Source organism: Sprattus sprattus (genome assembly GCF_963457725.1).
Source record: "Sprattus sprattus genome assembly, chromosome: 5".
NCBI lineage: Eukaryota > Metazoa > Chordata > Actinopteri > Clupeiformes > Clupeidae > Sprattus > Sprattus sprattus.
In genome coordinates this window covers 11100825-11245003 of record NC_137924.1, presented here as the reverse complement: position 1 = coordinate 11245003, position 144179 = coordinate 11100825, and the positions used below count along the sequence as shown (strand labels likewise).

The window sequence follows — 144179 nt, the reverse complement described above, 5'->3', positions numbered from 1 at the left end:
AGGTTCATTTTATTGAATGTATGTAGCCTACTGTACTGTAGGCTACTGTATGACTTCGATGATGCTAGCTTTGACAGCCCATTCTCAGACAGATCGTAATCTAATTATGTCCTTACAATGGGAACACAGTTTAAATACTCTGACTGGAGATGGCGTTACTATCCCCCACCCGAATTCAGTGCAGGACTGGGAGGATAACATGACGACGTGGGCCCAACATAACTTACAGCGAGATTTGCGCCTATTTCGTGGACTCCATAGCAACAGATGGGAAAGCAATGGACAATCTGAAAGCCTCCGAGGCTTATCAATAAGCTACCATTTGTAGCGGTGTATACTCAAACGATAACCCATAGTGCCTAACGCAAACGATGAAATAAAAATATCTCACGAACTATGAATTCAGAGAGAGAGTTGTATAGAGTAAAATTCATGCGTTTTGCCTATGCCATGAATAAGTGCTGTAATCACAGTTACATTTCAACCATGCTTATGAAATGAGTTTGCCAAGTTGTAAGTCGAATAAGTGCAGAAAAGAAGCTTAAAAATAAACGAATAGATAAAATCAATCACTGTCTTAAGAGTACCTGAGCAAAAGTCTGTATCTGTTCACCAAGAAGAATTTGAATGCAGACCTCCTTACCGTATCCAACGCTCATCTGAACTTTGAGTGAAGGCAGGATAGTTTACGTCTGTATCTGTTCACCAAGAAGAATTTGAATGCGGACCTCCTTATCGTATCCAACGCTATTCTGAACTTTGAGTGAAGGCAGGATAGTTTAATAACGCTACGCGTATATGTTTGATTGTGACGTCATTTCGGTGCACCATCGGTCAGTGGGACTTGCTAGGGAACCAGTGGGTGAAGGACTTACTCACTGAGTACGCTCAGAGCTTCCCACAGGTGGCATGTCACCTCGAGGCCAATGTCGACCAGTGCATTTATGGGCAGAGGGGCTTTGTGAACAGCACCTTTTTGGAGATGTGGGAGTTGTATAGCCAGTACCTCGCGATGAAGAACAGGCCAGAGCTTTATAATTCTGAGCAGAGGGAAGCTATTACAAGGGCCCACAGTTCCGTAAAGAGGTGGCTGCACACGCCAGTGATCACAAGTGTGCAAATGAAGCGCGTCAAGAAGTACATCACTGACAAGGAGCAAGTAAGTGTATATATACTGTATATATATATATATATCTCTCTCTACAGGAGGATGCCTGCAGCCAGAAGCCTCTGCCAGGGTTTCAGAAGCTGGAGAACTTCTGCTCCGTGCTGCTGGAGATCGGCCTGACGGAGGGCAAGCTGTCTCTCACCACAGAGCCGCACCAAGAGGAACGACCTCGCCGAGGCGGCTGTCGTGCAGCGGCTCAAGATGTCCAAGCGCTACGCGCCGGCGCAACAGGACATCAGCGCTCAGCACAACAGGCTGATGTACACGCTGGTGAAACTGCTGTGGTTGCGCTCGCCTCAAGGGTCCCGCTCCGGAGAAGGCCAACATTTTAAAGGGGTACGAGAGGATCCAGCACCGGGTTCTGGTGGAGGATCCGATCCTCTCGAAAGCAGGGATTCCCCTGCCCAAAATCAACGCTAAGACGGTGCGGGACTTTATCCGTCGTCAGGAGAGGCTCCTAAACATGAACGCCACGAGGCAGCCGGCGACCATCACAAAGACCTCTCCATCTCTTCGGCGGAGCTTCCTCCAGCACCGCACCAGCAAGCGACTCTCCCTCCACCAGACTACCCCCTGATGGACTACACACCCACACCCAGCATGGCAGGGACAAAGGTCGTAAAAGGGAGGGTCGGTGTAGCGATGGAGCTAAGCCAGCCTCGACCGTTACCACCGAGAGCCCCTCAACCGCTACTGCGGGTAAGAGGAACCCCCACCGCCACCTCTACCGTCACCAGACCCTTCCCGTCTTCCGCTCCCCCTGCGACGGCCGGCCCCTCCACACGGTCCACGATGCCTGCCTGAGTGCAGCCCGTGCAGGCCATAATGCCTGCCGCCGCAACCACGTCGCAGTGCCCCACCAGACCCACGAGATGGCGCTGTTGAGCAGAAGGCTCAATCCATTCCTATTTCGTGGCAAACTATATATATATTTTTATATGCAAAGTAGCGTACATATTTGTGTGAATAAACTTGACTCACAAGCATTATAGTCTTGTTTTGGAGTAATTTGATTTGTGTGTTCTACTGCCTGTGTGCTTGCCATAGACATGAATGAACGATATGTCTATATTTCCGTTTCCTGTTTCCGGGAGGGCAAAGACCCACGCTGCCCCTCCGTTACCATAGAAACACCAATGAGCGCGAACCACACAGGCCAAAGTTAACATTGAGACTAGGGGCAATTTCAAATTTGCCCCTAGACGTAAACTGCGTTATCTACGTAATATAGACTGGGATAATGCGAAACCCGCGAGAACTCTACCCCGAGACCAAGCAAAAAAAACATACAGTGAGAGTGAGATCAGGAGTTACAGGAGAGTTCGCTATCGGTAGATTTTACACAATTTTGAAAGAGTTTTTAAATGAATGAATAACAATGAATAACGTAGATTATTTGCTGAGGGTGCAATTCAGCACATTGCCGCAGGAAGAAAAATTGGAAATAAAACGTTTGGGACCACACAGTCCATGCTTTCTATTGAAAACACCTTCATTAATGGACTGCTGGATTTTAACGACAAAGAAATCGAGAGGTTTGCTCAAGCAAGGAACCGTCGAGCCAACTTCCTTTTTAAGTGATTTGCATTGATGAGTCAAAACCTTTTTTTTTTTTTTTTGGAGCTGAAGGAGATCGTCTTTTTGTTTTTACAAAGTTTTGTTTAATAAATTATGCAAGTTATTGAAGCTATGTGTCTGTCTAATTTTTTCACTGTAATGCTATATTATAGTGCGTACCATGTTGGCGCTCTGAGATTCTTTGGAACGAAGAGTGCGTTTAAAATATAATGCAATATTATTATTATTATTATAGGCAACATCTTTGTGTCGTGCTGAGCGGTAAAGCATGTGAAATGTATTTGAAATAGGATGTCTGCTCCCTGCTGGCCCTCAAAATGCAGCCCATAGTATACCTGACTGGTCTATATACGTAGGCCTACTGTTATAATAATCAGCAACGTCTATTTTTGTGACGTAATATAAATTTGCACCACCAGAAATTTCAGGCTAAAATCGCCACTGGTCCTGCCCTGCTCTTTTCATGTTCTCCACTGAATAAAGAAACCCATAAAGACCGAAAAATGTCTGTCTGAGCAAATCGGTTTCTAATGCTACTAAGGGCTGTATCAACAAGAGGTAAAAAGAACTCCCTGTTGAAGCGCTCTTCAGGGGTGAACTTTGTCTCCTCTCTTCCTTCATACAGGCATCTTAGAGTAGTGGCTGCTGTCTCTGTTCAGGGAGTGTCATCTCAATTTTTAATTCCACTGCCATCTCCCTGGCATCTGTCTGCTCTGAGGCTAGCTTTACACGACAACGATCTGAACACAAACCGCAAAAGTGGCGTTGCGTTCCCACTTTTAATTTCGCGTTTAGACGCGAGTCTTTGGGTGGAAATCTGCATGCAGACGGTGACGCAAAAGTGTGTGAAATTGAACTTAACCGGTGTAGACGTGGAGGTACTGCAGGATGTATATGTGTCCATTCTATTCCACTATGGCTATTTTAACGCGATTGGGAGCTTATTTATGTATTCATTCACTTACATTTGCAGTGTTCGTGTACATTTACATTTAGTCATTTAAATTAGCAGACGCCTTTGGCCAAAGCGACGTAGGCTACAAGGGATAGAACAGTCTAGCTACGAGACTTAGTGTAATTAATGCGCCTTCTCTGTTCTGTTTTATCTGTGATTACTCGGCTTATTTGCTGAAATGACTCCTGGATAGATATCAAGGCAGCTTGAATCTCCGAGTAATGGAAATAATCCGACATGTTTGTTGTTGTTTGGCTGTACTGCACATGGATATGATGTCAACGCGTATGCGAGGATAGCCAGCGTGAGCAGCTCAGAGCACACTTTTGCGTTTTCAACCCTTTAGACGGGAACGCAACGGTGGAGCGTTTTTAAGATTTCCACTCTGGAGGGTGGGTTCATTTTTTTGCGTTTTTAAGTCCCCAAAACGCTGTCGCCATCTAAACGAAAGGCACATCTGATAAAATATTTTGTCGTTTTCACCCGGGAGCGTTGTCGTGTAAAGCCACCCTGATTTAAGGCCTTTTTCCCTGTAGTCTTGCAGACTTTCTCAAAGTCCATCTGTCTCTCTTTTCATTGTCTCAATTGAGATTTTTGGGCTCTGAAAGAGTTTGCTGATGTGATTGATTAGAAATAGAATGTTGTACCAAACAATCACACTTACAAGGAAACTCCAGGTCTGTAGGTCTTTCAAAAGTGCTTCACATTTGGACACAGTCTCCGAATCTGTTGGTTGTTTGGCAATGGCATGGTCCATGACTGCCTCCAAGGCTTCCTAAAACTGAGGCAATTGATACCGGAGAGCTTTGACACTGTCCACTCTGCACTCCCATCTGGTCGAGGACAGACTTTTGACAGTCATAATCTGTAGATGTTCCTTCATAATCTCCCACCGTTGCACAGAGGAGCTGAACAGGTTGTACAGTCTCTGGAGGACCCCAAAGAAGGTCACAGATTGTTTTGATGACTGTGCCGCATCACAAATGACCAAATTCAAACTGTGACTCCCACATGGCATATACAGGGCCGTTTTGTTGGTGTCTAGCACTCTCCTCTGTACACCTTGGTGCTTACCCTTCATGTTGCTCCCATTGTCATACGCCTGCCCACGACAGTCAGAGATGTTCAGATCCAGTTTGGTCAGTTGGTCCATGAAAGTTTCGAACAGTCCTTTCCCAGTTGTGTCATGGACGTCAACAAACCCAAGGAAATGCTCCTCAATAGAAATGCCCACATTTTCTTCACAGTTAACTATTCGCATCACAATGGAAAGCTGTTCAGTGTGGCTGTTGTCTGGTGTACAGTCCATTATGACAGCATAGTACATTGCTCTCCTTATCAAAGATACAACAGCATCTGTGGTCTTTTGAGCTATAACAGATATGATCTCATTTTGAATGTGTTTGCTTAGGTAATGGTCTTGGGATTCCTGGCTTTGGATTCTCCTTAGGTGTTCATTCATTACTGGATCGAATTGGGCCATTAATTCAACCTGACCCAGGAAGTTCCCATTTCTTGGTTCGTACAGGTGTTCAGTGTGACCTTGAAATGCTACATTTCTTTCAGCCAAATGGCATACAATGGCAAAGAGTCTCCTCAGCACCATTTTCCAGTGGACAATGTCCTTATTAATCATTTCCTGGTTCATAGAGTCAATTGTGCCGTTTATTTTCAATCTTGCGACAAGTTGGCGCCAATTCTCCATACTATCGACGTGCTCCCAGCTTCGCTCATGAGATATTCTCCGATATGTTTCCATGCACGAAATCTACTGGTGCTGAGTGCCTTTTTGTTTTTACCGAAGATGCGACATGCAAAACAATAAACTGCATCGGCACTGGTCGAGTACACAAGCCACTTCCTTGTAATTTGTTCCCCGTTTTTCATTTTCATTTCAAAGTTGTCAATCGTGACTCTCCTTGGTGGGTTATCGGTGTTTTGGGGGTAATTAAAGTTTCGAATTTGTACTGGTCCTGTTCTAATAATTTAAATTATCTCACTATCTGTTATAATGTCACGCCAAAGTGCTGGATCTTCACTTATGATCACTGTATCATTGGGGTTACTCACAGTTACATTGCTGAAATCACTACTCTCCTTTTCATCCAGCAGTGCTTGTGGTTGAGCAGGGATCATGGCCATGTCAGGATCGGGTGCCTCCACTGTGCAGGTGTCAATGTCAGGGATATGGTCAACTGTGGTACATGATGAGGATGGCTCGTCGTTAAGGCCGGTAGGGCTAGTTGTTTCTGAAGGGGATGTCTGTCTGCAGCTACTAGCAATAGCTGAACTTGGCCCAGCAACACTTGAAACATTATCAGAAATGTCTTCATCTTCCACTGACGCATTCTTTGATTGGAAAAACTGCGTTAGCTTAGGTAATTTCTGCCTCAACTTCTCCTCCTCCCTTTTCTTATTTCTTTTGTCACTGCCACTTTGAAATCTTTTCATGTTTACGCGATCATACACACTCCACCACACAATAACAAATTATATGGACAGAAACGTCACATGACGTGGAATCATACATTCCATCATGGATTTAAGATCGGATTTAGCAATTAAGAATGTAATTTAAGAATAACGTGTTCGTACTTCATTTGAATTGGCATTCGTTTGCAATGACAAGTGATTTATTTTAATTAGAAAAAAAAAAAAATAGGAATTTCGACGAGGCCCCCCTGGTGGCAGAGGCCCTGGGCAACTGCCCGGTTTGCCCGTCCTTCCGCGCCGCCCCTGCCAACACAATACATACGATCATATAAAATACATGTAATATGTCTAAGTTATCCACATTTGTTGCATTTACTAATTTGAAAGTTTATAAAGTGAACCTACCGCAGAGAGGCAAACTTCTTCTGTCTGGTCAGCGTTTCTCAAAGTGTGGGATGGGTGAGCCCCTCTGGTGGCGCGCAGAGGGGATGGACTCGATGAACGGGAGATTTTTGTACATTTATTTTTTGTGACTTTTTTTAACCCCTGGTCTGAAGCAATGCTTACCCTCTGGGGCAGCGTTACAAACTTGAGACTGTTGCTATGGAAACAATAAACGAGCGTTATCAAGACATCCCAAAATGTACTTTGAGTTGAGGGGCAGTTCTAAGTGTGCCCCTTGAATTCTGCCTAGCATTACCAAGAAAAAAATAAACCCTGCAGATCTTAGTCAGACAGATCTGCTGTGCTACTATTAAAACGAGGATCATACAGACACACCAATGAGAATAAAATGAATCCCTTAAAAAAATAAGTTTGTGTTGGGGCAATCGATTTACATTGGGCAAAAAAACGAACCAAAAAAAGATTTTTGCGCCAGAGTGAGGTAAAGTAAAATATCCAACCACAGACAAATCATATAGAAACATCCAATCACAGACAGTTGCAGCTGCCTGTCCCAGTCACATCCACCTGTATATATAGAGCACACGTCCCAAGTACGTCTTCTCCCTGATGTGAGAAGTAATGGAGCTCAGCGCAAAGGAATCCTGTTCTTCTGGAACGACTGCAAGTTCCCGTCCAAAGAGGAAACAAAAATGAAAGGTGCCAGATGAACGAGATGGTAAGTTTTCATTGTTATTTTACTATCTAGCCAGTTTATTAAGCTACTCGGTAGCTACCTACCTACCTAACATTACCAGCCCGCCAAATCATGGTAGTTCATCAATTATTAGGTTGCTAACCAGGGTTGGAAATTAACACCAGCCAAATGCTGGTCAAATATGCAAGTGGCTCGTATAACAGATTATTCAGTACAAAGTGTACCCTTCTAACTCTGAGTTTAATGATGTTGCTGAGGCCCTTGTGTCAGTACATCCTTGTTTAAGAGAGCCAGCTTCAGTCACTGGATACAGTGGATGGAAGGCAAGCTTTAAATACAGCCGCGGAAAAAATTAAGAGACCACTTCAAAATTATCAGTTTCTCTGGTTTTACTATTTATTGGTATAAAAAAGTTAAAGTGTTAAAGTAAAATGTACATTTTTGTTTTATTCTATAACCTACTGGCAACATTCCTACCAAATTTCAAATAAAAATATTGTCATTTAGATCATTTATTTGCAGAAAAATGACAATTGGTCAAAATAGCAAAAAAGATGCAGTGTCTTCAGATCTCGAATAATGCAAAGAAAACAAGCTCATATTCATTTTTAAACTACACAATACTAATGCTTTAACTTAGGAAGAGTTCAGAAATCAGTATTTGGTGGAATAACCTTGATTTAAAATCACAACTTTCATGTGTCTTGGCATGCTCTCCACCAGTCTTTCACATTGCCGTTGGGTGACTTTATGCTACTCCTGGCGCAAGAATTCAAGCAGCTCGGCTTCTTTTCATGGCTTGTGACCATCCATCTTCCTCTTGATCACATTTCAGAGGTTTTTTATGGGATTCAGGTCTCGAAATTGGGCTGGCCATGACAGGGTCCTGATCTGGTGGTACTGCATCCACACCTTTACTGGCCTGGCTGTGTGGCATGGAGCATTGCCCTGCTGGAAAAAACACTTCTCAGAGTTGGGGAACATTGTCAGAGCAAAAGGAAGCAAGTTTTTCTTCCGGGACAACGTTGTACTTTGCCTGGCTGAGGTTTGTAAAAGACCATAAGGATTGAACCAAAGCGGACTGGAGGGTCTTCTAGTTCGTCTTCTCTGATGAGTCCAATTTTCAGCTTTGCCCAACACATGGTCGTCTGATGGTTAGATGGAGACCTGGAGAGGCCTACAAGCCACAGAGTCTTGCACCTACTGTGAAATTGGACTCATCAGAGAAGACGAACTAGAAGACCCTCCAGTCCGCTTTGGTTCAATCTTTATGGTCTTTTACAAACCTCAGCCAGGCAAAGTACAACGTTGTCCTGGAAGAAAAACTTGCTTCCTTTTGCTCTGACAATGTTCCCCAACTCTGAGAAGTGTTTTTTCCAGCAGGGCAATGCTCCATGCCACACAGCCAGGCCAGTAAAGGTGTGGATGGAGTACCACCAGATCAGGACCTGTCATGGCCAGCCCAATTTCGAGACCTGAATCCCATAAAAAAACCTCTGAAATGTGATCAAGAGGAAGATGGATGGTCACAAGCCATGAAAAGAAGCCGAGCTGCTTGAATTCTTGCGCCAGGAGTAGCATAAAGTCACCCAACGGCAATGTGAAAGACTGGTGGAGAGCATGCCAAGACACATGAAAGTTGTGATTTTAAATCAAGGTTACCAAATACTGATTTCTGAACTCTTCCTAAGTTAAAGCATTAGTATTGTGTAGTTTAAAAATGAATATGAGCTTGTTTTCTTTGCATTATTCGAGATCTGAAGACACTGCATCTTTTTTGCTATTTTGACCAATTGTCATTTTTCTGCAAATAAATGATCTAAATGACAATATTTTTATTTGAAATTTGGTAGGAATGTTGCCAGTAGGTTATAGAATAAAACAAAAATGTACATTTTACTTTAACACATACCAATAAATAGTAAAACCAGAGAAACTGATAATTTTGAAGTGGTCTCTTAATTTTTTCCGCGGCTGTATAAGCTTGGTAACTACCGAACAAAGCTAAGGCAGCTTGGATGCCCTGAAGTGACAGTGAATGCCCTGAAACAAAAACCTGAAGGCAAATGCAGTCCTGCCTGTGGTGTAAAGAAACCTAGGAAAGCGGAAGTCAACTACTGCCACAACTATCCCTCAGGTGAAACAGTGGAAACATTAGAGAACCTGAGATTGGCCCTGCTGTCCGATGTAAAGATCGGAAACAATGAGGACAAGGTGAAAACAATGATGGACAAGACTTTTGCTCAAAAACGGAAAGAGGTCGTTCAAGATACACCCATGGTTGCATAATTCCAAATGAGGTGGCCAGCTCTCTTTCAAGTCAATGAGGTAAGTTTATGTGTCCTGTAGCTTTTTGCAAAGTCTCTCTGCAGTGTTTTTCAGTGTGTATTTCTCTCTGATTTGTGTACTTTTGTCTTTCTTTGATTTATATTCATGAAGGTGAATGCAGTGTTCAGGCGGATAACAACAGTTCAATTGCAGTCGAGGTTCTTCACAAGGCTGGATTTGCTCTCAGAAGACCTCATGAGGCCGTACGCTAAGAAAGGTGGAGTTCTGGGAAGAAAGATCAGGAGCATCATGGCACACATGACCCAGGTATGACAATAGGAAAGTGCTCAAACTAATCAACCTTTAACTTTTCAGAATGTTCAACCTCACTTTGCTTTCACTTTACCATACATTCATCACTGCAGAAATAAGATGATGGTTTTTAAGAAATTCAATAGTTATGTAATGTTTTACCACAGGACATCAGTGGAGAAGACAGCCAGAGGAAGATGGCCGAGACAGTCATTGGTGTCTTTGTAATAAAACATGAAGGTGCAGAACCCACAGATGACCCAAAGGACGTTGGAATCATCCTGGAAGGGGTGGAAGTAATCAACAAGTTGGGTACTGTGGCATTTGCAATGGCAATGTTGCTTGGTGTAATATATGCCGTCAACATGAGCTAGCCACCAGAGCTAAGGTACACATTTGAAGCTCTTCAGAAGATAATTATGGAAATCAACTTTCAGTGAAAGGACATGCATTCAAAACCAAGCTTTTTAGCGAGCCATTGATTTTGTCTGTTGGATGATGTTAACAGCCTGGCTTTTTTTTTTGCAATTTCACTCACACTGAAGCTCAGAATAACTTTGCGACTTCTGACATGGTAACCATTTAGCTTTGTTAGAAAATCATTCCTATGATGAACTAATGACCTGAAGCTTATTTTTTTTTTTAATGTTTATGATTAACTAATAACCTGAAGCTTTTTTTTTTTTTTAATGTGTATGATGAACTAATGACCAAGATTTTTTTTTAAATGTGTGTGTGTGTGTATATTTATATATTTTTTATACAGTCCTTTTTCAGAAGGATAAACAAGAAATTCTTCACCTGAAGGAAAAAATAGTTACAAATGTTTGTAGCTCATTAGTAGATGGTGATGTGTTTCACACTCAATAAGGCTCTGTTTTGCCAGCTATAAAGGTTAGTAACTGATCACTAGAAGATGATGTGTTTCACACTTTACAATAAGGCTCCGTTTCGCCAGTTATAATATATTATAATATATAATATATAGTTATAATATAAAAAAATCATCTGATTTCTGCCTCAGAAATACTAAATATGGGTTTTTGGATAGCCAATGCAGCTGATAAATGTTAAACATTGTAGAACAGATGTATACATTTGTGTGAATTGTTCGACACCAACCAAGTCCATAGTGTTGAAGTACAATTGTCTGGTATGGTATTCTTTGCAGCGGTATGTTTTTGAGATGTGTGCAATTTTTTTTAAATTTCCTCCCCAGTTCAAACACCAGGCGAAATTGTACAGAGGTACAAATCGATCCTCAAAACATTGCGAAAAACCAACCAAGACCATGACCAGGGTGTTTAGGAAACACAGAATTGACCGCAACACAGTGGTATCAACATCGGCCATTGGTGAGCTGGATTTAGCAGCTCCTGAATTCTATCAGGAGCTGGTCTCAAGCAGGCCAGGTGGAGACACGGTGTTGGCCTTTGCCAAGAGATGTGATGCTGCCATACAGCAGGATGAAGCTTTAATGGAAAAAATAGAAAGGATGAAAGCTGGGGGGACGCCGCTCCCCATCAGGAGAGGCAAGCCCGTTTCAGGGTCTTCACTCAAAATGTAATTGTTTAATTTGCATGTTTAAATTAGTTTAATTTGTTTATTTTCTAATGGAGAGTTCAAACACACACACACACACACACACACACACACATACTCCCTTCAACTCCGAGAAATGTATATATATATATTTTTTAAGAGCCCAACGATTTTTTTTTTTTTTAAAGTGAATTGCCAGACGGTTTAAATTTATGTGCAAATAAATATGTTTTCCTTATTTCTGTTGTCAAACTGTTCATTTTGTGCATGGGTTGTTAGGGAAGTTTAAAGCTTACTTACTCATTAGTAGATGGTAATTTGTTTCACACTTAAGTCACTACAATAAGGCTCGGTTTTGCCAGTTATAATATATTTTTCTTTTGTTCTATATCAGCTCTGGAAACCCAGATAAGACCATAGTGTGCAGCCCATGATATTCAAATTCAAATAAATGTCAACCCCCCCCCCCAATGGGCTATTGCCTGGCCTATTAAGGGCTCAGACAAAGCCAACTACCCTCAAAATTACGTTTATCGCAGAACTATAGGAGGGAATGCCTATGAAAACTGGGCCTTAATCAGGTTCTTGCCTCTCTTTGTTGGTTTGCGGGTACCTGAGGGTGATTCTGCCTGGCAGTTTCTCATGACTTTAAGAGACATAGTTAAATTGGTGTTTGCCCGTTCATAGAGTTGGAAACTAAACTGACACCCAAAAAAACATTTTTTAAACACTACCCCGCCATGATTGAAGGTTATGGGCCTCTGGTTGGTGTATGGACTTTGAGATTTGAGGCGAAACACAGCTTTTTTTTAAGCAGGTTGTTACAGTCTACCTAACCTGCAAAGGCATTTTAAAATAAATGTATATTTCAATGAAAAAAAAACCCAATGTGGAACCATGAACCTGCGGAAATTTCAAGCTTTAGCCTCATCGACAACCGAATGTAGCCGCATGCTAATCTATTCCACAGACAACACGCATGATAATTAATTGAACGGGCAACACATTAGAGGATATGTTAGAGGTAGTGCCTGTTTGGGTGGTGAACCTACCAGGTACGGAATCCGGAATCCAACCCCGACTGATTGTGGAAGCAAAATGTTGTAGCTTTTGGGATTGCAGCCTTTGCTGCTCTTGCTGTTAGCTATATATTAATATTAATATATTCAACGGACTATATTAATGAACGGACAACACATGAGAGGATATGTCAGAGGCAGTGCCTGTTTGGGTTGTGAACCTACCAGGTACGGAATCCGGAATCCAACCCCGAAATGCTGTAGCTTTTGGGATTGCAGCCTTTGCTGCTTTGTTGCTCTTGCTGTTAGCTATATATTAATATTAATATATCTACTTACAGTCTACCTAACCTGCAAAGGCATTTTAAAATAAATGTATATTTCAATGGAAAAAAAAAAAACCCAACGTGGAACCATGAACCTGCGGAAATTTCAAGCTTTAGCCTCATCGACAACCGAATGTAACCGCTAGTGATGGGAAGTTCGGATCATTTTACCGACTCGAATCTTTGAATCTCGTTCAGTAAAATGAACAAATCTTTTTTCGAGTCGTCCAGTCTACCTAACCTGCAAAGGCATTTTTAAAATAAATGTACATTTCAATGAAAAAAAAAACCCAACGTGAAGTTTAAAACACAGTTTGACTCGACAACAACTCAGTAACATTTTTTGTGAAGTTACTTGCTGCCTGGTATAAAGAGCATCTTAGATCTTTTCAGCCGGAGGACACTGGGAAATTGTGTATTGTGGAGCAGTAGAAACTTGGTGATGTGTACCCTTTGGCAGCCTATAGTGGAAAACGCTTGGTTACGCTCAAGCGTCACATCTTTTGTTAATTTAAGGTTATTGAAATGTATTTATATTAATACATTACAATAAATGTATACATCTACGTTATTTAGACAGAATACAGGTATCATTTTTACCATATTTTCTTTAAATGTATTAATTATTATTTATTCTTGTCACATACAGGCTCTTTAATCACAAATCACTGTACGTATACTCTAACATGTTAACTTTTGTCAGGCTGGCAAAGATTGAGGCAAAGCTCCGAGTAGTAATTGAGGACCAGATTGAGAAGTTGCTCCTTCCATCAGCGATCGCATCCACTGTGGAGGAACTGCAACCTGTTGTAAGGGAGAACTTTGGAATACCTGTTCAGTATTTGGATTTTGAGTTTGAAGATTTCTTTACTCTCCATAAAAGTGACCAAATCAAACACAAGGACACCATAAAGGTTGTTAAGGCTGCCCCGATTCTTCTTGAGCCGTTTCCAGTTGAAGATCATTTGGGCAGTTCCTTTGGTCAACAATCAACTGACTGTGAGTCTAGATCTGATGCAGAGTCAGTTGCATTAAGTACAGTCATCCTTTGGATCGGAGGGTTTTTCCTGGGTCAAAATGGCTCTTCGGTGCCCCCCCCCCCCCCCCCCCCAAAAAAAAAATTGCGCGCACAGTCTGTGTTAGCTATCAGCAGAAATCAATGTTTTTTTTTTATTTATTTTTTTTACATTTCATAAATAATGGAGGCTATGCTTGAGGTTATCATATTGCTTCCACTTTTTTTTTTTTTTTTTTTTTTTTTTTTTTTAAATAGATAGGCTAATATATTGAAAATAGTCCAAGCCCCATGGTGCTATCAGGTATGGTTCAAAGATTATCAAGGTTTACCTCATATGCAAACTACTGAAATCTGTATCAATAGAATCTAGAACTAACCAGTGGTCAGAAATGGAACACACGAATTATTAAAGTCAAGTTTATCTATTATTACTATTCATGTTTAAAATACCAACCTACATACCATTATTTTCACCAATGGAGGCTGCGTTGGAAATCAATAATCAAACTTTTGACAGCATTTTGAGTGGAAATGCATTTGTACAGGTGTATTCGTGCACGTCGGACTGGCCCTTGCAGTGGAACGACAGTTTTTACCCGCACCGGTTTATCAATAATAATATTATTATATTCGTGATGCAACACAAACGAGTTGAGCTTTCATTGATAAACCAATGCTGTTGTCTGCCTTCCCGAGGACCCGCGTTCTGCTGGTACTCGTTCAAACGCGTAGACAAATCAAGTGATAGCCTACACCTGTGTAAGTTCTCAACATAGCAGATATTTTAATAAATTAAAAGCCATGAATATTGAAACCGCCGACTGATGAAGTCAGGATGCATCCAACGGGATCGTCCACCATCCTCAGGTCCTCTGGCTGCCTCTCGACCGAGTCTTTTTTTTGTTTTCTCTGAGGTGGAGGCTGCCATGACCCGTGGAGCCCTCTCGTTAAGACAGTAAGGCACCGTCTTCTGGAGTTTCCACAGGCGGAAGGCAGTGACCTCCATGAGGAGCTCAGGCGATTGGCAGCAGATTTTCTGCATCCCCATCTGGCTGACGGGGAGCTCCTGAATCAACTCCTTCATTCGATCGTATTCAATGAAGGAGTTATTCATTTTTAAGCCCACGCAGCTCAAAAAAGTGAGCTGCGTGAGCCTCTCTGCTGGGGTCAGTGTGCATATGAGTGCCTGACTATCGCCTCTAGCCACGGGAACCCTTCCAGCATATACTTTGTCAAGTGCTTCGTGAAGCTAATGTTGCGGCGCTCGATCTCCGTACAGATGTCTCTGGTCAGAGTCATCATGAGTGCCGCAACAGGCGCCTCGGTGTCAGCCCTGTGAAGGGCCACAAAGAGATGGCCTGGCATTCTTCGCACCGAATAGTTTCTGCTTTGGTCCTGCAGTGTCACTCTCGGGAAAAATTTAATGTTCAGCTCCTCTAGGCCCAGCCTGTAACAGGTAACTGGGTCCAGACCGGCCTCCCTGACCAGGAGCACGGCCCTGGCGGACACATGGGGGAAGGTGAACCTGTAGGCGTTCACCATGTCATCCGCCAGCTTTTCTAAGGTCATGCTCCCCGTCAAGGAGCACGCTGCCGGCAGAGTGTCGGCCTGGATGCAGTACTGGGTGTTCTTTAAACAGCCGGTCGAGGCCCGTAGCGCTCCACGCTGCCGGGTCGTCCGGATGTATGAAACTCGTGAATTCGACCCGACACACGTATTCCACTCGGACCCCCACCTGGCCCTTCATCTTCAGGACGCTGTCCCTTAGTGCTAGGAGGTAGCCTTTGGCCGCCTTTCTCATAGCCTCTCTTGAGCTAGGGTGCTGGAGGCCGCAAAGTGCAACCGCACCACTGACGGGGTTGGTTGCGCCACGGCCCAACTGGCAGTGGGGAGCATCCACGTACATTTGTACGAAACTGATGTCTCGCTGCTCCCCAAAGCAGTCAAGCACTCCCCTTCCCACGTCAAGTGGCCGCTCCAGCGTGGTTTGCACGTTTGCGGCCTCGTGCATCCCCATGGCACTGAACATTTTGCCCCTGCCGAAAAGACCCTGCAGGCCATACCTGGCCCACAACAGGTTGACCGCAGGGTCTTCTGCTTGAATATTGCAAGCATGATGCACTGACCGTGCGACTACTGTTAAAGTCTGTCCCGCCCCTCTGCTTCTTCTCTGATGTCACGCAGGAAGAGGTGGAGGCTATCATCAGAAAAAATGAAGCTGTCCACCTGTGCCCTGGACCCTTTCCCTTCAACCCTGCTGAAAACCAACATCTCTGCCATCTCTCCACTCATCACCAGGATCATTAACCTCTCCCTCCTGGCCGGCCATATCCCTAACTTGTTAAAAACTGCTGTCATCAGACCACTGTTGAAAAAACCCTCTCTGGATCCTGAAGTCCTCTCCAACTACAGGCCCATCTCCAATCTTCCTTTCCTGTCAAAGGTTCTGGAAAAAACTGTTGCAGCACAACTCCAAGATCACCTCAAACTTAATAACCTTTTTGAGAAGTTGCAGTCAGGTTTTCGTACTGGCCATAGTACAGAGACAGCCTTGGTCAGAGTCACCAATGACCTCCTGATGGCAGCAGACACTGGCTCCCCATCTCGCCTCATCCTCCTGGACCTAACAGCTGCTTTCGACACAGTGGATCACAACATCCTCCTCCACTGCCTGCAATACACCATTGGGCTCTCAGGCAATGTGCTAAACTGGTTCACCTCCTACCTAACCGACAGAACTGAGCACGTCGCCTTGGGCAAAAAAAAAATCTTACAACCACAGCGTCCCTCAAGGCTCTGTGCTGGGCCCCACCCTGATTACTAATAATGTTTCTATATATGTATATTTACAGGGGGAAGAGCATGCTACTACTGTTGTAGAGCCACCAGGGGCTCAACCTGATGACCATGTGCCTCCTGGGAAGTTTCTCAAATTCTCCAGTATGGAATTCGTCATTTACACTGACAGTGAACTAGAGCAGGCTAGACGTTTATACTTTGAAAAGCAAAGGATTGGAAAAGAATACGAGGTGACTTTTTATCTAATGAGCTTTTTTGCCGCCTTACCAGTAATATGATGACCAATATGGTTGCTATTGCCCGTTCATCTGAGGAGTCCCGGTATCCAACAAAACATGAAGTAGTCTCCATGGCGAAACGCTTAGTTGAGTACTACCCGATGATTAAGGACCAGTCACCTGACAGTGTGTGGGTATGTAACATTTAATATATATATTATACTTTTCAGGCTGAAATGTTTAAGTCAGGGGTGGGGAACCTATGTCTCAGGGGCTGTTTTATCCAGCCCCGATATAATTTTAATGTTATGCAGCTTCACATGAAATGACATATTTTGTAATGGAATCTTAGAAAATACACTTGCAATACAATTACGTTATATTCAGGAGACCTAAAGAAGGTGGGGTCTGTTTTAAAGGTGATTGCCTTAAATATAAGCCTAAAGTGCAGGGGGAAATCCTGGTTTGTGTTCATAGTACGGCCCTCGGAGGACTTGCCTGCCTTGGGCTGAATCTATGTAAGAGTGAGATGTATATGGTTAATGTTTGTAATGTCTTCTGTATTTATGTGTATGCTACTGGACACCTTTCGATCTACCCTACTCACTGCATTTTACTTATCTACAGGAGGATGTGTTGCGGAAGCTGATGAAGAGACTCTCTAATGTGAAAAGTCCGGTAAAAAAAAAAGGTCCTGTATTGTTGAGGAGGAAGGGTTCACCAAAATTTTGCGAGTGACAACGGGGGACTCGAGCATCAAGGACGCACAATAATGACAAAAATCCCATATGCACATCAAGTCATATGGCTACGAAAAGGTTCTTGAGCCCCTTTTACAAGATGTGATTACTTTAGAGGAACATGGTGTTTTCATTTCAGAACTTGGGTGCTTTGTGAAAGGAACAGTCCAATGTCATAGCAGATAACTTAGAAGCCCACGGGATAGCAGGCTTTGTGGAAAGCTTCTCGGATGAGTACTACTGTCGGTTTTGTACAGGTCGTAGATTAGATATTAAGGCTTAATCTGTTCAATCTGGTTCGTCTGACCCCCGGACGAAAGACGTACACGAGGCACACATTAAGAGTGTGTTCCGAACCTACACTTTGCACAGGGCCCTGCAATACAGGGCCCTGACATCTACAGTGCACTCCCTGTCGCTGAAAAGTGCCCTAAGCAGCTGTCGGAACTGACGGACGCAAATCGCAAAAAAACGCAGATCTTCTCGCGGTACCCGCGAATCTGAGGCGGGAATGTCAAACTCATATCTGCTCACGACTCCCGCAAAAAAAAGCAGAATTGCCAAAATGAATGGACTGATTGCCCTCGTTTTGTCAATGGTGTTCCCTTACCTCCACTACAAATTTCAACTGGTGCATCTCATGAATCGTGGCAGGAGCCTGCGCCTCCTGTCCGAACTCGCGATGGTATGTACATTTTCATTGTGATTTTATCTTACCTTCACAGCATAGCTTCATGTAGTAGTTGTAAAATTGTCCTAGCTAGGTATGCTAAAATTCTCAATTACCTTTGTCAGGAGTAGCCTTTTTCTTTGCAATCCGCATACACACCATATGGAAATAAAACATCTGCTGTAATTCACGCTGTAATAGGCCCACATATACTGTATACCTACTTTATACACATCTCTGTTGTAGTAAAGTTTACCCTGATACATGAATCAATGAGCTATCAAACACACAGATATATTAATTACTGTTACAAACATGCATCAAATCTAATATAAATCAGAAAAGGCAATAAATGACTACAAAACCTCAATGACATCACATTTTTATTGATATAATGACTACATTAATATTTGAATCTTCTCTTCCCCTCCCCACACACTCTACAGCAGCCAGCCATCCCCAGGCGTAACAGCCAGATAAATCTGGCAATGCCACTGCTGACTTTGTATTTCGACGGGCTTAGTGACCTGAGGGTGGACTTCAGGCTCACTAGGGAGTCTTTCAATGCATTGATGGCTGTGCTGGGCACAGATTGTGACCATGGTTGGGGCCCCGAGATCTCCTGCCTGGTCTTTTTGTTCTGGCTCGCCAGCGGCACCTCCTACCGGGTGGTGGCCAGGGCGTTTGACATGCCCCGGACCACCGTTCACAGGGTGGTGCACCGCATCAGTGGGCGGATCGCCGCTCTCCTGTACGCGGTGGTAAAACACCCTACAGGAGAGGATCTTCCACGACTCGGTGCCCGCTCCGCTCATCTGGCTGGGTCAGCAGCATTTACCAGAGTGGTGGGGGCGATTGATGGCTGCCACATCAGGGTGAAGCCCCCAGTGGAAGATGCTGCCTGTTACTTCAACAGGAAGCTCTTCCACTCTATCCAGCTGCAGGCGATCGTTGATGACCGCTGCCGGTTCATTGACGTGTTTGTGGGCTACCCTGGTTCAGTGCATGATGCCAGGGTACTGAGAAACAGCCCTTTTTTTTTACCTGCGGTCTTACCCTCCACCCGACTATTGCCTCCTTGGTAATGGTGGGACCATCTTGGACATTGTCAGAGCAAAAGGAAGCAAGTTTTTCTTCCGGGACAACGTTGTACTTTGCCTGGCTGAGGTTAGTAAAAGACCATAAGGATTGGACCAAAGTGGACTGGAGGGTCTCCTAGTTCGTCTTCTCTGATGAGTCCAATTTTCAGCTTTGCCCAACACATGGTCGTCTGATGGTTAGACGGAGACCTGGAGAGGCCTACAAGCCACAGAGTCTTGCACCTACTGTGAAATTGGACTCATCAGAGAAGACGAATCCTTATGGGCTTTTACAAACCTCAGCCAGGCAAAGTACAACGTTGTCCCGGAAGAAAAACTAGCTTCCTTTTGCTCTGACAATGTTCCCCAACTCTGAGAAGTGTTTTTTCCAGCAGGGCAATGCTCCATGCCACACAGCCAGGCCAGTAAAGGTGTGGATGGAGTATCACCAGATCAGGACCCTGTCATGGCCAGCCCAATTTCGAGACCTGAATCCCATAAAAAACCTCTGAAATGTGATCAAGAGGAAGATGGATGGTCACAAGCCATGAAAAGAAGCCGAGCTGCTTAAATTCTTGCGCCAGGAGTAGCATAAAGTCACCCGACGGCAATGTGAAAGACTGGTGGAGAGCATGCCAAGACACATGAAAGTTGTGACTTTAAATCAAGGTTATTCCACCAAATATTGATTTCTGAACTCTTCCTAAGTTAAAGCATTAGTATTGTGTCGTTTAAAAATGAATATGAGCTTGTTTTCTTGCATTATTCGAGATCTGAAGACACTGCATCTTTTTTGCTATTTTGACCAATTGTCATTTTTCTGCAAATAAATGATCTAAATGACAATATTTTTATTTGAAATTTGGTAGGAATGTTGCCAGTAGGTTATAGAATAAAACTAAAATGTACATTTTACTTTAACACATACCAATAAATAGTAAAACCAGAGAAACTGATAATTTTGAAGTGGTCTCTTAATTTTTTCCGCGGCTGTATATATGTATATATACACATGACATAACATAGTATATTGCATGCATGTACACATACATGTACACTGCATGTATACACTCACTAGCCATGCCATCTTTACATTGTGCAAGTGAGTTGTTCCACAGGGCTACACTAAGCTTACTCTGTATTTGCTGGAGAGGTTCTCCCACCTCTTCTTCAAGAGTTTGGGGTTTAGGCCCCCAAGCCCACGATCCTTGATGAAGACCCTAGTGAAAATATATGCTGCCTTAACATCTCGCCTCAAATCCCTGACACAATAATAACCACACTGATCATTGCAAAGTAAGCAACTAAGGAAACCATTTACAGTAAACCCCTATTAGCTACCATATGTGTATTTTTTATTTTACTTACTCAAATCCCTTCTCTGCAGAGTTCCTCTTTCCCGTGAAGAGGTGCTTGTTTGCACCTCTCCACGGGATTAAGGCTTTACCACGACAAAAAACAAACACAAAGACGATTGAAAGCTACAATTATTTTCTAGATAGACAAGCTTAAATAAGTATCGTAACAGTATTAATTATTGGAAGGCATTTGTTAACGGGCAAACGTAGCTAGGTATGCAAACTGTCGGTATCGTTAACTCCACAAAAGTACACATTTTAAACCGTTATTTAAACTGAGCATATCCATTGTTAATCCATTATTACATGTTGGCATTTGATTGATTAACAGAACAGCCCTTGTTTAACACTGCTCGATGACTGACATAGCTATCAGTCGTCGTACTGGTCCATTTAGCGATCGCTAGCGACCGCCTGGAGCCTGCCCCCCGCACCTCAAACGAAGTCCCCCGATAAAGGTGCGCCTTCGTGTGGAATAGCCACATAGCCTAGCATAGCTTAGCATAACTGCCATGCTTACCCAATGGTTTCTAATGGTACCTAACTAGGTATGCTAACAGTCGGTAATAATCGTCAACTGCACCAAAACATTCTCATATCACTTGCATTAATCTGAGAATGGCATGTTAGTATTACATTTAATATCAGTACAGTGTTTAATTACCGCTAATACTTACATTTACGGTTTTCTGCCACCGCCTCTGTTGTAGCCACCTCATGTACCTCGTCCGCCATTGTTTTCGATATAAAATGAAAAGCTAGCTTTGGCTCCTCCTGTTCCGATGATGGCCGTTTGGGGCGAGTAGTGACCCGTGATCAGATCACACTACATATTTTGACCATTTTCAGGGGATGATACGGCCATTTTCAGTGCTCTGCATTCTGCTGATTTTGTCAGTGTGGCCCCCTAACCCCTGAAAGTCGGGGCTCGAAGGGCTCAAGGGGTCGATTCGGAACAAACTCTGGGTCTCTCGGATACGGGTCTTTGGATCATTTTTCACGTGACCTGCATTCAACAAATCATTTCTGTTTCCTTGGCTTAGCCAATGCCACAGTCACAGTTGTCCCGATGCGCGGTCATGAACGAGAAAAAGAACAAATCTTTTTTTGAGAGGACTCGTTACTCTCGAGTCATTGTAAGGATTCGTTCAAAATGAACGAATCGTTCACGAACGACACATCACTATTGTCCATGTTCAGCACAGCCATACCTTACAAAAATAGTTGGTTTCATTTGGGTTGTACATTGTAAGGCCCCTTAGCTAATATGTAGTGTTTATATCTTAGATGCTTGAATTTGAAATCTGGCTATTTTCTTATATTTTCAGCATGTACTTCAAAGCCGAAAAACCTTCACAAAGGACTTGGATAAGGCATACACAGTCATGACGAGGGAACTCAAAAAGACCATTGAAGTACAGAACCATGTGTCCACTACCGCTGATCTTTGGAGTGCAAATAACAGAAGCTACCTTGGGGTCACAGTGCACTGGATCGACAAAGAAAGTTTGAAGAGGAGGAAGGCAGCAATAGCTTGTAGATGATTCAGGGATCGCCATACATATGATAAAATTACTACAGAGATTGAGGACATTTTTTCAGAATATGGCCTTACTCGTGAAAAAATCATGGCATGTGTGACCGATAATCTTCTGGGATTCTTTGTGTCTTTAGATGTAAATTGTGCAGATAATTGGCTGATTACTGCTGGCATGTTCTCAAGGCAATATTTTTTTATGACGCATAAACTATGCTTAATGCTGTGAAGTTGGAAATAATAAAGGCATAGAAATGCTAATTTTGTATCCTGTCATAAATTTAGACATTACAATACAGTCCAATTATTGTAAATATGAATAGGCCCTAAGTTACAGTATTTCTATCACAATTTGCCAGACTTTGACCTTTTGTCTGTTCTTGCGATGATTGTTCTTTGTATTGTGTCATGAGCCATCACTGTGGCTATTATGTTCTACTGTTTACCATAAGTCAGATACCACATCACCTTCCACTGGATGTGTGATTCACTAATTGAGCATCTTGAGCTTCATTAAGATTGCCAAATCCATACTTCCAGTGATTTTGGTGCGAGTAACTTACAAGTAATACAATAGTAGTGTAATGCCTTACATTTTAAATACAGTAATTTTGTAATGTAACGAATTACTTTTAAATGACAGTAACAAGTAATAAATAATGCATTCCAGTCTTGAAGTAACTTGCCCAACACTGCTCATAAGTTACCCCAAGCTCTCTCAAGGACCTCAGTGTTGGTCAAGCCAACCCCATTCTTCTGGCCCGAGTGGTAGGGCTGTTGGTGGGGGGCATGACAGCAACCACTGGGCACAGGAAGTGTGTATTCATGGGGATGACATCAGAGGATGTTGAGATAGCAGAGGAGTACAAGGCCTCTTTTACCATTACAGTGAGTTTATTATATTGCTCTTCAGAATGTTCCAAAAAGTTCTGTTGATTTGAATGGGCCACCCCAACGTTCGCAGGTCATTAATTCCATATAATGACTGCTGCAAAGTTCTTCCAACCTGTCTGGTAAAGTTTGTCTTTTCTAATGCCTGTCCATTTTCTCAGGTACCCCTGCATAAAACAGCAAAGACCTTTGGGGCTGCCAAGGTCTGCATTTCAAAGGACCTATACAGAAATCTATTGGAGTTTTGCAAAATGAGACCAAGCCTCCCTGGCTACCACAATCCACCCAAAACACTATTTTTCAATAGGGCAGAGGGTGAGACGACACGAATGGGAGTGTTTGTGGGTCGAGTGTGGGGTGAATGTGGACTGCCAGGGTCACCCACATTGACGGACAGACGGACAGCAATTTCTACCCATGTATGTTCCTATCTTTTGATAGATGCTAGGTAAGAGGAAGAGCTCGCAGAGAGATCTGCTGTCATTCTGGGCAGTGCCAGTGACAGCCCCCCCCCCCCTGAAAATGAGTGCAGAGGGCTCAGAAGAGATGTAAGATCAAGAGAGATCAGAAGAGATTGAGGACAATGAGGGCGAAGATTAAGAATATATTCAAATTGAGAACACAGAGACAGAGGATGAGACAGAAGTGCCAGCAGAGAAAACTGTGGAGATGAGAGTAGACACAGGGAAGAACAGGGTTCCCGCGGGTTCTTAACCTGTTACCTCTGAAGCGCCCCCTGGTGGAAGCGGCGGCGCCCCGGAGCTGATAACAATTTAATTAGTGTATGTAGCCACAAAAATAAAAAACATTTCACTATAAACAGATGTCTTTTCTGAGTAAGCACTAATACTGCCACAAGCACACGTAATATCAAATGCCTGTGTCCAACAGTTCATTGAAAAAAAAAAAAATCAGAAAAACGTGATGTGCCCCCTGCAGTTTCCACCCCTCCTGACGTCTTGTCAAACTAATTTTCCATTAAAACATCCTATCTTTGCCAAAATGTCGTATTTTCTGCCATGAAACAATCGTTATCTATCCAAACAACTAAATTATGACACTGAATAGTTTAACTGAGGATATTATTGTAGTTTATTTATGTACTCACATCACAGCACAAAACGCATTGTCATTTTCAATATAATATGATCTCAATCTTCTCGAACTCCTTGAGGCTATGATACGTCTTTTTTTTTTACCTAAATATACCTTTATAATCAAAGCCATATATCTCTTTTACAAAACTGTGTAGTTTTTTTGGGCCAGAGTAAAGTTTTATTCCTTGTTCTACGTTCATTTTCATGTTTACTACCGATCATCGGTGAGCTAATGCACGACTTCCGGTTTCACGAAAATGGTTGTTATTCGTATCAACTCGTTGGAAACTGATTGACACCTATTTCAACCAATAGTACTCATTGTCAGGTTTAAAACGATGTGCATATTGTCTGTGTTTGAATAATGCAGAGGCCTGATTGGATTGAGCGTAACTGCCACCTCTCAATATATCTCAGCGTGCGTCACGCGCGCAACTCATAGCGCTTTTCAGTCCCATCTGATAACGCACGAGTTTTGAGTCTTTCGTTTGTTATACTATTAAATCCATCTGTAAAAATGGAGAGATATACACGGCAACAAGTCTTAGAGATGGTTTTTAACAGCGATGACGAGGATTTATACCTTGATTTGGATCAATGCTCAGATGGTGCAAGCTTGGATTCTGAGGAGGAGATAAATTTGGATGAAAGACTGGATCCTGTCCTTGACATGTAAGTACATTTCTGCATTTATGGCTGTGTATTATACTTATACTATTAGCATGCATTTCGGTATGTTTCCCCAATATTATTACCAAGTATTATCTTGCTAAAAAGCAAGAATGCAACCAAGCCTCCTGCTAATCTGCTAACGTCAGATACGTGTAGGTTTAGGCTATGCATACTGTTCAGCACCAGTGCTTTTTCACTTGGTCAAGATGTACATATTTCTTAAATTTCCCTCGGGATTAATGAAGTATCCAGCTATCTATATTTTAATATGTACCATATGCTGTTTGAGTTCAAATATCAATCATGATATTTGATAAGAGTTTATATTCATTATATTCATATTCTGGCTAGCAAGAATTTTAGCAAGCATGCTAGCTAAACGGGGTCAGCTCATTTTCCGACGCCCCATTGGTCCGATGCGTCAATATTCCGAAAATGTCCCATTGATCCTACAGCCCTTAGTCTTAGATAGATTTTCACCAATAAATTGAAACCCTTTGTCCCGACAGTTCAATGTTCCGACCAAAAGCTGCTTTAGATCACCGTCACCTCATGATAAAATAATGCATGCCTACAGGCCTATAGTATTAGCTATTATTATTATTGTTACTATAATTATATAGGCTAAATCGATAGAAAACTGTGAATCTCAAAACCAAAGCGGAATCATCTTTCCATGACAGCTCTCGAAAAGCAGCGCAAACAGGGTTCTTTCCATTAAGCTATCCTCCCGTCCTCGAACTGTGCGTGGCTGCAGTAGACCTATGCTGCTGTTAGCCCATCCGTAGTTGGTTTGTTTTGTTTATTTTACATTTGCAAAGACGCTGCTGGCCTAGACTTCTCTAGCTCGACCAAAAATCGAAATAACTTGTCCGTATCTGTCTCAATTGCGTCTCTGGTGTCTGGGCGCAAAGTAGAGCATCTACAACGTGCGTCTGCCCTTACAGCGGCAGTCTACTTGGCACCGGGTAAAAGAGGGGCGAGGAACATACGACCTGGGGAATTATGTTGACCGACCCCAAACAGCCATTGGTCGGAACATTGAGCTGTCGGAGCAATGGGTTTATGTTAATCATTTCGAATTAGTGGGCTGTAGGATTAATGGGAAATTTTCGGAATATTGACGGGTCGGACCAAAGGGGCGTCGGAATAATGGCATGCTACCAGCTAAACAGCAATGTCGATGCAGCCACGATGCAATGCGTTTTCACTTGGTCAAACAGTATTTTTCCTAAATTTCCCTCAGAATTAATAAAGTATCCAGCTATCTTTATTTTAATATGTACCATATGCTGTTTGAGTTCGATTATCAATCATGATATTTGATAAGTTGTTATATATTCATATTCTGCCGAATAAGCTAGGAAGAATTTTAGCAAGCTGGCTAACCAGCAATGTGGATGTAGCCAGGATGCAGTGCTTTTTCACTTGGTCAAACAGTATTTTTCCTAAATTTCCCTCCGGATTAATGAAGTATCCAGCTATCTATATTTTAATATGTACAATATGCTGTTTGAGTTCGATTATCAATCATGATATTTGATAAGTTATTATACATTCATATTCTGCCGAATAAGCTAGGAAGAATTTTAGCAAGCTGGCTAACCAGCCATGTGGATGCTTCTACGATGCAATGTTTTTTCACTTGGTCAAACTGTATTTTTCCTAAATTTCCCTCGGGATTAATAAAGTATCCAGCTATCTATATTTTAATATGTACCATATGCTGTTTGAGTTTGATTATCAATCATGATATTTGAGAAGTTATTATATATTCATTTCATAGTCTGCCTAATAAGCTAGCAAGAATTTTAGCAAGCATGCTAGCTGGCTATCCAGCCAGGATGCAGTCTTCCTCACACGTAGATGTTTTCCTGTTCTAATCTGTTTGCTGTTTACATAGTATTTCTTGTGTGAGAATTTAAATGCTGATATACTAATATAACTGAATATTGTTATTCTCCTGTTGGAAACTCTCTATGTCTGCATGTTTCTTATATTGAGTTGCATATTGTGATTTGTTATTTTACAGTTATACTTGCTCAGTATTTTTGTTTGCACGGTTGTTTGTGTAACATTTGCCAATTGGTTTATTTTTTCCAGAGATGACCCTGCGGGAAATACATCTGTCAGCTTGGTGCTTGGTGCCATGGGCATGAAGGCTGCAGAGTCGCACGCTAAGTCGTCCAAGCATATTTAAGCTAGCAAAGTAAAGGATCAAACTCCATCAATCGCCGGAATGTTTCATGTAAATGTGCCTTAGAAGGAGATAACCAGCAAGCTGCTACCACTACCACTAGTACAGCTCCTCAAGTTACGACTGCTAGGGTGGATCTGCGCGCATCTTTTGGGTCCACACCAACAATGAAAGGAGAGGTGTTGTGGACCCTTAACACCATCGCCAAACACCAGTCCTACAATGGAAATGAGGGTAGGAACCCTGAAGAAGCAGAAGGCCAAGAGTGGAGCAGCCATCTGTGCACTTTTAAAAGGGAGTGGACAGCAGAATGGCCCTTCATCACTGTAGGCACAACCACCTCCTACTTTTGGTGCTCTGTATGCAGACACAAGAACAGCTGTGCCCATCAAGGAAAGGCAGATGTCACAAGGCATATAAAAAGCCAAGCGCAACGTGCCAAAGAACAGGCAGTAGAGTCAACAGCCAGCATTGCACCATATTATGGCCCAGCCACTGTTGGTGGCATGACAGCTCAGTAAGTCAAGGTACTAGGTGTTATGAACACTGCTAGTAGCTGCATTGCACTTGTAGGCTATATGAGCATTAATACATAGTAAATTAAATCTACCACGAACACCTACAACATCAGACATGTTCCAGCTAAATGATGGAGAGTTGGAATGATGGAAAGGGGGCGCTGGCCAAGGTCAAGCAGCAGGTTACGCTGGACAGCCTTCCTAGCAGTACGGAGAGCAGAGGAATGCGTGAGGACTTCACCCTCGATTATGTTAAGATGTGAACCATGTCAGACAAACCCCTGGAGAAGATCCAGAGGCCATTCATGCTCAAGCACTGCAAGCAGGGGGGTTCACTTCCCCAGGCTCACGCGCTGCGGCAGATATACGTACCGCGGCTATTTGAGGCACATTTCAAATGCCTAAAATCCATACTGAAGGATAAACCAGTTTCTATCATTGCCGATGAGTCAACTGATATCCGCGATCATAGTATCCTGAATGTTGTTGCTGGCATTCCAGGCAAGTACTACCTGATCGCGGTCATGAGGATGAATGGATGTAATCATGCCACCTTGAGCTAATCCGTAAAACAAGGAGTGACGAGTGTTGAAATCAAGTTCAACGACATCATTGCTTTTGTGTCCGACTCTGCAGCATATTGCGAGAAGGCGCATAGAGATGTTCTTGCATCGGTGTTCTCAAAGTCGTTACATGTTCTCTGCATGGCCCATAACCTCAACCTGGCTGGGGAATGCTTCCACAATTGGGCTGACTTCACACACACTGGACTGGTTGTGCACATTCTCAGGCACAGGAATATTTATTGGGCAAGAGCACAGAATCTAGACTTTGCATGAAACCGGCGTGGACCGCTCGGACTGGATGTATTTTTTTGTGTAACCGGGACGCCGGTGCCCACGGACTGAACCAGCAGTGACGGGAGGTTCTCAATGGCTGCCAGACGGAGGGAAGTTAAGCCATAGTTTTAACGTGCTTTCATGAACTCTGTGTGTGCATGTGTGTGGGGATTTGGGAAGGGATTGTCGCTAAGATGTTATAAATCGCGGGTGGGTTCAGGGAAATGTTTTAGAATGGATTGACTTGCCTATGAGCCCCTGTGTGATTATTGTTTGCAGTGAAAGGGTGACCAATTTGCGGTGTCTATTTAAGAGTTTTAGCAAATGCGTGCTTATTTATAAATCCCCTGTAGGGCCTTTGGGTGTGTACAATATTCTGTGTGTGGGTAAGGCGAAGTGGCTTGTGCAATAGTTTTGATAACGTACCCCAATTCCTGCCGATTGAGCTCGACTTAAGTCATTTATGAGTTTGTCCCCAATAAATAATAAACTTGTTATATTTGTAGTCTAACTTTGAGTACTGGTCTCTGTAACGGCGCTCTTACATTACAGTACTAACACCTTGCTGCACATTACAGTCTCTGAATGTGGAAACAGTTGCTAATGTGGCATAAGGGCAGCATGAAACCACGAGAGCTAGCATAGTTTAGCTGCCAAATAGCGAATAATTGGTTAACATCTAGAAACTAAAATTCAACGTTATTTCAAAATTCTATAAACGGCATTAAATATACCAACTTAAAACATGTACTCACAGACAAATAATGTCCCAAGTTCGAGCGTGAAAGACTGCTCATCAAGGAGGAATTCGGCTCCATCCAAATTCACATGTTCTCTCTTGGTAGATCAGCCCGGCAATAAAAGCAGGATTATACCATTTTGAGTAGTTGAAACACAAGCTAAGCTTTAAGTTAGTCGAATTCATTTACATACATTTAGTCATTTAGCAGACGCTTTTGTCCAAAGTCACGTACAAGGGAGAGAACAGTCAAGCTAAGAGCAATACAAACCTGGTGTAACAATAAATACTACTTTACATAAGAAATCGAAAAATGACATAGAAAGAAAAAATAAGTGCAGGAATGTAACTGCTGAAGTACAAGTTAAGCACTAGTCAAGGTGCCAGTTAGGAAGGTAGGTGCTCTCTGAAGAGATGGGTCTTCAAGAGCTTCTTGAAGGTAGATAAGGGCGCCCCTACTCTAGTAGTACTAGGCAGTTCTTCCACCAACATGGAACTACAAATGAGAATAGTCTGGATTGTAAACGACGCTCGCTAGACGTGCGCAGCGTCCCGGGTTTAACATTTGCCCTTACAAGAGCATTTAGGAAGGTGGGAGCAGAACCGGCAAGCACTCAGTAGGCAAACATTGTCTTGAACTTAATTCGAGCAGGTACCGGCCTAAATCATACAGTGCTGCTTGAAATTATGTGAACCCCTTGAGCAATTTAAAGTTTACTGTTGGTTTACCATGATTTTCCTACTTTATCATCACCAGTTTTCCATATGAACCGTCAGGTTTATGTTTATCAATTGCATACTTGATTAGAGGGAATTATGTGAGTACCAAAAAAACTACATGACACATTGAATTTGTGTGCAAAAATAAGTGAACCCCCAGCTCCATTGGTAAAGCCAAGCAGATTCAGTGAAACACACTAGGGTTGTCCCAAAACAATTTTTCAAGGCCTCAAGACCGCTGTTTGAGTACAATTCCAAATCCAAATGCTTCTTTAAAAAATTAAAATGAGGTGCCACAGTCTTCTGGGTCATCTCCGGCAGAAGAAGGTAGTGAAGTCCTCTTTTTAACCCTGTCACTGAAAGCAATTTCACGACGACCCCATCCACATCGTACAAGTAATCTAAACATTTAGCGGGACAAGGGATGATGAAAGAATGCAAACACGGATACAGACCTCCTCCGAAAGTAAAAAAGATTTGACATTTTCTGCCTTCCTGAACTCTGATTCAAGGTTGACCCTGTTTTCAGAGCCAGTCTTTGAGGGTTCAGTAGTGTCTGTCATGCTTCCATCAAAAGCAGCCATATTGCTAGACTTCAAGCCGAAAAACACAGGAGCTCCAAAAAGTGCTGCCTTCCCTGTCGAAATCCTGGCTTGAATGAGCTGAATTTGGCTGCGCGGGTATTTATAGGCAGAGTGCAACTAGGGTGCATCTCGGGAACCGTGGCCTACATCGTAGAGATGAAACCACCTCTGGCGCGTTCGGAAGCCTCGATTTAGTATTAGAAACACCTAATTGTTATTGGTACCATTTTAAATTTGTATAATGTGTATTTATTTGCCACATGACATCACACCTGTGCTGTGAGCCTGTGGTGGTATGGCCCATAAGGGAGAGTTCAGCTACCTGATAAAAGTATGCGCGGTGAGACTATAACTAAATGGCCGCTTAGCTCGAAAGCAAACAAAAAGTTGAAGCGTTTACCTTGAGGCGTTGGAAGGTAAGAGAGTGGTGAGTCCTGTGAAAGCGTGCACGGAGCCCCGTTCAGTGTGTCGACCTGTTCACGCTGGCGTCAATCCTTTTTGTCCATCTGTCTTGTACATACAAACGTCAAAGGAATCCTCCTGTATAGGCAACTCAGCAAAGTTCCCTGTGCACCAAGGACGATGGTAACTGCGTCTGGCTCGAGCACTATGAGCTAAAATGGAGACCAGGCTAAGCGTCAGGAGGTAGACTACTCACGTTCTTTAAACTTAAAAAAATTGCCCAAGAACAGTCACTGATGTCCTCGTTATCTGCCCAACAACTTAACTCATTTCAAATATTTTCCTATAGCCTAGATAGATAATAAGTGTCATTCTAATTGTAAAGTTATGAACAGCAAGCTCAACCTAGCCGTCCGCTCTCGTCCATATTCTCTCTTCTTCCCCTTTCCTTAACCCTCCATCTTCTGTTACCACAGGTTGTGTTTCAATTTAAAGGTCATATTATCATTACAACTAAATAAGTCACAAAAGTAAGTATTCAAATGAAAATAAAATACAGGCATTAAAACATTTTTGGCATAGTTTATTGAAAGCATTTGTAAATATTTTGTACATGAAATAAATAAAAGGAAAATATAGCAAACTACTACATTATTACTGCTTTATGAAAGAAATATGGGTAAACAACAATCTAGCTAGCAAAAATAAATAAGGCATATTGTTTTCCTTGTTTTATTGCAGTGGTTTTCAATTAAATAAAAACAATTGCAAATAATGCAATACCTTTGTAAGTTCTATCTAATATATGAACTACTTACTAACCGGGAGTGAAGTCATGTCGGGAAATATCAGACTGAGGCTGTAAAGTATCGCTCGAGCGATAGCGATGTTGATACGGCAAAGCCGAAGTCTGATATTTCCCTGCATGACCGATCGATCGAGGTTAGTAAGTTGATTATTATGGCATTTTTAGCTCTTTTCATTTTGAAAATATATGGTCATTTAAAATAGAAAACATGTTGTTTTGTTCACCTCTCAAGTCTTATCTCGACAGTGTGTTTCAGGTGTTGCCTAGCAAACAACGACATTTATACGTCTACATCGACTCGGTTTGTTGTTAATATACTATACGAACACTGTCAGGGCGAACTGAATATTGTAGGTCTTAAATTAAGCTCTCGACCGTTGTTGTTAGCTGGGTGCTAACGCTTTAATTGAAGATCAATGTAGAAGCTAGCTGCTAATCCTAGGTCTCGGGAGACTGTTTAACTGGAAATATTTGTATGTGAATAAAGGTGTTTACACGACTTTTATATGTCTACATCGACTCGGTTTGTTGTTAATATACTATACGAACACTGTCAGGGCAAACAGAATATTTTAGGTCTTAAATTAAGCTCTCGACCGTTATGGTTAGCTTGCTGCTAACACTTCAATTGAAAATCAATGTAAAAGGTAGCTGCTAAAATGCTATTAGCGCTGCACTGCAGCCGAACTTGTTACTTGACACTCGCTACCAAGCCAAGCATGTTTTTTCTGACCACGACCCCTAGACGAAATATCGCTAAAATTCGTCTGTGGAAACGTGGAGTTAGAAGAAGATAAGGAAGTACTGTCCCATTCTGCTGATTTTTTTTTCTTTGGGGTCAGAAGACACCTTAGAATACGTCACATAACGGTCATTTTTCAAGGAACCATCGGTGTAGCCTTGATGCTGTCTGTTACCCATAAAGCTGTGCGCCGTGAAGAGCCCAGAGAGAAAAAATGTAAAAAGATGGCGGCAGAAAGTGATGTTATGACGGTCTAGACCAACACAAGTCCTCACCGATGTAAGTTTCTTTGATTTTTTTGCTTATTTTTTTTAAAAGTTACCGAGAAATAAACAGTGTACTATGTCATTATGCCATGATTGATTAACAAAAGTGGTCTGATTTCGTTAGCGAGGTATCCGTTAGTCAGGTCGCTAACAGTAGCTGTCACTTGTTAACTGAAGTAAATTAAGAAAAGATAATCTAGTATGATCGTCTACATAAATGAACTGTAAACGTAATCTGCTGTTGAAAAATATCATTGCTAATGTTTGACATCCAACTGTCTTAACTGTCAGTTGCCGATCGCCAGCGAGTCAGTTAAGAAACAGTGAACTGTTGCTCATAGTGTGATGTATGGATGGAAGTAAGTATTTTCAAAGGTACTCTTTTAGCCATAGTAATTGATTGATTGATACTCGGCCATGGGTGAGCTGCTTGGCCAGAGGCACTCCATAGCACCACCCGTGCTGCGTGCCTCTTTGCCTCTTGCCTGCAGTTCATCCATGGCAGAGTCTCCCCCATTGGCTGCCATGTCCTCGCCGCCACCGAGAGAGGAAAGAGGAGGTACAACACAGCTTTTTTTGGTCAATATGATGCAGGAGGTTCCATTTTCCCTACCTACCGTACCTACCATCCTTATACTTATACGCAGTACACAGTACACACTTACTAGGTACGCAGATTCTCAGCAGGTGAGTGCTGTTCCAAATCTAATACCCCGTGGTGCACTTACCGGAAATTACGATCGCGACAAGCCCCGCATTCGTCTCCCGCCAAAAACACCCCGCTTTGAACAGCGAAAATCGAACATCTTACATCAACGTACTACTACTTACTTCTTCTTCTAATATGGCTCCATTAACGCTGCAAATGTGGAAAATGTGGAGAATGCGCCGGCGTCACCAGCAACGTTACCTCCTCCTGACGTTATCAGACAATGCTCTGGTAGGTGTGACTTAAACTTTAACCCTTCAATTTCATGAATGTCATGAATGCTAATTTTTGTCTACCAACATAGATCATAAAATAGCAGCATTAGACCTGTCATTTAAACTATAGTGTGGGGGGGGGGGGGGGGGGATTAGCCTGCTTTTGTGATCAAGTTATGAAAGTAGTAGTCATTATTATATTATATGATATTATTAGGATATCAAGGATCAAGTTTAGTGTAGGCTACTAGTACTACAAATGAAATGCTGTCCATGTGGAGCCTTCATTCTTGAATTAAAAATGCAAACCCAGGTTACTTTGTGAAAATACATATCAAAGATCACTTCAAAAGAGGCTTTGACTGTCATGCCTAGTATAATGTGCATAATTACCTATTTTTCTTGAGAAAACAATGTCAATATGAAAATATGTAATAGGCAACATATGAGCAGTATTTGCTGTACACAATAGTTCCAATAGTAGCCTAACGGTGCAAACCCATGACAGCGACGCGATCAAATTCCATCGCTTTGAGTGGGCGTGGTGTAGCGTGTGGAAATAGCATACAGTCCTACAATTTTCAAACCGTCAAAGACGACACCAAACAATCTCATTGGCTGCTGCCGGGAAATATCGCTCCTCATTTGCATAAGTTTCGAATTTATGTTCGAATTTTCAACGGACGCGTCGCTCAGATCGCTCATTTACGTCACAATGGATTGGCTCCCATTGAAATGCATTGGGTTTAGAGATCGCGTCGCTCACAACGGTGGCATGGGTTTGCACCGTAATAGTAGTGAAATGCAAAAGACAATACATCAACTTAAAAATGACTGATTTAGTATTAAAGAGCAAACTTTAATGTCCACTTTCTCCTACAGCCTCTCAACCCCAGGCGGTATGCACAGCTGAACAACACTGTGCCGATCCTCCAACTTTATTTTGATGGCCAGAGTGACCTGCGGGTGGACTTCCGCCTGTCAAGGGGATCTTTTCATGCCCTTATGGAAGCCTTAGGGGGTGACTCGGACCACGGCTGGAGTCCAGAAATGTCCTGCCTGGTGTTTTTATTTTGGTTGGCCAGTGGTACCTCATACCGGGTCGTTTCACGGTCATTTGATATGCCAAGAACGTCAGTCCACCGCGCCATCCACACCACCAGCGGCAAAATGGCCTCCCTTTTTGCGCAAACAGTCCGCCATCCCACAGAGGAGTTGGCGACTGTGGGCGCAGGATTTGCGCGTATGGCGGGATCGACGGCTGCCATGTGAGAGTCAAGCCTCCATCACAAGACGCTGACTGCTACTTGAACCGTAAGCTTTTTTACTCTGTTCAGCTTCAGGCGGTGGTGTATCACACAGCTAAATTTATAGATGTGTGTGTGGGCTACACAGGGTCCGTTCATGAGTCGAGGGTGCTCAAAAACAGCCCCCTGTACATAGAGAAGCAGTACCCCCCACCAGGGTACTGCCTCATTGGTGATGGAGGGTACCCTTGTTGGTGGTCGAGCGGGCCTTTGGCATCCTAAAGACCAGGTGGACGGCCATATTTTTGAAGGCGCTGGAGGTGGACGTCCTGTTCGTCCCGGAAGTTATCCTCTGCTGCACCATACTGCACAACATCTGCCTGAGCCGGGGAGACGTGCTGGACCCTGAGGAGGGCGAAGACGGTGAGGCTGGAGCAGCAGAGGAAGAGGATCCAGGACGGGAGGCAGCACCTGCAGGCACCGTCTCTGGAGCTGAGGAAAGAAACAGATTGGCAGCGCTATGTTATGCACCTGACCATGACTACATTTAGCTGGTTCTACATTTAATTAAATAATTTTGGCCAATTTCACACCTGTGTAAGAACATTGATTTATTTATCGCACACATAACATCGAACATAAAACATTGGAAAAAAACAACAAGAACATAACATAAATGATTGGAACACTGAGGGTAAAAAACATTTTAAAATTAGATTAAAACACAAAATAAATTAATATATAAAAACATTCTTTGGCCATTCTTTGTAGAATGGCCAGGAAGCGCTCCTCCCTGGCCGCAGCTTCCTGGTCCCTCCTCTCGTCCCCCTCGCTCTCAGCTCCTCTCTCTCTGCTCTGCCCCTCTCCTCTCTCTCCCTCTCGGCATTCTTTTCCGCCCGTCTCCTCTCCTCTCTCCTCACTCCTCTCCTCTCTCTCCCTCTCTTCTCTCTGCATCCTGCTTGCCTCCTGCTCATCTTGGCTCCGAAACTCCTGGAGCACCTGAGCCATGTCCATGTCCACCCGCCGCCTTCTGGGGGTGGACGCAGGGGAGGTTGTGGGCATCTCCTCTCTACTACCCCTTTCTGGTGTCACAGAGGGGGGTCTGACCACTACCGCGCCCCGGGCACACGTGGCAATGAGGACCGGTGGCGTCACAGACGGCCGGTCCCCAATTGCCTCGTGCATAAGCTCAAACCACTTCCAGGACGCGGCAGTGGTCTCACCTCCCTCTGTGCTTACCCCAGTCGGGGGGTTCTTAAGATCCTTTATAGTAAGAAGAACAACAACGAAACATACAGCAACACTGTTGGAAAGATCATAGTTCTGAAAACCCTATGTTGTAGAAATATTTTAAATGGTTCCAATAATACATTACATTCAGTGCCCACAGAGCTAAAAAAAAATAGCTTTTGGTTACGATCAATTTCATGAAGAAAAAAAGGTTATTCATACTTTTGTATTTTTCAGTTCAACTGCTATATAGAAATGACTGCTCAGAGGATCTGTAAAGCTAACAAGGACGTAAGGCATGATGTGAAAACAAACAACAACAAACAAACAAGACAAACTGACCAACCTTGTACTTCTGTTTAAGGTTTTCCCACTTTGGACCTACTGCCCATCTGATGTTGTCGGGTGAGTGGTACGTTAGCTAGCGTTTAACATTAGCTAGTTAGCTGGCTAGGTAGCACCCTCGTGTAAGATGTTAAGACGTTACTGTTAGCAACAAACCCTACCTAGTTGTTAGCTAGCTAGCTAATCTTCAGACGTTGCCATACACAAACAACTGAATATACAACAACTGTAATCAGGAGCGCAGTGTTAATACATGTCAATACAAAAAAATAACTATTCTGAGGTGGTTGTAAAATGTAAATATGAATGTGTACGTCAAAACGTACATCTGTATTTTCCAGTAGCTGAAGCAGTATTCTCCATTTCGGCCGCCATTTAAAAACATTTTTTCGAGCTGAGCGGCTCTGCCTGGGTCCGCCTCTTCCGCTACGCTGACAAGATGGCGGCCGTTGAGTGTGGAAAGTGTACCCTGGTTCCACACTCAGCGTTTTGACCGTTATGAGTACAGATACGGGTCCTTTGGGTATACTTCTTTTCGACGCGGAAAACGGAACACCCTACATACTCAAACTAAGAATGGTAGGTACGGAGGGTATGGATAACGGAACAGAGCGCAGGCCATGGAGAGGGAACGGCAGAGGAGGGAGGCAGAGCGGCAGATAAGAGCCGACGAAAGGCTAGACACCATGGTGGGGCTGATGAAGGAGCTGGTGGAAATAACCAGGCTTGCCACCAATAAATGAATAAATATATTAATAATTAAACATTTACAGCATTGTGTTTTTTATAGTACATGAAAATAATCACACAACAACAGTGAGTTCTTATTCTTCAACTGTCATGGTACCACGACATTCAACTGGTTTCCTGTTCTCAGATAATTTCATAGTAGAAGTCACTATCGCTCGGTAGATACGTTACAGCCTCAGTCTGATATTTCCCTGCATGTCCTCACTCTCGGTTAGTAAGTAGTTATTATAACACGGGTAGATGAAAATCAAGCATTCTGATTGTTTGAGTGAGTCAGTGAACTTTATTGAACGATAATATCGTTCCATATCAGTACGCTCTCGAAATACAGTACATATTGTAAAGAATGTGTAACCGGGTATACTTTATTGAGCCATAAAGTAGGCCTACTGTACACCTAATTTACCTATGAGTTCTATCTCCGTGCGCAAACAAAATAACGGTACATTTTTCAGAACCGTTATTTTGAGTACTTAGTTGTCATTTCAAGCTTGTCAGTTATCAAACATGTTTCGTGTTAATTTTTATATTTTGGGGGGAATGACTTTTGATGAGTGGTGGGCCAAGAAGGATTGTGCAGATGGACGTCTAAATGCTAAAATAGATCAAAAAGAAATTGAGGCATATGAAATGTTGTGCAACGAAAGAAACACTGTAGGCCAAACGAAGTGGGCAATTACCTGCTTTACCAACTGGTGCGAAGAGATGGGGCTAACTGTAGACCTGAAAACCGTAACCAGACAAAATCTGAAGGAAATACTGCGGGACTTCTATGGAACAGTGCGCAATGGAAAGGGTTATCACTACGGTATCAGCAGTTACGTCTGCCTGCGTTCGGGACGGAACAGATTCATTAATGATCCACCATTTTAAGTCCTCAAACAACGTTTTTTTGGGCGTTGTAAAAACCCGGAGACGACAGGGACACGACAAAACTAAACACCATGGAGCCATACCAGCCTGCAATCTAGCCACAATAAAGGCCTTGCTGGATCCGACCACACCAACGGGTCTAGTAAGAAAAGTGGTTCGAAATACAACTGCACTTTGCACGGCGAGGGAAGGAGGGGAACCGCCAGCTAACCACAGGGTCGTTCACTGTTTTCGTTGATGAGAATGAACAGAGGTATGCCAGCATGACATTTAACGAGAAAAAAAAAATCATAAAGATCATCAGGAGCGTAAGAAGGACAGTCGCCGTGGCTACATGTATGCTGTTCCAGGAAACCCCCGCTGTCCTGTCGCCTCTTTGGAAATGCACCTGTCACTCCTACCTCCCAACGCATTACTCACTTTAACCATCCAAGCCAACAAGCATAACTAATAACGATACTTGTTTTTCTCTGTTGCAGGAACAGAATGGAGCCAATAGGTGTAAATCATCTCGCAACAATGTTGCCCAGGATATGCAAGGCAGCGGGCACAAAAATATACACTAACCACTGCCTGCGCAGCACCTTGGTGCAATGTCTCTCAAATGCTGGGCTGGAAGCAAGAGAAATAATGTCAATAAATCAGAAAGCTCCCTCCAAAGCTACTACTGGGCTCCCAATCCCAATGAAAGACAGCGCTGGAGTAATATCCTTGCTGGAGAAGGTCATTCCAACACCGACCCATAGGCAAAGAGAGCAAGAGAGGTCGCAAGCGATGTCATCAGAGACGAAGGGGACTTGAGAAACGTTTTCCACGGATGCACAATTAGTGGCGATATCCAAATCAATATAAAATAATATTAACAAAGTTGAAAGTGTCCCATTGTCGTTTTTGTTATTTTAATTTTGATGGCAACTTTATAAAATTAGAAATGTGAATAAATAAAATGGTGCTAGACCAATGTCGATCTCCTAGCTAATCATCAACAAACTTTCGGTGCTAGGCTAACAGACATGATGTTCCCAATGCTGTTTGTCTGTTGCATAGCAACAGCCACACAAAGGGGGACTATTTTCTCTAGGCTACTAAAATGCAATACACAATGTTTGGTGGCTACAACTTTTTTGTGGTGAAAGGCAGCTAACTATTTATAATTTAATTGTACTTAATATATATAATGTCGCTGGCAACCGTGTTATAAAAGCAATAAGGTACTACACGTCGGGCCTAACAACACCCTTGAACAGTACATTATTGACGATACAGTACTGCCTCTTGAACTATGGAGTAAGGAAGCTGTCAGAATGTTCGTGTGTATACAATAGATATGTTTAAATAGACAAATTTCAATAGACAAATTTAATTATTTTATCACTCCGGTCACGATCGCGTTGTTAAGCCACTACTATCAGTTTCTCTTGGCTTTCGTCGGAACTTGAACACATGCGCAGTCTGTGGGATCGATGTATCCTCTGCTCAATAATAATGTCTGTGGTGACGTATGAAAGTGGTGACGTATTTTTGACAGTTTAGTCACGTTTGTGAATTCGTACTGAAGGAACCATAACTGCGAAGTTGCATTTCGTGTTTGTAATTCGTGAATTCGTATTCGTGAAGTTGCATTTCGTGAATTCGTAATGAAGAAATGTAAGAGTTTACAAATATTTATTTTCTGCTCAACTTAAAAAAATATGCACACATATCTATTTTATACACACGAACATTCTGACAGCTTCCTTACTCCATATTGAACCTTATTGCTTAATAATCAGACTAGCGAGGAAGTCGATACGCGGCTGGGATGACTACCCATTAGCCAATCAGAATGCTCGTACTGTCATTGCCATATAATATATATATTTATTATCTTGACCATGATAACTTTATGAAAAACAACAATAAACACACAAAGCGTTGAACTGAAAAAACAATCAAACAGGTCCCTGGGCAAATGTATAGTGACTGTTGTAAGAGATGGTACCACTGGGAGTGTGTCAATTACCCCAACCCAGTCACATTGTATCTTTATTTAGCACAGTTTTGTCAAAAGCAATTTACAAAGAGAGTTTTAAACAGATATCACTGGTTCTGCCTTTCAATAAACTTACATTGCACACAGGTACACCACAAGAGGTGCCATCAGGCTAGAGACTGTATGGTAGTGTTGTGCATGTCCATTTAGGTCCTCAGATGCCTGCTGGTCAAGAAACTCCTTTATGGGGTTAAAGTCATTAGGATCATAACTGGTGTTTTTATGCATGGCAGCACTTCAGCAGGGATATATTACCTGTGAACATGAGCTTAAAAAGAATTGTACAGTGTATTGAAGAATGTAGCTTTAAAGTGTAACTGACCACAAGAGTCCAGCGGCCTCCCTCATTTACTGCACCAATGAATACTTCATAAGACGCTTCAGTATAAGGACAAAGAATTAAATCTTGTATTGCTTTTAGGATTCCTGAAATGCCTTTGTGATTTTATTTGGTGTACAATGATTATGTACCTTCTTCATTTTACTGGCCAGATAATCAGTCATGAAAGCTTTACCCTGGAGAGTTGATACCAGACTGCACAGATATGCATGCATGACCTTTGGTAAACATTAAAAGGTGTTAATTAAATCACAATAATGATTAAACATAGTTCTCATTAATTGCAATTTCCTAAACACAATATCAAAGTACGACAACAACCTTGATCTTAATTTTCTCATGGGGTTTCAAACATTCCAGCTCCCTTGCTGCACAGTTTGCCGCCCATTTTCTTTCCCATATATTTTCCAGCACTGCAAAGATTGTATTTGTAAAATAGAGTTAATGTTACATACAAAAATGAAAAATTGGCATACAAAAAGGGCTGGAAGATGGTTAGATGACGGGGTAGGAGCAGGGGTAGGAACATGGAGGAAGGTCAAAGGGAGGGTTACAGGCTCCATAATTGGAACTGTGTGGGTGAAAGTGAGTGTGACAGGGCACACAGAAAGGGCAAACATAAGTGTTGCAAAGCTTTCGGCAGAAAATGTTGTCTAGGTTGCATTGTGGTCCAGGAGTAGGGCAGCAGTAGAGGGTGACTGGAGCTTTGGGACTTTTGCACACGGTTCCATAAATGTTCTATGTGTTTATTTGTTAATTGTTTATTTAGAAGGATGCAACGATATGGAAATTCTTGGCCGATACCGATGTTCAAAACTGAATAGCTATTACATAATTGAAATGTGAACAAAACAAACACCCCTCTAACCAAATGCCCCGCTTCCTCTACAAGTGGCACGATGGTTGGTGAGGAGGTCATCACGCTGCCGTTGCTGGCTCCCGCTACTCGAGTGGCTGCACGTGTTGTTTTCTTGCTCATTTCTGCGTTAATATTAGCTCCCGAACCCGGTACATAATAAGGTTCTAGTTGATTCTGTTTGTAGCAAACTAACTTTTTGAATAAAAAGTGTTGTGCTTCACCGGGTTCGCTAGCTAATATTAACGATGCCCACCGTGTTGACCTCCTCACCAACTCGTAAGTTTTACTAAATTAAGTAACATGCTGTGGTTTGACATGAAATAACAGGTTAGCCTGACACGGTTCTGGCAAATAAAACGAAATTAACGGTAGATAAGCTGTTCTAAGATGTTAGGAGGGTAACCGTCCCCAGCTGTGGACCCTCCCTTTGTGCAGACCATGCACGATTGGAAGTTGACAAGACGAGGTGTTTTCAGTTCCTCTAAGAGTATTTCACAGCAATTCTGTTTTGCAGATGCACCTGTTCCAACAGCGCTGCATGAAATTGAGATGCTAAAAGTAAAGCTGGAGGCTGAGCTGGAGAAAGTTAATTTCAAAAAGGAGATGATCGATGTGCTCTAAAAAGATAAGGTGTACCTCCAGGAGGAGCTGGCAAAGAAAAATGTCAACTTCCAGGAGCAGCTGGCAAAGAAAGACGCCCACTTCAATGACGAGCTGGCAAAGAAAGATGCCACGCTACTAGATAAAATTAAAAATAAGAAAATTAGGAAGCAAGCCGGTAAACTCCTACTTACAACATCATTGTGCAGTGGTCAATTTAATATGATGTTATCTTGGAAATTCCTGCTACTAAATATTTCTTGATTGTTTTTCAGAAGTTAAAAATGTTGACATCTCGAGCTCGTTTGAAAGTCCCCAAGACCTTGAGTCTTCTTTGTCCGACTCGTCTGTGGAGGAACCCTAACAAAAAAAAAGGAAAGCTAAAGATTAAAAAAAATTGTAACGGTGCGTATCCATACCAGCGACACGACCCGCTTCCATCGCTTTGAGTGGGCGTGGTGTGGCAGGTGGAAATAGCATAAACGACCAACCGATGCCACAGTCCTACAATTTTCAAACTGTCAAAGACGACACAAAACAGTAAGTTTCAACATGTTCGAATTTTTATCGGTCGCGTCCCCCAGATCGCTGGTCTTCGTCAGAATGGAGCTGGCTCCCGTTGAAATGAAACATTTACCGAACAGTTCGTTTTCGAATTGAGTGAAATTGACGATACATATCTAATTACATAAGACATATTAACCCCACCAGAGGTGAGTGTGTGTATGTGTGTGTGTGTGTGTGTGTGTTGAAGACTAGTTAAACAAAAATATTTTTTGTGGAAATGAGTACAGAATGAGGGCAAAGCAAATGGAGATGAACAAAATTAGTTTAAAATGAATCACTAAATGAGTAAAGTATGTATTTTCTTTCTCTATGTACTAGGCAATGGTTCAGGCAGTTATTGCTGAGCACTCTACCTCTGACAATGGCATCTATGTTGGTGGAGTTAAGCCAGTGTCTAGCTGCAGACAAAGCAGCCCTTAGCGAAATTAAACTGTCCCGCACTGCAGCCGCGTACAAAATGGTGTATGGTATGGGCCATACATTTGTGGAGAAAACCTTCTCCAAATTACGTAAATACCCCTTCTCTTTGAATGTGGATGAGAGTACCTCTAATAGTAATAAGAAGGTCTTTTCCATGCTCGTCAGCTACTACAATGAAGAGATGAATGATGTTGTGGTTGAACACCTGGGCTCCCTTGAAGTTATCAAAGTCAATTCAGCCAGTTTGGAGAGGTTGATGTGTGACTTCTTTAAAGCAGCACAACGGATCAATAGCTATTCGCTAAAGGTATGCTAGCAGCTAAAACTAACGAAATCTCTTGAAATGTGCTGACTTTGACATTATGACAAACTAGTTACTCAACGACTGTACTTACACTGTCAAACATCAAGCAAGTGCAACATAAGACAAAGCAAGACGGCAAATAAGGTACTAACTAGATCGGCAGAAAGTAAACAAGTCAGGTCGGCGGGCTGCGGCAGCCAAAACTACAGAACGCAGTTAAGGTGCTAAGTGGAGGAAGTTAACTATTCAGAACAAACGAAAATACAGGCTACTCTGATAATTCACTGATTTACCACATTGCACTTAACATATAGATAGCGTTAGCAAGCATGAGATGTTCTGTTTTCAAACATGTAAGAAGACCTTACAATAAGTTATAGATATATGTCTTTGATAATTGCTGCTAGACGCTTACTGTTCTTATGCTCCCACAGCCCATTCTCTTTCAAATACTGAAGTAGTACTTCTTAAACTACTAATAATTGACCATCATTGAGAAAAATGACAGCTTTTCTGTTAGCATATCTGATATGCAGCAGCTGCTAAACCAAGCTTTGTATTGTTTCCATGGTAACATGAGCCATCTCAGAATAATTCCCTGTTCACAGCTATTTCGCACTTCCTATATGCAATTCTGAATGAAAAGTACCAGTAGCTCTGTTAGCGTCTTTTTAATATTATATGATGCGTCGACGATACAAATCCGTGTCGACCATTTTTCACAATCGACGTCGTTTATTTTGTCGACTAGTCGTTGCAGCTCTACTTGTGGCAAGTACATGGCAAACAAATTGCCTTTCAAGCTGTTACTCAGCTGAAGGAGTTGGCTAAGATCTTTAATCATTTAGTGCCCCTAGAGGGTGACATCACCAAGGAGATCTTTAGGTACAATGTTGACCCCAACCTGGCCAAGTATGCAGAGTTTGGGGAAATATCCAGCTCAGCCAGGTAATCAGAGGTGCCCTCTACATCTTTCATGGGCCATCGGTGGAGTCCTTTTTTAGAATCATTGGAGATGTGATTGACACAAAAAGAGTAAACATGAAGATCTCCACCTTCGATGCAGTTCAGACGGTCAAATGTGTGCTGAAGTCTAGGGGCAAGACTGGCATTGGTATGTTTTCAAGAGATGACATCCACATGGGGCCAGTGGATAAAACTCTCTGCCTGAACTACAGGGAGAAGGGACAAGGCCGACAGAGAGGAGAGGACGGACGCAAAGCAAAAGAGGCAGGCGGAGTTTGGCTGCAGTGCTACATGCAAAAGTGCTGAGAAGGCCAAGTCTACTGCTCTGGCCAAAGAGAGGCAGACACGTCTCAAACATTTAATTAAAATGAATGCAGCCAGACGTAAGGCCCTGGATACTTTGCAGGAGGTGGCCAGGAAGAAGGAGTAAAGAAGAAGTGCTAGAAGTTAATGTTATGGAATAAAATATTTTAATGAATATTCCAAATAAGTGTTGGTGTATATTGGTTTTCAGAATTTCATTTTACTCTATGTGCCTATAGGGGTGGGGCGAGGATGTCGTGGGGTCGGTGTCAATGTTAATCTATGGATATTTTGCCGCGGGGCGAGGGCTTCAATAATCTCTTTTTTGATCATACCTGTGTTTGCATCCCTGATAGTATTAAACGGCTCTTTAGAATATTCAAAAAAGTTCAGTTGATTTGAATGGGCCACCCCAATGTTTGCACGTCAGTAATGTTATGATTTTCACTGCTGCGAAAAAGTAATGACCGCTGTCATTTGCAACGGGTTATGTTCATTCATATCTTTCTGCTAGTAGTCCGTTCATGTAACCTAACGGAAGTCAGAATTTCAAAATAAGAGGATGGATTCCAAAATAAGAGTATACCGCGGTTGAAACGGTATGGCCAAATCTCTCCTCTCAAGGGCTTTAAGTGACACAATCTGAGGCTAATCTGGCATTCGACATAAATATCACAAAAAATAAACTCTGATATAGTATAGTTAGCGCATAATATGGCATTTTGGCAAAATAGTTGAATATAAATCAATATGTACCACAATGATCTAACATTAGATCAAGGATGGCTTCCTCACAGCTAACATCCATTCAATGTACGTAAGCTACCATCATCGGACAGTGCTAGCTACATTGGATAGACCAGATGCTAGTTTAGCAGCAAATGTCAGAGGAGGTTACCAGTGGTGCCTGCAGCCGTACGGCTGTACGCACTGTGCGTACCTTCTGCTACGCGAGGAAAAAAAAAAAAGAGAGAGAGTCTGAAATCATGCGCTGAGCCTGGCCATTGTGCACAAGGCACAAACAAACGAATAGTGATTAAAGCACAAACAAACGCTTAGAAAAGTTATCTGACAAAAGCTGGTCCCTGCCCGACCCATGCATTGCCATTGTAATCAAATATTATGAACGCATATTACAATAGGGAAACTGCAGACAGAGGGGCGGGCAAAAAATTGCGGTACTACGAACTCCCTGTCCAAATGAATGGAGTCATGTGACTTATGATCAGCATCACTGATATGCAGGGTTTGCTTCAGTATCTTACGCCCCTCGTCCATTTCCAACAATGTATGGCAGGAAATAAAATCGGAGTACGGACAACTAATGTCCGTTGAGGATGCAGAGCTGGAGCTGTGGAAACAGCTAAATGAGTTACAGCCAAATCGCAGTGAGCTTTGTTAAGCCCTGGAAAGTTCTGCAAATTTCTACCCAAACATTTATTGCGTCTTGTTGACAATGCCTGTTTCCACAACGTCTGCTGAGCGGTAATTCAGTACAATCTTAAGACATAGCTACAAAGTACGATGACTGACAAAAGACTGACCGGACTTGCTCTCATGAATATTCACACAGATTTGGAACTCGACACTGAAAAACTACTAAAACAATATGCAGAAGGAGATTTAACTTAAATTAGAGGAGCAATGCGAACCCATTATCTGCGCGCAAGTGTTAATGTGCATTTTTTTTTTTGGGGGGGGGGGGGGGGGGGGGGGCGGCGTTGGTGGGTCTGTGCGTACCTCACAATTTTTTTCTGCAGGCGCCCCTGGAGGTTACCACAATGTTCTAAAGCCCCAATATGCAACAATTATACTTTAGGGTTAGGATACGCAGTTTAACCTTAAAATAACAGCTTAAAAAAATTGGGGCGCTACAATGACTTTTAATATGGAGAATAGCGTCCGTGCCATTGCGATAGCAGGGTCCATAGGCATTTAACTGCGTTCTGTAGTTTTGCCTGCCGCCCTGACTTGTTTACTTTCTGCCGATCTAGTAAGTAGCTTATTTGCCATCTTGCTTTGTCTTATGTTGCACTTGCTTGATGTTTGACAGTGTAAGGACAGTCGTTGAGTAACTAGTTTGTTATAATGTCAAAGTCAGCACTTTTCAAGAGATTTCGTTAGTTTTAACTGCTAGCATACCATATAGTTGGATATAAATCAATATGTACCACAATGATCTAACAGTAGATCAAGGATGGCTTACTCACAGCTAACATCCATTTAACTTACGTTAGCTACCATCATCGGACCGAGCTAGCTACATTGGATAGACCTGGTGCTAGCTTAGCAGCACATGTCAGCAGTCCCTTATCAAAGGTCCTATTGGATTTTTTTTTTTTCATTACAATCCTATTGGATAGTGGAAATCCTGCAGGATTTATTGTTATGCCAACAGGATTCCAATAGAGTGTGTGTTGCGATTGTTAAAATCCAATAGGATTCTAAAGGGCTGGAGTGTGGTTCTATGGGATTTTTACTTTCCAATAGGATTTTCATCATGACCTTCCAATAGGATTATGGAATGGGGTAGGGGGTTTAATTGGATGTTTGGCTTATAATTTCAAAAAGGATTTTTAGCCTTTATTAGGGCTGGAGGGTGGTTCTATGGGATTTTGACTTTCCAATAGGATTTTCATCATGGCCTTCGTATAGGATTTAAAAAAAAATTATTATCATTAGTTGACTTTGAACTATTACAACTTTTGTTTTTTAAACAACTAATATGGCAATATTGTTTGCAATATGATGCAAAGATGAACTGACAAGGCAAGGAAAAAAAGATATACATATACATACATATAGTTGTAGTTATAGTGTTGTATTTATTTAAACAACAATAGAAAACAAGGTTATGTACAATGCATGTAAGGGAAGTTCAAAAAGATAAAAATGCAATTAGTAATTAATTAATTAATCGATTGCGATACTATTTGGCTGAAGAGATGTGTACTTGATTTGATCCATTTTCACTGCAACTGTATTAGGGGTTGCACTAACTAGTTTGATATGCCCCACTGTCTCAGATGCAAAAAATGCATTTTCTGATTTGAAAAGTTTGATGACAAACACAGGCACATTGCTGTTTACGCTTAGGATGGAAATTATTTTGCCAATGCTTCCATTTTTTAATTCAACTGTGTAGCTATTATGTTTTTTCGTTGTACCATAATTCACGGTAGTAAAAACTTTTCCCCTCATCACAGCACGATTGTAATATTGGGCAACTGATGTGCCTTGAGGTCCCCACAATGGAGTTATCAAGGACTGCTCAACATTGTCAAGTTTTTTGTGTTGTGGACACCCTAGTAACACAATGTTTTCCAGCTTTAACGCCTTAACTCTTGAGAGATATCTAGCAATCCATTCATGCACTATGCTGTCAAATCACTGTCACTTCTTGACTTGTCCAAGAGCATCGGTAAGGACTGCAGCAAGGAAAATCGGTACGCAATCTGTTGTGGTATGGATTGGGTGCCATGGCACAAACGCGTAAGCTTTTGATTGTGGCCTTCGAAAGCAAAGGCAGAGTTAGACCATAAGGATCCATGTAACCTAACTGAGAATTGGAGATGGGTCAATTGGTATATGTTATATGCCATTTGGGATATTCCATAAAATTGTTTGACTTGACTTACGAATTTGTTTATGTTCTGTGAGGCACAGGCCATGTCAATTTCGGACACGGTGTCTTTAAGGAGGAGGAATATAGAATTAACAAGGTATAGCCAATGTTTTAAATATTTGTTGGGCAAGATAGAGTTTAAAACGGGTAAACTGTAATAAAGTAGCCAGCTACGGCATTCAGCTGCTTTCCATTTTTGAGCACTCCCCACAGTGCGTGGCACTCTGGGGACATCGGATGGTGGTGTCAGGGATAGAAGTTTTTGGTCGACTTTGTTTTTAGATGTCCCAATGTACCAGGGGTTGTCATGGTATTTGCTGTTAAACCAGAGGTCTAAAAAGTGCTTAGGGACTCCAAGCAGAACGGCATGCATGTAGTCGACTGGAAAACTTTTCACCATATCAAAGCCAAATCCAGAGCTATGAAGAAGGATTAGTGGGGAAACTGTTTTGACGCCAAGAACGTGCTCGATATTGCTCCGAATCGCTTGTTCTCCACTGCTTATGATATGCTTGTGCGTTCTTAACTGAGCAGGAACGTCGTCATACACCCGTGTGAACCCACAACCTTTGGCTACAACTCGTCCCTCATTAAGGCAGCATCCACAGCCATAGGACCCATTGAACTGGTGTATGCCTTGGAGCAAACATTTTGCCACTGCATCACATGTACAGGCACTAGGAAAAACCCTTGAAATTTGCCTCAAGCCAGTGTGAGGATGCTTTCAGGTGATACCATTTGTATTTGTGTTTTTTATGTCTTGCACAAATTGGTGGAGAAATTATTACATGTCTTGCTTCCCTCGCCCAAACCGAACACCAGCAAGCAGTACATTTTTGTACCGGACTTCGGCGGGAAGCTCATTAATAACGCAACGGATCGGCCATAGGGAGTTAAATAAGGAGTTGAAAATGGGCACACCATCACAGTTCCATAATAAAGAAATGTCCCCAGGTCTGTACTTGGTCTCTCTGAGGATATCACCTGGTGGTGCACAATCACTAAGATGTTCTTTTTGGAGGATGTACTTAATTTGATTTTCTATGGAGAGACTAATGAAGAAATTCCCATCTTTCACATTGTCCTTGTTTGTGTCATCACCACAGTGTACACAAAGTGATGTTTCTTTTGGTAAATTTGCACCACAGCATTTGCAAAACAAATGGACTCTTATGTGATCTGATGGCTCTTGGATGAATTTGTTGAACAAGTGTAGAGAGTGTGGCAAGATATTCATGGGTGGTAAAACAATATTTAACAATTTTAGCAGGTCTTCAATGGCCTTGGATGACAAACTGTGTCTCAGGGCAAAGGCCAGGATTAAAACTATGCACTGAGCCAATGTTACCTCGGAGCCAGGGTGTAATGGGGAATCCATGGAATCTGTGTGTGAATTGGGCGTGTCTAGATTTGGGTGTGGAGAATCAGCTTGAAAAGAAATGTCCGAATTGTCTTGGGAAATATCTCCATCTTCATCATCATTGTCGACATGGATGTGATGAGGCTCAGTGGAGTGGTTGGTCCGCCACTTGCTGGTCTTTGGCACCTCACTTAAACAATCTGGATCTAGAGATCTGAATATAAGGTTGTTGCCTTGGTCACAATTATTTTTATTTTGCTTTACTCTACTTATTTATATTTTATCTTTTTAATTCAAACTGTTAGTTATTTACTGTAGGTTTTATGTACATATTGTTTACTATTCCTACCCCCCTTCCCTGACAGGATTAATAAAACGTATCTTTACTACATATTTACCTTTTATATCGGCCCTTTTTGCACGGCACTCTATCCGCTCCTGTTTCCATATTTGGAGCAAGCCTTTTTGCTTTGGTTATACTTCTCGGAAGAAAACTAAGAGCATAATAACATACAGTGTGAATAAGATTAGTCTGCTATTAAGATAGTACTTTTTCACTTAACTAACTTAAGATTTAAACAATATATGTTAACATAATATGTGGGTTAATGTTATTCTCTATTGCATTTCTTAATTTATTTTAACTATTGCCCTTCTGTTTGTGTGTGTGTGCCTTCATTCATTGCTTATTGCACTTAATTGTATGTGAAGCACTCTGGTGCGGCTATAAAATTGACATTGACATAGTTAATGTGTTTGACGTTTGATACTGTTATTGGCCCCTCTGAGCCACTGAACTCAGAGCGCTCACCTGCGCGAGGAACACTCGGAATCTGGGGCTCCGCCGACGCAATTTTCCGTCTCGTAAACGGTCAATGCCATTTCTGATCGCGTCCGATCTCCGATCTTGAATTCCGAGTTGTCGGCATGCTTCGGAATTAAAACATGGCGCCATATTGGATTGTAATTACGTATTTTCTGCTTCATGAAATACTGTTTTTCTGTTATTTTGTAAAATTAAGACATTGATTTCTCACTGGAAATGCAATAATAACACGTTCATGTTGCATCGTTTGACTTAACTAAGGACTTTTTTACGTTTAAATGAAATACATGGTATCGTCTCGTCAAGTGATCAAATAGAGACTTGACATTGGACAAAAAATTATTACCCAGCAATCCGCATTGCATATACTAATGAAAATAAGACATTATTCATTGAATTTAATAGTTTCTTAATAGTTTCCATAGTTTACGTAGGATAAGCATATAATTGTGTTAGATTGCTAGTGACTATTTTCCTTCTACAAAATAATACACACCATGACCTAGATAGGTTGGCCATTCCAAGGGTATAAATAACATAAGGTACTACAGTGCCATATAAGTAGAAATTGCTCACGGGTGTGTTTCCAGAAAGTCGTCGACACTTGATTACTCACATTTACAACATTTTGTGAAACACCCGACGAGGCAAAATCCCAGACGATTTGGGAATCCCTGCTGGAGGCATTTTTTAGGTCTCAAAAAGAGGACATGTTCGAAAAAGAGCACGTCTGGTCACCCTACCATATAACAGAAAAACAGTATTTCATGAAGCAGAAAACAAGGTATTATGAAGATTTTGACGAGACCCCAGTCAAGTCAATGAGGAACTTGCCTCTAAAAATATCCTTTGTGAAGTCAAACGGTGTAAAATAAACGTGTTTTTATTGCATTTCTAGTGAGAAATCAATGGCAAAATTTTACAATATAACAGAAAAACAGTATTTCATGAAGCAGAAAATACGTAATTACAAACATTTTGGTACCATTGATTTAATAGGAAGCCCTCAATCCAATATGGCGCCATGTTTTAATTCCGAAGCATGCCGACAACTTCACGAAGCATTCGGAATTCAAGATCGGAGATCGGACATGATCGGAAATGGCATCGACCGTTTCAAATGGCAACGACCGTTTACGAGACGGAAAATTGCTCAGCCGACAGTATTCGAAGTAGCTCTATGTTCGATGTACTGTGTGTCAAAAAAGGTCAGTTAAAGAAATGTCGTTGGGAATAAGAAGACACGCAATGACCGTAAGTAGGCCACAATTGTTTATGCCTAATAGTTTAATAATAATGGATTAAAGCTGTTCTTAAGCCCCAGAAGTATGCCTTGTTACATAAAGTAAGAACTATCGATTTAAACTATATTGGTTAGCATGGAGCCACTTAGAGCTTGCACTAGCGAAACTGGTTTCACAATATCCCGTTTGCAGGAGTGATCGTTATTAACTGACTATTTACCTGAGTTAAATGACCGGCACAAACTTGACGTTATGTCCTGTATATACTTTATGTTTGCAATGTCAGTTTAAACCTCCTGAGACCCGGGGTATAAATTTGAATGCATTTTTTATTTCTCTGTTATTTTGGCTAAATATGGCTTAATAAATATAAAAAAAAAAATTCACCTCTGTACAGCAAGTAGTTTTTTAGAAAAACGATGTCCTCATTTGAGGACATTGGGTCTCTATTACCATGAAACACAATGAGATTGCCAGTTTGTAACAATGTGTAAACCTGTTTATTTCATTAGAACATAACTGTGTGTGTGTGTGTGTGTGAGTGAGTGAGTGAGACGCAAAACAACCTTCTTGAAGCACTTTCATTAGGTTGCAGTACGTCACAGCATGTGCCGAACTATTGCATGCACATACGCTACGCAAAACAACCTTCTTGAAGCACTTTCAGTAGGTTGCAATACGTCAGATACGTCAATGCGTTGTTGAGGCGTCTCTGTTAAATGCCGGGCTAGTTTGAATAATGAACGCTGAGCTAGCTAGTCAATAGAGGAGACTGCAGTAGTCCGTCAAAGCGAACTGACATGGATTTAGGGGAACATAAATGGATTTTATTTTCAGTCAAACTGTCAGGCTGATGCACTACCTAATGGATTCATCATGTTCGACGGACTTTTGGAAAACAGCATTTGTAAGTGGCCATACAATTAGAAAACTAGCATCATATGTTTACGTGAACGCATCCCTGAGGCGCGCATCTAAGCGCACATTTAAATCCCGATGTCCTCATATGAGGACATGAAAGTTAAACACGTCCTGGGCTGTTTGTAATGATCGAAATGGGGAAAACTCGATGCCATATCATACTACAACTGTTAATAAACATATAAAAACAGGTTTCAATGCCATAACTTTCATTGGTACTCTACCATTACGATAGTTGTCACGTGACTGCCGGTAAAACGTAGAGGTCGGTATTGCCGTCATACTGCTTTTCCTCAAAACAGTGTATGACGTGTTTGATGACACTAGAGGGCAGCATGAAGTGTCCACATACGAGGACAACAGGTTTTTATTCAGAAAAACTAAGTACAGGGTAAAGCAGAGCCAAAATGTAATGTCCTCGTACGAGGACGCAGGGTCTCAAGAGGTTTTAAGCTCACGCTATGTTGCCTAGCAGTTTTATAACTGTGCTCGCGACAACACTACAACATGTTAAAAATCACTAACATTACCTAATCCAAAAGAAGAAAACAGTCTTGGTTCACATTTCTCCCATCTTTCCTCAGACTAACAACATCACTCCCACACTGGAAGGCAATCCAATGCTTTCCTAGGAAAAGTGGCAAAGCCCCAGCTCAACCCAGCACACATCAGCGATATTATAAGTGAGTAAAACCCTTTCTCCATCCCTTACAATGTATGATTGATATATATTGACTTAAGTACCTCTTTAACATGGGTGCCAGTACATGTAGAGGACACTGAAAGGCTCAATCATGGTTATATCTTATTTAACCAAATGTATGTTGATTACTGAGTAAATTCTGGCAATGGCAAACATCTCCTGGGAGGATGCCAAAACTATCTGACCAGCAAACTAATCAAAACGGCTACAAACATAGTAAGAATACTAACTAACGTATTCTTACACTTCCCTGCTGTTTTTGTTTCCACAGATGACATCACAAAACGATTTGGCACCGACCAGGGGGAGGTAAAGAGGGCCATCTCTCAAAAATGTGCAGATGAGGAGAAGATGGAGAAGAGGCGGACACATTGACTGACACGCGCACACACACACACACACACACACACACACTGATTAATTGTAATTTACTATTTGTTTTGAACATGTTATTTATTTAATTATTTATGTATTTATATCTAATAAATGTAATTACTTCATGTCACTGTTATTGGGAACTGATTTATTTAAATGCAGTACACTCTTAAAACTGCTGGGTTGAAAATAACCCAATTTGGGTTATTTGTGTAACCCAACGCTGGTCCAAAGTTGGACCTGCCCAACGCTGGGTTATTCTAGCCCAACAGGGTTGGGTTATGGCTTGACCCAGCATGTTGGGTTGAGACTTTATACCCAAAAATGGGTTAAAAACAACTCTGCTGTTGGGTTACTGTTATCCAATAAATGGGCTAAAATAGAACCATGTTGTTGGGTTATCTTAACTAATAAATGGGCTAAAACACAGCCATGTTGTTGGGTTATATTAACTAATAAATGAGCTAAAACACAGCCATGTTGTTGGGGTAATGTTACCAAAGAAGTGGGTTAAAATCAAAATGTTGTTTTGAGAGCAAAATTAGCATTAAGTAATGAACATTAACCTTATATAAAATACAATTTTTATTAAACATGAAATTATTCAGTGAAACAAGTACATAATGTCCATTATTTTATCGGGACATCTCTGATCCATTCATCCATCAATTCATCAATTTAAGTGCTACACAATATACAATATGCGCCTAAATATAAAAAAAGACAAAGAAAAAAACAACAAAGTGACAGAAATTACAACAGTAAAAACCAGAGCGATCAACCAGTCAGTTTAAACTGGAACAAATAACAACAGTTTTTGGTACCTGCCTAACGGCATGAAGCTGATGAGGCCTCAACTTGCAGCTTAACTAGCTGGGGTGTTGGATGACTCCATCGCTGCAAGTTGAGACCTCATCAGCTTCACAGAATTGGATTCATGACCAGGGATCGCAAATACACCAGTCTGAATTATCTCCCAAACCTGGGCACACGGTTTCGGGTAGTTCACATCTAGTACAAAAAAAGCTTTAAAGCACCCATCCACCGCACCCAACAGAGATGGGTGCTCCGAGGCCATTCCATTAATGACCACAAAGGCCTGGGAACACCGATGCTCCTCCCCCAGCATGAGGACATGCGGTGTGCAGCTGCTTGTGGACGCCAGGTATTGCACTATGTTTGTTCCAGGCTGAAAAGAAAAAAGAGAAGGAAAAAAACAAGATTCAACAATAAGTTCATACGACAGGTTAGGTTCAACTCCACAGGTAATGCACAGTGCTGTACCAGACACTTTATCTGGAGTCCAATAATAATAATTACTCTTAGCTTATTTGAAAATGAGAGATCTGTACACTCAGATCCTGTCGTGATGTGAAGGCCTAGTTGACTTTCAAAAAATGTTGACAAAACAGTCACCCTGTTGATCTGTAAAAATAAAACATTAATTAAATATCTGTCAACATTAAAGGACCACTTTACTCATTTTCAACCTATCTTCATACAATTAGTCCTCACTAATGCTCACTAAATTATGACACCACTTATGTATACTCACTCTGTCTCAGAAGAGGACTGTGAACAGCTGAGAAACCTGGCAGCCAGTGACATCCACATTTTTAGAAGAAACATTAATAGAAGCAATGTATTTAAATTTAATTTGAAATTAACTGTCCACAGTCTTTCTCTGACAGATTAGACAGAAATGTCATCATATTTTAGTGAGGACCAATTACATGAAAAGAGACGTGAATTTGTCCTTTAACTCGTAACTTTATGTAGTGTGGGGATTTTCTTTGCCAGTGGATCTAATACATGCCAGCGAGCGACGCGAGCTACGAGCGATACCAGTGGGCGTGCACTGCCTCTAGCGTGTGCTAACTGACAGGACTATATTTAAGTGTGTAATTTTATATAATCCTACAGGATTTAATTTAGTAACATCCTATAGGATTTAAAATCCTGTAAATGTAAAACCGGTAGGAATGAAATCTGTGGGATTCCATCGTACAGAAAATCCTACAGGATTTCTATTAGATTTTGGAACCGAAATCCTATAGGAATTCGATAATCCTACTGGATTTCATTTAGTAAAATTCTATAGGATTTCTATCAGATTTTGGAACCGAAATCCTGTAGGATTTTTTTATGGGATTCCGGTTCCAAAATCTGATAGAAATCCTACAGGATTTCCTCTATTGGAATCCAAAAGGATTTTTTGAAAGGGGCATGTCAGATGAGGTTACCACAATGTTTTAACTGCATCACATTTCACCTTTCGTTTAGCTAACATTAGCTACAATCAAAGGACAAACAAGCTAACTGGTTAACATTCGTATTCGTTTTTTAATCTATAATTTGTACAATTTTCACCGAAATATGAACAAGGTAAAAGACAGAGCTAGCTATTGGATATACCCAATGCTGGCTTCAAGGGCTATAAGTGACACAATCTGAGGCTAATCTGCCATTCGACATAAATATCACCAAATAAACTCTGATACAGTACAGTTAATGCATACCAGGTATTCTGGCAAAATAGTTATAGAATATAAATATGTAGCACAGTGTAGATCAAGGATGGCTTTCTCACAGATAACGTCCATTTAACTTACGTTAGCTACCATCACTGGACAGAGGTGGCTACATTGGATAGACCTGATGCTAGCTTAACAGCACATGTCAGTTTAATTAAATATGAGTTTACAATAATGTTTTAACTTTACATCAAATGTCACCCTTTGTTTAGCTAACGTTAGCTACAATCAGGGGACAAACAAGCTAGCTAGTTAACATTTGTACATTAGTTGACCTTCCCTTGGATGCGTTTTTTGAGTTTGTGCACTTTTCTATGTTCTCTTCTAAGTTATCTCCTCGACTTGCTCTTTCCTCAGCTCGTTCAGTTGTGATGCTCACACAGTCTTGTCGCTGCCTGATAATAGATCAACTATCTTGAAGAATTAATGTCAGCTTAAAAAGAATCTCTAAGAAATTGCACACACGTTTTTACACTTTAGTTTTATAATGTATCATCACCTCTGGCCAGAGGTGGTAGAAGAAGCCTATACCTTTATCTTCTAGCCATGTGCTGTATCCACCTTCGCGCTCTTCTATCATGTGCTGCCTGCGTCTGTAGTCACCGTGGATCCAACTGTCTCTTCTTGAACCCACAATACAGCGTAGTTCAAGTACAATTCAAATTTACAGTAATGTATTGGGTTATCTCAAAGGATATTTTGAATAGAGTATTTTACTGTGAAATAACCCTATACAATGCTGTGAAATCCCGGTATCGTTTTTTTCACAGTAACTTACTGTGTCTACATTGATTTCACAGTAAAGTCTACATTACAACATGACATTGTGATTATTACAGGTAAAGCCTGTAAAGTAACATTACGATGATTTATTGTGAAATATATCAGTAAAATATTGTAAAACTCTGGTAACATTTTACAGTGTATTCTCAAAACGGTACAGAAATAACATTTAGTCATTTAGCAGATGCTTTTGTCCAAAGCGATGTACAAGGGAGAGAACATTATAACTAAAAGATGTACATTCACAATTTGATGTAATTTTAACTGTATCACATGTTTTTTTGTATTACAGTTTGTCTGTGTTTAAACAGCAGTAATTTGTAAATTCTCAAAAACGAATTGTCTTTTTAACACATTCTTACTGTCAAATTAACTGTTTTATTTGGTTTACAGTTTAACGAAATGTGCCAGAGAGCCTATACTGACATTTATTAAAAAAATTAACACGGCAATGATGACATTTTAACTGTATCACATTTTTTTTTTTGTATTACAGTTTATCTGTGTTTAAAGTACATTAATGTGTAAATTCTACCAAAAAAATGATATATTCAACATATTCTTACTGTCAAATTAACAGTTGTATTTGGTTAGGGGTTTTACAATATATTATTGTAAATTACACACTGCTTCATTGTTTTTGTATTTACAGTTATTTTATGTCATGATTTTACAGTGTATGTATGGTGTTCTGTGGATGCAACTCTGCATTCTTTCTCCTTCAAACACGTAGAGTTGAGTTTTTACCAAAAAGTTCTATTTTGGTTTCATCTGACCATATGACATTCTCCCAATCCTCTTCTGGATCATCCAAATGCTCTCTATCAAACTTCAGATCTATTTAATAGATAACTTCCCATCCAGGTAGCTGCAGATGGTGTAAGGCCATGGTTCACCAGTTTTTCCAGAAGAAGCTTTTTTTCAAGGAGATCAAATGCTGTGTGTACTGTGCCCCTGTCATTTATCAGGTCCACACTTTTCCCATCAACTTTCAAAACAGTATAAAACCCTATGAAGTCTGCTTTCAGAACAGTATAACCCTATGAAGTCTGCATCTAGTTTATTACCGTCCTCTCCCTCTGACATGGTGGACACTGCTTTATTTGCAAGTGTTGGAATTATTTTAAATCATACAAATCATTAAAATTCATTAAAACACTCTGGTTATACTGTCAGTATGGTTCTATTTACTTTACTCACCATCCTAATGTCCACAGACATGCCAGGCCAGTAATATTGTTTATTAAGGCCCAATTTACACACGTTTTTTCCCGACACCGCCGACATCTGCGCGTTCCTCAGTTTGCCTCTTTTGATAGCGATGTTGCCTAGCAACACTGTCTGCTAAAGTTTTGCAAACTTTGACAAGCGCGCGTTACAGATGTCGGGTCGCATTTACACGCACTTTGGAGATGTCGGGGACTCCCGATGGGCTGTCGGGCGAATGGTACGGGGCTGTCGGCTGAAATTCGGCCGACATCGCGAAAACCTGTGTGTAAATTGGGCCTTAGAGCATGCAGAGTTACTGGTTACTTCATACATACTTTTACTTACACTTCCTCATTCATCAGTCCAGACCTGCTACCCCTAAGCGGAAGCGCACACTGCCAAGGGGAGGGTGAATGGAATTGTCCTGCGGGTGTGTTGGATGTCCATTTTGTTATGTATGTATGTCAAAAAAATGTGTTAGGCATAGTGTGTGTAAATACAGTACTATATGGCTTTGGGTACATTGGTTGAACTTGTTGGTGTTAAGTATATGTTAATGTCACTTATCGGTTGTTGATGGAATTTATGTGGAGAGGGCTCCCCTACTTCAATATTTAGATCCAACTAGGTCTTATTGGACCAATCTAACTCAAAGAGCTGGGTTATTTAAAGGGTGCCTCATTTGGGGCACCAGGAAAGGAGTGAGTGCCTGCTTTGAGGCTGAGTTTGTTCTGCATAGACTATGTTGCTAGTTTTGAGAGCTTAAGTACTTCTGGTTTATTTATGTTTTGTTTACATTTGGAGGGTCTTTGGAGCAGACCTCTGACATTTTTATATATATTAAAAAAAAAAAAAAAAATCCATTGCCATGGGGGGGGGGGGGGGGGGGGGGGTTATATTGTAATATTTCATATATATTGTAATATTTCACTATCGTACATACCAAGACCAAGCGCGCACACTGAGATAACAGGCTTGTACAAGAAAAGGTTTATCAGATTGTATATACCAAGGCCAAACTTGCACAAAAAGCAAGCAAGGAGTACAGATGGGGAAACAAATTCTCAAAGTACCATTTGAATCACTCTGTTTAAGCTTTATGTATAATAGAGAGGTTTGAGCTTTACCACATAAGACATTTAGCAGATCACAGTACAGAGATGGAGGGAGGGATTATGTAGAAAGGCTTATAATGTATTACGCTAACAGCAATGGAACTAGTGCTTAAGTACTTTTGGTTTATTAATGTTTTGTTTACACTTGGAGGGTCTTTGGAGAAGACCTCTGATAAATACATTTTTATATATATTTTCAACAAAAAAAAAACCATCGCTGTACGCTAACAGAAATGTAACTAAACAAGCCATATTTCCTCTACGTTTTTCAAGATGAATGTGTTTTGTAGCATCGTAGAAGTTAACTTCTTTGAACAGGCAACATAGCCTAAACAAATAAGTCAGCTTGTGCCAATGTAGCCTACTTGACACTTAAAAACCTAGTGCCATTGATCAGACTGCTGTAATGCTCTGTTTCCTGGTCTTACAAAAAAGTAAATAAGAAACTACAGCTAATTCAGAACTCCTTTAATGAAAAGAATGAAGAGAGAGCACATTACTCCCGTTCTAGCTGCACTGCACTGGCACCCTGTATCTTTTAGAATTGATTTTAAAGTCATTCAACTTGTATACAAAACTCCTAATGGTTTGGCAGGGGACAGAATGGCTTACATCGCTGAATCTGTGTTTGCTTTGTCCCTTCACAACCCCTTAGGTCTTCTACAGCAAGTCTGGTAAACATTCCTAAATAGAGCTAATGAAGGATCCTTCGCCCACTACGCACCTTAACTTTAAAACGCTGTACCAAAAAGTATTAGAGAGGTGGGCTCAGTGCACATTTTTCAACGGCAAATTAATCTTAAGAATAAGCTTATTATAAGCAACATGCTTTTTTGTTATTTGTTTATTTATAGATGTTATTCATTTTAAAAATAATTATATATATTGGGTAGACTGCACTTATGGGCACTCAGCTGGGTTTGGGGTTTGACAACTGATAGTAATTATATTTACAGGTTTTTTTAGTCAAGCTATTTTGCCATCAGTTGTCCTTTAAAGGCCATTTAAACCTTACGAATACAAATGGAAAGCAAACTATATTTATTTTATAAGACCAGAAATATCATGCTGTGGTCTGATGTGTGCTCTACTGTAAGTTATTTGTCACAAACCAGGCTGTCTAGTAAGGTTATTTAGCATCTCACCGGTTCTCTTCACCACAGAGTAAGTACAGCAGATAGAGTTTACCTTGTTAGCAGGATAAAGCTCAAGGTGTTAAACACTATGTCATTAATGAAAGATTTAGCAATTGTCTCTGGTTGGTTGTGAGGGAATTTTTTGTTGATGTTTTTATTTGGTAATGTGAGCGAGACAGCCCCAACTATTTTATATCACCCTAACACTTCAATTCGTCGGATACAATTCTTGCTGATATCAGCATTTGTATTCTGTGTAAAACAAATGGTGTCGAACTGAATATTTACATCTGACAAGTAATGTTTAATGTGCTGCGAATGAGAGTTCAAAGGCTAACAATTTTCTTGTCAGGCTTGGCCAGAGATGATGAAGGACTGCCAGAAATGAGGACTTGGCAGGATCCATTCAAGATGTGGGGATGGGAAAGAGGTCAAATGACCAACTGATTTGCCAGAGCAGAGAGTCACATTTGCCCTCTCACCATCACATCTGCTCATATTGTATTAATGCATTCCCAGGCCTGCGAATGAGGGCCATTGTGCATTTTTCATGAGTCTTGATAGGGATAACATCTGACCTTTGTGGAAAATGCATTATAGAAGGGTTGATAGCTCAAGACACTGAAGAACAATTCTCGTCTTCAGACACATATGACAAGCATATTGGCTTGGTGGAGCTGGAGGGAGGTTGAATCACTCTCCTTCTAATGTCCACTGGAAAATAAAGGAGAATTCGACAACCATTTTTTTGTGTTGCGGCTACATTAGACTGATGCTGGAATTTAGTGCAGTACTTTAAATGCATCATTGGCAGTCACTACAGATCCTCTTCAAACCCTCATAAAGCTAGGTCCAGTAAATTAATAAATTCCAGTAAACTATCCCCTCCTATTTGCTCTCCCTTTTTGAGTCCTTTCAGCGTCTTGCTTCAGTAGCTGTTAATTACCACAAAATCCAGCTGGTCACAAAAGTCTACAAAAAAATCCATTTCATCATATATCAATTTGCCTACTTCTTGGAGTGACACGAGAACCAAGCAGAGAGTTCTGCAAAGTAAACAACACTGAGGTTGTGTGCATCGCATCTCTAAATATGGACTAAAGTATTAAGGCTACACTAACGCCAGAGGATTCAATGCTGGACCCATCTCAAATGCACACTGTTACAAATGCTGGGTTTTGTCAAATATCTATACGTTGGGCTACATAGGGGATTCCCACTTGTCCATAGCATGGCATTTCAGCATTGTGACACTGGGACCATGTGATGGGGACAAGGGTGTCTAGCTTTTTGCACACATTGCATCTTGCGCTGAGGTTTAATTGGACCCTACCATCAGAGCTGATAACACTAGCTACTTCCCAGCAGATCATGGAACTGTGTTTTACATCTGAACACAGCTCTCAGCACTGAACACAGACAGCTTAAACCAAGATGACACAATGGCGCCATCTCAATAAAACAGTATGGCAATGTACCAGCAGAGTAGAACTAGAAAGGAGTGACAGTGAATGACAAAGATAATTGCATAATGTAGGCAGTCTGTATAATGGAGAGAGAAGACAGGAATACTCACATGCCTGCATGGCAGCAGACATTTCAATTCACTTGGAGATCAATGGAGCTCTTTAAGCAGTGTTATTGGTACAGAACCCTAACTAAACAGTTTTAATGTACAAGCCAACTAACCCATCTTAATTCTGTGTGGGATAATGATAAATATGTTCTTATGAAACAGCATAATCAATCCTTATAATCAATTCAAATGTATAATCAACATCATATAACTGACCTAATCCTGTTGCTATCATACATGTAGTCTGCTCCATTGCGATCAGTCTTTGGAAACAGACGTGTATTAGCAAAGGGACTGCAGACATCATCTTTAAAGAACTTCACAAACTTTTGTTCTTTCTTTGTAGAAGACTACCTGGGGATTTAAAATATTCAGTGATCACTTTGGACAAAGGAAGTGTCCCTCACTGAAAGGTTATGAGGCTAGAAAGAGAGGAAAGGAGTTGTTGCAAATTAACTGCAGGTTTGTATTTAGATTATGTGTTACTTTTGTTACAGACTTTCCAAAGATGAGTCAGAGGTCTCTAAGGCATCAGTCATTATAGATGCATGAAGCCAGCCAGCTCATAATAAGAAGGCTTTGTAGCTCCACAGAATGGACAATGGTTCATTAAAATTGAACACATTTGAAAAGGATGAGGTGTTTGTCCAAAATTTCATAGCATAGGTACCATAGGTAAGAGCCACAGCACCGTAACCTCTTCCCATGCATAGGGCCCTTATATTACATCTGCATGAATAGATGGAATCTCTTCATGCATCTAACTGCAGTGGTTTTATCATATGGTAACATAGAAAGATAAATGCAGGTACCGGATTTTAGTTTTTAATCATAGCTTTACACAACAGCTTCTGTATTACATTTTATGGAGGGATTTGTTCTTCATACTCCCAGAGAGAGAGAGAAAAAAATATATCTTCCTGTCACAGCCTTTGTCATTTATATGACTTTGTATTCACGGCCCTCTCATAGTTGCATCTACGCTGGTCGTCAGATAGGGACACCCTGATAGTCATGTCAGATGGAAGGGGAAGATTGCAATCCTTTCAGCATCCAAAAAACAATGAAAGTCTTACTTCACTTTGTCAATGGCCAGGGCTCGTTGGTAATAACTGAGGCTACAATGTCCATCTCTCGAGAGTAGCAGACATTTTGTATAGGCTGCTGAGGGAATCTAAATACAGTGACTTGAATTCAAATGATTATAATTGTATCACTGCAGTTAATAAGCTCTCTATTTCATTGCTGACCTTTGTCCACAGGGCATGACGACATGAAAAAGTGCTCCAAATGTTTAGAAATCAGTGTTCCCTGGTTCACCGCTAAGGCAGTTCCACATCATATAATATATAGTGACAATGGCCCCAAAATTAGGAGATACCCCTACCGGAGGTAGAACTAAACCCAACAATTTTTTTTCTCATCTCTAAGGTCTCCCCTATGTAAAATGGATTCTTGCATAAAAATATTTTACCATATAATACGCCTGATCTAATATGCATGTCTGCTGGTGGGCAAAAGTTTTAATTCATAGCTTTTAAAAGTAAACATCTTCAACTGCTAAAATAGTTACTAATGTCATAATGCCACAGGTCAGCCTCATCTTGAAAATGCTTTAATAAACTGTAGATAGGGAGACTTTTGCAGTCACATGGGGGAAAATAACATTCTGCTAATGGGAAAAATATGCACTGATGTGGACAGTGAGCAATTATCGACTAGGTTCTATTTATGGGTAGTGCCTGCTGTGAATATGATACATTCTTCTCAGAAGGCCAATGAACCAGATGTTTCAAGGGTTTATAATCGCTACAGTAAAATCCAGACCAATATAAGCTCACCATGTTCCCCAATATAGAAATAATATAATAGATGATATAATGTGTTACCAACATATGGGTATTATGATTAAATTATACATTTTAAAGCAATCATTTAACCTTGGAAGCCATTTTTGTTCATTAAACAAATTAGAGTCTGGGAACTCCTGAGTGTTTTCCATGTCTATATTTGGCCTGTTGGGAGTTATATAATTTGGAAAACCTTAAAACCTTATTTATTAAATTCTCTCTTCATTGATGTGAGGTTTCAGAGAAGGCCCATCTTATCTTGATCTTACAAATTGCATTTCACTGCACACATTTGAAAATGTTAGCTCCCTAAACAGCTGTCAGTATTAGGGCTCTGTCCATTTCCCTAGACAGAATTATATCCCTTCTCTTTCTTCAGCAAACAGATGGGCAACGTACCCAATACCTAATGCACACTCTCACCAGGAGACCTGTGTGCCACATCACATTCTCTCACAGCATCTTAAGTAACCTTCCCTTGAACGTGTAAAGCATACATGTCATATCAAATCGAAATGCTGTCTCAAATTTCTACTCACTGTTATGTGGTGTGTTTATCCCTAGTTTTACAAGACGTTTATGTACTGATCATATTTCCCCAAATCTGTCTGTAGTGAAGTGGCAAGCGTGAAAATATACGTAACTGTTGTAAAAAAAAAAAAAAAAAAAAAAAATGATGACTTGTTATAGTTACAGTATCATTATTCTAAGGTCGATACAGGAGTTCAAAAGGTGAGAAGCCAGTCCAGCTCTGGTGCACTGCTTCAAAAGAAAACGAAGGTGGTGGTGAGGTCTCAGTCCTTCCAATCAGTGTCAGTTCCGAAATTCTCCGCTTGAAATCATCTGTTTGTGGGTAGAAAGTTTAGGTCTTGAGTTGCCTTAACTTCAATGCTTTGCACATTTCTTTAGTAATTGTAGACAATCTTGTGAAAATATTTTACAGGGATACCCACGCTTCTGAGGTGCTACTCTATGAATATTGTCTTTCCATTGAAAGTGCAGAGGGTCTGTGGAATGATCCTGAATGATCCGGATGTTCGGGTGTACCACACTATTTCTAGTACCACCATGTCATGGCAACTCTTTTCATCTTCAGAGGGTATATCCAAGTAGCCATCCGTTAGCCCCAGGCCTTTCTCAGGTTAGGATCCCCTCCAGGGACCTCCATGGCAGAAGCAGGGTGTGAATGGGCTTCTCACTTAAAGAGCAGCACATACCTTGTGGGATCTCTTACGCCTGTACATCCTGTGCCTCATCATCTCCATTCTCCAGTAGCCCATGGGGTCCTAATGGTCACTTTAACGGTAGTATATTTTTGAGTGTCCCGGAAGATTTCTTCCTGGCAGCCACTAGCAAGCAAAGGCCTGCTCAGAGTGACCCTACCGGGATCTAGAGGTGCCTCTGTATCCATCCATGATATTTTAAGTAGGTCCGTTGGGGTTTGCACCCACTCATGAGCCCAACAGCTTGTGCAAATGTGGCATCCAAAGCACTACCTGTCAGCCGGGGGTCAACTCCTCCAGGACACTCTCACAAAAAGTGTCTTTCCCGCATGTGAAACATTTTCAAGCCTGATGGGTCAGGCATTACACAGAGGGTTTCAGAGTCATGTTGGTTGGTCTATTCTGGCTCAGTGGGAGGTGTCTCAGCATAACTTTCAGGGTGAGCCAGTCGACTTGTTACCTGATGATTTTCCACAGTCACAGTCAGGGATTCCACATTTGGCTTTGTAGTTCTGCCTTGCAGCTCTGTTCTGTAGCATTCAGAGTCTGGCGTATCATGAGTGTTCTTGCCATTTATTTAAAACAGGCACAGGCAGTACAGAATGGCAAATCGAGCGGGCTTATATACACAGACACATTAATCTTCTCGATTTAACTAAAAAGCACGTTTATAAAAAGGGGAAAACACCCATTTGGAACATTAAACCAAATTATGTAGAACATTCACACATGGAACACTGGGAGATGCCACATAATGAACACAACAACGAAGTGCGCAGTCATTCACACAACACTCCTGCTACACGCCACAGTGCTAATGCATTTATATCAGGTCAAACCTCTGGATTTTTACCTGAGGAAGGCCACCATCTCCCAACAGAAAAGATATATCGATTTGGTGATTTATTTATTCATTGTGAGGGCTGCAAAGTATAATTTTGTTCTGATGCCTGCAGTGCTACTGACAGAAGCAGTAATATAATAAATAATATAAATAAATAATATGTCACACTGAAGGTAGCACCACAATTTCACAAAATGTTCTCCTCTAGAGATTAATAGTATCATTAAAATATTTAAGAAAGCAGTGAGGGAAAAGGACATTTTCCATACTGGCATCAATCATGACACAAAGGTTGAGTCATTGTCCTATTGTCCTCCAGGACAGGTTATTTTCATTTTATTTTTTAGAACATTTCAGAGCATAGAGATATGGTGTAAGTTTCTGGATATATGCAGTGACAGCAATGTACAATATGTGTTGCATTACATTTTGTGCACTGGTATATATTATTAAGCTGCTAATTTTTAATACCTTTTGGAACTTTTTTTATTTTGACTTGCATTGCATTTCTTGTTGATGTTCTTTCTAATAATGATCACCTGCCCATCATGCTCATCTCATGTCCACTATTAAATGAAAAAATCAATGTCAGAAACATGGATTCAGCCTCTTAAGGTAGGCAGATTTATCTTAGGGGAACTCTTAGAGATGGTTTGGGAAAGACACATTACAACATAAAGTAAACAACATTAGTAAGGTATACCTATTAAGGCTTTGTAAAATGTTAACCCATTATTGGATCGAGAAATGCTCATCTATTCTCATCAGTGCAAAACCTTTTTGAAATTTTGAACATAAGTTTCAGCATTCTTTTAACTTCTGTAGCAGAGAAGCTGGTGCAAGCAATTGGCAAGTCAAGCAGAGAAATACTGGCCTTGCCGGGCTCATGCTAGTTAGGCCACCATCTCCACTCTGATACTCCTGTCATGACAGCCAAGACGATCTGCCATCTTGAGACTGCTGACAAACACATATCCTCTGCCCTCTTTTGATTGACATACCTTGACTTGATGTGCTGTCATCCTTTGTCCGCATCTTACAATGGGCCTTGGTAACAGTGTTTGAAATGAGCAGAAGACAGGCCTATGGAACCCATCTCAAGTTCTAACAAAGAAAGCTGAGAGTGGGGAATACTGACAAACTGCACTGTCACTGCAAACATACATAAAAACCAAAAACGATGAAACTGACTTTTTGACTGCCACGTTAACTGCCTTTAGTCACACATAATTTAGAAATGCCAGATTGATGTAATGCTGAATGTGTTATTCTTTTTAAAGATGATTTGAGCATTAATTGCTGTGCTTTCTCAAGGAATCATAATCTAAGATATTGCAATTGGTTATAATGTGCTGACCTTTCAAACCAGAGAGTGTATCGACATCAAATTGCAAAGTACAGCCTTAAAAACAAATGAAGCACAAAGTGTTTATGTAGGCGTCTTGTAGTATATTAACACAAATGTTGACTGTTTCTCATTGTAATTATTAGAAACGGGGGAAACTGTTACTGGGGGAAGGGGTGCAGTTTCTCACTGTAGTGATTTATCATGGTCAGTCAGTGTTGTCCATGGTCAAATCACCTCTGAGATGATGAAATAATGCCCGTAGTAATCATGCAATAATATGAGAGCAAGTTGGATATTTGGTTCAGAAATGCACAGCTTTATTATATGTGTTTATTTGAAAGGAAGATTGCTTCATTTCAACCTGTTTCATCCCCTGGTGGAACCATTTAATACCACCTCTTTGAGTGTTTGAATGCGTGCTGCAATCGTTTAGTCCTGTGAAGCTTTCTTCTCAAACGGGGAAGGAGGTGTCGGCGCAGAATTCATCTAGGATCAAAGCAGAATGCCCTCCACCGCACGCCTCTGTCCATCAGTGAGATGGAAGCTTGTTTCTTCGTGCCAGTTTGTGAATCCCTGGCTTTGTTCTGTCTGACTAAATACAACCTCTGAGAAGATCGCAGCCTGCAAGGATGAACTTATTTGTCAAATGCAATTAGCCAAAGTGCTTCAAATGCTTCTCCCTTCCTTTTATCTTTGTTCAAAAGAAGATCTATGCCAAGCATCCAAATTACAGCTGACAAGCTCCCTGACTAACCCTTTGCATACGAAGTTCGAACCATAGTGACTAAACAAACATAAGAAAATATATTTCCCAAAAATGATACATATAGCTACAGATTATTGATGCAGTAAGATGGATAGAGGTGGACAACTGTCCATTTATGAGATTCATGAATCATTTAGGTTAGACACAACTCGGTACACACAACTTTTGCCAATGATGGTATCTTTCAGAACAGTTGTGCTGGGACATGACCCTGATTCACAACCAGCACTTTAGTGTAGGGATGTCGGGTAGTCTGAGAACTTTGTTGCAGTTATTTTAGGGACTTTTATGTAAATGAGTGGGGAATCAAGACATGTGTGTGCTGACAGAATATTTAAATATAGTTAAAAAAGGTAATATGTGTTGGACCTGCTGTGTGCTAGGTTGTGCTCATTACAAATATGGAATGTATCATAAAAGAGTGCGACGAAGAAAATGCTAACATTAAACATTAACATACTTAGTGATTAAAGAGTAGTGTTTTAGTTAACCACTTTGGATAGGCCTGTGATAAATACACATATGATAGTTGTTTTACCATTTTGTTGAACTTGAACTAAATTGTATAGTACTTGTTTTAAAATAATGTTGTCAAGAAGCTAAAGGTATGTAGACATCTGACATAGTCTCTTTTGTTATTTCAAACACATACAGCATATATATATTATATGTATTATAATGAAATCATTACAAATAATGAAGGTTTTTGAAACAAACTGCTTCCCCTGATTGTGAAACTACCCATAAACGTTTTTTCTTTCTTCCTTTTTCCCCCAAATTAAGAACCATCCATATGTGTGAGCTCAGTGGCCTCCAAACCATCCTCACCATGAATGCCAATAGATATGGGTGTCCATATGGACCCTCGGGAGCTAACCTGTGTCTTATGTATCAATTTTTGATCTATTTCCTTGTTAAAACATAACAGTAAAGTCTCAATGTTGACTTCCTAATGCTGAACAAGCCCCTTTTTATTCAACAAAAGTGAACGCAGCCCACTATGCTGAATCCGACCTCATAATACTCAGGGATCTGAACAAGCCTAATGCCTTCGGAAGTTATATGTCATAGAAGGGCAAAATTTGCAAGATCCACAATACCATAGGGACATATTTTGCATCTTTTTGGCTGCTTGAATTTGGTGCCCAGTTATACTAGTGTAAACAGACTGAGAATCCCTTTCTGCACCGACATGTCAATTCATTCAATTCACACAGTTCTGCTCATCAAAAAGAAAGTTAACCAGCATTGGCAAAAAATGTGCAGTGCTAGCCTCATCTTTCTTGTTCAGTATGAGAATATACTTTGCTCTCTGCCATATTCTCCCCTCATCTTTACTGTCAACATCAACTTACATAACTTCTTCAGAACATTAGGTAATTCCTTCCTTTCTTAACCCAATATAGCACACATTACGTCCAGGGGGCAGAAAAGAACCAGCAGTAAACATTATCAAGCACCCGGGAGGAAAGCCAATCACCTAATTTACACTCTGCCTGTCCACTGAAGGGACGTCTGATATCTGTCTGATCTGTCATTTTCCCACCTCTTAAATCCTGGGTTCTCCTTACTGTTCGGGTTTACAGTGTGGATTCTCCTTACGGAAGGTCACATTTAAAATGCTGCCTGCAGAAAACCCTCCTCTGGCTTGTTCCCTCTTGTCCTCTCCTTAATCTAAGGAGCTCTAACCCTCTTCAGGGCAGTCAAGCTTTTCTTCAGCCCTGCCTGCTGAGCCAAGATACTCTCTATCACTTTATTGTGTACTCTTGTTTTCAGAAGATTTAAGCTGCTTTTTTCCCCTAAATGAGTCGTTCTATTTCTGCCTCTGATCTTGACTCGACTTACAAGACATTATTTTTCTTTATTTCTCTCCTGTTTTTATCCCTTAATTATGCATGGGATCTATCTAGCTCACTCACAGCTGTCCCTTTCAATTCATCCACTATTCCCCCTGTCACTAATAATACACTTCTAGTCCTTCATTTTTGAAGCAGTAGGCCATAGTTATTATACTATTTTATTTCTCAGTAAGTATGCTCCTTTTGGCTAAAAATAGCCAGAAATGCATAAGCCTTGACCAGGCAGGACAACCAGGGTTTGTTTTCATGCCGATTGTTTTTCATGTTGTCAAATGGTCTTTTCCTTGTTCTTATCTGATCTAAGATTGTTGCTGTAGTATTTAATTTTGTATATCGTATGTATTGGACTTTTTAGAAACAGTTCTGTACTTTTTGTATTAACACTGTAATTAGTAGTTCCCAAGGCATATGACTATGGTAAGCACTTCCCTCTGGGTGACCAGATTTCTATGTGTAAAAAAAAAACACACACTGCAATGGAATGGGTGTAATATATTTTCGGCTTCTGTCAGTGTGTGCCATTGCCAATGAAAGACAAATGCTTAGCAAACCCCAGCAGGAACACACCCCTGCACTGTATTTATATCTTCTCGGTTATCTGTAAATGTTGTCATGTAAATTATGTTCCCATAAATTGTGTCTTATTGCTCTCAAACCAATTTTTAAAATTGGAGGAAGGCGGAAATATGGGACAAAATATGATTTTTCAGTCAGCAGGAGTCAGGCAGCAGCCCACACCGAACCTTTCAGAATCCCCCCCCCCCCCCCCCCCATTGCTCCCTCCCCATTCCCTTCCCGGAGCCACACTGGAGCCGTCTGCATCACTGAGTTTTCCGCACCCTATGGGTGCTATGGAACAGAGCTTTTTCCTCACTTCAAATTCCAGAACTTCAGGACCTTGGCACCAGGAGCATACACTCGCCCCATGCCACTGACTTTTCTCAGAGACCATCTTCCAGCTCATCTCGGTTGGCCTAGTCCTCCAAGCTACTTTTACAAAAAAATGCTAAAACATTTTTACTCCAGCCACTCACTCAGTTTCAGCTTTGAAAAACATTTTGTTTAACTCATACGTTCCATAAGATTAAGATCTCAACCATTGCAGTTTACCTATCCAGCATAGTTTTTTTTGATATAAACTGGCATAAGCCTGTGGCTCTGAATGTCTCTCCTTTTCCAACACCAGGATAAGACAGGACTATTGATTCAAATAGATCTGCAGATAACTGTCAGCTACACTAGACTTGTGTCTACCTATTATCGTGGATATTCTTGCCTTCTGCCTTTTAAACACTTAAAAACGGAGTCAGACATACCAGACATGTTTTTATTGGCTTTTTTGGGCTGCTGAGCTGCAATGAATTTACCTGCCCTACTTCTAGTTTTAGTCCAGTTGGATATCCCTGTGTTTTAGACCTAAATATGTTAGATCACAACTATTTCATCAAACAGAATGTCAGTGATTATTGACAGATGATTACAGTCATTAATGCTAATGGGAAAGTAATGGAAAAGTTAGAAAGGTGGATACCGGTTTAATATACACCAACTGGTGCAACCTAGGCACATCATCAGTGATGGAACCTGGGATCATCGGGTGTTTCGGGTCTTTCAACATCAGACACCCTCGCCCAGGCGACCCAGCCGGAGGTGATCAGTCCCCGGCTTGTGTCTAGGTAGCTTGTGTTGCCCACGGATCACCCCTCTTGATCCACAGCCATCTTGATGCCCTCTCAGCAGCATCTGTGGTGTTCTTGATGGCTTTCTTGCTGTGCAATCCCCTTATTCCCAACAACTTGAGAGCCCTGTAGAGTGACTGGCCTGCAAACCCTCGACATCCAACCTCGATGGGGTTGCACCGAGTTTTCCACCCGTTGCGGCGGCATTCGCCTGCCAGCTCCTCGTACTTGGCCCTCTTCCTCTCAAATGCCTCCTCCATCCGGTCTTCCCAGGGCACAGTCAGCTCCAGCAGTATGACCTGCCTTGTTGATTCTGACATGAGAACCTTCAGCTGCCAGTCCCTAGCTGTGGTAAGGAGCCCCCCTCCTTGGCTTGGGCGCTGCCGTGGCCTCACTCCAGCTCTAACAAAGGCGATGGAATGCCCAGCTGGCTGTTGTTGTCTGCTGCGTGCAATCCCTGTGCAGATGGTATCTGCTATCACCTTCAGCACCTGGTCGTGGCGCCAGCGGTAGCGCCCCTCACCCAGGGCTTTAGGGCAACAACTCAGGATGTGCTCCAGTGAACCTCTCCTCTGGCACAGCAGGCAAGCAGGTGTTTCTGCCAGACCCCAACAGAAGAGGTTGGATGGGCTGGGGAGGACGTCATAGACCGACTGGATCAGGAACTTAATCCGGAACGGCTCCGCTTTCCAAAGCTCAGTCCATGAGATCTTCCGGTCCATCTCCACGCCCCCTGTTGTCTCATCCCGACCATCCTGCTCGAGCGGGTCTCCTCCACTCCTGCTCGAACCTCTTCCTGGACAAGTTGACGCCTCTCCTTCCCCTGGGCCTTGTTGTACTGAGGTCTTGGGTTGCTCCCAAGCCCTGCCCGGCCTGATGCAACTGCTCCCACCAGAACACTGTGACGCAACCGTGCTTCTGCTTGGTCAACTGACTCCTGGGCTCTCCACTTGCGACCAGTTCGCACTTCAATCCCAGCTGAGGAGACTTTGGTGTCCTGGGAGTCTCTATACAGCAGCACCTCCCTTGCACGGGTCACCATGAACTCCTCCGACAGACTACTGAAGGGAAGTCGTAGCTTGTTCTTATTCCCATACAAGGCTATGCTGCTGAGGCATCGTGGTAGGCCCAACCACCTGCGCAGGTAGCCACTGACCTTTCTCTCGAAGCCCTCAACTGTGGTTAGTGGGACGTCGTAGACCAGCAGTGGCCAGAGGAGGCGTGGCAGGATGCCATGCTGGTATATCCAGGCTTTAAAATAGATCTCTGGGATCTGGTTATTAAACTTTCAAAGATCTCTGACATTTTGTTTGGAGAAAAAAAACAGGCTTTCATCATGTATGTGCATTTTCAAATACCCGCTTGCCAGATGGCGATTGTGATCTTAGGGTTCATCTTGTTGAAGATACCCACCACTTGCACTGTGTTAAATGCAGGTAATTAGTGTAAGCTGGCATGCCACAGACAACACACCAACAGCTCTGTTTTACGCCTGCTCTCCTGATTAACCCAGCACTGCCCACTCCCCCTCTTAAACGGCACCATCTGGTCAACTGAAGAAATCAGTTTTTTTTTCTCTTTCTATTTTTTTCCTGGAAAAACTAAACCGATCAAGCAGCCCTTGCACATGACCCCCTCAAAACGATGTTCTCCGCTCTGGCTCAGCAAACACAACTCTAATTACCCTGTGTAACAGACACAGCAGATGCCATGGTTGCAGATGTTCCATCTTGATTTCAGAGCCTGAGTTAAATGATTATTTGCCTATTTGTGTGGTGATCCGTCAGTCCTATAAAAAGTCAAGACCATCCTGGTGCTTTGCCTTGTTACTTCAGAAGCCTGAGGTATTATGATCATAAACCTAAGTGTTTAAACTCACACTGAGAACACTGATGCCCACACCATTATGTCAGACATCATCCATTCTTATTGGGGTACCTAACAGACAACTAATGGATTCAAATCACAGCAACAGTTTGATGTACAATTACATATAAATGTTACTAATGAAAATACTAAGAAATATATAGGAACTATAGAATTATGCCTATAGCAGTATAAGAAATATGTTATGTTTTGTCTGAACTATACTGTACATCAACAGTGTATATAACAGGCTCATTTGTTCAAGTGAATAGCACTGAAGTTTATGTCTTGACAGATAAGAAGACATAAATCTGCATGTTCAGATGTCAATTCCAGATATAAATGACTTCAAAAGTAAAGAGCCAGACAAACAAGATTGTAATGACACAAATGAATCTACAGGTCAGCGTAATGGTTCTTAGATTTGAAATGTGAAGTAGAAGTAGCTAGGTTTGAGCACCTTTTACCAAGAACACTTTTTCCATTATATATTTTCAATCCATTGTGTAAGATCAACCAGTGCATGAGCTCTGGAACTCTGGAGGCCTTCTCATACCAACACCCATGCACATGCTTTCCAGGGATGGTATGTATTGTATGCATTATGCATATACGTATGTATTATGTATTGAAATTCAAATATTGAAACATTATGCAAACAAGCCATCTGTGAATGTTTTGTAGCCAAAGCCAAAAAAAGAGTAGATATTGTAGCGTGCCCCCTCCCACCCCACTTTTTCCATTGTGTAAGATCAACCAGTGCATGAGCTCTGGAACTCTGGAGGCCTTCTCATACCAACACATGCTTTCCAGGGATGGTATGTATTGTATGCATTATGCATATACGTATTATGTATTGAAATTCAAATATTGAAACATTATGCAAACAAGCCATCTGTGAATGTTTTGTACACAGAAGAAAGAGTAAAGTCCCTAAAGTTGCGGAGTGTAGTTCACTTTTACACCAATTATATAAATACACATGACGCTTTAAGACCCCCTAATGCACAGTGGTACACGTATATTTGTTGACGATCTGAAGGATATGCAACCGGAAAAGACATAGCCAGAAGCGTGAGATACATTTATTTGGATGTTAACCTGAGACTAGACTGAGGTCGGTTACTTTAGGCATCTGGAAAAACGACAAATGTCCGTGAGACAGAGATAAAACGGATAAAGTAACAGCCTGTGTCACATTTTTTCATAAATAATGTGGCAGAGATGTTTATGGTGAAAAACTAGTGAGTCGACAACTTTCCTAACACAGCCAAATATCAAGCAAACGCAATGCAAGACACAGCTAATACATTATTACTGACTAGTCCAACAGAAAGAAGACCAGCTTGGCATCTGACTTGCATCCTTCTGTTTGAGCACCTTTTACCAAGAACACTTTTTCCATTGTGTAAGATCAACCAGTGCATGAGCTCTGGAACTCTGGAGGCCTTCTCATACCAACACATGCTTTCCAGGGATGGTATGTATTGTATGCATTATGCATACGTATTATGTATTGAAATTCAAATATTGAAACATTATGCAAACAAGCCATCTGTGAATGTTTTGTACACAGAAGAAAGAGTAAAGTCCCTAAAGTTGCGGAGTGTAGTTCACTTTTACACCAATTATATAAATACACATGACGCTTTAAGACCCCCTAATGCACAGTGGTACACCTATATTTGTTGACGATCTGAAGGATATGCAACCGGAAAAGACATAGCCAGAAGCGTGAGATACATTTATTTGGATGTTAACCTGAGACTAGACTGAGGTCGGTTACTTTAGGCATCTGGAATAACGACAAATGCCCGTGAGACAGGGATAACACCTATAAAGTTACAGCCTGTGTCACATTTTTTCATAAATAACATTGGCAGGGATGTTTATGGTGAAAAACTAGTGAGTCGACAACTTTCCTAACACAGCCAAATATCAAGCAAACGCAATGCAAGACACAGCTAATACATTATTACTGACTAGTCCAACAGAAAGAAGACCAGCTTGGCATCTGATTGCATCCTTCTGTTGCTTTAGCTCTCGCCAATGAGTTCATGCTCACGGTCTTCCCTGCACATGGTGGTAGATGTCTAAAGTGACGTAATTTCAGCAGGAGCGAGGTGTGCTTGCTGTGGTGTCGGCTGGTTGCACACCCTCCTAATTTTTGTCACCTGCCGTACGGTGCAGCTGGCAGATTCACAACACAAACTGCTACTTAAGATAAACGCTTGTTTTGCTAACTTGCGTGATAAGGTGTTTGATTTCCTGCTCTGCCACACAACTTTTGTTAAACAATACTGGCAAACGAGTTTGTGTGGTTTATCTGAGGGTAAAAACAAAAACCACTAGGTATAAACAGGCTAGTTTTGCTGGCAATTAGCAAGAAACACCTGTTTAATCTCCAAACTCATGTCATGTCCTATATTTCAATGTACTTTCTTTGTCTTACATTACCTCTCTGCTGCTTCCAGAGGTTTAGATGGTATTCGGCTCATTATATTTTGTATTATAATATATATTATTAGTGAGTGACAACATTAAAAGGATCCTTTAAAAAAATGAAGAAAATGATTTTAAAGTTTCTGTAGTTGATATTTTTCAAATTATTGAGGTAAACAGACATAGGCTGTCCTCTGTAAGGATCCTTTTCGTGTTGTCAGACAATAATTATAACATTATGAGCCTGTCAGTGGCAAAAACCAGCAGTTTACTTTGAAATAGATGCTTGCCCCATGGGATAACATTGTATAGCCATTTCGCGGTTATTGTTTTCTAACTCAACACTGAAGTCATTTCGATAATTTCCGCCTGTAGTATCCTAAAGTGTCCCTTTAAGTATCAGATTAATGTAGCCAGTTCTTTTTGTTTTTGTAAGAGCTCAAGCTGTACAAGCTGAAGTTATTTGATGTTTTTTGGAAAGGCTTGTGAAAAGACCATTGCCGTAGTCAACCCTGCTTGAAATAAAAACATGAATGAGTTTTTCATGTGGTTGTTTAAACTGGTATTGCAATCACTTAACACATCAAGGTTTTAAATCCGTTTGTGTCAAGATGAGCAGCAATCACTTCTTCCCTCATGAGTCCCAAATGAGATTGTTTCAATGCTGTCCTTATCCAGCTAAGGGTGGCAGCTTGTGACCTCTGGAGATTGGTCAGTGTTTCTGAAAGCATCACACTGTAGATTGTGATGCAATCTTGCATTGGATGACTTTGAATTTTCAGTTACAATTGTCTATCCTCTTCCCCACTTCATATTGATTGTCTCATATCTATCATCTCCTCCTGGGCCTGCTTGATTATACTTCTTATTGCTTTCCAATTGGAATTCCTCTCCCCCACGTCTAATGCTAAAAACCACTAGTAAGCTTTAGCCAAGGATTCTACCCTGGTTATTGAGGAAGTAATAAAATAGCTACTTGCTTAGTTCTTTGAGTTCTTATCCTTTATGTGAATTCATTTGAAACCACTACAAACCAGAACTCAAAAGAAAAATGGGAAAATACTGTAGGTTTGTTTTTGATATTTCCACTCTACATTCCGAAGTCATTGTCATTGAACAATCCGTTCATTCTTCAGGCCAGGCTTTCCCCACTTATCTGTAGATCAAAACATTTATGTCATCTAATAAGCAGGCCAGGAGGGCCAGGAAGCTCTGCTAGCAAAAGCTGACATGCTGAAAGTCATACCCTATTCATGCATAACGTGGGTCCGTTTTTCAAAAGTGTCACAATATGCGCATACAGAACAGGAGTATTCATCTGAACATAATTGTTTTCAGGATTTCCCCTATAAGTAATTACAATTATGATGCCTTACTATTAAAATAAAGAGCTGGCAGACTTCCTAGGGAAATTGAAGGCATGGTTTCCCGAATATAGAGTCCTGCCAGACATAATGATGCCGCTGTCCTTCAGCAAATACTCCATTTTGAGACTCAGACTCCCCTTGAAGAGTTCCAAGTCGGGCAAAAGGAAGATGAGCCATGCATGGACTTGGGTGACCCTGCCGACACTGGGGAAGACGTCTCTGTGCTGACTGGTGGCATTCGGAAAGCAGAGTCAGCAGTGGAACATGCAGTCTCACTGATGCTCCATGCCTTTAATGGCCAGGGAAGGGATGTACTGGAAATCCCACTGTACCAAAATTCCTGACGAGAGAGCTCTGTGAGATTAGTGTACGGGTTTCTTACACATTTCCAGTTTTAAGACATGTAGACACATAATGCAATATTTAAGAGCATCTAGTCCTTTCAAATAATGTCTGGCGTTGCACTTTTGAGTATTTTTAGAGACATAGCCCCAAAATGCATTTGTGTGTGTGTGTGTGTGTGTGTGTGTGTGTGTGTTTAAGAGAATATTCAGGTCTGTGTATGAGTCTGCCTTTCAAGAGAGAGCAGAAGAAGCCTTCCTTTGAAATGCATGAGACTCCAGCTGCTTTTTTTGGAACATATTTTGCTTGCAACAGCAACAAACAGCCAGCAGGCAAGGCCTCACCTACATGCACAAGGAGACGGAATGTGGATGTGAAAAGTTGTCCACAGACAAGGCTGGTAAGCAGTTTCATATACAATGTATACCTTAGTATATGGCATGCTGATCACCAGTTAGATGAATAGAAAGTACAAGTAAACCATTTGCTGAAGTTCTACACAAATCCTGAAAAAAACACCATGGTTTTATTGAGTTACATAGTTATAGCCTCGCTAAAAGTATTTTGAACATCACATTTCTGAGACCAAACTATCAGAGCCATTTTGTGATGTCGTGAACCTTTGCATCCCAGATACATGCAGGGTTTCCCAGACAGGGTTTCCAGTTTGAATGTTCAGAATGGGCATAAAATAGCTGCTTAAACTGCATCTGATATATGAAAAGGTATGAATACAAAATATTTTTTCAACTGCAGAATAATAGAAAAAATATTACCAAAAACCTCCAGCTTTAAACATGTTATCATGTTGTTCATTAAACTTTAATTAGATCTAAAATAAATAATAACGTCAACATTATTAATATATTAGAATAGAATATTTGAATTAGAATATGCTTAGTCTGACACATTCAGTTTAAAGGGACTGCTCAAGTAGATCTTCTCGCGTCGTGCCTTTGATCACACCTTTAGCGCCCGCGCAACAGTGTGCATGTGCTTCATCTGTGCCATCAGAATAAGGCCCAAACCCTTCAAAGGTGCATTATGCAGGATTGGCCTGCTGTTGACTGGCAAGCTAGATGATTTCATACTCCACACTCTAAACAAATTGGGGATAGTATATCACCAGGTTTGTCCCCCATCTTCTGTCCCTCATGGGAGGAACTAAAAGGTTTTGCCAATATGGGGAGAGGCTAAAGGCTACATGTAGCATGAAACACTTGTGATTGGAAGAGAGGCTATCTGGGAAACAATTTATGTCTGCATCAACACTGATTGAATATGTTACATTGTAACATTTCCCTGCTTTGCTTCAAAGAGTAAAAGACCTTAGCGAAAAAGACATATCTGACACAGTTATGATTCATCTGCGTAGGTGAAGTTTCAGTTCTACAGATTATTTGAATTTCAGTGTGATCTTTGAAACCCTTACCCCACATTTTCCCAATATTCACATAATCAACACACAAACGAAAGAGAATACTAGTAGTCCAAATCCTATGTCAAAATAACTCCAATAACAAGAGGCCATGCGTGCATAAACCCATCCTGAAGTCATTGTTAGCAACACAGGAAAATCACTCCAAAAACTCACAAAAAAAAGCTAAATGGTTGGCCAACAAAAATACGAAAAAAGAGAAGAAAAAAAACAGCCCCCCACAACGTTTCAGGCATACACACAGAGAGAGCTGCAGAAAATATCACAGAGAGAAACAAACGTAATCATTCATTCAACCTTTCTGTTGTTTTCCTCATGCCCTTATCAATTTTTCTTGCCAGTGCTCTCCATTTCTTCCTCTCTATCCCCCTCCCCCTCGGCAAGTTCAGCACACTACCTATTCCTGTGAACCATTGCTGCAGTGTGTAGATGTGCAGTGTAAATGAGAGAGAGAGAGAGAGAGAGAGGCAATGACAATGGTGTCCCTGGAGTAAACTGGTATACATCAAAGCTTATCCCAGGGGGAATGGAATCACATGTGGAAGTGTTGAATGACACCACAATTCTTGAGCCGTATCGATTGCCAAGGGATGCACTTGTCCAGATACTGGCAGTCATTTGCCTTGACCTGTAAGGTGCAACCTGGAGAAGCTTTGCGCTAACACGGCAAACAGAATGTCCTTGATTTGGTTTCAAGATGGAAGAACACTTTGCTCTTACTGACACTAGACTGCATGCAATTCCCAGCGTACAGAGAGAAGGCTGTTCTGGCATTTCTGGCAGTTCTCTTTACTAAGGTTTGAGGCCAATTTCAGTTTTTGAAAAAGGCAGGGCAAGCAGGCCTATACTGTCTTTGAACATGCACAAAACCCATACTTTCAGAGTAATCAGAATGTCTGGTCAGAATGAATATCACATTTTAAACCTAGCCCCTGCAATTCGATTTCGGTTTTGGTTGGATTGGGGTCGACTGGATTAGTTCACTTTCATTTAGTTGGTCATATGAGCCAATTCCATTCCGATGGGAACATTAGGCCAACTTGAACATCGGGATAGCTTCTGTATGCCTTTGCTGGCCTTGCAGTGACAGTGCAACTGTCTTTGGCTGGCTGGCATAATTAGCTAATTGTCCACGCCTGTGCCATATGTCAGGCTAGGCTATTCCCCCTTTGGGGCTCTCACCATGCTCTTCATTTCTGCTCTGGTTTTAGGAGGTTGTGTTGGTGTGGGTGCCATGCCATATTTACTGCTAGATCTCCAGATTTTAAGTAATTTTTATTTACCAGAATACACATTGGTCCTGTCCATGTCCAATTGTTGTTTATGCCCTGACAAGGGCATGATTTATTTGACATAAAATGCTGACTAATACAGCAATACTCAAGTCACCATAACAACATTGTTCAAACTTGCTGAATCTTTCAGTTGTATATGTTATTAGTAAATCCTTTATACACTATATACTATACTATATACTGTTGGGACTGTTAAAGTAACACTATTCAACAATTTGACACTTTTTGGGGTATGGTTTTATAGGTACCACGTTTTGGTAACATCCTCAAATTAATTTTGATAGCATATGGTCATGTGAAGGACAGATAAACACCTGTGTCTTCCCCACTAGCCATCCAAGATAGATCTGTGTAATGGGCTGGAACACCCTGCAAAAATGGAAGAAAAGCTTTGACACGCATGACATTTCCAGCTACAGTATACTGCCAAAAGACACCAGTTAGTGTGTTGGCAAGCTTCTATCAGTGTCAGCTGAGCTGTTGGTGGTGTTTGCAAGGTTTTTGCATGCGTTTTACGTAGTTAGCTTACTAGTTTTGGAACACAACTCCGTATTGCTGCATTAAGGCCACAGGCGGTAGTTGGAGCTTGTAATTCATTTTCAGCCAAACCACCAACAACCAGATGTTCTACATCACATTGATATATTAGCTCAATAAGAAACATTAGCATGAACAATGACAATTTGCACTTAATTATCCTGACAACAAATCGTAAATCAAGTATGAACGCTCATATTACTCACTCGTAATTAGTAAGAGCTATCTCAACACATTTATACTGTACCTGGATCAATTTGTTTCATGTCCAGCACAGAGGGAAGTGGAAGGTTGCGTGCGCTTCAGTCATTTATGTTTCTTTCTCTATAGAAGAAAAGGGTTATTCTTGCTTCATTTGCTCAGGCTGTTATCTCCCCAGCAGAGCCTGTGCAACTGATTTATTTCAGCGCCCCTGAACACACCTGGATCGCCTTCATTTTTCATCTCGAGTTGTGACCATTTGACAAATATGGGCTTAGATCCAGATGCCGTTTGATAAATGGTAGTGCCATTGATGCACGTGGTATCACTTCCTCAAGTCCCTGAAATTAGAATCGAAATATCTGCTATGGCCAGAAAATGAAGTTCCTTGTCATAGAATTTGCAATCACTATAAATGGAGAGAAAGTATATCCCATAGGAGAATGCCTCAACATGCTCTATTAAACTCTACTTGTATAGTCACTGCAGTTCTGTTACAGAGACCCACGGAGACACACTTACTGTATCAAGTAATTTCTACATTTACCTTAAAGTGGTGATGTCCTGCTACGCCTTTAGCCCCTAGCACATTGTGAGAGTCAACCAAGGCCATATTCCATCCTTCTCCACTGATCCAGATGCATTTGCAGCTAATTAGCTCAGACTCAGAAGCAAACTGCCGTTCCTCTGTGATAGACCAAATAAATAATCTTATTTAGTGTCCCTGACACAGGGAAACTGACATTTATCTAAACTTAGCTGAGTGCACTTTCATTAAATGTTTCAGCTGTGGCCTTTCAGGTGTGCCCAGGAGCTAGCCTGGCCATTACCAGCCTGTGACTCCATTTCATTCCGTCTTTCAGTCTGGGCCAACCCAATGCATTTTGGTTTCCGAGATGGACGGGTGCTTATCTTGAGGTTTAAAATCATTGGAGTTCCCTTAACCAATCAGCAACGTTTAGTAAGCATTCGGTAGATTAAACTCTTCCCAAAGCCAGTTAGGAGAAGAGCTACGACGTCCTTTCCAATCATAAAACTTACAAGAAAATACTCTTGTTCTCCTTTTAATTTTCTGATGTTCTCGAGAGTTGAGACAACTTTTCCGATAGCTTTTCGTGTCTTTTCCTCCAAGGCGAGTTTTGCGTCACAGCTCTGAACTGTTCGCTGATTGGTCCTGCAAAATTTTGAGTTCTGGAGACGATTGTCAATGGGGTTGGGCCAGACTGAGTATGAGCTTGAAATCAATTCAGGCGGAAATACGTAGGCTGGTGTCACCAGGCTACCCAGGAGCCAGCTCTCTTGCACATTCTTGATTCTGATCAAAGCCATTGATGAAGTCAATCAGGTTTGCTAGTGCTGGAAGCTCCACTAAATATGTCGTGTGGTGGGCAACCAGTTGATGAATGATTTAGACATTTCTAAAGGAAAGCATACTGTGAAAGGCTTTGCCAGCGCATAACTGGATAGGGCCCAGTTTCCCGAACGCTAAAAAGGACTTGAAATCGGTCGTAAGAGGGATATTGCAGAGCGGTTTCCCGACGCCACACTTACGGCAATGATGAGTCTATGATGTCGCCAAAATCCACGTAGGCCGTTAAGATACGTCGTTATCGGGAAACTAGGCCTACTATCTTGTTTTGAAGCACAATGCATTTGAAAAGTGAAAATGGCTACCTACCAGAGGGAGATATCTCAGATATGTGATATGCATGGTAAGGCCTGTTCATCAAGACTGATGACCATTGGACCAATTTGCTGTAGTTTTCTTCTTTAGTTCCTCTTTCTGAAGTCTCCTTTTCAAGTTGTCGGGACACTGGGTCCATTTGAGGAGAGTTTAATTAAACATCCATTGAGGATCTGAATCATATGGCATTCATTCGCTCTATCCAAATGACTGAATATCACAATTACATTTACACTGTTTCTTTAATACATCAGGCAGTCTTCTTTAAATTCTGTTCGCTATCTGAAGAATACATTGCCTGAAAAAAAAGATACCTCTGAAGACACTCCTGGGTATTTGGTCAGCAATTAAACATTTTATGGTATAAACCGGTCGCTATTGGCCTTTAGAGACCCTGCATGCCTTATATTTAACATTTAAGAGAGAGTGTCTGGCTATCCTATCTAGAGGCAGCTTTAAGAATTGTATCTTTATTGTTGGCTTGGGGCATATTTGACAGCAACAACTACATGCCTCACCTTTAAATGTGTGAGATTATGGAGCCGGCAAATGTGCTTTGCCCTTTTGGTTTGCTACCATGGTTGAGGTGTTTAACTAATTATTATTATTTTTTTTTTTTTAAACAATACCAGTATGACAGTATTGCTCTTAAATTGATCAAATACGTACTATACACATAACATCACATTTGATTACAACAGGTATCACACACATATGTGAAATGATGGCAGAGGAGACCTGCACATATGGGGAAGGTGGCTAGGCTCCTATACTTTTGCCATAGATCCTGAGAAGGGTTGCTCTTGCACTGCCTACTACTGTGAGGTGTTTGACACAGTGATTTCAGATGATTAAGCAACCCTGCCCCCTGCTGTTCAGCTTGAGAATAGACAGCCAGGTGAGCCTGCTTTCAATGCCACTCAACAACAAACAGCTTGAGCCACTCATTCATTCAGCAGTCTTTTGTGTGTCAAACATTCATGTGGATCTACTGAAGTCTGTTAATATTTCCTCTGAAATAGATTCATCTTTTTCTTTTCTTCTCCCAGTGAATGAATGAGCCAGCCTCCTGCAAATACAGCACAGGCTATCCATTGTTCCTTTGTAGAAAGCATCATCTTATCGCCATGGAAACGTGAACATGTTTTTCTGCTGAAAGACCCTCTAGAGACCTTTTGACAGATTGCTCTGGACTTTAGAGTGGCTCTTAAGAGGGCTCGATGAGGAGTGTCTCAAGGTGCCCAATGTAAATGTGGTTGCATTTCCAATTATAATTTTCTGATGGTACAACGAAGGCTTGCCTATGTTGCTTAAATTTAAATGGCTTTCATCCTGCTATTACAAACAAATGGAAATTATTTAGTGCTGCTGTATACAGCCATAGAACATGTAAATAACATGTATATAAGCCCGTGATATCCAGTCCCCCAAGGCACAACCCTTTTATAGAAAATATTTAAAAAAAACTACTGTAATTGACATTTTTCACAAATCTGTTAGTTGTACCACTTAATATTGTGGAATTGCAAGGTGATAACAAAACGACATTCGCATGCTTGAGAAATCTCGGTATCAGAGGACATTATGACGGTGAGAAGGAAAAAAGTGTCTGTGGGTATTCAAAGGAAACATTGTGCTTGTATCTGGCTAAAAGTTCTCAACTTGTGTATTACATCTAATGATTTACCGCACATCAACAATCCCACACAAGGTCCTGGTGGGACTGATCAATGTTTTGGTAAAATTAGTATCGCAAAAATAGATCACCATTTGAGTCACGATACTGATCCCAACATGTCAAAACTGATGAGTGCTGTTCAACACGGGCATTGACTCACAACATGTGTGTGTCGTTAAATGTGTTTATTGCAGTATATTGGATGAGGTTATATCCTCTGTCTATGCGCCGTAACAATCTAGGACAAACAAGAGGTAATGTTAGTCTGACACGGTTTTTTTTGGCCACAACAGTCATTGCAACCTTGGTCGGTGCTAACCGATCTGTTCAAGGGGTTAATATTACATATTTCTCATTGTGGATGTGACAATAACTCGGCTCTAGAGGTGGAGCAGTCATCGTGAACTCAGAACAGACAGGAACAGACCTTAACGTAGGACTGTATTCTTTACCTCAGAATTAAGACTCGCACACACAGAAATATTATTAATAACAGACGTTTTACTCTGGGCCCAGAGGAATGTCGTTGCTTGAATCGCTTCAAACAAGACACTGGCCTCTCCTTCAAATGTCTGCTGCTTTATTCAAAATAAGATTCACATAGGTTTAAACATGAAGACACTCCCAAATCCTTTGTTCATTCATTTAACTCCAGACAGTCTTCTTCGCTTCACTCTGTACCAGGTACCAAGACAATAAATCAGAAACTCAACTCTACAGGTGGAGCAGTCATCGTGAACTCAATGTTGTGGTGGACCAGGCCTATATCACTGATCAGGCAATGAGGCCTTCGGATTGGAAACAGTGTTTTGAATGAATGCGTGTTATAGCTGAAATAAAACACACACTGTTGAATATTCTATTGCTTTCTGTAAAAGCATGTTATGTGAAGTGCAGCAAATAGCCTGCGTTGTGTGATACCCCAAACCTCTGATGTGGATATTTGTTCAGCACTCTAATGCAAATTAGGCTCTTTGATTCAGTTAGCAAGCTTGTGTTCCCCTCATTTGAGCTTATAGTCACGAAGTAGGGAAGTGGTATGTCATCTTGAGCACCGTATAGGAATATCCAACACAAAACAATGACAATGCGAGTCGTGTGCTGGGCTTTCTGCAGTTGGACTTTTCAGTATGTTGAGAGAGGCAAAATAGATTTTTAGTTTTTACATAGAAATATGGTGATGCCTGACAAACTCCTTTGGTCGGAATATAAAAGCATGCTCCACATGAAATGACAGCAATGTCAGACTGTCTAGCCTGTTCTTCTGTTTCCTTCTCTTCCTCTGTCTGTTTCCTTCTCTTCCTCTGTCTGTTTCCTCATTCTCCTCGTCCTCCTGTTTCCTTTCCTCCTGCATCTCATCTAAGATCCCTTGCCTTCCTGTCTCAGGGTTTCTCGTTGCCTTCAACCTGTGGAGTAGTGATTTTGACTTGATGGACAAAAAAATAATTATAATTAGAACAGCGCAATCCTCATTGTAAAGGTCAGGTATTTAGTAGACGCTTTAATCCAAGGTATCCTGCAGTGGCCGGAAATCAAACCCAGCTCAATCGTTTGCAGGTGGCAACACTAACCATTGTACCACCAACACCCATCATCTGAGTGTAGTATTTAGAAATGAATTCGTTCCAGGAATATTGGGCTTTGTGCCATACAATGTACACCATTAATAATAAACATTTTACGACGTAGAATCCCCAAATGATGATGAGGTGAGGTTGAGGATGATCCCAAATTCTGCTTATATGGGTATTATATTCAATAACATGCTTATATCGCAGTGACTTATAAATACAATCCTGCCATCAAATACTGGACATCCGTGTAGAGCACATTATACCTGACCTTTTAATCATTTTGCAATATTTCTTCAATCTTTCTTAAGCACAGCATTTTTCTAACTTTCATGGACTTCTTGAGGCTCATTGAGTCTGCTATTCTAAAGCATATACATCTTTTAACCACTCTTCTTTAGGGCAATTTGTTATTGATTTCACATGTGCCAAGGGGTTTCTTTCAATAAAAAAAAGCTTTTAAGGACCATAACTATGTTGAGAAACCCACAGAGGCACCAAATCATATTATATTTAATCATTTTTATTATGCATTTTGCACAATGGCTACCTTGCACAATGGCTACCCACTTTGTGCTTTAACAGTATATATGAGTGTCTCCAGCAACTGTCAGCATAATGCCCTCTAGCAGAGAAGGTGGAGATGTTGCCATTCTCACAGCCTGTGCTGGTGGCCAAGCTAATTGACCCTTCTGCTCCAAGCAGAGAGTCTGAGGCAGATTGCATCAGCCCCCCGTCACTCAGCTCTTCTGGGTCCCAAAGGCAGTGGTTCCGGATGTGCAGATAAGGGGAGTGGGCAACCGGAGACCCACAGCTGAACTGCCACAGAGCAGACTCTGTCTTTAGTGGTCAGTGAGGCTAATTGGTTTGAGCACGACAGGAACAGACCATTAGCTTTTAGACTCTGGTAGTGTAGCCGTCTCCAAAGCGAGATGGAGGACATTTTTTCTGTTGTGATAGTGACTTTTTTCTCCCTCTCTTAGACATGCATGAGAGCCTGTTGGCGTGTGGATTAATTATCTGTGAGATCTTGTAAGGCCATGATCCAGCCATAGACAGGATGAGGTGACAGCTCAGCATGACATGTAGCCACTAAGGAGGTTTTTTCGGGTGCCTCTGCCCCACACAGTAGATTAGTCAACCACTTTCTTCTATTTGATTTGCTTAGAGGACAGCCAGGCCTTGAGAGACTTTCATAAAGAATTCACTTACTGCTATTGTGGTTGAATGAAGTGATTGAAATAGAGATTGACCCTATATCAGTAATAAAGGGATATGCCATTTCTATGCATATCTGTTATTCAGGAGAGTCAGAGGGTCCCTTATAGGATCAAATATGACTGGATCAAGAAATTACTTTTATTTTTATTTATTTCGCCATTTTTGAGTAGACACAGCTTACATTTTTCATAGGTTCACTACGGGTTATCATAAGTGCAAGCACGGCACACACATTGTCATGTGTCATGTGTCAGGAATGACCTAGTTTTAAGGTTTAAGGATATGCTGCCTTATAGAGGTGGGTTTGACCTACATACATTATTTCTCAAATGTTCTTTTGTCAAAGTTCAGCACTGTAGCCTAACTGTGGCTGCAATTAACCTTCAAACCAGGACATATAGGCCTATTCATTATAGCATATAAATGGTAATTTTCTGAGGGTAGACTACTAATGGTACTACTCTCATGGTTCATCAGTTAGCAGCCTATCCACACAAAGCATTACAGCGTATGATGCTGGCGTTGTGCCTTACCAAAGATTGTGAGGATTGAATATACAAAACTCATTTCAACTTCTCCTGTACAGACCACTCATTGGAAAACAGCAGTACATAATCAAGCATTAAGTCTCTAAACACACACACACACACACACACACACAAACAAACAAAAAAACCTGTTAATCTACCAGCAGATGGCATTGCTTGAGAAAAAAAACTACTGTGCTTTTACTCTGGTGGACGTAGCTCTACATACAGTATGTGAATGCATATTGCTCAACATGCATTTTGCTCAATATGGAAAAGTTAAGAGAGCAATAGTTCTTGCATATTTTATCTGTACCACTACTGTTGAGTTAGATGTGTCCACAGGACACATTAATCAGACTAAAAGGCTAGCATACAGTAGGCGGGTTAGCATGTTAACAACCATTTTTTTCATCAATAAGTTCTTTGCCTTAATTTCGGTGTAAATACAAAAACACCCAAATAATGTCCAACTTGTAGTTTCATTATTATTATTAATATGAGACGCCTAAAATGTATTTATGCTTGCTTTTTATAGCTGTACTTGCCTACAAATATTGAACATGCATTACAGATAGTCTCTCATCAAAACATTACGATTTAATCCTGCATCAATAACGAAAATGAATAAATAAAGACTGACAGTCTGGTCCGATAGTACAGTATAAAAGAGGATGTCACAGAAAAAGGGTCAGGCTCTGAACTGTGGCATTTTTCCAAGGTTTTGAGAAAAAAGCGCCCAGTCATTAGCCGTGATTCATCTTCTGTATTGTCTCCCTGCAGGTATCCCTGAATTATTCAACAGAGACAGGATTTTATAAATGGTTTAATATGCAAAGGTCTGGGCAGTACATTTAAAATTGCTCAGTGACGTATGGAGGTTCATCACACTGACAAAGTGTAGCTGAATGTTTGTGGAGTTTAACCCCTGCTGTTGTTGTCATCCTTAAATCACTCTGCATGCCTTGAGGCAACCTGTGATGTGTACTGGACTAATGAGCCTTTGGTAAATAAGAGACATTTACTCCCTCAGTTTTTGACACACACCAAATCCTTCCCTTCTCCAACACAGTTAAATACAGTTAGTTAGTTCATCAGATAATAGCATCTCGTTGTGTGCAAGCGCAGAGAGAGAGATGAAGAGAAGGCAGAGCAGTGTCGTGGTGAGGGTTCCTCGTGTCTACTGTTTCACCAGTGACATTTAAAGAGATGCAAGGAGACTGCATGCACAACAACTACAAAGGAAATGGTAGGTTTTTGTCCCATTCTGAGGTATATTTAATGCTTTCATTAGCAACGAAGTTAAGCTAACGCCCCAGATAAATGAAACCACAAAAGCACGTATTTTTTTTCTGCATAAAAAAGGCCCTCGAATGAAGTCTTTTGGTTTTGGAAGCTGACAGTGCTTGCCTGTTTGTGTGTTGGTAGAGTTATTGATGCTGTCGGGTTTGTTCTCTCGTGCAACACCAAGAGAATCTCAAAAGGATATGACAGTTGCCAATGCTTTTCGTTCTTCATGAAGATCGGCTGTATGAGCTGAGGCAGATATGGGGATGAGACAATCACTGTGAAACAAACTTGATCATTTCTTTAATTATACTGGGAAAAAAATCTTTCAAAGTTTGAGTCTGAAATGATTGTTTTTATAGATAGTAAATTTTACTCATAGTTCAGGGCCTCTACACAAATGTGTCATATAGATGCATTTTGAAAAATGTACAAAGATTCTGGGTTTAGGTAGCATATTTCGCTATAATTTATTTTGTACCCTGTTCACAAAGCATTTTAGGGCTGAAAGAAGGCCTAGCTCTGCACAAATGTGTCATATAGATGCATTAAAAAAAATATGTACAGAGATTCTGGGTTTAGGTAGCATATTTCGTTATTATTTATGTTGTACCCTGTCATATTTATTTATTTATCGAAGCACATGCTTACTCACCGGCACAGACCTGTCATTCATGAACTAATCAAGAGGTCATTGAAAGCAAGCTTGTGCATGAGACTTGATGTCAGCCGTAGCAACAGAGTTTTATTTTTTTGCTTAAGAGTTTGTGTTCATGCTCTTTTCCTTAGTGAAACTTGGTCTCGGCAGCTTTGAGAATAAGATTTAGGAGAGAACTTTTAGTTAGAAACTTTTATTGCTCTGGGTGGATGAAACACATCCTGAATAAGGACCCGTCTTCTATCAGCCAAGTGTTTTTTTTCTTTCTTTTTAAGCTTGAAAGGTTTTAAAATGATTCACATTTTGCCCAGTCAAAAAGGTACTAGAGGTAGGTAACTTTAAAGGCTTCCGGCAATTGTCTATCCCTGTCATACATATACAGCTCACAGCAATGGTACAAAGAAAGTACACAAAAATACATGAAAATCACACAAAATTGTAATTTCCATTCAGCCTTCAATTACAACTAGTTGTAGTGGCATGCCTTCTAGTACCACCAGATGGGGAAAAACAAACAACAAATGGGCACAGTTGCAAACAAAGTTTTTTTTACACAGAGAGGACATATCATCCAACTGTGAAAATGTTGCAAATACACTTGATGCCAGGGGTAATGTTAACTATGCTCCAATCCAGCATAGCAATTATGCACCCAGGGTGCATCTACGTCTGTTATGATCACTCTTGTGTGGTTGCCTCACTGTGACTGTCAGAGCTGTGACTCATAACAAGAACAGGCCAGCCGTACTTACAGAAAAAAAAAGCCTTACATTTTACACTTAAAGTACCTCTGCCACATTTCACGTGCCATTGTTTTTACCTAACCTCAAAGATGAGACTATTAAGAGTGAGATCATTTGACTGTAAATGGACCTTGATGAGTCATCATACAATATTTGATTGGCTACTGGATGTATAAATGTTGTTCATATATATTTTTTTCTAACATTTTACTTTCACTTTTTACGTTTTGCACCTTGTTTGCTATTATGGAAATTACGGGAGTTTCAGTCGTGTGTAGTAATCCTGACTTCATCCTATGACATATGTTTCTAGTGTGACTGACTGCTGCTGCTGGGAAAGGAGCTCTTCACAGTGTGAATCAAACCTGACACTCAACATGGAAGGAGTTTTTCGGCTTGCGTTCGTGCTTTGATGGAGCTGCAGTGACTTGTTGAATAACACATCATATCCCATCTGCCAGACACATCTCTTTCGGTAAGCTCACCTCCTACACGGCAACCAAACAGGTGTCAGGTTAGAACCTGCCAAAACTCCAGAGTAAAGGACAGCGCTTTCTCAACTGCCCACGGATCTTGCTTGGTTGCATGGGTTTGCCTTTTTTTTTCTTTCTTTTTACTGAAAAGGGGGCTGGATTGTCTCTATTGCAGAGGGGTGTTGGAACCTGTGGTTTGGAGTATGGTGGCCTGTGTACAGAGTGCAGGTGTCTTGCCTCAGCACTCAACTCTCAGGCCGTACCTAACCCAGTACGCCACCCAGCTCCTGGTGCAAACCTTGGTGGGTTCCCGCCTCGACTACTGCAACGCCCTCCTAACGGGCCTGCCGGCATGCGTGGTAAAACCACTACAGATGATCCAGAACGCGGCGGCGCGCCTGGTGTTCAACCAACCAAAGAGGGCACATGTCACCCCGCTACTCACTGAGCTCCACTGGCTGCCAGTAGCTGCTCGCATCAAATTCAAGTCACTTATGCTTGCCTACAAAGTGCTTACTGGGTCTGCTCCCACCTACCTAAATGCTCTTGTAAGGGCAAATGTCACACCCAGGACGCTGCGCTCATCCAGTGAGCGTCGTCTGGCACTGCCCCCAGTGCAAGCAAGGCAATCCAGACTATTCTCAGTTGTAGTTCCACGTTGGTGGAACGACCTGCCTAGCACTACCAGAGCAGGAGCGTCCCTCCCTACCTTTAAGAAACTCTTGAAGACCCAACTCTTCAAAGAGCACCTCTCTTCCTAAACTGGCACCTTGGCTCAACCTGCACTTAAGCAGCAACAGGCCCGCACTTCTTTTTTTATTCTTTCTATGTCGTTTTATAAGCAATATTTATGGTTACACCAGGTTTTTTAATGCTCTTAGCTTGATTGTTCTCCCTTGTACGTCGCTTTGGACAAAAGCGTCTGCTAAATGACTAAATGTAAATGTAAATGTAAACTCTGTGCACAGCTGCAGAGGGCTTTGGGGTTTTGTGAATCAGACATGATTGCATCTTGTTTAAACCATTAATGAAATTGCCAGTGACCATAAAACGGTACAATGGACGAACGTTGTAATTACTTCCTTTGATATTGAAAAAGACAAAATAAACATTTTTTAGTTCTCTTTGATAAAAGCTATAATGATGCAGCCATGGCTTCGTCCATCCATAATTGGACCACATTATCTATTTCTAGTAAATATGGCAACTGAGATGTTGTTCTTGGTACTATGGTACTTCTAATATTGGATTTAATACTTCAAAGACATGTTCATGTTCAAGATAAGACAAGGTGCCGCAAAACAGAAAAAGGCATTTAACATTTCTGGTAATTAAAGAGGTATTGCATAATGTGTGTCTTAAAATAGCAGGGTACCTAGGGTTTTATCAACTAGCTAATTGCACAAACTGCTCAAAAAGACAAAACCTATATCATTTTGCATTAAACCGATTTGTTAAATAAGAGAAGGATAGAGAAAGATAGATTTAGTTCTTTAAACAACGGTACACATCCTAAGGCAGAACAGTAATCCTCAGACAGTCCAGAATCAGATTAACACAGACAAACAGACAAGACCTAAAAACAGTTGTCAAAAGGCAGGCAAACATGCAAGGCAAAAAAACGCAAAGGCTTTACATAGTTTGTGACCCAGGCAAAAGTCCTAAACACAGCAAAAACAAAACAGGTAGGGAATAAACATGTAAAAACATGACATTTTCTTGAGGCATGAAAGTATCAGTGTGATAATTCAGCAAAGTGATGATTTTGGCAGGGTTGAGTGGCAGTGAGTGTGAGGATAGGAGCACAAGTGATCAGGCTCGGCAAACCCGCCAGTGTTCTGGATCTGAAGCAGGATCTTTTTGGATACGCATTGCTCCAGATTAAGATGTGTAAACTGACCTCATTACCATTACTGTACTTCCCATTGAAAATCATTGCTGGAGATGGTAAAAGATATCCTCAAGTGTAGGAGGCATATGATGACTCAAATCCACACCAACCAAAAACCCGAACCTAACCCGAGGTGTCTCTCTTATCTCTATGGCGCGATGAATTCACTCACCTTCCAGAAACACTATGCTGAACTTCTTTGAAAAGTTCTACCCCTCTCATTTCCTTGCTTTGAGGTTTTCCAGTAACCTTTCTTTCGACCTCATCATCTTGAACCAAACTCAAAAAGATTATCACCAAAGGTGTTGTGTTTCAACTTAAAGTGTGTTATAATCCAACACGCACTGTATGAGCAGTCGTGGCCAGGCTGCAAAAGCCATCGTCCAAAATAATTTCAGATTACACAGTGGCTTTTAAGTGAACAAAACTCCTAAAGAATTTCCATGTCATTCACTGCCGAAGGAGACAGTGTGGAGGTCATCTGGGGATGACACAGGCTGTGACCAATCCAATTCACGATGCCAGTGGGCAGACAAACGGAGCACAATGTCCTTGGGCTTATGTGAGCTCAGTGTCACAGTATGTGACAAATGAGATTTTATTAAACCCCAGTCTCTGTTAACAACGGAGTATGGGTAAGCATTTTATAGCAGACTGACTGCAGACTGAGTATGAAAACATCAGCCGTTACAGTCTTCTATCAGTTTATTCGTTTGTCTTTCTGATTGTCTGTCTTCCATTTGCATAAACATGTTTTGTATATGAATCATTTATAATATAAATGAGGACTTGTTGGCGATTGTATTTTATGTAGACTGTAGAAAAAAAAAAATAATTCAATGGTGCCATTTCATGGAGAGAGCCCTTGAAACTATTTCACCAGAGGTCATAGGGAAAAGACATGAATGGCAGAAGCACAGTCTGATACTTCATGCCATGCTTTGAGCAGGCTGCCAAGCTTCACTGAATTAGACACTATACTTTTGAATATTTGAGTCACTTTGTAGCACACTGTTTTATGTCAGAGATATGGAACGCACATTCATATACACCATTGACCACAGGACTATACACCATAGACCACAGGACTATCCGTTTAATTGGTTAGGTATATTTACGGTCTCCTAATGCTATCTAATGGCACATTAGATTAATGGTGCCTAAGCAGAGATAATAGTCAGCTAATAGGATGGCATTAGAGATAACAACTGATTCTAATCCAGACCTGTTCTGATTTCTTCCCAGTGATCTGTGCCAGATCAGAGCCACATCTGTGCCAGATCAGGGCCACATCTATGCCAGATCAGAGCCACATCTGTGCCAGATCAGGGCCATATCCATGCCAGATCAGGGCCACATCTGTGCCAGATCAGAGCCACATCTGTGCCAGATCAGAGCCACATCTCTGGCAGATCAGGGCCACATCTGTGCCAGATCAGGGCCATATCCATGCCAGATCAGAGCCACATCTGGCCAGATCAGGGCCATATCCGTGCCAGATCAGAGCCACATCTGTGCCAGATCAGGGCCATATCCGTGCCAGATCAGGGCAACATCTGTGCCAGATCAGGGCAACATCTGTGCCAGATCAGGGCCATATCCGTGCCAGATCAGAGCCACATCTGTGCCAGATCAGGGCCATATCCGTGCCAGATCAGAGCCACATCTGTACCAGATCAGGGCCACATCTGTGCCAGATCAGGGCCATATCCATGCCAGATTAGAGCCACATCTGTGCCAGATCAGGGCCATATCCGTGCCAGATCAGGGCAACATCTGTTACCACGTTGGCTGATGGAGACAGACAGAACAAGAGCTGTCGGAGAACAAGCCGCAGTACAAGTAGACATTTGGGAAATGTCTTTTGGCAGGTTCCAGGATCTGTAAGCCCCTCAGAGTTTCCCTGAAGCCTTGGACAGCAGAGATACTGTTTCAGCCAGAAACAAGACGACACCATTGTTGTCCCGATATTGCCATCTGCTCTCCGTGGAGTGACTGCTAATGTCGAAGGTAGAGCCGCTAGTTGCAGTGGGAGTCTGTGGGCCTGATGAGTTTCTGAGTCGGAGTAATGCTGCATCACAGCCACACGCTCAAGCCATGAACCCCACCCTGGGACGCCGCTCCCAGACCCCCCCCCTGGAGACACTATTTTACACATAGTCATTACTGGAGACCGCAATAAAATGGGAGCAGTCACCTGAGTGACAAGTTTCCTTGACAGACTTGAAATGAATGAAAATGGTTTGCCCTTCATTAAAGGAGCTGGCCTTGAAGGATGGTCCTCGTCAATATAATTTTAGTCGGCTGCCAGGGGACAGCTATTTCCGCATACCGTTTTGAAGGAGGCTGTCATGATTATCAATCTTGGGTAAACAGCGAACGGACTACAAAGCATAAGGAATGAATGGTTGGGACGAGTACAATTTGGCAAGATCTAGACATGGCACACAAGGGCACTGGAGTTATTTTCTTGTATTAAGAAATGATGGGTAGACTGTACTACACACCAAGTGGAGTTCGCGCACGTGTGTGTGTGTGTGTGTGGGTGTGCGTGTTTGTCTGAGATTGTGAGTGTTTGTGTATGATTACTTGTATACACATGATCTACCTGATAAGAGTAAACTGAATGCCCCACATATCAATGAATAATGTGTGCAGCCAAGAAAAATTGGTGGCCACTTTCTAAGAACACATTGTATGGGAACAGAAGAAGTTGGACTGGGGAATGTCCATATTAAAGTCCCTTATATCTGCTTCCTTTGTGAGGTAGGGGGGTATAGGGGGAGTCCTGGTTCCCACTCTAATCTCAAAATTCTTAATATTGTCTTCAACTAAACAGGGACATATTAATGGATGACACAAAGCCCAAGCAGACGTTAGCATACCAGCCTGCTTGACAATGGTGGCGTGGGCGGACAGCATAGACGCTTGTGCCAGCCCAGCCTCGCCAGGTTACATGAATGCCTCTTGTCCCCAGTATCTATCCAGCTGTGAAACACAATGCAGACCCCTTCTCCATCTCGTGTCTGATTAAGATATGCAGAGGCGGCAGCAGCGTGAGGATGAATGCCTCCGCAATGCCTCTATATAACTCCAGCTTTTGCTCCCTGTCCTCAGTTCAGGCCCTGACGAGAGAGAGGGACCTGCGTCATCAGCATGCATAAGGACCTCATTCATCAGGGCTCACTCTGCGTCATGGAGAAAGAGTTCTGCTGCTAGGATGTGCCACCGCCATTTCAGAATGTTAATGTCCTGGCATACATGAAAGAGGAATGGAACATCAGAAGGGAATGATGCAGCCAAATCGTATTGCTGGGAGTAGAAACATCTCTAATGCTTGGATTGGAATTATGATAGATAGATAGATAGATAGATAGATAGATAGATAGATAGATAGATAGATAGATAGATAGATAGATAGATAGAAAAAGAGTACTATGTGTAGCAAAAGAGAATTGTAAGTTGTTGACAAATGCTGTCACATAAATGACAAAAACACACACAAGTGGTAGGTAACAAGATAGAACGCATAATTACCTAACGACTACTTTACTAGATGAAATGAATACAATACAAATATAACTTTACATTAAGGCAAGATGTTGCTATTAATGTGCACTTTAATTGTCAAATGTGCATTACCACTCAGAGAAGGAGTCTCTTATCCTGGCACAGAGGGGAATCGTCGTAGATGACTATTGCGGTGGGCAGACATGACCACCTGTAACTGTCCTTATTGCAGCAGAGCTGAAGGAACCACCAACTGAAGACTGACCAGTACGTTATGTAGGGGGGGTGTAGTGTTGTCCATTATGTTGAGCAGTTGGATCAATACCCACTCCTCCACAACCAACTCTAGGGGCTCCAGAGCAGTCTCCACCACAGAACAAGCCTTCTTCGTCAATATGTTCAGTTTCTAAGAGTTGCTGGCTCTGATGCTGCAACCCCAACAGAACATCTTGCTGCACACATTGAATGACCTAAGTTTCCTCAAACAGTAGAGTCTGCTCTGTCCCTCCCTGTAAACATTTCCAGTCCAGTCTGTTGCCCAGGTGAACGCCCAGGTTTCTGTAGCCCTCAACCACCTCCACCTCTTCTCTCAGGATGAAAATAGTGTTCAGAAGTGTAGTTCTTACTGTGTGTCTTTTTAAAAGTAAGATTAAACCAACTCTAACCAGTGTGCAACTGTTTATAGTCATATAAACAGCCCTCTGGCTTCTCACTCTCGTACTCAAGAATCACTCACTGCTCAGCCATTGAGTCTGGTACGACTGACACGTGGGAAAAAACGAATGCCACCCAGAGTCAAGAGGATCTTAAGTGGAAAGAGGTCAGTGTTTTGGACGGTCCAACACTGCCATCTAGCAGTTTTCAGCTTTACGTGTAAGGCATTCCCTGTGCAGTGGATGGCGAAGATGATGATAATGATTACTGTTGTTGTTACTGTCATTATAAACATTATTGTGCAGGTGTTATTTGTAGTTGTGGCAGTAGTAGCAGAAGAAGCATATTCACCTTCTGTGTCATCCAAAATGACCCATCTCCTTCAGTACATTGATAGTGTTGTGTAATACCACTAGGTGGCAGTATTGTGAAAAGACATGTTCCTACTCTTCTCCTACAGAATTTTGTTATTTTGTTCACACAAACACAAAAAAAGAATACATGCATATATGACATGCATGATTTGATACATGTATCACCTGTTTCACCATCACACTTTTTATTCATTTCACTGAATGATGAATTCTCTCAAAAGCTATGAATGTTTGTGTGTGTGTGTTTGAGCTTGTCTCTGTGTGTGAAAATATCTGTAAATATTTTTTGAAATAGGCTTCAGGCCAAGTGTAGACTTTCATATATATTTATTAGCTCAAGGTACTGGTTAGTTATACAGGAGGAAACGGCTCACTCCTTCAAAACACTTTGGGTTATTTCCCATCTTTGTGATGAAAACATTTCCTGTGTAAAAAGTGCAGCGCAGTCACGGGTCACATTGACAGCTGAAGTACGATGTGCATGCTTGCATGTTCTCTTAGTGCCATGCTCCCCAATCCTTTGCAAATGCTGTACAAATATCCAACCACAAGTGCTCTGACCTGGGTGGTTAGAGGCGCCGCTTTTACTTGAGGTTTTTCCAATAGCTTATGCATGGAGGAGGATGATGAGAGGAAACTCCATGGCTCATGACAATGATGGTTTTGGTGGTTTTACCTTTTTATAAATTCCTTACCCTCCTAGTTGTGCGTTACCCCATTGTGCAAGGTATCATAGTTACTGATGGCTTCAGTTCTTGTAGATTAGCACTTGCTTAGTCTCTCAAACATTTCTTATTTTTGCATGCAGTACTCCGTGGATAGCAGGAGTTATCCTCAACCATGCAGTAACAATACACTTTAAAAGAAATGCCACCATAATGTGTGAAACTGCCAACAGCTCCTTTGATTAAAATATTCACCACACTGACTATGCTAGGCATCCTTTTGTTGCAAAGCATTATTTATTAAAGTAAAAATGACAGTGATACACCTATACGCAAAATGATTCACCAACCACTAACCCAAATAGCTAACTCCAACAGGTTAAGGTTGTATGGCAATTTTTCAGAAACAATTTCAACTCAAATAAATATAATGCAACTCTTATTCATAGCAAGTGCCCTGTTTAGCTCAATCAGTTTCAGAAAATGTAGAAGTGATTAAAACCTGGCATTCATTTTTTTTTTTTATGTGGACACAATTATTGCAAACTAGATACAATTACAGTATAAAAGGAGACAACACATCCATGTAATGGAAATGTATAAGATCAAACAAACTTTTTGTTCAAAATTAAAAACATTGAAAGCTCCCCAAATGACCCCCTGAGGTCTGAGGCCTTTATTTAAAAGAGTGGAATCCCTGCACAATTGACAGTAATTGCTTGTGACATTTATGCAAATTAATTTAAAATAGTTTAAAAATTGGGTTTCAGTTTTGTTTTCTGTGGTATATGTATTCTTTATTCTTTAAGGTAGATTAATAGATCTTCAGCTAAAACCAGCTTTATTTTGTTTTGGACCACTTGCTACTAAGTGTGTATGATATTGCATGATGGTGTGTTCACAAATAGCTTCATTTAAAGATGTTGACACGGGGCAAAAGGGTCATGGAAACCCCAAACACAGGTGGTCTGATGTTTTAGCTGAAGCCATGCAATAAAGGAGTGAGTAGGAGAGAGTAACATGGGGAGAAGTGGGGGATGTAGGGGGGGGGGGGGGGGGGGGGGGGGGGGGGCTTAACGGTTTCTCCTACACTTCAAACAGCACGCTTGAGTGGTGGAAACTTACCCTGAGAGCACAAGCCATAGCCATTGATGGGGACAAGGCAGCGTATCAAGGCTTGATGGTGTACAGTTAACAGACAAGTAAGCACTGAGTGTGAGACCTAATCTGACCTAATACATAACATAGTTGGGATTTTTTAACTGCAGCCTATCAATTATTTTGATTCAGTATTCTTGAGTGCTTACAGTATGATTGAAGAGCCGTGATAGAAAGACACTTATAAATGACAGTTTATTTTTCTCTTATTCATTCTTAATACTGCACCTCAAGGTTTCACAGGAACTGCAGTCTTGAAAATGGAAAATGATAACTGTTAATGTGTCATCGGTTCAATGAAAACATCAAACATCTAACATTCATTCAACAATGTTTTTTTTTTATTGAAAATGAGTATGAAAGTTTGTAGGTCACAAAGAACCAAATTGTTCTGTTTTTTTGCAAGCCCATCAGTGAGAACGTGCCATGGGATGTTTCTGAAGTGCCAGATCTAGCCGTCGTGGCAGGATGAGAGAAAAATAGGTGGACTATGAACTGAACTTTTCATTGTTTGTTTGGGTTTGTTAAGTGGCATCGTAGTCTTTTTCATCTCTCACAAGGTGCTCTAGCATTTAGATCGTTGATCACTGGTAATGTCCTTCATGTACTTTGTCAGTGTTACTTTTGACTCAAAGTTACGGTCCAGTGGATACTCTTCTTCCCAATGCCTTTATTTCTCTGGTGGAATTTAAAGATACATAGATTCAGAACAAGGACTTGTTACCCAGGGTTGTTACACAGAGAACATTTTGACTTAAGTATTTTGCACAGAGATTGGTGACTGACTGAAAGGTACAGCCCATGATTATAATCAAATATGCTTTTTGTCAAATTCGGCAAATTGCTCCTTGTGGTCCTTTACCTGTCCATTCTGTGTGTGGGTGGGTGTTCACATACTGGTTCTGTAAATAGGAAGCAAACCCAGTAGCTTGAAATGAGCCATACTCTACTCAACAGCCAATCAGCACTTTACTTCAGGAGTATGGAGGGTAAGTTATTGGTTATTTGATTTAGAGTTGAGCTCAGATATCAACAACCGTTCACTTAAATTACAAACTGTACCTTTAACTGTGAAATGACACAGCCATGTGTGTTTATTTATGAGTAATTGCATGTGTGGTGTATATGTGTGCTTGTGCGTGCATGTTCACGTAAGTGATTACAAATTTAAATCTGATATTTTAACCATCCTAACAAGATGACCTGTATTGGTTCCAAGTAGGTCATATAAGATGTGCCAATAAGTGACCACAAGAGGGAGTGTTAGAGAACAACCTGTATTTCACAGACCTGTAAAACACTGCAATCAGTCTATGTCTTTTTACTTAACCTGCTGTTTTAACCCATTGTCATGGTTCCTCTATTTTTAATATGTATAAACTTAAATGCTTTCCCACATTTCAAAACTTAATACGCTCTCAGTTTATGTTCCTCATCCTCAGAAAATGTTCTATATTGCAATAAGGTTTACAAAAGAACCCTCAGAATGGTTATTCTTTATTCGAGGACTGCATGTAGAACCTTTAAGATATCTTAGATTAGATTGAAGCTAAAGATCCCAAGGCCTCAACATTGCAACATTGTACCCTATGCATCATCATGCAACCTATTCAGGGGGGTAGGAACCATCTTACCAATTTCCTTAAATACACATTAAAAATACGCAAACGCATGCATATAGCTTAGCCTACAGTTGACCATTACGCTCAAATAAAGCTATGGCTGGTTCCATACACACGCACACAGACTAGTATCAACAATATATTGGATTGTTAGTGAGTCAAAATCGAATAGTAACTACCTAGCCCGTCCACACATAGGCTATTTAGCCTACTTCGTATGGTAAGAGATTAATAATTACGGTCAACTAATGGCGGTCATAGTATCAGTATAGGCTACATACACCTGACCAGCCCTCTTCTAGCAGCTGTGTCGTTATTTAGGTGTGGACTTTTATTCACCTAATTCATCCATAATATTGACCTTTATAAACTCTCTACCAAGCTGTCGGATAACGTAGAGAAAACACTTTTGTTGAACACAATTGTTACCGGCCCACTCATCTGCATGTCAGAACTATAACCTGCCCTGTGCCGTGCCGAAGTGACTGACAGCTGCCTATGCCAGTGCTTGACTCCGGAATGACACGTGAACTGCGGAGTTGTTAAATTATGGGTACAATACGTATGCATGAAAACCCATCCCTCTCAAGTATTTATAACATTAGAACATATTAGCCACAATTCTATGTTTAAAATATTGACCCCGAGTCAATGAGCACGACATTGAACGCACTCTGTTGCATACTGTAATTTAATGTGTGGGCAAAAGTGTGATGACGTATCATCTCAAAAGGTCTTGTTTTATGAAATGTTCTAATGTGGGTGTAATGTTCAGCATTACAATGATACATAAACTCGAAAACGACTGTAACAGCAACCTTTAAGTCCTGTTATCTATCGATTGCCAACAGCAGACAGTAGCTCACGCCGAGGGATCCGTTTCTCTGCGTTATACCAAATTACAACAATAGCCCTCTGTGTGCACGTCTGCATGCTATGCCTTCGATGCCTTTGGAGATGGAGGAAGTAAACGAAGGAAAAACAGCAGTAGAACAATACGTTAAAGTTAGTCTTTATACGGCAGTCCTGATGAATGTGCAAAATGCTAATGTCTCTAGCAAAAGTGCCGGCCGGTAAGGTTCCACCCCCATCGATGAGGTACAATAAAAATGCAAACAGTAAAACAAGAATTACAAAGCAATATAGCATTATCACCACAAACTACATATTATTTATGAGAAGGTTCGCGAAGTCTATAGCTGACTGCCTTAAGTAACACATAAGCACGTAAAACGGGATTGCAGCATTGTGTCTGCTTTTTACAGTCAAGTGCGTCGATAGATGATTTGCGCTCTCAAGTGACAGGAGGAGAAATGCTTGTCGGATCACTTGTTGCTACAGAAGGATTGCAGTGGTGGCTACAAAGTTGAGACTGCGGCAATGCGCATTGTGAGTACAAATCTTCCATTTTAACCCACAGCCCTTGCAATTATTTATTTCTGCTGAAAGATTTGGATGATTTTGAAAGGAATACATGGGTAGTCTGCCATCTAATGGTAACTGATCCATATTTATTTCGCCATATAAATACTAATACTAATACAAATGTTAGGTCACTTAATTCTGATGTTGCATAAAATGGCTGTAGTTAGGTTGTACATGATCGCTGAGCCATGGCATTGTGTCGACCTATGAACTAACTGATGAAATCCCAACTCCTCTCCTTTGCCGCAAATAGGCATGTCCCCTCTGCTTTTGCCTAATTCCTTAGGAACCGGTGGATCCAGTTTATTATTTTTCTTCCATTTTCCTAGATTGTTTCGATAGTGTCGTCAACTGACCGTCTTGGGATCACGCTGCTGAGTTTCTTAAAGACGTTTTCTAAAGAGTAGGCTAGAATAAATCGAGGGCATTCTCTGTAGCCCACACGCAACAGGTGTGGGGTCGTCTTTGAGGTGGAAAAGTTGATGGGCTAGCGCAAAGGAAGTAACCAGACGTACTATAGGAGCAAACGTGCTCCTTAACTCGTTTTTGCCTACTTTTGGTGCAAGATCTCCTATCTCTCCTTGTAGAGAAGAAATTGAAACTCTCACGTCGTTCATATCCTGTGAACATTTCTTTAGAGGTGGAAGACACAGATATCTAGGATCGTAGGAGGCATCCCTCGAGGTTTTCGCGCAATCATTTAACTCGAATTATTTCAGAAGAAGGGCAGCTGAACAATTAGTCCTTGTTTAAGGGACCCATACAAGGTAAAGGCAGTTAAACAGTTAATTTGACAACTCTGTCACCTGTTTGTCTCTTGAATATAGTCGATCCAGCGATTCAGGCTCTGTTTCGTGCGAAGTGGATCTCTCTCTTTCCCTCTCTCTCTATTTGTCTCTAGATCTCTCTCTCTTTGTGTATTGACAACTGTCTTCTGATTCTTGATCAAACTTAGACGTACTGTTGTATGAATGCAGCGTTTGTACGGCCGATTAATAGCCAAACCTGCGTTTTCACATGTATCCGATTATTGATTTATGCCAAAAGACATCATTGTAATATGCTTATTGGGAGATTGGGTTTACATACGTAAGGTCGAGCTCTCTTCTAGCAATAGAACCCAGCCGTCAGTCCTGTGAAGTATCTCAACACAGCACGTGGATTGTGCACTTTCGTCGTTTTGACAGGTGCCAGTATCAGTTTGATGTTGGTGACCAGTGTCCCTTTTGATTCATCTGTCATCAGCAATTGACTTTATAGGCTGCTGATCACCAAAATCAAATTATTACGTAGTGCTGTAATTTCCTTAAACAGTTATATCTGTTGTGTACTGAATATTATATTGCAGACAGGAAGTCAGTTAATTTTAATACAGCCAAATATAAGCAAGAGTGCTTTTGAGTTTGATTAATTTCTATGCAGTCCTTGCAATGCTGTTTTTCCCTACATACTAATATTGATCAAAATGTCTTCCAAAACAAAACATGGTAGGATCTTCCATTATCTCACATTCAAAAATACTCTCTTATATGTAAAACAGTATTTACGCTGTAATGCACTTTTAGATGCAAGAGTGTTCGACCCAAGCAATTACAATTTTTTTTAATCAAAATAACTTGTAACCCAATATCTATTTGCATTTACAGGATCAAAATATAATAATGTAGTCAAATGGGATGTTACAGTACATCATTACTGCTGAATCTAAAACACTCTAGTCCTGTAGGCCCAACCTGCTACTCCCCTGATAGACTACTGCGGCCGTCTCACTGACGCTGGCCAGCTAGAAATTCTTAATTTTAAAGAGCATAATTTTTCACAGGATCTGAAACTACCACAAGCGGAAACAAGATAATGTTTTTATTTTAAATATATAACCATATCATGATTTGATTATAGGTTACTTATCTTACATTCTACACTTTTTTTTGAGGAACAAGGCACTTGACACATTTGACACAGTTCAGTTCAGCCAATAGTAGCTTAAGTCTTGAGGTCAGATGGCATTGTCAAATGTACATTTAATGAAATGTAAAAGACCATGTACAGGTCATAACATGCACATGCAAGGTTTTATTTCATGAACAATAGCAAGGGAAACAAGAACAGTTATAATGAAATTAACACATTATTTGGATACTTAATAAAGAGGAATCCACATGTTTCAGTCAAAAGTGGTTGACTGGGAATTACACCATGATCATTGTTTGCAGTTCAACAACTTTGTGTGGTGTAGATGCTGTTGGTTGGGTAACATCAAATGCGGCCTCATTTTGAAGGGGCCCAGTTTCGCAAGTTCCACTCTAAAGGGATCTCTTCCTTTCTTCCCCCAGTCCTGCCCTATGACTATGGAGACGGAGACATCAGATGGATATCTTGATAGTAAGTTCATATTTTCACGGTCGTGTCTTGTTCATTTCTTTTTCAGTTACACAAAAGTTAAATCTATTCTCATTTCATATGCAGTTTTATTTTGTTTTCTTAAATTGCTTCAGTAGATGCATATCTTACGTCCTTGATTAGAAGGAACTTCAATACTTCCTTTTTCACCGTGCATCACTGGCATTAAAAAAAAATACCCTTCAGATCTTGTCAAAGTACATTGTATATTTGCATTGTAACTTTCAACTGGTTCCCATCTGATTCTTATACCTGACTCAGTATTCGATACCAAGGGGTTGTTATAGGTTAGGTGACAACCACAGAGAAAGACAATGTTGTCTCAAGCCATAATCATGTCAAGTTGAAAATATTTAAAGTGGATGCACTGTATGAAACATGCAGTATGAACATGTGAGTGATTTCCTAACAGCAAAAATGCAGTCATTACAAATTATAAAAAGTCGCTGGGCAGCACTTACATTGTTTGATTACTGCAGTGTACTCTCCGAACATGTTATCCTTTGATGGCAGTCATGGTTAGTAATGTGATGTGATTCGAATGCGTATTAACCCATGCATACTTTATGTGAGGAAAGGGTGGCTGAAATGGTACTCTCCGTGTGATGTGGAGCTATATACGCACACTTATGCCTAAGCTATTTCTGTTTCGATGCACATGCAGCACTTAATGATTGAATTTAGCTGTGTGACTAATCTGGTAAACTCATGAACTTGTTCCTCAAAATAGTCTTTTTCAGTTAAGCTGTAAAAACTGAAACATTACAAACCAACAACTTGAAATGATGTAGTAGTAGTGTGTGCCTAATGTGGCACATCTTCGGTGCAGCTGAATGCCTTGCTGCACCACTGTGATAGGAGAAGAGACGCAAGCTGCACTCCAATCCTGCAAAAAAAGCAAATGACTGTAGTGTACTTTTGGCTTCCCTAGAGATTTCTTATCTGGATGGTGCTACAGTACCAGGTGCTTTGTGGTACCTTCCCAGCCGCGTGCTCCCCCACACATTCCCACAGATGGAACGTGCTGATAAAACGACTTTCATTTCAGAATACTCGCAGGTGTCTTGGAATTTATTTATTTATTTATTCATTCATTTCATTTTGGAGAGCCCAAAAATTGACAAACCAACACAGTTGTAATAACTTGCAGCTTACAACAATTCCTCCTAATCACAGTACACTCAGCGATAGCTTAATATTACTGTTGGTCTAATGCATGTGTGTAATATCTAGTGTGTCTTGCTATGTATACGATTTTACATTTTCTTTAAAATGTTCTTTAAACCTTACAGAGTCTTGGAAGACATAGACATATAACACAAATGAGAAGTGAACAGTATAGATAAAAAAGAACTGATCACATATTTTGGTTGTCACGATGTGACCTGATCTCCCCAAATTCTTTCATGCATTATGTTCCTCAAGTTCCTATGGCCTTGTACCTGTACAGTGAAATGAACAATATACCAGTGTGTTGTGCCAGACGTGGAATACTGACTTCTGTTCGAGCAGGTGGCCTGTGCTGGAGTTTGATTGATATGGAGGGATTATCTGGAGGTGCCGGGCCTGACAGGAAAAACCTGATTTGCACTCTTAAATTGTGCGTTTCCAACATGCCACAACCAATCGTTGTCTTGTCAGGGAGAATCCAGTGAAAATGCATTTCCTTCTGTTTATAATCCAGCCATTACCACCACTCCATTTAGGTTTTTCCCCCTCCTGCAAACATTGTCATTGTCAGGCAGCGAACATTTGTTAATGAATCTGAGCACTTCATAGTGAACTAAAACTCAGTGTCTGTAGCAGGAAACGTGGTTGAATACATGGCTTTTAAAAAACGTGGTGTAGTGGTTTTTCTGTCTCTATTTTGGCCACCAACGCATGGAAACAAGGGTTTCAAGTTGTATCCAGTGTCTGGCTGGTGTCCATATTGACTCAGTCCTGGAGAAGTGTGAATCATGTTGATTCTTACTCAGCAGTCTCCAGGGTCAGACCCATAGTCACTCCCGTAGTCTGCTGTGGGCCTACGGGTTCTCAGCCTGCATCAGCACGGGGGCAGGAGCTTTCTCGAATATTATCCATATGTTGCACTTCACGTCCAATCCTTATCAGAGCTTCATCAGTCAACTGGAGAAGAAAAAAGGCAAACAACAGAGTAGGTGTGATTACTGAAACCCCACTGAGGGGATGATTGAGAGCACGCCCGATAGGAGCCCAGAGAGATAGGAGTGGAGGACCAGAGTGTAATGTACTGTCTGTTCTAAACAGACGTCTGTGTCTGAGTTTTCACTGTTTCTGTCTGTATGTTTTTTTCCCCTCCTTCTGTTCAAGCTTTTCTCTTTGTGCTTCTCACAAACGCTGCGGCTGTGCATTTTCTCTTTTGCAATATCAATGAAATTCATTTGAATTTGAGTATGGGTGCTGGAGGGGGAATAGCAAGCGAGCGCGAGAGAAGGCGAGATAAAGGGCGAGAGAGAGAGAGAACATAAATTATAACACCTTCTACTGGGAATGTAAAAACAAACACAGAAAGTATTTTAGTCTTGTTTCACTCGGCTATCAGAAACTGAAAAAGTTCATCTGATTTGTTTGAGCAGTCAGGCTCGAGGCGGTCCTATGCGCTACCTCAGACCCATGCTATGGCTGTGGCCTTACCTAAGGCACAGCGCTGTTATGGAAAATCCTCCCTTCCGCTGTCATTCAAATTGGCGACACCGCTAGTGTCCCGTTTCCAGGGGATGGCTGGTCACCTGAGATTTCCCTCAACCCCGGCTCAGTAACCGGACACGGGCTCTGGGATTGTGTCATTGACTGCGTCTCCTGGTGCACCTCACTCACTGGCTGACAGGCCCTGTCGCGCGCCACAAGTGCCCAGAAAGCCAACCTTTTTTTGCTTGCTGCTGCTTAAATCTTTTTTGTGTGTGTGTGTGTGTTATTCCGTTCCCAAAGCAACTGTGTCTGTGTCCTTTGCCCATATTCAACATTTGGGGTTGTTAGGTTGCCTTATCTTCGATTCACGGAATATGCAATCAAATCAAATTTGAAATTTAAAAAAATCAGTAGCAGAAAAACTGTGACTGTCATCAGTACAGCGTGCTTGTAGAGACCTACCCGGAGTGCAAACATGGTCTGAGGAGAGACTTGCCACTACAGCAAGATCTGCTTAGCCCCTACTGCTTAGCCCCTACAGCATTACTGGTACGATTCACAACCTCTCAGCTGAAGTCTACTGACCTCAAGAAATGGGTTTTTCATTTCAGTGATGTGGGGACAGTAGACGGTTAGCATTGTAGTGTTTGGGGGGGTTGGTGAGCATGGTGGGAGACGACCCTGTGCTACATGTGATCCCATGGGATGTGAAACCTCCTTAGCTGGGGTATGCTGCTGTTGACAGGTGCTTTGTGTGGTTGGCTCCGAAGGGGTCAGATGGTAATGGGATAAGGGAGGAAGGGATTGCTCTCCCTGAGTGGACACAGCAGCACCAGATCATGTCCCTGCGTCGAGCGAGTGCTGAGAGACGAGGAAATCCAATCTGAATCGGGAGGATGTGGCCGAGAGCCTACTAGTCCAGCACACAGGCTCGATGCATACGGCGCGACTGGAAGCTGTAGCAATGTGAAGCCACTTGTTTGATAGAAAATGATCCATTGCTGGTAGGGTGGTGGGTGGGGGCTGTCTTTATATTGTGTTTATATCGTTTGTATTGCACTCATGGGATGTGAATGTGTGTGTGTGTGCGTGTGTGTGTGTGTGTGTGTGTGTGTGTGTGTGTGTGTGTGTGTGTGTGTGTGTGTGTGTGTGTGTGTGTGTGTGTGTGTGTGTGTGTGTGTGTGTGTGGGTGTGTGTGTGTGTGTGTGGGTGTGTGTGTGGGTGTGTGTGTGTGATAGTGTGTGTGTGTGTGTGTGTGTCAGGACATATTCAATAGCTTTGTTTTCTAGAATAATGTATCTACCTCAAGTATCTCTCTTTCTCTCCCTCTCTCTGTATTTATCTATCTATCTACCACAGATCTCATGATCTGCTCGTCTTCCCCCTTCTTCTTCTTTCTCTCTCTCTCTTTCTCACACACACACTGACACATGAACATTGAGATCATTTTTTTCTGATATTATTTTGCATCACATGCTGTGTATAAAACTGACATAACAAATGCGAAACATACAAACATGTCTTATAAATGGGTGTCTGCTGGCTTGAACAGTTCTGCTGAGAGAGTTGTGGCCATTACCTGTACACGGTCAACCTGAAGTAAGTCGACGTCCTTGGAACTTTGTTGCTGTCTGTCTCCTAGGTAACGGACACTGCTCTCCCAGGAAGGAGAACCCGAGAATGCTGGTGGACCTGCCAACCAGCACGCCTAATGGGCAACATTCCCAAAGTCCTGTGTCATCCACTGGTAAGTACTACTCCCTATGACTAAAACTGTCCCACACAATACCTAGGTCTTCCTTTAATCTGATCATATACACACACACACGCACACACGCACACACACAACAGAAAACTGGAAAGGACTGATGGTTTCGAGGACAGACATGTCATCATGAAGTGGCATACTGAGAAAAGGGAAGCTTTCTTGCCAGATAGATGTGGAAACCGGCCGCGATCTTGGAGGAGATTGTTGTCGTTGATAGGGTTCTTATTTGAACAGGTCATACAAGAGGTTGAGAAATGCAAGTCCACTGTTTCAGTTTGAAAGATGACCAAGCTCTCTAGTGAGAAACCCAAGAGCACTTTATAGTCTGGGACATTTTGTCTGCCTATTTTCTGTGTGGTGAACTGATCTGAAATAGAAGAAGCAGCCGCCTGGCTTTGGTTTGAACAGTAAGATGGGTATTAACCCAGATGTGTCATGACCTGTGACCAGTGCTGAACTTTCAGTTCACATAAACTTTCACAGAACTGTTGTTAGATGTATGTATGTATGTATGTGTGTGTGTGTGTGTGTGTGTGTGTGTGTGTGTGTGTGTGTGTGTGTGTGTGTGTGTGTGTGTGTGTGTGTGTGTGTGTGTGTGTGTGTGTGTGTGTGTGTGTAGGTAGGTCGGCAGGTAGGTAGGTAGGTAGGTAGGTAGGTAGGTAGGTAGGTAGGTAGGTATGTATGTATGTCGGCACGTCTCATTTAAAAAAAAATATATAGATAGCATATGATCAGGACAGAGTCTACAGTCAGTGCCTTAATTAAGTGTAAAATATCATTGTCTACGTGTCGTTAACTGTTTCCTCACTCATGGTGAATCTTGGCATCTTATACAACTACGACTGGAAGACCAAAGGTCTAACTTGTTGTATTTCATTCCACTTCTTTCAACCGCGAGGTCAAGCTTTTGATGAGTCAGTGAGTGCTTTCTCCTTCAGCTCCAGGTTGTCACAATGCTCTCTGTGCTTTTGGTCGCCCACTTTGATCAAAAGAGGCAAAACAAGGACAAGGATTCTATGTGCTGTTGTCCTGGCAACCATTTCAGGTTCAATCAGCTGGGTCCACTGCAAACACTTTATATGCTGTATACCTTGTGGAAGAGGGAGATGTCATATTAATGAAAAATTACCTCCTCGACATAAAGAAGTACACGTGTCATTTGGAGGGAAAGGAAGATTTTATGAAACCGCATTTTGTTAGCATTTGTCATCCAGGTTTGCTTTTAATAATGCAGTAATAACTCCATCCCATTTCATAAGCATAGATCAGGAAGAGAATATGCAGTAGCCTTTCTGGATTATGATTGTTGCTGACGTAACCAGCTTGAGCAGCTTTGAGTGACACTGTTGTTCCCTAGGTCAGAGCCGGACTGTCAGGTTTTCTTTCCTGGAGGGAATTGTAAAAGACAGGACTGGCACTGACCCCCATGTGTAGCGGCTGACACCCTGATCATGAAAGATTTCTGACATTTTCTGTGTGTCAAATGGAGCTTAGTCCGCCAGCAATCCCGCAGATTAGTGTGGAAATCCTGCCTCTAGAGCCGTGGGTGCAGGGAGGGAGCTGCCATCCTGGCTGTCGCTGTGTTTTATGGTCCCTTTCGTGCTCAGACTTTGTGGTATCTTTGCGGACAAAAGAAAATGCAAACAGGTTCATCTGGATGGTAAAGAGGGAGAAGATTGGCAGGTTCATAATGCATGCTGTGCTTTAACTAAGAAAAGGGTTTTTCATCTAGCATTTGTGACTCAACCAGAATAAACACTTGTACGATTTTGGAAATGGCAAAACTTACAAATTAAAGAGCAATATCAATCCATAACTCTGTAATACTTTGTAGCTACATAGTGTTTCCCAACCAGATGCATTTTCTATCAAATGTTTTTTTTGTTGGATCATGGAAAAAGCATGAAATGCTCATACTGAAAAACTATGAGCAATATATTTGACCAACTTGTATGCAGACATAGCAAGGCAATCAAGCTCAAATAAATATTATTATAGCATAGTCCTCATAGATTTGATGGTGGAGCAGTAAAGTTTGCTGTGCTGAGATTTATTTTTTCTAAGGTTGGACCATTGTGTTGCAGGAAAGAAACCTGGCCATGACTTTAAATTTAAGTTATTTCCAACTTTGGCAAAAAAACGGCTGAATTTCAGGAGCAGGAAGTCTAAGTTGGAGTTCTATACTCATCCGTATCAGATTCACAAGTGTCAGTAGCAAAGCTAACCTGAAACAGAAACATGGCGATTTTAACCTTCATAACCCATTAAGGCTATGAAGCGAATGGGCTGCAAGATGTGAAATTGCATCAAGAGACAAGAACAACATAGCCCACGCAGAGCTATAATTACTGCTGGCAAGTTAGGCTGCTATGCTAAACTTTTTCTTAAGGTGCTAATCATATAATTTTCTTACCAGTAACACCTGTCCATTTTATCCATAATTCAACTGTGATATGTCATCAAAGTTGATCAAACAGTAAGCTATATTCTGCCGGCACATATTACGATACTACTCTGTTGCTAGTAAAGTTAAGTAGAGGTTTTGACTAAATATAACTATGTTTTGACTTAGATGTTTACTATAAGAGTGTATGAACAGAATAGCTTTTCAAATTTAGAAATAGTGTTGAGATATCCTGATCTTAAATCCCCTTAAAAGGTTAAATTGAATGGATAGATATGCATGTGTTCCAAGAGAGAGCTTTGACAGCCGTTCAGTGACAGCGGAGAACTAGAGAGCTCTGACGGCGGCACTCACATCTGTCAGCTCTTTGTGTTGTGTTGCCCTGTGCATTTCTGCCTGCCTGCTTGAGTGGGTGGTCTCACTGGAGGAACAGTGGAGTCGGTCTCAGACAGCCATGACCATGAACCGTCCTCTCTACCGTCTCAGACGTCTGACTTTAATATGTTTTCAAGAAAAAAAAAGTACACCTTGCTTTCAAGCTGTTCTCTAATATTGGTTAAAAATAGATGTAGTAGACAAGTATGACTACGGGTTATACAGGCTTAGGTACAGTAAAAGTATGCCTTGGTAATGTCGGTAATGTGCCATCCTGTGTTTTATTTATATCTTAATACTTCCTTGAAATTAAATTCCTAATTTGATTGAAGTTTGGCCTTTTACCACCAGTATTGTGAAATAACTTACTTAGTTTTGAGACAGGAAATAATTAATTCCCCAAAAGGACTTACAGGTCAAAAAGAAAGATTTTTGTCACCGTTTTTTAATTAAAACGCCTATGATCATTATTAAATTGAAAATCACTTGTCAAATCGCCATTAACGGGTAAGTGAGAAAAAAATTCAAAAGCACTTTAGCCAGGGGGTAGATGAGTCAGGTGTTTGATGTGTTTACTTAAGTGTCAGTTGATTTATTTTTCAACTTTTTATACTTCTATGTCACATTCACTTATAGAACACACAATCAAGCAGGAGGGGGTGTGTGAGGAGGAGGAGGAGCGGGGAGTCCCTGGCCCAGACGGGATGGCTCACAGCGGAGAGGAGGGGTCTGGCCTGGAGGAGCCCAGAATGGACAGCCCAAACAACCTGCAGGACATGGGGAACACAACAGATGGTCCCAACGATACCTCAGCTGGTTTGTCTAATGGTAAGTTACTTTTCACAGTTAGAGGGATCGACTGTGATGATTCAATGATTTAATTGGTAAATCATCCCAACTGAATGACAATGACATTCAAATAAGTGAGACAAGGTGACTGCACTGCACAACACTGCACATTGTGACATAGGGGTGTTTTTCTAATTGATTTATGTGGTTTGTACTTTATTCTCTTTCCTGTTCCCGTCTTTCATCGTAAGTTTGGGTGCGGACACGGTAGCTGTTTTGTTGAGCACAATAGGTCAGGCCAGGAATCATTCTTAAGGAAAGTATCCTAGGAATCCCCCGCAACCTGTTCCCAAACCCTTTTCTGACGCTCTTGCTGTGCGCGTCACCATGCCCAGATCATATTTCACTTTTCCAAATGGCTTAGGAAAGAAACCAAGGTGTATCTACCGCACGATCAGACAAACAACTCAAACGCACCATAGGAACACAAAGGATACAATGCACTTCAGTCTTCATGCACAGCTAGTCAGAAATATGTGGGTTTAAAACAAAATTTAATTGAAAGATGATGTATATATTGGCAAATACAGGAAAGCGCTGGAAATGGAAAAGAAAAATGTGTAGTGCCCTTCGACTGTTGGTGATCAGACAGACAGTTGAACAGGCAGACCATTCACGTTCATTTATGGCACCCACCAAACGGCCGACCACAGAAAAGCATCCAAGTTCAGACTACATACCACTCTTTTGTCAGGTGTCATGTACAGAAGCAAAGTGACCCTAGCCCTTGCTACAGGCTCTGCCTAACAGTGGAAACAGTCCATGTGGTAAGCCAGGCTCTGCAAATATACAGGCAGGCTGAGCGGAGAGCGATCTGTTACCTCCTCACCACACAGGAGACGCCTCCCTTTTATTTGTGGCCCTCGCTCTCAACAGCTTATTTAGAACAGCCCAGTGCACAGCACAGCGTGGCCGTGACAAGTCCCCGCCACTGGTAGAGTGTATTTATTTATTGAAAACCGTGGCGTGTAATGGAGAGGAGAGGCAGCGAGCTGGTTTCTCCCGAGTCCAGGCAGAGCAGAGAGGCTTTGAGGTTTCATAGAGCGACTGCGACTGCGTCTGCGTCTGTGTCTCTGTCTCTGTCCCTGTCTCTGCCTCTGTCTCCGCCGTGTTGTGCTGTGCGTAGCGGTGTAGCAGGCCTGTGAGCGTGTGCTGACCGTCTCTGTTCGCCACCTTAACGACCACCCCCCCACCCCCAAATCTCGTTGTCTGCAGGAGACAGACCCTTCTCGTGCAGCCAGTGTGGCGTGTCCTTCACGCAGAAGGGGAACCTGCTGAGGCACGTTAAGCTGCACACAGGCGAGAAGCCCTTCAAGTGCCCCTTCTGCAACTATGCCTGCCGCCGGCGCGACGCACTGACCGGACACCTGCGCACGCATTCAGGTCAGTCCCCTCCACCCTTTTATGGCCTCCGCTGATCCTGTCAAGATTGATAACTTATCTGCCACTTAGTACGTGTTATTATTAAGAACAATTAGGGTGACCTATGGTGTTTCTTTTCTTGTGTGGAGAAGACCCCCCCCTTCCCACACCCCCCCCCACACCCCCCCACCCCAAGGCGCCTCTTACACTTCCTCTGCTCATGAAGGGGCTTTTGCAGCCACCCTTAAGCGCTCTGTGGTTAGGCTACCTAGGACACGCTGTTCCTGTAGCCAGCTAGGCTCCACCGCTCCACCAAAGGAAATGCTTTCTCTGTCAACCAAAGGGAAATGTTGTCTTTGTGAAGACGCGGCCGTGTCTGTCTAACCCACTTTTCATATCAGTCCATCATCAGTGGTGTTGTCCCCAGTGTTTGACATCCGGGTCACGTGATAGTCACTTCTGTCTGCTTCAGGTGGGGATCCTCTGCATTGTCACATATGGGCACTTACATTTATTTATGGGAGGAGGGGGAGGGGGGAGGCGGGTAGATACGTGGATCTCCAGGACTGTGTGCTTTTTGTTTTTATTTGCGTATTATATGTCATTTCCTGTTTGCTTGTGTTGCCTAGTGGCTTTACCCTCATATGTAGTGTCCAGTTATTCAGGTTAAGTGAAACCAGATGCAACTTTAATTTTCATTGTCCTTACGACATTGTTACATTTACAAAAGAGTACGTTGTCGTTCTTCACCCGCTTTGCTTCCTCAAGATACTTTTACCAGCCAAGCATGGCCGTTACAAGTTCCCTATTAGCGAAAAAAGGAATAACTCTTCTAGAAACCAGGTCATCATGATAAGAGCTCCCGATAATGATGACGTCGACGATTACAAAACACTCAGAAACCTACAAATGACTTGAGGCCTGTTTGAGAGTTGAAGAATACAATTTGGGTTTATGAACTCATCTGTGTGTGTATCTGTGTGTGTGTGTACGTATATGTGTTGAAGGGGCAGCTTATTTATCCCCCCGGGTCATCTCTCCTCCATCCATGTGAATCAGTCTGCCTGAGCATGGAGGGACAGAACAGTCCTTTGACTATGTATGATACAGGGATTGATTCCTCCATCTGAGAAATGATCTTCTGATTCAATGGGGTATGCTGTATATTGCCCACAACAGCATCTTCATCTCTCAAGTTCCTGTCTGTTGGATACGGTTAAATGAGCCTTAATGCAACACTTGAGATATTTGCATGTTCAGGAATAGTAGTTCTAATACTAGATCTTGTCCTGGATTTTTGTAACACATACGTATATGTTTGAGTGTGTGTGTGTGTGTGTGTGTGTGTGTGTGTGTGTGTGTGTGTGAGTGTGTGTCCATGTGTCTGTGTGTTAATGTTGCGTGTGTGTGTGTATGTTTGTGTATTGGAGGGGATGCTACCACCAATGACAGTTTGCAGGTGCAAAGACAGAGATCATTGGAGCAAACGCTTCTCTTTTTAGTGCGTTTATTTCCATTTGTGCTTTTCTAACTGTGGAGGTGGAAGTCACTTTTATACATGACATCAGCGTAGCAATATGATTCAGTGACACTACCAGTCAGATCTCATTCCACCTCCTCATCAGAAATATGAAAGAGATACCAAAATGAGAATCATTAGTAATGGTTTCTTACACATTGTTACGCTCTCCCTAAAGCTCAAAGTTTCCAATACACGTAACCACTGTTGTACCGCAGCCTTAGTCAATTCAAACATGGTCACTCCGTGCTGAGACATCACAACTTCAAGTGAGTCAGTAGACGTGCAATAACAAAAATAAATCAAGTTTTTAGCCTTTAGGTATTTACACTGAGGGTTTCTCATGTGTGCACAGTATTTTTAGCAGTCAAGGTGTATTTTCTTTTAGACGATCAGAAAGTACATTTATAGACAAATTATTATTTATTTGAAGTTAAAGGTTGACATTAAACATTACGTATTGAAAATGAAGTGTAATGCAGGTGAGGGTCAGCGCTCCTCTGCTGCCTCATACATCCAGAGTCATCCGCCTCACGTGCAGAGGTTTGGGTCTCAGACCAAGATGGCATGGTTAACACGTGAAAGGTCACCTCTCTTAGTCTCACTTTCACCCTGTGCATCAGACTGAAAGTACCACGGGGCTTTGAGGTGGCTCACATGGATTTGGGTTTCTTCTCAGTTGGCACACTTTACAGGCAATCCGTACTCCCAGCTTGAGTAGTTATTTTAGTAAACCGGTCAGTGAATGAATATTTTAAACGGTGGCAGTTCGATGCTCTAAAAGATGTGTGAAGTTGTTTTGGCCTGTGTGTGAACAGTGGTTTTGTTAATGTGCTGGATGGTGTTTTATGTTTAATAATTTGGGATGGCTAAGGGGCAGATGAATGCCCAGCTCCCCTGGAACACTGTTACAGGAACCTGGGGTGACATTTTGTGTCCTCTCTACCTTTTCCTCCTCCTCTTCCTCCTCCTCCTCCTCCTCCTCTTCTTCCTTTCATCTGCCCCCACTGGAAGTTGTCCTCCCCTGAGCAGCGCAGCATCAGCTCCCTGGAGGCTCTCTCCGTCTCCCTCCCTCGCCCCAGCAGTGTAGTCAGGCTGAGTAGAACTGAGATTGTGAATCACACACACCCCCAACACAAGCGCAAGCACTCTATGCTATTTCTGTAGGGCGTTCGGAGAGATTTTCCGACCTCCACGGCTAGAGCAAGTAATGGCCCCATGGGTGGCTCTGGCCAACGCAGTAGCATGCTTCAATGAGAAGCGCACAGGGCCAGCACACATGGCAGCAAAGGGCCTTGTTCAATTATTGTTTTGCCAGATAGGGGGATGGCACGGGTTTCAACACTTAAAACCCAAAACATTGTGTATGTGTGTATTTTGTGTGGGGGTTCACACCTTTTTTTTGTTTTAGCACACTTTGCTTAAAGGTCTGAATCATTGTGAAAGTATAAACCCACTCTCTGTGTAAGTGGGTAATGACACCCCCTTCAGAAGTGTGAATGGGTTGCTTACAGTTTTTATTAACATTTGTTGTCATTGTCATCTTCTATTTACTAGTGGGTAAACCACACAAGTGCAACTACTGTGGCAGGAGCTACAAGCAGCGCACGTCTTTGGAGGAACATAAGGAGCGCTGTCATAACTACCTTCAAAGTGTTGGCATGGAAACCTCCAATGCTGGCCAGTACCCAGGTGTGTGGCAAACTTCCTGACCCATATATATTTTTTTGTTGATGCAGTTTTGTTTCTAGAAAATTCCCCCTGATTATCACAATATGACATACATCCCACAAATCAAACTTTCCCACACATGGTAGGCATTATTTTTGAATACGCTACAAGCTCATGACCTCACCTCAACTGCCTTTCTTGTGATTCAGGAGATGTATCTAAAGAGCCAAGGCCCAAGATGGAGCCGTCCAGCATTGTGTCCTTTGAGCGCCCGCCCGTCATAGAGAGGCTGCAGGGAAACGTGGGCAAGAGGAAGAGTACCACTCCACAGAAGTTTGTGGGTGAGTGACTGGCCTTGGCTGCAGCAGCTTTAGAACTGGGACCATTCAGGCATTTGGTACCTTTTCATTAAGAAAGACTGTAAAGAACAGAAATATATTGCAGCATGAGCTTGGTTAAAGAAATTAAAACTAAATGGTGTTAAAAAAGATAAGGTTAGTGCAGGGTTAGTGCAGTATGAAGGCTGTAGTAATACAGTGTTTAAATGACTGCTATTAAATTGATTGTATTCCCTGAACTGCCTTTGGGTTTTACTTTGATTGGTGGCAAATGTGAAATTTCTCTTTTAATGTCTCAGGGTGGATTTTTGAATGTCTTGTTTTAATGTTTCGTTTACCAAGACTTTGTGTTCTTTGAAGAAACATTCAGCCTTTATTAAATCAGGAGGAAAGACAGAAAGCTGCAGCCGGTAGAAAAAAAAATGTTGTTTTCATTTTGTGGTTTTTGCACACCTGTAAGGTTGACATTGCAGTTACGGAATGGAGAGCAAAGTAGCTCACCGCATCCATGTTTTGTAGGGGTTAAAACCTGAACCTGGCTACCTTCCTCAAGTGGGGCTTTCCAACATTACATGTCACAAACCATCACATGAAATAACAGAGAGAAACCAATTTTTTGCAAACTTGCTCGCTTTTTTCCACCAAGGTGTTGGTTAGATATGGAAAGTTCTCTGAGGTTTCTCACATTTAATTCGTTCATTTCTCACGTTGGATTCCCATCCAATGATATCTCTATTAATGGCTTTGTTTATCGCAACACATTTTGGAAGCGTCTAGTCTAATGTGTGAAGTGCCTAGGTGTGAATTTGACATTGCTAGCAAATCCCATCAGTAATACTGCATACAATTAGAGTGATCCAATCCTGTTGTCATATGCTGATCCTCACTTTATTGTGTGTGCAGGTGAGAAGATGATGCGCTACTCGTACCAAGACATAAACTTTGACATGGGTATGAAGTATGAGAAGGAGGCAGAGCTAATGCAAGCACATATGATGGACCAGGCAATGAATGCCATGCCTTATCTTAGCGCTGATTCCCTGCGGCCCATGGTCCACCACCCACCTCTCTCCATGACCGAAGTGGGACCCATGGTGAACACTCTCTTCCACCCTGTGTACCCACTGGGGCATCGCATAGATCGCTCCAGCAACCGGGAGCCCCCGCCACTGCCCCCACCTCCCCCAGAGTTCCCTCCCTCCACCAATGGAGCGATCTCCTTGGTCCGAGCCAAGAACCCCCAGGCAGGCCGGGAGGGTTCCCCCAGCCACAATGGGCGGGAGTCGGCGGACTCGGCCCAGAGCAGTCCTCGGGACAGGAATGCTGCCCCGGGACACGCCGGCCCCAGGTCCAGAACCAGCCCTGGCTTTGCCAAGGGGGAGGAGGGTCGGCTGAGGGAGGCTGCGCTGGTGCGGCCGGGGGGCCGAGAGGCCGTGCGCGTCTTCAACCGAGAGGGCCACGAGCTGCGGGCCTTCCAGTGCGAGCACTGCCGTGTTCTCTTCCTCGACCTTGTCATGTTCACCATCCACATGGGTTGCCACGGCTACAGAGACCCGCTCGAGTGCAACATCTGTGGCCACTACAGCAAGGACCGCTACGAGTTCTCCTCGCACATCGTCCGCGGAGAGCACACTTTCCACTAGGAGCTGAGGGCAGTCACTGCTCTCAGACCTCAGCGCGCACACACACACACACACACACACACACACACACACACACACACACACACACCCTCACACACACACACACACACACACACACACACACACACACACACACACACACACACACACACACACACACACACACACACACACACACACACACACAGACACACACACAAACACACACACACCGACACACACACACACACCTCCCTGGAGGAGGGTAGCCACTCTTGGCACAGGCAGCAACAGTAAACAAGTGAATGCAGGTGCAACAAGGGTTTCTCAGATGTATATGAAGGTTTGGGTCCAACATACATGTTTTCAGATTTATTATTTTAGGTGTCGAAAATTGGTGAAATTGAGACATGGTTATTACCAGATAGACTTACGAAAAGCTTTGGGTCACGTAGAATTTGTTCGGGTCCTGGTGTGTCCTAGGTGTGATCCACCTAAAACTGAGCAGCTATTTGTTTTCACAATGTATGAAAATATCAAAAGATTTTTACGATGCCTTGGTGATACTATCGGCATCATCCTGTTTAGCTTAGCCTGTTATGTGCTTTTTGGCATTTCCAGTGCCTTGCTTTGATTTGCAGCTGAGCTGTACTTAAGACATGAGCCAGTCTACATCCAATACCTGTGAGTCCCCCTAAGAGAGGCTTCATAGCTTAGTCTGCAGCCTTTTTTTCTTACCTCAGATCTAGTTCACGCATAGCTAATGTAGAAACCACTGTTGAGTAAATCAGATACCACCCAACGGCATCACTCAGTTACAGAGATTACAGTAGGTACTCTGCTAACGTGAGTTTAGTTATTGTAATGGATGGCATTATTGCGTATAATTGACCACATAAAAGTGCATACTGCACTGTCAGCATTGAAAAATCTGAATATATTGACAGGGAAACTCATTCCAAAACTTGCTCTGTATATGCGCCTTTGTGTGCGTCTTCCGCTGGGGTTTGTCATCCATGTCTCGTCCTCTGTTTGACTTGGACCATGGACCATGTGTGAACTCATTCTCATGCACTTTGTAAAGTGCAGCACTGTAACCTGCTTCAACTCTGTCTTTCTTTATTATTCTGTTGTTGCACTAGAACCAGTGAGTCCACAGGAATCACAATGTTCTTGTGAGGCTCTACAGCAAGCCATTGTCTTTGATCTATATTACAGAAGGTGTACCTATATGGACGCATGGAGCATACATAGATACAAAAACAATATGCACTTTATGTGGATGCACTGAACAGAAATCAGCAATGTCATTAGTTCTGGCATGGCAATTGGTAATATGTTGAATATGAAGCTGATATCAAACAAGATCCCAAAGAGAGACATCTACAAAACACACATTCATGGTATCAAACATGTTTTAGAATACAACTTCTTTTGCGAGGATAAATGTTAAAGAGTTGACGAGCCTTATAACAAATTGAGGGTAACTGCTGTGCCAACAAAGAAAAATGATTGTGTATGAAATATTTCCTGTTAGTCTACATTCTTTTATTTTTCCAACTAATTCACAGTTATCATTTGTATTGAGGCAAGCCAGTGTGTATTGTTTTATCCATTTGAAATATACACTTGTGTGTCATTCAGTAACATTAATGTACATGTACAGTACACAGGGGAATATGTACATGGACTAAACCTACTTGATACAAATAGCAAATTGATCAATATCAAAGACATATAAATTAATAACAAAAATTCCCAATTTACATGAATTACACCTGTCATCAGACCATTTTTCACTTATCTTCAAGTGTATGTAACACATACATACACACACACACACACACATACTCACACATATCATTTATTTATATAATTATATAAATAATGTGTGTGTGTATGTATGCATGTATGTATGTATGTATGGTTGTTGTGTGTTCAGTGGGGGGCACATTCAGTGCATTTTTTTGTTTTCAAATGGTGTGTGTTTGTTTAGGGGGCTGGGCAGGCTTCTGAAACAGGAGGTGTCTGCAAATTACACAAAACAGACCATTTTACTGGAGTGACAGATGCAGTAGCAAAACTCCCAAATTCAGCTTTAATTTGTGAAGGATAGTAATGTTTATGTTTATACTAAAGTGCATAGATTGAACTTATAAATGATATATTATATATAAAAACGGTGTTCCGGTTTTATCTTGTTGCTTAAAAGTCTTGAAAACTTGACTTATCTCACAATGGTGCTTTAAACTTCTTTTGCTGACCACGCCTGCTGCTTCAAAGCTACATGAGGATGACCCGTCTTATGCTACTCAGTCACTCAAAGATGACCACTTTTCACATTGTCTGTATTTTCTTACCTGTAATCCTAAAGAAGTTACACAGAACAAAGAAACTATGTGTATTGTATTTCCTTCCCATGTATTTTAGCATTGTATCACCTTATATGATTATTTTTAGGAAAACAGGAATCAGTCTGAAATAAGAACTTGTGGAGCAAAAAGAAAACCTGTTCTTGTATGAAGTTCTTGAATGGAAGCTGGACAATATTGCAACCTTTTCTTTGGACAAAATGGAGACTCTCGCGTGTATGAACCTTTTTCTGGAAGGAAGCTTGTTCAAAATTGCTTTATTATTTTTTGCTGTTCTTTCAGAATGCATTAGGAATATATCTGTGGTTGAATAATCGTTACGTGGTGAAGAAAATTGGTTGGGAAACCAGTTAGACCAGTACAATATGAGCATGCTTAAAGATAAGCATTCTCAGTGGAAACTTTTAAAAATACAGCCTACTTGAAAATGATCAGTGGCACTGACTGCATTTTCTACATTGGTTACATGAAAGACCAATATTTTCATTAATTACATGTACATAGTTTTGTGAAAATGAAGTGTTTTTATCGGTATTTACCACAGACTGTAAAATGCAGTACGATATGGCTTTGCAGTGTATTTTTATATAAGTGAACATAATATATGAGCTATATATATTTTGTTACAAATGTTGAAATATATATACCTTTTTGCTGTGTGTTGGTTACATACGGGGCTTCTCAGGTACTTCTTTGTTGTCAAATTCTTTCAGACATATCATGTAATTATTCCTGTTATGAATGAATACATTTGAAGTCAATGATGTAAATCTCACCAAAAAAAAAATTACCATCATAGTGCTGCAAAGGCGAAGCAACAGCCTTGAGGAAAAATCTTTTCTTTATCATTGTGATGTCTTACCTTCATGCTGTATCTCATACCTGTCTTACCTTCATGCTGTATCTCATGTTGCACTGTTGCTGCTGTATATAGTAGTTTACTAAGCATGGGATTTCTGCATTAAATACACTTTAATCTACTTTCTCTGCATTTGTGGGTTCTTTTTTTGTCTTATCCCTTTGTTTAACTTATCTAGCCCTTCATGTTGTTGGATTTCCAGGATGTATGTGTCAGATTGTTGGCTACTAATTTAGCGTATGGTACAGTCAAAGTAATACCACCCAGAACAGAGTCATAAATATCATGTGTATGCACCCACACACTAAACACGCTACAAACCATCACAAGAAATGAATGTGTAACTATTGATAGCCCCCCGCTCACCAGATCTAGGCGGAAACAAGAGCTATGTCACCCAACAATATGACTTTAACCACTCAGTATCAGTGAGACTAATTGCAATTTAAATAAGGATTGCAGTGTGAGTGTTGCTGAGACAGCTGTTTGCTGGTGATGCCTCACAACTCTCATTCACACCAACCAGCATTCTCCCTTCATGGGTGCCCTTTCTCTCTCTCTCTCTCTCTCTCTCTCTCTCTCTCTCTCTCTCTCTCTCTCTCTCTCTCTCTCTCTCTCTCTCTCTCTCTCTCAAATGTCAGATGGTGGGCACCTCCTTGTCTGTGGCTTCCTGGCCAGTTGCAACATGGGCATGGCATTCCCCTGCAAGGGGTACACCAAGCCCAAAGCGTGACTGCTGTTCCTTTGACAGCCGCATTGATAGGATGCTTAAAAGAGAGCAGAGTAGCACCTCCTGCTTCGGAAAGCTTTTTGATCTCAACTGGATTGCAACACCATTGCACTCATCACTTAACTACAGTACATGGTCCCCCCTTCAGTGTTTTCATCTGTTACGAGAAGCATTCTCACCCCTCTTTTCTTATAAGAATCCCACCCACTCAACTCAACTCAGAACTGAATCTCTCTGAAAATACCATTCTGACATGTTAGAATTGCTGTGCTAAATGTACTGCAACTGCAATTGTTACATTACTGTGGACTATAGATAATAAATGATCATATTGAGTTTGAGGAAAAAATAATACTTCATGTGAACACTAAGTTTTACCCAGCATAACTTCACCTGTCACATTTTGATCTACCCCTAACCTGACATTAGTAGTACTCCTGAAGAATCTATTCACATTCTTTGTTTTCCTTTGTCAACAGATGACCGTCTAAGTAAGGTGGGATCATTACTTTTGTCAATTTAAAACAGTTTACTGAACAGACGTCATAGTGTCGGCTTTACTTTAGGGTTATTGTTTGTTAACTCTATGTACAAGTAAACATCAAGATGGCGGAGTATCCTGTCCATAACTTTGTGATCCATAACTTTGTGATTTACTGAATATTATGTGATAAAGTAAATCATATACCCTGATCTGACATACATGGGACAGAAGCAGAAGCATTAACTCCTGATAATTGAGATTGCTATTAGGTCTATGCGTATTTTCACACTCAGGCCAGTACAGTCTCACCTCATCTCATCTCACGAGATCCCAAAACACACAGGCATTTTATTTTTTAATAAACGATGCACGTACAGTTGCATGTTGTTTCTGTTACCAACAGTGCTTTATCTCTGCTGCGCTCTTGCTTGGTGTGTATCTTGGGCAGGAAAATCTTGTGCAATGAGCTCAAACTTGTTGTGGAAATGAGGTTTGTGGCATTCTGTGCCAAGCTCTTGTTTTAACACATGGGTGAGGTTTCTCTGCTTCAGGGCAGCCAGTGGCCGTTCAGCCGATAGGGCATGGAGATAAAGACCCAGCCGCATGGCGCTCTTAAAAAGGCGACATCTACACGGCATCTCTGTGGTGTGGCTTTGCCTGCTGGACAGAACTGTGTCAAATGTAAGTGTCTGAAAGACGAGTCAGCCTAAATAGCTATGAAAAGAAAAGTTCAAACAAAAAAACAAAAGGCACATATACGTTTATATATTGAGGTTTTAAAGAAAAGAAAAAAACATCTTCAAGTGGAGACAATGAGCCTTATACATACTTTGTGGAATATGTCCATGACCCGATCTTTTGCTCATACATGGGCTCTCAGAGTTCCTTATATTAACTGTAGACGCTTTAGAGTTAAGCTTTTTTAAGGGTTAAGATCTTCTAAGCTTTGAAAGATCCTTTTTTTTTATTGTTGTGCAATTACAGGTGACTCCTGTTCCTGTATTTCCTGCCTGACAGTGGGGGTTGTTTCGCCTAACCTTTCTGAACTGTCATTCATCCTCCAAACACACCCACTGATATATGGTCTTTCCATGCTCCCACTCCAGGTCTCTACCTCAGCTTTTCCAGACTTACAACGGTTGACTAAAGCACTCATTCAACCAACCCAACACGTTCAATCAACTGCATCTCTGGGGTTAATACTGGTAAGCCACGATAAATAAGGCTTGAGCGTGATCAGATTCGAGTGTGTAGGTGATTTGTGACTGGGTGATTAAAGACATGGGATAGTGAGCGCTGGAGGAGTCGCCCTGCAGCCTGAGCCAGGGAGTGTCAGGAGAATCCAGCTCCACCGGTGGGGGCGGTTGCCTGTGTTCTTGTCACAGCGATAAGTCCCATCATAAAGCGCCCAGGGACAGCGAGGCCACAAACTCAGGAGGATTTTCTCCTGCCAGTGTAACCCAACACTGGTGCTCTTGTAGTCAACAGACATAGGGAAACAAGTTTTATTTTTTTATAGAGCAGGTCTGCTCATACCCAACAGACACGTTCTGTGGAATAGACCACGTAATAATCACCAGTGCTGTCCTATCGACAGCTCAATTCTATTCTGTTTGAATGCTTCTTTTACTGTGGTCTTACGCTTTGCACGTGATTATCACTTTTCACAGGCTAATAGACGCTTTCAGATCTGGGCAGCAGAAGAAGCCCTTCCTTCGCTCTGTCTTCGGGGACCTCGCTTTACCGAGAGGGGCTGAGGAGCGTGACTTCCTGTACTGACAACTCAAGTGAGAACAGAGACAGAGAGAGCAAGATCGAGAAAGAAAGGGAGAGAGAGCAGGGAGTTGTGGCTCAGCTGCAAAGGCCTCTGGGTAAAAGCTGGTTGGTTTGTGGTCATGCACCTCGGAGAGCACTCAGAATTGGAGGGGGGGGGGGGGGGGGGGTGGGGTGGGGGGAGGAGGAGGAGGAGGGTTCCACTTTCCTTCCTACTTCTCACCAACATTGTACAGCCACTGCCAAGGGGAAACTCACAAGCCCAGACCCACTGCTGCTTGTAGAAATTACATTTGAAACACACTGGGAACCAGAACAAGTGCCAGAGAGGAGACTGTGAAAAATGAGAGGTAAACGAATGTGAGCAACTGCGGTATGGAGAGACAGAGAGAGGGGCATACAAGAGACAGATGAGGAAAGTAAGTGACTACGAGGGAAGAGAAAATAGGGTCAACAATAAGTCGTTCAATTTTGTGAGCAGAGTTGAAGACTAAGAGAGAAAGAGAGAGCGTTGTAAAAAGGAGATATGTGGAAACACACCTGTGGATGGAGTAGACACTGGAAAGTGAGAGCGGATCACTGTTGGAGAGAGGTGTGGGAGGTGGGGGTGAGGACTGGAAGAAAACAGTGAAACAGTGGTTTGACTAAAATGGGTGAACAGCTGCCAATAGGTGAACTGAAAACAGGAAACAAATGTGAAGATGACAGCTCCCTACTCCTTTGAAAGCCATCGTGAGGAGATCCTGTCAAGAGGATCATGTTGAAGCCAGCGTTCACTGATTATTTCACCTTTAAAGAGCCATTATTATTGCTCTATAATCAATAATACAATAGTGTAAGCACCACAACATATCTGATAAGGTATCTGCCTAATAACTTATAGTATACACGTTATATTTAGTTAATGATGATTTTGAGTCAAAAGGAACAAGATATATGTTAGAATCCACAATTCAAGAGAGAAGAAACACATTGTGAATTTGACCACAGACTTTTGGAGTCTTTTCACAGGCACTTACGGGAGAGCAGATAATGTCTCACCAGCACAAATAGGCCATGAAAATCACAACTGAGAAATATACAGAAATACACTTTCAAGTCAAGTCAAGACAAGTCAAGAAAAAGCACTCTAAATACTCAGGCGTATTATGAAATCCAAAAAAAAGAAACTTGACCAAATCAATAAAAAGTATCAAAAGCACGGCTGCTGGTTATTTTTCATAGTTAATTACTGGTGAGTCTGAGCATGTGAGCCCTCAAGGCTTTCTTGTTCAGTTTCTGACACTCACATCCTGGAGTTGCAGCTCGGTGCCTTAAAGGTCACTGGAGCGCGACCACAGAGGGACCAAGGAGGCCCGCATGTTCTGTAACCGTACCCGTGCTGCGGGCTGGGTGCAGCAGCCTCGGAAGCACAGGATGGCTAGAGCAAGAACATGCCATACTGTCATTCACTCCCATTACGCTAAAGTGGTGTTTGCCAGCACCATGGCACCAGCAACATTTGCATGTAGCTTTAAGCCTAAAAATGTGATAATGATCATGGGAGGGTTAACAGAAATGATTGAGAATTCTTCCCTTGTGCATGAAGTTGAGTAGCCTGGTGACACCAGCCTACGTATTTCCGCCTGAATTGATTTCAAGCTCATACTCAGTCTGGCCCAACCCCATTGACAATCGTCTCCAGAACTCAAAATTTTGCAGGACCAATCAGCGAACAGTTCAGAGCTGTGACGCAAAACTCGCCTTGGAGGAAAAGACACGAAAAGCTATCGGAAAAGTTGTCTCAACTCTCGAGAACATCAGAAAATTAAAAGGAGAACAAGAGTATTTTCTTGTAAGTTTTATGATTGGAAAGGACGTCGTAGCTCTTCTCCCAACTGGCTTTGGGAAGAGTTTAATCTACCGAATGCTTACTAAACGTTGCTGATTGGTTAAGGGAACTCCAATGATTTTAAACCTCAAGATAAGCACCCGCCCATCTCGGAAACCAAAATGCATTGGGTTGGCCCAGACTGAAAGACGGAATGAAATGGAGTCACAGGCTGGTAATGGCCAGGCTAGAAGTTGAGTCCTCTTGTCTGAGGTATCTTTCTGCTTGAATTGATTTGGCATGCCAGTGTCATTGTCATTGTGTCAAATGTTCAGCTTCTTTTTTTTCATTAAGTAATATAATGGTTGAATTGATATTGGCACACGAGTCTGAAAGAGGCATCTTAAAACTATGACTCACTTAAACATAGAGTACACACAAACTGGTGATTAGGAAAGAGATCAAAGTCAAATGGCTGGAAAGAGTGGGTGCAGCCATCGTCTGCAAGTCCATGCAGAGTACTACTGCGCGGCCTGTCAGTTCACACATCACATTAGTATAGAAGCCATTTGCTCTCCGACTCCTACATTCATTCATGGCTATTTATACACACAGAAAGGTCTGTGCAAAGAACCACAGAAGTTGCTTCGGCTTCATTAGTTGCCACCGCTGCGTGCTCTAACAATAGCATTGTCTGTCTGTACGTGTGTGATTACTTAAACCATGAGTTTACAATTGTATCACTATCAGTTCCCCCATCATAAAGCATATGTTGGGTCAAGGAGAAATGTTAGCATAATAAAGCTATTAACTTTGCTTTGGCATATTAAGCAAATTCTCCCTCATGGTTAAGGGATAGCAACACAATGTTCAGGTCTGTAACAGTCGACCACTATACCCTTGATGGAATGCAAAATTCAAGTACAAGATTTGGGAGGTGAGCTTTCGTAAGGCCTGTTTTGCCTGGGCTAAGCTGCATGTGTTTACACAGTTTACAGATTCAGTCTCTAGATAACTCAGCTGAGAGCAGTCCCACAAACGCCGCCTTGGATTGCTACCTCTTCTGTGGCTGTGCATCTGCTCTGCTAGGTGCTTTGAGACCTACACCCACCACCACAAGGCTGTGGCCTGGCTGGGTCAGTCGTTTCGTCTCGGCCTGACATCAGAGTGGAAGTGGGTTGTGTAAGGAGGGAGAGGAAGCTGAGGGAGGAGGTTGAAAGACAACAAGGCTGATAGTGGAAAGAGGCCGTCAGAGTGGAATCCCTGAAGTCACTTGCACACAAAACATGAGCACACTAACTTTCAATCAGAAAGTCACACAATACATGTATACACCCGCATGCCACGCTAGCAATATGCACACAAACAGAGAAAGAAAAACCAGACCAGAGTCAGGGCTAAAAGCAACAAAGTTGTACATTGAAACTTATTTTTATATCATTAATTTTTTTTCAAAGAATATGAAACAAAATACTTAATCTAGCAGCTGTCAAATGTTAGCGGACCTTCTACAACCCCTTGCCTCCTGATTCACCCCTGAATACCACTTGTTACGACTGTGTGTGCAGGGCTACTCGTAGCAAGACAATTCTGGTCCCGTTGTGCAGTTCTTTTGTAAATTCATACATGCCGTGTCCCCCCCCCCCCCCCCAAGTTTGGCCACAGTAGCCTCATATAGTGCTTAGTAAACTTTGAAACTTTATTCTGTCCACACTTAACTGTGTGTGCAGTTGTCAATTTTTGCAGAACAGCATGGATGGTTAGCAGACCAGTTGGCAAACTACCGTGTTGTCAGACCTCCGTACAATGCAACTGAGAAGACTGCTTTTACAGCCAGAAGGCTCATTCATACAGCAAACAAAAGTAATTTTTATCTTAATCATACATTTCATATGTTTACAATTAAACTACACTTTTATGGCTCAAAATATGTTATGTGTTGTGCTGTAATCATGCTGTGCAACAGTACTCATTTAATCCCCATTGCTTTGTTTGGTTGGTCTGACTGCCAAAAGAATGTTGTCTGTGAAAGAACTTCTGATAGTCTGAAAGTCTGATTTCTATAATGACCTAATCACCTAATGCATTACATGTTCCAAAGAAGAACAACAATCATTTGATTCATTAAATAGTGCATCTTTAGCAAACAATCTATTACTGAACCAGGAAATGTTAAAGTTAAATTAAATCAATTTTGAGACTCACAGAATGCAATTGTATCTAATAAAAAGGCATTGCAATTATTCTGTCTATAAAAAAGTAGCCTCCTTTAAAATACACAAAATATTGGTCACTTTTCCATGGAAAATATCATTTTGCTAAACCACAAAATACAATTTCACATTTATTTGGTCAATAAGGATATGTGATTAGAAGGTTTGGTGTCATGAAGGGGCAATTAAGTTGTTTAGGCATTCAATAAACCACAAAATCAATTCTGTAATTTACAGGTGATGTAATGTACTTTTTTAACCAATTAAGGTCAAGATCAATGGAAAATGGTCCACCTATCCTTCATTTGGACAAGTTTAGAATCATTTATCGGGAAATCTAAAGAATTTTCCTGTTGGTTTGGCACTTATATGTCGAATAGTATCTCCCCTTAAGATAATACAAAATAATTGTTGTCCATTGTCTGTGATTCCCTCTTCAAGCCAAACCAGTCATAGATTTTCTTCAACAGTGTGATGTGGTGTTTGAGAAGAAGGGTAACAATCCATCATAGTGAAGATGCAGACCCCTTGAATTGAGTCTCCTAAATCATAGGCGGTAACTGAAGAGGCTTTAATGAGGTAGTAATGATGTAGGGTATATACCTCAACATAAACATTTGATTCAGCCACAGCGATATGAAGACTAGATATCAGCATTTAATTAGCTTGTTATTTAGTTCAGTTGTCATCTGTTGCAGCAGCAATGTTACTTGAGGATTTAGGATACGACTCAAAGCATGGTGAACAGTTCGAAACATGGATTTTTCATTAGCACAAAAGTATTTGGCCTTGCTACATTTGTGAATAATGTCCCTGTAAGAATGAGCATGGTGAACAGTTCGAAAATGGATTTGCATCAGCACAGAAGTATTTGGCCTTGCTACATTTGTGAATAATGTCCCTGTAAGAATGAGCAAGTGTCTACCAAAATATGGTTCCAAGGTCTCTGCTTTTAATTGGTAGTTAACTTGCCTGCTCAACACTGTCAGATAGTCAGTTCACTCATAGATTTTCATTTTCAATCTTCTCAGTCTACTCACCACTTGAAGAAATCTGTAAATCTGGACTTAATTAACAGTGTATGGTATTGACATACTCTACATACAGTATCAAAGGGCTATGCCTTCCAATGGTCCAAATCTGGACTTAATTAAAAGTGTATGGTATTGACATACTCTACATACAGTATGTACCAAAGGGCTATGCTTTCCAATGGTCCAAATCTGGACTTAATTAAAAGTGTATGGTATTGACGTACTCTACATACAGTATGTACCAAAGGGCTATGCCTTCCAATGGCAACAGTTGCGTGTGCGAGTCCTCTCCAAGTAGGCTTTCCCCATTACCACTGTCAACATTAATTTTAAGGCTTTTAAACAGCCTGACTTTCTCAATCATGTGTTTGCTGTGTCCAAAATCTACTGTTAGCTCAAAGTGTAAGATCAACCCATTCTTCTTGACACAGACACTTATTGGGACACTTTTCCAACAGTTGGCCTCTCAACATGCCTGATTCAAGAGTGCCAGGCTCACACGATTTCCCCCCTTACTTGAGTATCAGTGTTTTCTCCCAGTGACTGATCTCCCTGTCTGATTTGGTAGCATTCTGGACAAATCTTTCTCTTTCAGGTGAAGTGGCCACCGAGATCTGCTTGAAGGATCTCTTATGCAATGCACTCGTGTTTATTGTATCACTTGAGTTTGGATCTCTGTTAATCCACTCCTAACTTTAAAAAAATTGTAGAACTTCCTGCATATTTTACACTTTTTTTTTGCTGGTTGAGTGGTCTTTGTAGCATTTGCTGAGCAAAGCGCGTGTAAGTTTGATCCAACTTTATTCCAACTCTGACCGGTTTTTCTGCTTTAAATTATCTAGACCATTCTTGTGTTCAAGGTCACTTCCATCGGATATACTCTTTGCCCTCAGCTTTCTATCTAACGTTATAGGCTTGCTATGTATACATGTACATTCGGAAGCGACTGGGCTCAGTGTAGAAACAATAAGGAGTATTACATTGTTGTGTTTTGGCTATACATATACACTCATTATGTGCACCTAGCAAAACATGTATCCTGTCAAATACAACAGTAATAATTTTGTAGGATGTAGTTTGTGGGGCTCTAAAATTGTATTGAATTAAACACATAGGTTTCTATAATTTAGCCTAGCCTCACTGATTGAAATGGGGTGTTTAAAATAATAGAAAAACACATGCCAGTACAACACAACAAAATTCAACAGCACCACGAACTGCAGCCTCCACACTGAACACACAGTTGAATCAACAGCTCTCCAAATTAGTTTAAACAAATGTCAAATATTATAACCTTCATGAAGCTAGGATTTGTGGTAGGGCTGTTGTACTAGACTGCATTTAGTCACCCAAACATATTCTTTATTACATGTCTTGTTAACACTGGAACTTTAAAATGTCTGTTATACACTGCATTCAGAAGATATTCAGACCACTTGACTTTTATAAAGCAAAAACAGGACTACAAATGTTTGCAATGCTTTGCTATGATATTTGCAATTTAGTTCAGGTGCCTCCCATTTCAGGAAAAAAACTGAAATATCACATTGACATAATTATTTTGACCCTTTAGCCAGTAGTTATTTGAAGCACCTTTGACAGTGATTGTTGCAAAAACAAGCCCATCGGTGCATGCCCATGAAAAGATCCCGCTCCTCTGCTCCCACTCCCCCGGGTCCCTCTTCCTGTCGCTCCCATGCCATCTCCTCCAAGAGGAGCCTCCCGAGAGCACCTTTGTCTTTTTTTTTTGTTGTTCTCTCTTTTTCTTCTTCTCTCTTTCTCCCTTCCTCTGTCAGTTTTCTGTTCTCCGTTTCTCAGTCTCCTTCTCCCTTTTTTCTCCCCCTGTGTGACAGGTCCAAATTGCTTTGCTGGAACAACGATCATCCCGACCGGCATTGTAGTGAAGGTGGACGACTGCACCCTCTGCCGCTGCCACAGCGGGGACTGGTGGAAACCTGCGCAGTGCCTGCGCTGGGAGTGCCTCAATGGCCAGGCATAGACATTTGCCCAGGACCACAGGCGAGAGGACGGAGGGAGAGAGGGACGGAGGGAGGGAGGGAGGAAGGGAGGGAACAGAGTCTTCTTGAGTATGACGTGACAAAATCTTCGCACACCTGGATTTAGGTTGGATGAGGACCATTGGCTGAAAAACACCCCCACAGCTGCCACTACCATGCTTCACTTTTGAAGAGGTATTGGGCAGGTGATAAGCAGTGCCTGGTTGCCTCCATAAACGATGATTCGAATTGAGGCAAAACAGTTAAATATTGGTTTCATTCGACAAGGAATCTGGTTTTAATCTCAGAGTCCTTTAGGTACTTTTCAGCTAACTCCAAGCAGGCCTTCTTTGAGGAGAAGCTTCTGCCATAAAGCCCATATCAATGGAGAATTGCAGTGATGAATGTGTATCTGGAAGTTTCTCCCTTCTTCACACAAGATCTCTGGAGCACTGCAAGTCATAGATCACTTCTTTCCAAGGCTCTTCTCCATCGAAGAGTCCTGCAGCTTCCAAACGGAGGCCATTGTGCTCTTGGGAACCTTCAATGCAACAGTTTGTAGCCTTAATCGCTAAGGTCTGCAAGAAAATCCTTTGACTTCATGGCTTTGTTTTTCCTCTGATATGCATTGTCAATTGTGAGACCTTATAGACAGGTGTGTGTCTTTCCAAATCATGTCCAATCAGTTGAATTTACCACAGGTGGACTCCAATTAAGGTGTAGATTGGGGAAGGACTAACACACCGGTCTCACGTATGCGTTGGAATGCGTTGATGCGTCAGGGTTAACGGATCCCCATTCACTTTGAATGGGGTGACGTCATCCTTTGCCTAACTAAATGGAGCCACAATTCAGTTTGGCAAATGATGACGTCCCCCCATTCAAAGTGAATGGGGATCCGTAAACTCTGACGCATCAACGCATTCCAACGCGTACGTAAGGCTGCAACATGACAAAATGTGAAAAGGGGGGCTGAAAACATTCTGAATGCACTAAATTACTTTTTGGTATATGATATGAATCAGGTGATGGGGCTTGGTCCCCACAGGAGGTGGAAACATTTCCATTGTGGTCGCTTTTTTAAGAAGTCACAAAAGAGTCTTACAAGCAACACACTTCTCTGTTTTCAAGTCACATTACGCATTTACTTTCACTCATAAACAAACTGTTTTAGCTTATGTTGACGTGACATCATTCATATGGGAGACGAGTCATTCCTAAAACAAAACATGATGATGACATGACCACTGTGACACGACCACTGTGACTGTACTATGTGTACTAAGATACCAAACAACAGGAATAATCTGCTATAGATAATGACTACAATGAGTATACTCCACAATTCTGAGGTGGTCTACATATAGTGTGAAAATGTCACTGGGTATAAGTGCAAATACACACACAAACACACACACACACACACACACACACACACACACACACACACACACACACACACACACACACACACACACACACACACACACACACACACACACACACACACAAACACCACAAAGTTATTTTAGAGTTATATTTCACCGTCATATTTACTTTTGTCATAGATACTGTCAAGGACCACTTTTGGGTCAGACCAAATGACACTCTGGACAACTCTTAAGCTATAACTTCATGTACATGAACAATAATACATATTACAAACATGCTACCCCCCATTTAAACAGCATATCTTCACTGTCACGGTAACACTAAACGACAAACATACACAAAGCATTCACAAAGAGGCAACAAACACTGTAGCTTCCAAAGCATTTCAGATTAATTTTAGGGGAAAGAACAGATTTGACTAAAATTATGTATAACCTTCTTTATCTCATTGGATCCTAATACACAAAAAACAGACAATGTATACAGCACAACATAAAATTTGAATATGTAACATAAATCTTGATGGGGTAACACTGCCACCTAGAGACACACTTTTGTCTTAAAAAAACAACAACAACAATTTGCATTCTGATTCTTCCATACGGTAGTGTTCAATTATAATGAAAACTAGACATGGACCACATCACAAGCTCTGTGCTTTGAAGTTATTATAACAACATGACTGTGTGAACCATGTTTTCCCTTTTCACATAAATGTAGTCTTTAATGACAATAAAATGGTCTACTCCTTCTAGACACAAAGTGTAGGCTAACCAAAGTAGATATAAATATGATAACCTAAACCAGTCTATCAACTACATCTATTGATCTGTCCATAAATGTGAAATCGACAGAGATACATATAGGCTTCCTACAATAGTAGACCTAAAATGATCGACTACATCACAATTAGTAGGCTAATACTGCATCGACACACAATAAATGTACTTCGAGTAATTACAGGACATATTTTTTTTTAACCTTACCGTTATCTAGGCCTACTTGGAAATCTCCACAAGTCATTCACCTGAAAGTTGGCAATAAAAGAAACATAAGATGACTTGATGTCTTTCCGCGATATAGGCTACTTCACTATACTGTGTTGCAGAAGATATTACACTTCGCGCGTTGTCCGCCCTCGAGCACAAAGTGTCATATTGAGGAGTGTGGGCAACAAGCAAGCAGGAACGACAGGTAGGCCTGTGTTATTCTCTCCCTTGACATGACATTTCACGTTATAAAACTGTCAATGTTTAAACACTATAAACGGTATTCAAAAATTAAATTAAAAACCTCCAGAAATGTGTTTAACTGCCTTCCCACAGGTAGGCCACCACATAGGCTACTAAAGTCGCAATGTAACCACACGTATACCACAGATATCTATGCTATCTTGTCTGACTATTATTTTTAATATATTTGTGACAAATAAGGCTACAGCTGTCTTAAGAATATTGAGTCTGAACCTTGGACATTTTGTAATGTGCAAAAAAGTCTGCATAAATATCGACAATGTTTAGGTGTAGGCCTACCCTGAAAATGGATGCTAAGCACACTAAAGTCACTTATGAAAAACGAGCTGTCTTCTGAAGCTTCTGACCTCCCTACCTCTGTCACCCATGAAACCATGTTGGGTCAGTCTAAAAAGCCAGTGTAAAAAAGGACTGCAATGCTACTGTTAAGTTCTTACAACTGCTTTGTAGTGCCATACAAAGCAAACGTTTGCCAGTCAGTCCACTTTCAAAGGACCCCCTGTTCACCAACACCTTGAATGAATGAAGCTGAATCATAGAAAACTCTCTTCAAGCTGTATTGTGCTCAGGGAGTGTGGCACTTCTGCTGAGTGCTTTGTGCCCGGGCTGCATTCAGCATGTCCGAGTCCCATGAGCCTCAAAACTGGCCAAGTGTAAGGAGACTGCCTCGGCAAGCAGCATACACAGATTATCTGACAGGATGTTTAGAAATGACCAGTAATGTAGTCCAGGGTATACGCAGGTATACGGAGAATACCCACTTTTTTCCAGTCATTATTCAGTATACCCACTCCTCCAGGGACCACTACACCACTGGAATTGACCCAAAGCTCTCATGTTGAGACTGTGCTGAGATGGTTCTGATTTCTTTCAATCAGCCAGTCCACAAAGCTGTGCAGATGCCAAGGGCTGCTAATGCCATGGTCCTGCACTGGTGTGGAGTTTGATGACTGCTACCCTGAGCAGTAGGCCACAGGGGCTCCCAAAGCTGGAACGTGGTGTACAGGAGGTTGATGATTACTGGCTAAGCCGTCGGAAACAATTAAGTTTTAATGGCATGAGATGAGCAAATGTACAGGTGCTAAGAAGTGTTTAGGTAATTAGCCTGGCTATACTGGTACCAAGAAGAGTACGGCCCATCGGTGTGGGGATTTGGTTTCTGTGGTCATCTGTCATGTGGTTTTTGCCGCATAAGCGATTGGCTCTCCCTGATTTTGGTGCCAAAACTGAGTGCAATGCAACAAAACTTGTGAAGATGGCCGTGGTACTTTCCTAATGCCTGGGCTGAAGCAGCTAGCATAGCATTGGCCACTGAAATGAATGGGAATAACAATCCGTCGCTTGCTCCAGGTCTTCTTAATACCTCCATGGGTAAGGACCACAAACTCTTAGGTGTTAGGCTCTGAAGACTCAACTGCGCTTCTGCATTCTGCACTGCCAGACAGACCGCAGACCTCTAGACTACTTAAAATTTCTTATTTAGTGAGTGAGACTTTATAGTATAATGCACTTAAATCTATTCTAACTCTTACAGTGTTGGCCTGACATTTTGGTACTGCAAATAATAGCCTAATAATGAATACTGTGAGGCACTCCTCAGCAGGTGTAAGGGGTGTAGTGCACATCTCTAAGGCTACTGTAAAGGCAGGTGTTTGTGACTATAGGGGCATCTTTCTCTGAAGATCACTGCAGTCACAGCCGTCACAAGGCACAAACAGTGCACTTGGCGTCCTGTAAGCTCATGTGATCAGCATCTGTGGTCAACTACCAGCAACATCAAAGTATGCAACAGCAGTTGTGGCTGAGTGTGGCGAGACTTTTTTGACCAACTAGTGTAGGTACTGGTACTCATAGCCAGCAACCTAACCAATATAACAGTGATAACAATACAAAACAGCAGGATACAACATTAACGCACAACTGGCGCTGGATGTTGTATACCCTGGATCCGTGAAGCACCTTCCTTTATAGTACAACATTCACTATCTGTAGCCCACAAGTGCTTAACACAGCAACATGATGGACAGCCAAGCCATAGAACCTGAGCAGCAGGATACAACAATAAAAGTTGCCTTTGTGAGCATTTAAACGGGGTTTTGAAGCAGGCACCTTCCTTTATCTGTGTTTAGTTGAAAAAGGCCCACAACACTTAGGCCAACCCCTCTCATTACTCATGATGGGTTAGAACACACGCCATTACCAGAGACAACTACATACACTGCAAAAAATGCTTTTCTAACCTAGTGTTATTACTCTTATATTGAGATGAAAAATCTAGTTGGTCTTGTTTCTAGCTAAATTGTATTTACCTAGTGCTTTCTTGGTAAGGTTATTTTTACCTATTTCAAGCAAATATGACTTATTTTAAGAAATCTTAACAAGCCAAATTTGCTTAATGCACTGGCAGCCAAATTTGCTTGTTTTAAGCAAAATCCTGCTTAAATATGTAATTATTTGTCTTAAATCTAGAGGGGCATTTTTTGCAGTGTACACCTCAAGATACACCCAGACAAGATTTTGCGTATCTCAGTTTAAGTTCATTGACAACCCCAAGTTGTTTACGAGTTCCTCAGCCACAATCACTAGCTTGCTTTTTCAGAAGCCACACACTCAAAAAAAAGTGTTACAAAGCCTCTAACACCCATCTCCACTAGGGTTGTGTGTGCTTGCCAACCTTGTTGCCTCGCTTCCGCTACCAGTTCTGCATACTTTAGCTTCATCCTTTTAAATGCTTCCTCAAATGCAAACAGCATCCCCTGAACACCCACGGCTCGAAGCCGACCCTCTGCCATTTCCCGATCCCACTCCCCATCTCTCTCTCCAGCTCATTTCTGTCTACCTTCAATATCCTGTCTGATTAAGGCTAAAAGCCCAAAAATAAATCATAAATTAACAAATTAAAAAAATTAAATAAAAATGCAAATAATTAAAAAACCTAATTATGTCCCCATTTGTAGCGCCCCTGGGTCAGGCTAGTTTATATCCAGAAAAAACTATATATGTTTTAATGAGCCAACACAAAAACACAACTCGCTGCCTTTGTCTTCATACCTATCCACTACGGAGTTGGGAGGACATCATAAGTGGCTCCAACACTGAATTTAATGCGGTCAGTGTCCAGCTCAGGCCAAGTTCTCTCCGGCTCTGTTTGTTTTTGTATTGTATTGTATTGTATTGTATTGTGTTTTTGTTCTTTGTATTGTATTGTGTTGTGTTTGTTTTGTATTGTGTTGTAATGTATATTATGTGTAAGCACAATGAGAGTCAGTTCACCAGCTCAAATTCCTTGTTTGTTCAAATTTACTTGGCCAACAAAAAAATCTGATTCTATTCTCATCTTTCTTGTCTCAACACCATGCCAGTTCATCCATTGCCCTTGCTTTGCTTGAGAAACCAATCCTGTTCATCTAGTTTCCTCTTCTTGCTCGCAAACAAAGCTAGTTACCATCTGCCTCCAGCAGACTAGCCTTACCCCATGCTTTTCCAACTGTCACCAAGCCCAGGCCAAAACCCTGCTCTTCCACTCTACCTGCCAAGTGATATCCCTATGCTGTAATGCGTCTGGTGCATGTTGAACTGCTTCTTGTCAATTTCGCTTGTATTACAGTTTTCACTGTGAAGCCTTTTCTAGTATTTGAAACATATGTTTTAAAATTATTCTGTAGTTGCTCAGATCTTTCATTGCCCAAAAACCCACCCTCATATTTTTTCATTGGAAGTCTAAATTTGTCCAGCAGATGGCGGCAGTTCACTAGAAACGGACTTGTCACTGCTGGCCTAGTGCCATGTCATCATTGGAGTAATGGTCAGTAAATTCCCGCCCGGTGCATGGTATGGTACAAGTATTCCAACTCACCCTTGTTTCACTCGACATGCCTGGCTTTCTCTGAACTTCCGACCAACCAATAATTTGCAGCGTAAGCCATCCAATTTACAACACCTTCACAAGGGCATGCAGCCACTATTAATCATGCCAGCAGGGCAGATCCAAGACAGCTGCACTAAGCCACAATATGCACATGTGCACATGCACATGTTGTATTATAACCATTTGTTAAAGTATATAAAAAGTAGAGGGCTGGTTTATTGTTTTTAAAATCGCATTGGGTTAAATTATGTTTAGTTCTGTCTTGTGGGGACTCCATGTCGCTTAAGACACTTTCATGATTGTCTGGCTAGTGGCTATACTGTACATACATACTGTGTGTGTGTGTGTGTGTGTGTGTGTGTGTGTGTGTGTGTGTGTGTGTGTGTGTGTGTGTGTATATACTATATGTATAGTTGAGGGAGGTACATACCTTTTGCTAAGCATAAGCTTGAGTCTGTCAAAAATGCTGTCTATCAGATGAAGGCACAGCATAGGGAAAGGCTAAAAACTGGTAGATCTATAGCACACTGGATTTGTCAGATACAAACTGCATTTAAGATTTATGATAGAAAAATTATGAAACTTTTTTTTTAAAGTTAGAGAAGGTAAGGGAAGTTATAACATAGCACATTTCAGACACAGAGGCACTTAAGTGTGTTTTACATCAATAAGCGCTAAAGGAATAAGATCAAATATTGTAGCGTCGCAAGCACACATACACCCAGAATAAAACATTAACAGCAGCCCTGCGTGACTACATTATCATTAAAATAAAGTAGAGAACATAATTAAAAGATCATACCAAGAACCCAAAATAGATTAAAAACGAGATTTAGAGAATGTACAATGTAGATAAAATAGAAAAAGTATTGGAGTATGGAAGTATACCAGAGTGTGTGTTCAACTATTTCAGAATACCGAATAAGGAACCATTGAGCAATAGATAGAATAGATATGAACTACTTACTAACCAAGAGTGAGGTCATGCCGGGAAATATCAGACTGAGGCTGTAATGTATCGCTCGGTCGATACGGCAAAGCCGAAGTCTGATATTTCCCTGCATGACAGAACGGTCGGGGGAAGTAAGTTGTTTATTATATGGCATTTTTAGCTCTTTTTTTATTTAGAAAATAAATCGAAAACATGTTGTTTAATTTACAGTAAACACAAGTGATTTAAACTATAGTAGTTTAGTCTTCATCATCACTTTCAATAACACATTTTCGCTACTTCTGAATTGTACTGACCTGTACTAAGTCCTATAAAGTATTACCCGATATCAAAATGTCCGTGAGTTCTTGAGTCTTTATTCTTCAACTGTCTTCAACTGTCATGGTACATTCAACTGGTTTCCTATTCACAGATAATTTCATAATAGGAGTCCTGCTTCTATCAGTATTAAACATTACATGAATTTCCTCATGGCTGTTGATGTCTATTAATATGGCAATTTTTTTAAGATGACGTCACTGGAGGGCAATAATAATACTTATCAGACCGGCAGACCGGCGAGGAGGTCAATACGCGGCTGGCATGACTACCCATTAGCTAATCAAAATGCTTGTACTGTCGTTGCCATATAGTAAAGATAAATATCCATAATAGAATCCGTAATAGAGCCCGATAGAGAATAGAGCCTAATTATAGACGTTAGCCATAGGGCCGAGATGTCACTTCTCTGTTTGGAATGACTGGAAGGTTATATGCATTGTAACAGTTCTGAAGAACATAGAAAAACTGACTAAATAAAAAAGTAAATAGATAAAAAGTAGATTGCATTTGATCAGTTTACAAAAAGCATCTGAGAACAGTTCTGTATTATGTCTAGGTTTGAAACTGGCTACAGTTCAGTTGGAGCACCTTTGATGTCACCAGGAAGTTGGTCCAAGACCTTAGCAGCAGAACAGCTAAAGGCTGCTTCAACATGTTTAGTTCTGACAGCAGTTATTACCAACAGATTTCTCTTCAGTGATCTGAGAGTTCTAGCAGGTGAAACATATCAGAGGGGTAATTTGGTCCTATCCCTTAGTGATTTATAAACAAGTAGCAGTGCTCCAGAGTCAAATCTGAGAATATTTGCCTGCACTGATTGAATGGGCATGACACCCTTACATTTTTGGCTATTTAATCACTTCCTAGTATTATAAAAATGGAAATAAAAAATGTCTTAAAGATGATTACCTTGACACTTCATGCCACAAAGATGGATATGCCCTAAAGCAGAGTGAAATCTCACTGGGAGATATGTCATTTCATTCATAGTGTTAATTAATGTTTCTGACCCTAGTCAGAGAGCACACCACATTTATCAGGAATCAGTGAAAGGCAAGGCTTCCATAACATCAATCCCATCCAGGCAGTTAAGATGTGCACTACTGGAAAATGTTGGCCAAATCAGCTAGACTTTCATTAGTATTAGTATTATGTTCTCAAGGTTCTGTGTCCGCCTGATGTAGTAAAACACCTTTGGCACATTGATAATGATAACATAACTTTCTTGTTTCTCGAGTGACCTTACATATGGGGCCTGGTTTGAAAATGCAAGGGCATAACAGAGCCTGGTGTGTCTAGGGGTAAGATTAAAAATATACAGTGTACCAGTCTATCAGTAGTCTTTCTACCATGCTCTGCCAGCCTATAGCCTAGTTTCCCGAACGCTAAAAAGGACTTGAAATCGGTCGTAAGAGGGATCCTTGCAGAGCGGTTTCCCGACGCCGCACTTACGGCTATGATGAGTCTACGATGTCGCCAAAATCCACGTAGGCCGTTAAGATACGTCGTTATCGGGAAACGAGGCCTATAGCTCCAGTGCTCTTTTTTTGTTGGAATTTCTCAGGTTCAGATTCCACCAATCAGTGGCCAGTGGAAAGTGTTTGTGGTGATGGTGTCATTTTGAAATTCAGTGGAGGGCTGATCCAGTCACTTCAAATGTAACGCCTATGCAGACGCCATGAATAGAGACAGATCCCGATGAAGCATTTAAAGATCATGACGGAAGTTGTTAAAGATGCAGAATGAAACTAATGAAACAAGGAGAATGTAGTCTGGCAGGGTCAGACTGGGTGTAGGGAGGAAAACCGCCTAGCATACAACTAACAAAAGATCTGAGTTTACAGGGGCAGGAATATACATAAAGGTTTCCAATATTGGCATGGACAGGTCTACAACTAGCAATGGTGGAGGGCGTGGGCATATATTTCAGTTGGTTAACACAAAGGGTTCTGTGCCAGAACAGATTAGAATTTCCTTGTAAAGTCTTCATCACTACAAATTATCCACGGTCCATAAATGCCCAAATATATTTTATTATCAAATCATACATAGAATTTTAATTGTCTCGCAAGAAACTCATAAATTCTGTCTGGGACCAAGCCGTGTTATGACTAACTTCCAGTCTGTTAAAATGGCCAGCATCTCTGTCAAAATGACAAACAACTAAGAGCAATGCTGCTATGAATATGAAACATTGCAGCATTCAGAAAGCACAGCACATTCAGCAGGGCCTTTTGTAGCAGTCTTCTGAATGCCCATGTGTATGTTTGCAGCAGGATAATGCGCATCGCTGGGGAAGCAGGACACTTGGAAATATGCTCTGCCCAGTTTGATAAAGCTGCTTTATTACTTGGATATTGTCTGGCTAGAGTCATTATGAAGGGCTAGATGCACAGTTTTGTATTGACAGGCCTTCCACAGCAAAGGCCCACCCATTACACATTTGTGGATTGGATGCATTGGATTACTAGCAGTATATATAGCAAGCATCATATGATCTTCAGTAATCCCATGGAGCCTCTACCTTCCATAATTCCAAGATTTTAAGAAATGAGGGTGTCTGTATTTGACAGCATTTCAAACTAATCTGATTCAAATTTAATAATGATAATTATTTTCAACAACAGTTTGAGTTACTGTAGCAATCTTGTCCAGAAGGAGGGATGAGCACAGAAATAACTAATTAGTAGGCAATCATATGTATCCCCCATACCGAACACTCATGGGTATACATCTTATTGGTGACTGAACAGATCCAAAATGTATTGACACACAAGGGACATCTCATACAGACCTAGCACACACCACGACTGTAGGCAGATACACTCACAGAGTTGGAGCTAATTAGGGCATCAAACATCAAGTCCACAATACGGGACACAAAATACAGGATCCAAAAGGGTAGGCATTATAACATTAATTCAGATCGACACCACCACCAAGTCAAAGAATAAGGGTGGAGAACTGTTTGGAGCCTCATCATTCACATCAGCACGCAGATGCGTTGTAGTACCCCTGCACCCTTCAATTCATTTGGTTTTCAAGTAAGCATATTGTTTTGTCAAACAAACAGGACACTGACATTTTTGTCATTTATGCCTATACCTCATCTCTGTCAATTAGACCCGCATTGAGTTCACCAGAATGATCCTAGCTCGACATCATTGAGTTATCAGCAGTAGCCACCAAACAAACCCCACTTGAAGGTAAACATGCTTTTATCAAACCTACTATTTTCTGTCAGTATTTGTATCGCCCTCTAGTGGCTAACATTATGATCACCTTATCCCCAGGAAAGCGTCAACATTAAATTGACTGCATCGAGCGAGCAGCGAAGTTTATGCTTTTCTTGACTTTTGCAATTATTAAACACAAGCATTACACTTATGATTATGGGCAAGAGACTCAAACTCGCTTTTTTTCTCCCTCAGCAAAATTAGTCAATGGTTAGGACACTAACAATTTCCACTTCTATTTGCCATAATCTCTGGAGGTTTTCAATTGACCTCTTAAAGCATGCGTTTGTCAGTCACGGAGGAAGACCAGATATTTCAGCATATTGTAGCTGCAGGAAGTCATAACCCCTTTCGGTAGGTGTTAAAGTGAAATGATATTGAAAGGACAATGTCTTGAAGGACACCACGCAACTATTTTTTTTTTTTGTGGAGAGAAAACTGAAGTAACAGCCTAGACATGCCAGGTACTCAAGATGCATAAAATTCTATAATTCATGAGGAAGTAGACAAAGTCATAATAATCTATCCAAGCTCATTATGCGCATTATATTAACTATACGTTTAAATGATAAACGTGCTTCTCTTTACTGTATCGATGAGAATAACACGGGGCTTGTAAACGCGTGGTTATTCCACGTTGACAGGTGCATCGCAAAGCCAGAACGTGGAAGAACCTAACGACTCTAATTTCCAAGAGTAGTAGACACCGAGTTGAACAGGGCGGGTTTACGAGGACTTCTACATACTCTAGTCCAATGTCTGGAAAGAGAGGGAGAGGGTACGCGCGTTTGGGGGAGTGTCTAGTCTCTGAGCCGTCTGCGTACTGAAGACAGTAATGGCATGAGCATGCATTGCGATTTAGTCTAGCCACTGTATTGCGCGCCTGGGAAACGCCACTGTTTTAAACTCTTGACAGTTCATCGAGGAACGTGACATCAATAAATAAGAGTTTGCGGACAAGTACAG

At 41.5% G+C, this 144179-nt stretch overlaps 1 protein-coding gene across 1 annotated transcript; it reads left to right on the top strand.

Annotated features, from left to right (window-relative positions):
• Positions 1-77187: 77187 nt before the first annotated feature.
• ikzf2 (IKAROS family zinc finger 2) lies at positions 77188-118940 on the top strand (the record flags this gene model as incomplete). The annotated part of the gene is made up of 8 exons (XM_080839656.1): positions 77188-77258; positions 104199-104344; positions 108654-108758; positions 112195-112386; positions 113623-113790; positions 116846-116980; positions 117169-117300; positions 118201-118940. 8 exons carry the CDS (start codon positions 77188-77190, stop codon positions 118938-118940), a joined length of 1689 nt encoding a protein of 562 aa, XP_080695782.1.
• Between the last annotated feature and the right edge of the window lie 25239 nt (positions 118941-144179).